The 126157-nt window shown below is 36.3% G+C and overlaps 2 protein-coding genes across 2 annotated transcripts in view; both read right to left on the bottom strand.

Annotated features, from left to right (window-relative positions):
* Positions 1-13516: 13516 nt before the first annotated feature.
* Positions 13517-87697, bottom strand: ptgir (prostaglandin I2 receptor). Its single transcript, XM_087283720.1, has 3 exons — positions 87356-87697; positions 82810-83733; positions 13517-21005 (listed from the first exon to the last, which is right to left on the bottom strand). Exons 2-3 carry the CDS (start codon positions 83629-83631, stop codon positions 20733-20735), a joined length of 1095 nt encoding a protein of 364 aa, XP_087139846.1. The 5' UTR covers positions 83632-83733; positions 87356-87697; the 3' UTR covers positions 13517-20732.
* Positions 87698-115639: 27942 nt separating this feature from the next.
* The window catches only part of si:dkey-202g17.3, a 16838-nt gene continuing 6320 nt past the window's right edge, over positions 115640-126157 (bottom strand). The window contains exons 5-9 of the mRNA XM_087283710.1: positions 123671-123748; positions 123476-123531; positions 122845-123034; positions 118941-119048; positions 115640-116524 (exon numbers count right to left, since the gene is read on the bottom strand). Of these exons, the coding sequence (XP_087139836.1) occupies positions 116141-116524; positions 118941-119048; positions 122845-123034; positions 123476-123531; positions 123671-123748 (816 nt within the window). The 3' untranslated portion in view covers positions 115640-116140. The remainder of the gene's footprint in view (positions 116525-118940; positions 119049-122844; positions 123035-123475; positions 123532-123670; positions 123749-126157) is intronic.

The following is a 126157-nucleotide window of genomic DNA, read 5'->3' as shown; positions in this document are numbered from 1 at the left end:
CACAGAAATATAGACAACACAAGTGAAATTTTATTTTAGAGTCTTTATTTCTACTATCCTCCAGCTCTTCCTGGAAGGTGCTTGCTGTGTTCCTCCATTGCTGCATCTTTTTCTGTGCCTGTAGCATCTGGACTCCATCACTTCACAGCATCTGAGGGGAAGAATATGATTTTGTATGATCCTAACAACTAAAAACTTACAACAGACCAAGACTTTTTGTCATGTTTCATGAATGCACAGTAATGTGCAGAGCAGGGCCGTGGACAGGGGGGTGGCCTGGTGGCTAGAGCCACTGCCCCTCTGCCCTCATTGGCTGAGGTGCCCCTTTCAGCCTGTAAATAAATAACATTTTTCTGTTGTTGGAACACTTTGTTGACAAAAAAAATTCTCAAAAAACAATGCCTTTACAAAAAAGAAGAGAGACAGAGAGAAAAAGAACGAAGGAAGGCTAATAAAGGTAGTTTAACACTGAAAACATGGATTCAAAGCTCCAGCAGGTAAATCATCATATGGAACATTTAGCTGTGCTTGTCTAATTAAGTAGGCCTATATTTTCCATAATAATCACTATAATCACAGGCTACAGCAAATCATTTGATTCAAACCATGTCAATAGTAGGCCTATAAATAGTTTAAAAAATGCAATATTAAGCTTAATATTAATATTAAGTAATATTAAGAGGCAGAAGCAGCTTCAAAAAGTGAGGGAGAGACCACTGAGCATGAGCTAAAATCAGTCAGGTAAGACTGTTAATCTGGAAGGGATATGCTAGAGTGTCATATAAGATAGATGGACATTTAAATAATTTAAATATTGTAAATGCTTTGTTATTCATTCTAAGATGAAACTGGCTCAGAGTCAACTCAGCAAAGTAAAGGTGATGGAGACAGAAAATGTTCAGATTGTCCATCCAACAGTAAATAGTTTCTGTTATTATCCGCAATGTGTAAATGTGAATCACATACGGAAGATGAGCTTATAAAGATCTTTCAGGACAAAAAAAAAGTTTTGTTGTTAAAGGTACAGGTAAATATAAAATGTAAAATGGTAAATAGTTCTGAAATTATTACAGTGTACTTTTTTTTCTTTTAATTGTACTTTTACAACATCTAGAAAGTTTGTATAAGCAAGAACCCACCCACTTAGTGCCCCTTTTTTTGGTTTAGGCCCCTGCCCCTCAAAATGTCTGTGCACGGCCCTGTTTCCCGGAAACTTAGATGCACACAGCAGGTAGCGTCAGAAAGCCGCGTGTGTTATTCCGGTCACAAAATGCGGTGAAAACCCTACACGAGGTTAAAGTTTAGTTGTAGTGCTAACATGTTTACACTCGGTGCAATAGTTAACTTAGTTCGATACGAACAAACTGAATAAACAAAGAGCACTGGTCGCTCACTTACCAAATCTGTAGAGACAGGACAATCCACAGCAACTAGAGCCGCGTCTTTATTAAGAGGAGACTACAAGCGAATCCGGATCTCAGCGTTTACAGATGAGAACAGCTCTCAGGTAAACTATGTTCCTCCTTAGACACGTAAGTTATTGTTGTCGAGCGTCGCGTACACTGTTAATCCACGTGTGACTCCAGCAGAGCTCTCACAGAGAGAAAATGAAAACAAAACTTAACGGCAGCAAACTATAAAAGCAACACTTCACGCTTGTTTTACCAATACATTGTGGTGTGTCTGTCGTCTAAACACTATGACAGTAATGAATATTAAAGAAGTTGTACAACAGAGCGTGCTGATTGGTTTGAACCAAGCTTTACTCATCCATTAATGCATTACACTGTAAGACGTAATAAGACACACTCTGGCACAGACGCCCAGTCTGCACGCTGGAATACACGCTATTATGTCATGACCGTGACGCAGCTTCAAAAATTCGTTTCAAACCGGAAGTACGAATTTGCTTGAAATAACGCAAAAACAACCAATTTACACTTTTTAGTGAAATATAGGTGTCCTAATAGTGTTTTTAGCAGTGTGGGACACGTATACAACTGTCAACAGTTAAAAAAATGTGTTTTGGTGTTTCGTGACCCTTTAAAATGAGTAACTATGAGCAACATTCACGAATATCAGTTATTCACCTCATGAGTTACTCATGATTACTCACCTGTTTCTATTTGATCCAATTCACCTCTCTACTTATACCTGCCCTGTCTTGTTACACTTTGTCAGATTATTGTGTTCATTAAAGCCCTTGGACACTCTCTCTCGCTCTAAGCAAATCTTACCTTCACCCCAGTCTAGACTAGTCCAACACCTGATTAACTTTATTTTGCTTACCTGTGATCTGCGCAGTCTCCTCGCTGTTGAAACCCAGCTTCTAACCTGCGCTCGCCTGACGGATTTTCTGTTGCTCATCTGCCAGTCTGCGTTCTCCCAAGGATGATTAAAAAACGGCAGCTGCATTCGTTCTTCATTATTATTAAATAAACTCTCTCTATTTGAACTATAATCTCTCTGTTTTCTGTCCAAGCCTGACAAAGCTGGCCTGGAAGTTCAGTGCTTGATTAAACGATGTTCAGTTTCTTAGCCTAATTTCCATTCAGTTTAATAGATTGCTAGTTCAATTTAAGTACTAGAGGCAATTTCTAAATTACGTCAGGATGAGAGTACAGGTTATAGAAAATAACAGCTTTTCATTTCCTGTTGCTCTTAATACAGTACATGATGTGACAACAGAAATTAAAAACGAAATAAAATAGGAAAATTGCAAAAAATCTTTATCTATTTTAAGGTCAGTTGCTAATGGCCCAATCTGATTTAATGATTTATGCTAAGCTAAACATGCTCCCACCAGACCTGGAGATCAATTAAAAAATGGTAAAACACAACTGTTTAACTCTGAGGGGCTTGAAAAAGGAACCTTTTCCCAAAGTGTTCTTTCAAGAACAAGACATCTGACGTTGTGAAAATAGGTCAGTTCAACATCAGATTACTGATGATTTGCTTAATGTGCATTCCTGATCTTATTGTGACTGCCTGGAATGTGCAATTTTCCCATCTGAAACCAATTTCCCCCTATCTGCCATATCTAATTTGGCAAGAATTTTATTTGACTTTTTTTTTTACATGGAAGGTTGTACAATGCATTTCATTCTGTGTTTCCCAGGGAATTATTGAGCACTAGTGCCAATTCTTTCTTTCTTTCTTTCTTTCTTTCTGATGATGATGATGATGATGATGATGACGATGATAGGCACTTGTTTGTGCTCAGAGATGTGGTCATAGGCTGTCAACATGATATCAATATGAACTTACAAATATGAAACTTCCTAGTGGGCATCATTCAGTGCAAACTGTTAGACTCTATACAGTCTTTTATTAGATATGCAATCTATCCAACAATCTTCAAATAACCAGTTACACTTCACGGACCCGGTACTTAATCGACTTTCGCTTTTGGATTTAAAGGGCTAGCGTTGCACCAGACCCCCTTAAGTGGTTTCGTTTTAAGGTGTAGAATCTATATTTTATGCACATATGCATCACTTTGGTTTTTATTCTACTGTACAAAAGGTATTTACACTCAAATACACAGTATTTTGGATACCCGAGCTGGGAATTGAACATTGGTTCATTTTCATATTTTTTATATGGTTCATATATGACACATGTACAAGTTATAGCTGAAATGAAAGCTCTTGCCGGTGCTCATACGGTTATAGCATTCTTTTTACTCAATTATATTCACATATCAAACAGTTGTCGAATGAATCGCTGTGTTTCCATGGCGCAGAAGTGACAACAACACATTTATGATCAATAAGCAGCCCCAGATAACACAGACAGCTGTCATCTCTTACCTTATGCTGTGCTCTTCAGGGCCATTTCAGGGCCATGAGAAATATTACATGAGTAGCAATGTAATAAAGCTGTATATTGGCACTGGTAGGAGGCGTGCATTGGCACAAGTCTACAGGCTGAGTGCCTTAGTGTCCCACCTGTGACAATATACAGTCATATCGCACTGCTACTCATGTGATATTGTGCTTATACAACAGTTCATTGGCACAATCTTGTACATATAAAAGAAAATCAAACACAAGTGTCAGAAAACCCTTTTGTATTATTAGGAAAAACTTTCTTCCGCCATTCACACCTAAAGGTGACGTCAGAACAGCAGAAACCATTGCTACTTTACACATTGCTACATCTCTTTAGAGCTAGTATTTGAATGATTCTCTAGCGTAATGTCTAAAGGGATGCCTAAACAGCTGATTTTGCTCACATTTTAAGATTATAAGGCTGAACTACGTGACATGCCATCAGTCTACAAAGATTTCCCACTATTTCTCTATTGCAATCAGAATGTCTCAATAATCCAACACTACTAGATTACTGTTGTGTTTGCGATAAGGAAAAACACTACACACATGCAGGCATTTCTTCGTTCTTTCTATTTACTAAACTACTTTGCAGTAACGAAAACCGAAGACTCCTTAGAAACAAACAGACGGCTAACCAAATAGTAACTCAAGGTTATACAAAGAGTGGCTCACACTAAATACATACATTCCTGATATGAGTCCCATCTCACACTCAATACAAAACAATTACCATGGTAAAATTACAGCACTGCAATATACAATAGAAAAAGACCGACTTAGAGGGCTCTATCATACACCCGGCGCAGTGTGGCGCAAGACGTGGTGCAATAGTCTTTTGGTAGTTTCAGCTTGGCACAAGAGTCGTTTTGAGGCGTTGGGCTACGCTGTTTAAATAGCAAATGTATTAGCGCTCATTTGTGCGCCCATAGGCGTTCTGGTCTAAAAAGGAAGGCGTTCTGAGGTGGACTGCTGGCGCGTTGCTATTTTAAGAAACTATAATAGATTTTTCATTAGACCAAAACTAACCCGGTCTAAACTCTGGCGCAGAGTTGCGCCTCGCTTACGCACTGCTTTATACGCACAAGAGAGCAATAGGCAAATATCTTTACATATGAAAGAATGTAAATATTAAGGATATATATATAGGATATAATAAGAATAGATATAGAATATAAATATAAAGGATTAAAATATTACAAAAAATATTATTTTCTAGCCTACATAAATATGAAAAACCACTGTTTTTATGTCTTCTTCATCTCGGGAGGCTTTTTCAGTTCATTCATAACAATTTACTTTTGTATAATGTTATTATTATTAGCAGTATTATTTATTATAACCATATTTATATTTGTTTTATTAAAAACAAGCTTAGATTTGCCCACCTGTCAGGTTTTAGACCATATGAGGCACAGCATGTGTTTTAGGATATAACTCAGGTTTTGTTATTATTATTAATTTATTCGTTTGCTGGAAATTAGAACTGAATTTAGAAATAGTTTTGAAACGAATATTTGCGCTTAACAAACAAAAGTATTTATTTATAGACTAATTGATGTCTGTGCGTAAAGGTTTCCCTATCCAAGAGCAAATGTGAAAGTAGTTTCATTATCTCTCATTCTCACGCAGTAGATGCTCTGTTTAACAGTTTTCTGTTAAAAAACTCAACTGTTAACTGTTTGCTTGTGAAATGCAAATTTTTTCCACTTAGACTTACTTTGCGTCCTGTAAATACCGAATGCGCTCTTGGCGCGACGCAGCTGACTCTTTAAGGGAATGGGAGATAAGACTCTAATTCATGGCTCACCAAACGTGTTCCTGGAGGGCCGGTGTCCTGCAGATTTTAGCTCCAACCCTAATCAAACACACCTTAACAAGCTAATCAAGGTCTTACTAGATATACTTGAAACACCCAGGCAGGTGTATTGAGGCAAGTTAGACCTAAAACCTGCAGGGACACCGGCCCTCCTGGACCGAGATTGGTGACCCCTGCTCTAATTGGTTTATTTAAGAAAATAAACTCTACCCTTTTAGACCATGCGCCGCAGCGCAAGGCAGATTTCCCGTCCTTAAATCAGCAAAAACGCGTCCTGACACGCCCTGAAAGCGTTTGCGCCCTGCGTTTTGCGCTCTGCGCATGGACCGTCAAAATAGAGCCCAGAATGTCACTTACCAGTCTTATAATGATGTGATCAGCTGCATTTAGAAATTAGAGCCTATTACGCTATCTCTGTTGCCATCTTGTGGATGGACAATGTCAACCGTTTTGCTCCGCTCAATGACAATCTCAGAAATTATAAATATTTTAAAATAGGCACTATCCTTAAAAACAAACTGCATAGTTGCAATCTAAATGACTACATTCTTGACTATAAAAGCCTCAACAGTACATTATGCTGCCCAACAGCTGCAATATTTGTCAAATTGTAGTGTCCTCTGCTTTGTGCTGTATGTGGACGGAGTAATACACAAGGGTGAAGAGTGTGGCGAGTGCTGTTATTTGCAGTATATTGCTGATTCAAGAACCAGACAGAACATATATATATAACATTTATATATATATAAAATGAAATTTCTATTAATTTAATTAGCTGTACTTTAGGTTTAGTACTAATTTAAAGTAGCTTCATGCGTCCATGTGAACAGGGATCCTTTTGAAAATGTTGTTTCTTCAAAATAATTTTTAGAAGATGCAAAGAAAAAGCTTTTCCGTATTTTCTCCTTTACAATTTTAATGCTGGCTGTAACTGAGCACGAAGACCAGAGATTCACTTCTCCCATTTTAATCTGCAATTAGTACAAGCTGTAATTCTAGCATTCAGCATGCTTCCTATAATTTGTCTCTTATTAAGTATAATCATAATTGTGTTCCGCTGTCAGGAGTAATTAGTCTGAAACTTACGGGTATTATAAAAAGAATGATTCTAATTTTAAAAAATGTGTTACGTTTTCAGGCTGGCCTCGGAAGTTCAGCGCTTGATTAAACGGTGTTCAGTTTCCAAGCTTAATTTCCATTCAGTTCAATAGATTGCTAGTTCATTGTAAGTACTTAATGACACCCGAGCCACTTCTTCAAACAAATGAGCATTAACAACAGGCCGTCTGTTGAGAAGTGCTGGATGGCCATTCATTACAGAGAGAGGAACTGCAAACGCCACATCTGTCACGCTTTATATGCATCGCTGCATTGCAAAAGCCTAGACCAACAGCACAGAGCAAACATACAGTTGCTCTCATGAACACACAATACTGAAATGCCTCTGGCGCTCATTTATATAATAAAACCATTACAAAATCATGTTTATTATCAGCAGTTATAATTAGGGTTGTTCCGGGTATATTTAAAGTGTCTTAATTCATGTTTACTAGTTTTATGTGACTGTTGCTAGTTTGGCCTTGCGACCCACATTATCCCATGGTCATTACTTATTACTAGGGCCAGACAGAATCTGAGGAAATTTTTTGCAATTTCTGAGCAGAATTTTGGTAAAAATTTATTTGCAGATTTATGCGGAATGGTTTTGGGAGAATTATAACTAAAACCTTAATATATGAAATAAAAAGTAAAAACTTTTTACTTGTATTTAATATTTACAATGCAAATCCAATTAGATCCGCTTTTTTTGATAAACCAAGCAAGTCTCTCACATAATATATCTACTAAAAGACAGAAAATATGACTTTACAAACTATAATGTAAATAAATCATATGAATACTTCCCTATTAGTCAGTAATATTACTGAAATTAATTTTAAAACTGAATAAATATGAATGATATTTACACAAGTAAATAAACAGAATCAATGATGGGCTAAAAATCTGCAGAATTCCGCGGAATTATGCACACGCAGATTTCGTGTAGGCCTACTCAATATATATTACTTATTACTCATTTTTATCTTAAGTATTGATTTTTATTTTAAGGGTAAAATATGTCTTAATAAGCTCTTGAGATTAAATTAATCCAGGTTTTGGTACCCCCCCACACACAATCCAAACATACATATAGACAACTCCAACATAAAAACAGTGGACCAGTTGGAGCAGTTTTCAGACCGACCGCTACTACTTGAAATAGGAGTGCGGTCCCCCTTCCCACCGAATTAAAAGGGACGTAGAAAGGCACGTAGAAACGGTAGGCGGTGAGGACTAGCCTTAAAGGTGCAGTACGACAAAACAGCCCCCTGGTGGAAAATTTATAAAATAGGATCTTGTAAAAGGTATAATAAAAAATCTGATGAGTTTTTTTTTTTTTAGCTGAAATTTTACATACACATTCTGCACAGCAAAAAAAAAAATTTTTCTTACTTAGATTTTTTGTCTTGTTTCTAGTCCAAATATCTAAAAGTTCTTAAATCAAGAAGCATTTTTCAGACAAGCAAAACATATTGTCCTGTTTTAAGAAATAATATGCCAAAATGAAGTGAGATTTTCCTTAAAACAAGCAAAATAATCTGCCAATGTGGTAAGCAAAATAATCTTATCACAAATCGAAAAATACGATTATTTTGCTTACCCCATTGGCAGATTATTTTGCTCCAGTAATAGTATATTACCATTACTGTAATATTCTAAAAAAATAAAAATAAAAATAAATTAAAAAAAAACATAGCCTTTTGAGTTTTGATAATATGATTACATTTTCCAACATTTGTTTTCTTTTTAAAATTATTTATAATATTGCTGCTCCTTTGTCAATCTGACGTCATGTTGACATCTTGTGGCTGCCGGGTGTTTTAGGCCATTTTGGTCTCTGGGTCACTGCGTGTAAAAATTTTGGAGTTCTTCTTGGACACTTTTACTGCCTCCAACCAGTTTGCTGCGATTATAAATCACCAATGCCTTGAGGTACCTGACACCTATCTTTTGGTGTGCACAGCAAATCCCCCCCCCCCCCCCCCCTCTCTCTCTCTCTCTCTCTCTCTCTCTCTCTTTCTGTCTCTCTCTCTGTGTCTCTCTCTCCCTGAAGGTAACTGTGTCCACCTGGTAGCGATCATTGGATCTTTCTAGTGATTGGCTGTTGGGAGAGGAGAGAAAGTACTTAACCTTAACTGCACTTCAAACCGTTGTTGGTAGTGCTAGATTGTGCAGTGGCTGAGCTCTTTTCCACATACAGACCTGTTGGTTGTTAGAGCTTTAAAGATTTGATTTGAATTAAATAGCTCTTGTGTGGTTAAGCTATTGGAGTCAGACTTCTACTTTCAATGATCTTCTTGTTAACATGTAATAATTCACTCAAAGAGAAGTGAGTCTGGTTGATTTGTTTGTTTATTTTGAGGGTTAAGTAGGAAGGTGGGTGCCATTTTGTTTTGAAAAGTTTATGCATTTTTTTGTTGTTTCTTTTATTTCAGATTAGCAAGAGATTATATTGGGAGTTAGCTTGTTTTTGTTTGTTGTTTTGGCCTTGCCCCCTTCTGAATTAATACCCTGTTTTCTTTGTTATATTTTGATATATGTAAATAAAACTTCTCTTTTTCTTGATTTGATTTTGTTTAAGTTTCTAGCCATTCTGTTTGAGGAAAGGAATTCTCGCTCTCACTTTCCAGCCATTGCTCATCCACCACCAATCGTTTATATTCTGTTGCAGTCACATTCCTAGACCCAAAAAGATTGTAACCTCATTGATGTGATTTACCTCTGTGCAATTTGATTAGACAGGAATCACACGACTGATTTTTCGAATCCCCAGAGACGAGAGGGAAATAAGTAGTAACTGCAGGCTGAGGGAAAGTTATAGACTAAAAGTACTGATACATCACTAAAAATGTACTCAAGGGTAAGTAAAAGTACACATTTTTAAAACTACTTAGTAAATTACAATTCCTGAGAAAAACTCAATTACAGTAATTTGCGTATTTGTAATTTGTTACTTTACACCACTAGAAAGAATAAACACAAATGAAATCTATGTAATTTTCTATGTTTTTTTTTTTTTGTTTTGTTTTCTGCAGGTCGTGTTGTGTGCTGTACCATTAGTGCAAGGATGTGGTAATGGACCCTTCGCTAAGCCCCGCCCTCCTTAGTTACTGTTGCTACACCTGTAAAGCTTTCGTGCATGGCATGGCTTTTTCAATGTGTGTGCGCCAGTTTCAGACATTGCCAGGGATATAATGTCATTTTTGGCAAACAGGTGAGATATCCGAGAAAGCCAAACAAAAAAGGACTACAGTATGCATTTCAGGAGTATATTCACCACATAATAGGCAACCGATTAGAGAATAAATCAATCAAAATTGAAGCTAGCTTAGCCGCCTCATACGCTAACCATACAACAGCTTAGCTCATGCTCAGCAGGAGAGGTGACATTTAAAAATAATCTATTAATAACAAATTTAATCATGATTTCTCTATTTTAGCCAAAAAGCCTATTAGATTAATTGTTGTGCAATGAAATATAGCGTTACTTACTGACAGGGAAACATGCTTGACAGTGCTGCTACATAGTTCATTCATAGAAAGAGCAGCCAGAAAGAAGAAACTGATGGATTTGTGCCGAATATCAGCACCATTGACCATAACAATGTACAGCAAGTTACCTATAACTGTCAGTATGTTTGTGTGCTCTTTATAAATGACTGAAAAACAGCTGCTGGTAAAGTAAATTGATCACAGCTGCTCAGTTTGTGATCGTATCTCGGTTTTGTTCTGTTGATTTGTAATTTCAAATTTGCTTAGCTTGAACTAGATGGAAATATGAAGTTCAGTTAAGTTAGCAACAGATTTGCAGATTTACATTTTCCGGTTCGATAACTTGCGTCATTATGACCTATTCGCTATTAGTATGACTATGTTACTAACGTTATGGCGAAGGCTCAAACGGAGCATTACTCGCAATATTGAGCGAAAAAAGAAAAAAACAGCTGTAAAACATAACCAGCTTTGTGTTTTTGTAGGAGAAACAGTTTAGATTTGTTTAGGGTAAGAGGAGTGTGAGTTATTGCCGTCGGTCTATCACTGAATGTGTCAGGAATATCAAAACAAAACCAACTTAGCTCCGCTCCTTTAGTGCCTCTCACACAGCTTGATCCACGCTGGCATGTATCCTCTTGGGTTTTAGGTTTGAAAAGGGAAAAAATTCCACCATCCATTCCAAACTTTAAGGATACCGGGTCTGAGATTTGCACAATCCATACACACTCGCTCGAAAGCTTGACAGAGGCCCTGCGCGTAGCTACAGTTGCTAAGCCACGATTGGTGGGTGGTGGTTTTTGGGTGTGGCTTAGCGAAGGGTCAATTGGATTTCCAAATTTCTGTAGCCCAGATAAAAAAAATGGCTACTGTTAACTCCGGATATTCATAACGAACCTTTTTATTACTATATATATATATATATATATATATATATATATATATATATATATATATATATATATATATATATATTATATATATATATATATATATATATATATATTTTATATATATATATATATATATATTTTATATATATATATATATATATATATATATATATATATATATATATTTATATATATATATATATATATATATATATATATATATATATATATATATATATATATATATATATATATATATATATATATATATTTTATATATATATATATATATATATATATATTTTATATATATATATATATATATATATATATATTTTATATATATATATATATATATATATATATATATATATATATATATATATATATATATATATATATATATATATAATATATATAAAATATATATATATATATATATATATATATTTTATATATATTTTATATATATATATATATATATATATATATATATATATATATATATATATTTTATATATATATATATATATATATATATATATTTTATATATATATATATATATATATATATATATATATATATTTTATATATATATATATATATATATATATATATATATATATATATATATATATATATATATTTTATATATATATATATATTTTATATATATATATATATATATATATATATATATATATATATATATATATATATATTTTATATATATTTATATATATATATATATATATATATATATATATATATATATATATATATATATATATATATATATATATATATATATATATATATATATATATATATTTTATATATATATATATATATATATATATATATATATATATTATATATATAATATCTTATATATTTATATCTTATGTATATATCTTATATATTTATATATATATATATATAAAAATAATATATTTATATATATATATATATATATATATATATATATATATATATATATATATATATATATATATATATATATATATATATATATATATATATATATATATAAAAAGAAACACTTTAATGTATTATATGCATTTTACTATTTTCCTTCTATTTATATTCTATTTTAGTTAAGATAAATGGACGTTTAGTAAATCTCAAGTAAAACAACAATGATCTCGACTGGTTCCGTTGTTCTAAGAGTGTGACGCAAAGCTCTTCATGTGAGGACTGTCATTATTGTTTGTTCTTTTACATGATTGACATTTTAGAAACGCTCATCACAAAGTATTCATGGTCGTGGTCTCAACAGGTGAGTTATAATGCTTTCCCAGCCTGCTCCTCTTGATAAACCTGTTCCCCAGCGCCATAGGCTACTCGTTTAGGAAATATAATATTCCATGATTAGGAATACAGCATCTTCGTATTACAAACCGTTGCACTATACTAAATATGTACAAAACCAGTGGTGCCTGCAGTCATGCGGATGCAGACATGCTAACTTCTGTAACCTTCAAACTTTGCAAAAACGTTGCCACCGGCCAATATGTAATACAGTTAAAGTAAGAATTATTAGCCCCCTTTGATTTTTTTGTTTTTTTGTTTTCTTTTTAAAATATTTCCCAAATTATGTTCAACAAAGCAAGGGAATTTTCACAATATGTCTGATAATATTTTTTCTTTTGGAAAAAATCTTATTTGTTTGACTTTGGCTAGAATAAAAGCAGTTTTTAATTTAAAAGCCATTTTAAAAGCAAAATTATTAGCCCCTTTAAGCTGTTTTTTTTTCTGATGTTCAACATAACGAACCATAGTTATACAATAACATGCCTAATTACCCTAACCAGCATAGTTACCCTATTTAACCCAGTTATCTTTTAAATGTCACTTTAAGCTGTATAGAAGTGTCTTGAAAAATATGTAGTCAAATATTATTTACTGTCATCATGGCAAAGATGAAATAAATCAGTTATTAGAGATGAGTAACTAAAACTATTATGTTTAGAAATGTGTTGAAAAAATTCTCTCCCTTATACAGAAATCGGGGGAAGAAAAAAACAAGGGTGATAATAATTCATGGAGGGCTAATTATTCTGACTTCAATTGTATATTTGTAATGCGATGTAAATCATATGTAAGATTTCACAGTGAAAGTTTCAATAATTACTAGAGAAGAGTTTTTAAACAAACATTGAATTATGAAGTCCAGTTTGTGTCCATCTGCTTTTTGTTCAATCAATTTGGTGGCTATTAATCAATTTTATTGCAAATTTGGTTGTTGTTTTATTTGGAGATTTCAGCATTTATCCAGTGATGTGTATTTTGATATTGTACAATTTATGTCTGTTGTGTAGCCTTAAAACATTTTAACCTGGAGAAAGAGACAGAGTTTGGACAGGGTGTTGTGTTCTTTACTAAGGTATCCATTGTTTCTAGCATGAGTCAACACTGCAATGAACAAACCCAATGTACACAAAGCAGTTCCACCTTTACAGCACTGCAAAGACATTATAAAACGGAATATCACATCAGGACAGGACTTCAGATTCACAAAACACATGCAGGCAATTTTAGTGAACATATAGTGAATTTACCCCATCCACATATTCAATGACATCCGAGAGATAAGTTTGTTTAGTTAGTTAAACTTCCTGATCCTCCACAACACTGTGCAGTTTGTTTTCAGAAATGTGATCCTTTAGCACTGTTTACATCTGGTATTAAGAAACATTTTCATGAATCTGATCATAAGTGGATAATGGTAGATAAATACAGGTGTAAACAGGGTCAGACCAACGCTATCTCACGGCAATTTGTAACTTTTTGATGTAGTGGTTAATTCATATGAATTCATATAATCTTATTTGTACAAGTTAGTACAATTTGTTTATCCCCCAATAACGGATGGGTTAAGGGGCAGGGTGCCATGCTCTCTTTTAAAAATTGTACATTTTCGTACAACTGAACCCGTACGAATTTGTAGGAATTAGCCTCTAAACTGACAAAACGTAAAATAGGCTGGGTCTGACACATCTTGCGATTTTTATTTATTTTTATTTATATATTTATTTATTTTCTCCACTTTCAACCTTTACCTGATATGCGTGGTATTATACTGGTAAATATTATTTTTCAAACGATTCGATATCATAATTTTGCCTAATTTGGTATTTCTCACATAGCAATATTGTCTTTTAGCACTGTTTACATCTGGTATTAAGAAACATTTTTCATGAGTCTGACCATAAGTGGATAATGGTAGATAAATACAGGTGTAAACAGGGTCAGAGCAACGCTATCTCACGGCAATTCGTAACTTTTTGATTTAGTGGTTAATTCATAAGAATTCATACTTGTACAATTTGTTATCCTCTAACGTCAGTTAGGTTTAGGGGTGGGGTGCCACGCCTCCTTTTAAAAATTGTACATTTTTGTACAACTGAACTCGTAAGAATTTGTATGAATTAGCCACTAAACAAATGTAAAATAGTAACATTTCCTTGTAAGATCAGGCTCAAGTCTGACACATCTTGCGATTTTCACTTTCAACCTTTACCTGAAAGGGATGCGTGGTATTAAACTGATACATATTATTTTTCAAACAATTCGATATCATAATTTTGCTTAATTTGGTATTTCTCACATAGCAATATGATCCTTTAGCACTGTTTACATCTGGTATTAAGAAATTTAATCTGATCATAAGTGGATAACGGTAGATGAATACAGGTGTAAACGGTCAGACCAACGCTATCTCACAGCAATTCGTAACTTTTTGATGTAGTGGTTAATTCATCTGAATTCATATAATCTTATTTGTACAATTTAGTACAATTTGTTTATCCCCCAATGACGGATGGGTTTAGGTGCACGGTGCTACTCCCCTTTTTAATAATCGTACATTTTCGTACAACTGAACCCGTACGAATTTGTAGGAATTAGCCTCTAAACTGACAAAACGTAAAATAGTTACGTTTTCTCGTAAGATCAGGCTGGGTCTGACACATCTTGCGATTTTTCCACTTTTGACCTTTTCCTGATAATGATGCATGGTATTATACTGGTACATATAAATTTTAAAACGATTCAATATCATAATTTTGCTTAATTTGGTTTTCTCACATAGCAATATGATCCTTTAGCACTGTTTACATCTGGTATTAAGAAACATTTTCATTAGTCTGATCATAAGTGGATAATGGTAGATAAATACAGGTGTAAACAGGGTCAGATCAACGCTATCTCACGGCAATTTGTAACTTTTTGATTTAGTGGCTGATTTGTATGAATTCATATGATTTAATTCGTACAATTTAGTACAATTTGTTTATGAAGATTGGGTTTAGGTGGGGGGTGCCATGCCTCCTTTTAAAAATCATACATTTTCATACGACTGAACTTGTACAAATTCATATAAATTAGCCACTAAACTGACAAAATGTAAAATAGTTATGTTTCCTCATGAGATCAGGCATGGTCTGACACATCTTGCGATTTTCCACTTTCGACCTCTTCCTGAAAGAGATGTGTGATATTCTATTGTTCATATTATTTTTCAAATGATTTGATATCATAATTTTACTTAGTTTTGTATTTCTCACATCGCAATTCTAAAGTTTGCCAGTAGGTGCTTCACAATTTGCTGCTGAAACCAGTAAACTTTATAACAGAATAATGTGACGGATCATTAAAAGGATCAAACTCCATTAATGTGCCTGAATTAGCATCCTGTACTAAGGTATTACATTCAGGTATCGTACCGTATCCAAAATTATGGTAACGAGCCAACCCTACTTCCAAAGTTATACTGCCAATACATGTCATTAAATTTAGTAGTTTAAACTAAAACTAAATCTTATTACCAGGTGCAAATAAGGCAATGGTTCTGAATTTATTCATGTCAATTCTAAACAAAGAAAAATACTTACAACTGAATTTCAGGTCAGATATGAACAAACCCCTCTTTTGGAATAAAAATTGTATTTACAATAATTTAAAAATGTAACCAAACTATGTAACCATGGAATGATCAAACTGTCTGTTTTTATTGGACATTTTTAATAGCAGTTGTCTAGACCAGTGGTTTCCAATTCCGGTCCAACACCTAAACCACCCCCGCAAATGTTGTATGTCACAACATTATTTGACATGCAAGGATCTCACAAGAAAACTTAGCTATTTTATGTTTTTTTCAGTTTGGTGGCTAATTCTTTTATTCAATTAAAATGTGGCATGGAACCAAACCTCACCCCTACACCCACCCTCAATAGAGGATGAGCAAACAGTACTAAACTGAATTAATGAGATCATACAAATTACCCACTATATGAAGTTACGAATTGCTTATAGCCAATGCAGATAGCATTGGTTAACGAGATAATGATCTGAAACTGGTGTGTGAAGTTTGAAGGAGTGGAGCACAATTGGGAACCCCTGGTCTAGACAAGCATTCAGTCTTAGCTTCAGGCAAAGCCTATACATGTGATACAACCACAATATACTGTACAGTAAAAGCAGATATCCATAGAATGACACATTAAAGTTGATATCAGTAGCAGACATCAGATATGAAAGCACACATGCACTGTTATAGTCTGACCTTTATACTTCAGTTGAATTGTAAACATACTGTATGGTCAAACATACTTTACATGTATGCAGTAGCCTTTCCTCGAACATCACTTACTTAGAAGATGTTGTTTGTTAAAGCGGCAAGAATTGAAAGCTGTCTATTTCACGTCAAATTTGGACTTTTCAGTTTAAATTACAAGAGCTAAGTCGCCCTGCCCACAGTCCTACACAGTCTGTTTGCGCCCGCTCACTCTTTTAGCAGTGCACTGACGCATCTTTCCTATTCATTTGCTGTAAGTACTGTGTACTTTACAGCTTTACACAAAAAGAAGTGGAAAATTACAATCTAATGGCAAAATCAAATTAAAAAAATGTACGGAATATAAAGAGATCTATTCAAAGTTGGCTAAATTTCACATTTGGAGGACTCTGTATGTTTATAAACAGAGAATAAAGCTGCGGTGACACTGGGATTTTCCTCCCACAGACTTCCTTTCATAAGCAGGCAAATGCGTCAGACTGGAAACGCATGGTCATAAGTTAAGTTTCGCATCACTTGACTACGTGAGACCAATTGAGGATCAAAACATGACCTCTCTGGACAGAAATGTAAAAGATGGAGCAATCGCTCGCTTTTTTAAATGTCTATTAAGCTTGTTTAATCCGGCCCCTTTTCGCAGCGCCGCACGACAGAATATTGCACACAAAAACTCTAGTGTGAGCTTTAAGAGACCAACTCGTGATTTGCTGTGCTTTTTGAGAGTGGGCGAGGCTAAAGATATGTGACTCTTTGATTGGTGTAATTTCCACACAGCATCATGGATAATGGATTGATGGATGCAATTTTTCCAAACTAATTAAACATGGCATTTCAAAGTTGCTTCAACCTTTGTTGTGGTTTTTAAAGATTGATCAATTGTTATTAAAAATTGGTTTACCTATGGAGAAATTGAACGGACTTTTAACTTCAGAACTCAACTATTTTGTTCTACACTTCATGTATACAACACAAATCCACATTACACACTAGATACACTATGTTGGCTAAATCTTTTGGACACCCCTCCAAATTATCAAATTCTGGTCTTTCTCTCTTTTCAATATCCACAGGTTTATAAAATCAAGCACCTAGGCATGCAGATGCTTCTACAAACACCAAAGAATGGGTTGCTCTGTGGAGCTTAGTAAATTCATGCATGGTACTGTGATAGGTAAATCCATAGATGAAACTTCCTCACTACTAAATGTTCCACGGTCAACTTTTGTTTTTTTCTTTTAACAAACATAAAGCAATTGGGAACAACAGCAGTTGTGCACAGGTGGGAAAATTTCTATGGAGTCAACAGCTTCAGAACTTCGTGTGGTCTTCAAATCAGTTCAAGAACAATGCTTAGAGAGCTTCATGAAATGGGTTTCCATGGCCAAGCAGCTGAATCCAAGCCTTACTTCACTATGTGCAATTTAATGCTTGGGATGCAATGGGTCTCAAACTTAGTACCTGGAGGGCCACAGCTCTGCACAGTTTTGCTCCAATAATAATCAAATACAGCTGATCCAAGGTATTCAAGACTACTACGCTGCGTCCGAAATTGCTTAGTAAGCAATCCAGAGTGGGCGGGGGGGGGGGGGGGGGGGGGGGTGCGCAACATAACTGAAGAACAGTGGGGGCCTGTGCGTGGAATGTATCTGAAGAGCGGTTGGGGCGTGTGTGCATGACGTATCTGAAGAAGGGGGTGGTGAGTTGCGCGAGACGTACATAAAGAGCGGGGAGGGATGCTGTTGAGAGGGGTGCGCAATGCATTTAAGGACCGGGCGGGAGATGCACGATTTTCGGGAGATTCATTTGCAGGCATCCAGGAGTCTTTATGCATTCGCGGGAGACTCTTGGAACTTACGGGAGAATTGGGATGAATCACGCTACTTTGTTTGTATCTGATCATGGATGAGGTTTGGTGGTTACTAAGAGAATTGTACTTGGCTGACTTCAGTGTTGGGGTATAATTGGTTATTTCATTATGTTTCTTCCTGTTTTTCTATAATGTGTTTTAATTTAGTAAAGTGGGTTCAAAAAGTTTTTTATATTTGTAAACGATGGGCTACTTGCTTTGATAAAATAAATAAATAAATAATAAACTTTATTTTTACATTTATCTTGCCTTCACTTGAATTTTCATGCTTTAACTTCTTCCCTAGTGTTAGGAAAATCAACCAAGCATAAGACTCCAAAATGTCTGATTATCCACTAAAACAAACACTTTTTAATTCTCACTTGGTTGTCTGCTGCTAAACAACTTGCTGTAACATCCAAGCTCATACGTTGCACATATCCTAGCAAACTATTTTGTGTTTAAAATACGTCTAATAGACATCTAAACGTAGACAGCTTGGCTAAAACAAGGTTAAACTTGGCCTGTCAGTAAATATCTAATAGACTTCTAAGAATAGGCCAAAACTAGACCAGTCATTAACTAGACAGATTAGACAGACTATATGTGTAGTCATTAATTTCTGTTTATTTGATGACTAGTCTAGTCTGGCCTATTCTTAGACGTCTATTAGATTTTCACTGACAGCCCAAGTTTAGCCTTGTTTTACCCAAGACAACTATGTTTAGACATGTATTAGACATCTATTAGACATCTTTTAAAAACAAAAAATGCTTTCTGGGATGTGTGCCTTACGTTTTTGGTTGAAAGAAGGTTTCATAAAGCGTTTCGATTTTAAAACGACATTAATCTAGAGGTTTAATTATGTAATGTAGCCTACTTATTGTTTTCTGATGCTGTATCTTGGTTCCATGTCATTAATAACTTGTGGTAATACATCCAGCGCCTCTGCTATGAATTATTAAGTCTTCCCTTTCCAGTAATCTATTAGTGAATAAGTCCTCAACGTTCATGACTGTACATAGTAGCTATTGGTGAACTGGATCTCAAGAAACAGGCTGCTTTCACAATCATGTGGTTTGTGTGGTAGTTGCCAAAATGTTTGCATCTTCCCTGTTCATTTGTCATTATTTTTGGCACCAAGTTGCTCACTTGAGTTCTGTGGTTTACATGAGTAACTTTTACGGACATGCTTGCATCATTTTGAGCGAGGCTGGAACCAGCATGGGAGGAAGCACACTAAACAGTGCAGCTGCCGCCATTCACTATCATGCCTCCTGAAGCCAGGGAAGTGAGATTAACTTGCTCAAATCTTTCTAGCTGACATTAATAAAACTTTCAAACCCTCGCTCACTCCAGTATCAGTTAGTTCAGCTTTTCATCCAAGCAGGATTTCAACCTTCACCTCTAATATGGGAGCAGGACAATTTTACAAGGTTACTAATTAGCGTAACCTCAAATGTCAGCTGCTAATGCACTTTACTGGACCAGGCGAGTAAGGTTTAATCGCACAGCTCCTACTAGCTGGTAGCCTAACCACTTAAAGTACCTTACACCCCTCTAGGTCACAGCAACAATCGTTGTCCTTTGGTTGGACTTGCTTGCCTCTAATGTCATTGGGATATGGGATACATAATAGCAAGATACACAAGATAGCAGCAAATCTATGCATCTTTTGTGGCCAAGGAAGAGAGGTTTACTCAGTAGGTCTCCTACTAGGTAGTGTCCTATACACCTCCCTAAACTGCACTCCTTTCTGGGGTTTGGCAACAATCTCACCCCTGTCGTTCTACCTGGCCTGTCTAGTGCACTGGCAAAGTTTCCTCAGTTACTACTAGCTGGCCTCTTTTCTACAATCATCTCCTCCTACATCCGGGTCATGGCACCAATATAACCCCAACCATTGACCTTCATTCTAGCAAATTTCTTACCAACATTGGAGTTGGACATACTAACAAGGTTTCCTTCTGACTGGTCTCCATTACACTGCATAGAAGAACATGGTTAGGAATGAAAGTTAGTCACAAATCATCCATTAACAATGTCTTCTGATGACCGTGCTTTTATTTTTGGTTCTTGGCACCACTCGACACATTCATGCAGTCTTTTCAGGCTTCCTAAAAAGTCCCTTCATCGCTACTGAAGGTCTCACTGGGGGAGGCTGTGGTAGATCTTGCTCTGGATGCTGGAGCTGTGTTTAATGTCTTCAGCCTTAAGCTCTTGGGAGCTTTGAGCTGTGGTCTTCACTGCTTCTCTGGGGAAGCAGCAGCGGAACAGAGCCCGGATGTGGTGGAAGACCGCCTTACGGAAGATGATGAAGATCCAAGGGTCCAAGATGGGGTTAAACGCAGAGAAGCGGAAAGCCGTTAGATTCCGCTGATCATTCCCAACTGGACTAATGGCATTCTCAAAGCCACAGATCTGTTGGGAGAAAGAGAGAGAGATATTAGAAGAGTTGGAGATCAACATAAAGGCATTATTTACAGGATTGCCAAATGTCTAGGATGAAGCACACTAAACAGCTGCCATCATTCACCATCATGCCTCCTGAGGCCAGGAAAGTGAAGTTTACTTGCTCAACTCTTTCTAGATGGCATTAATAACACTTTCAAAACCTCGCTCACACCGGTACCAGTTTAGTTCAGCTTTCCATGCAAGCAGGATTTGAACCTTTACCTCTAGCATGGGAGCGGGACAATTTTACAAGGTTGGAGATGAACATAAAGAGATTATTTCCAGGCTTGCCAAATGTCACCTGTCAAACACAACTGGAACATAATCACGATTACTATTATATGCAGTTTGTTCTCTATGTTATGCCATACACCCAAACAGCTGGGAACACTTGGATCAATTAGTGCAATTGAAACTGTCATCAGAATGGAAAACAAATTGTGAAAGTTTCAGATGTTCACAAGTCTCTGAAGTCAAGTCTCAAGCTGTGTTTTTGTGATAAGTCCAGATGAATCATAAAGTTCATTTCGTTAATAGCTTTGCAAATGTGCAATAGAAGTAAAACAAGGATGATATTTATTTTTTTATCCTTATTTTACAAGGGATTTTCCATTGAGATATGCATCTCTTCTACCAAGGAGTCCTGGCCAAAGTGGCAGCACAAAAAGTGTCAGATAAAAATTAGACACATATAAAGTATCAGATATTTAAATTTACACAAAACGTTCACGTGATTCTTCCATATAAAAGTTCAAAAGATTTGTAAATACGCTTAGAGATGGAATTGTTTCTAAAATGATAACACTCTGCATTTCATTCTATATTGTAAAATGCAGAACACATAGTCGAGCCATAATATACAGTCAGGCCTGAAATTATTTATAGCCCAGGTTTATGACTTATGATAATTTTGGGCTTGACTGTATTAAAATGTGGATATTATTCAAACATAAAGCACCTATATTTGAACTGTAGCAATAATATTTAGAAAAGGAGTGTCTGTTTGTATTGAATTCATTTACTGCATAATATAGGCCAAACATGAAAAAAAGGTTTTTCAATCATCAAGACTTTACAAGTCTTAGGAATTCTTTTTTTTTTCCCACAACGTGTACTGTAATTTTACATCTTTTATGAGCAAAAACAATAAGAATAAAAATAATGACAAGAATCATATTCTGATTATAGAAGGCACCTGCTAAAATTTCGTTGTGTAAATTCTTTTACATACATATGCATATATACAATAGTATACACACCCAAATATTGGCAGGTATATATAGAGCAAGAATTATTTTTTTTGGCATAATGTAAGACTTTAAGTTTAAAAATTCCCCAAATTCTCACTTATTATATACATATATATATATAATAAAAGTAAGAATTATTAGCCCCCTGAATTATTCACCCCCCTGTTTATTTTTCCCCCAATTTCTGTTTAACGGAGAGCAGATTTCTTTCAACACATTTCTAAACATAATAGTTTTATTAACTCTTTTCTATTAACTGATTCATTATATCTTTGCCATGACGACAGTAAATAATATTTGACTAGATATTTTTCAAAACACTTCTACTCAGCTTAAAGTGACATTTAAAGACTTAACTAGGTCATTTAGGGTAACTAGGCAGGTTAGGGTAATTAGGCAAGTTATTATATAACGATGGTTTGTTCTGTAGACAATCTAATTGAATATAGATTAAGGGGGCTATTAATTTTGTCCATAGAATAGGTCATAAAAAATTGAAAGCTGCTTTTATTCCAACCGAAATAAAACAAATAAGACTTTCTCCAGAAGAAAAAATATTATCAGATATACTGTGAACAGTTTCTTGCTCTGTGAAACATCATTTGGGAAATATTTAAAAAAAGAGAAAAAATCAAAAGGGGGCTAATAATTCTGACTCCAACTGTGTGTGTGTGTGTGTATATATATATATATATATATATATATATATATATATATATATATATATATATATATATATATATATACCGAGTGCCACTCTGGTCAGCTACAAACAGGAAACTGAGGCTCCAATTCGCACAGGCTCAATAAAATTGGACAATAGAAGATTGGAAAAACATTGCCTGGTCTGATGAGTCTCAGTTTCTGCTGCCACATTCGAATAGTAGGGTCAAAATGTGGCATCAGGCTGCTGGTGGTGGTGTAATGGTGTGAGGGATATTTTCTTTGCACACTTCGGTCCCATTAGCACAAATTGAGCACTGTGTCAATGCCACAGTTTACCTGAGTATTGTAGCTGACCATGTCTATCCCTTTATGACCACAGTGTACCATCTTCATATGGCTACTTCCAGCAGGATAACGCACCATGTCATAAAGCACAAATCATCTCAAACTGGTTTCTTGAACATGACAATGAGTTCATTACTTTACTCAAATGGCACCTTTGAGATGTGTTGGAACGAGAGATTCGCATTATGGATGTGCATCCGACAAATCTGCAGCAACTGCGTGATGCTATCATGCCAACATGGACCAAAATCTCCAAAAAGGAATATTTGGACCATAAAGGAATATTTCCAGTACTTCGCTGAATCTAAGTCACGAAGGATTAAGGCAGTTCTGAAAGCAAGAGTGGGTCCAACCTGGTTCTAGTAATGTGTACCTAATAAAGTGGCCATTGAATGTATATCCTGAGTAATTAACAGGAAAAACAAATTTATACGAGAATATAAATATGCAAACACTTTACAGAAAAATGTAACTTTTTTTTTTCTTTAAAAATACAAAATATAAGCAACCACAGAATTGGCAACACTGCCAGTCTCCCATGGAGAATCTTTCTCAGCCTCTTAATAGTAAAAATAATATTTTTTTCATGGTACACATTTCATACCACCCAGCCTATTCAATAATAACATATACATACTTTAATCTCAGATGTATTTTAGCTCCACATAAACACACTCTCACTGTATAGCATGTTGTTGTTTTTTTTTGGACAGGGTGGACATTTCAAATGGTATGTGCTTGAAGTGTCCTTTATTGTTGGCAAAAGTCTCAGACTATTGTTGTCTGAAAATGTTTTCTGAATGAAACATACGGCAGAATAAATATATAATTATAACCACATGATTTCACTGCGTTTGTTTTGCAGCATGGTTTTTGCTGTCTGGATGTGTCAAAAGGACTCGTTTTCAAGACAAAACAGGTTTTGAGTGAACCCACAGAAATTCTCTCTCTGAAAAAAAAGCTGTGAATTATCAGTTCCAGATTCTCTGCAATAAATTTTCAACAAATTAGGTTTCGGATTCTGGAAACACACGTCTATTGCGATAATTTGTACATCCTACAATCCTAGACTATGACTTTAGTTGCGGGGAAACGATTGAACTGTAGAGCATCCCATTCCACTTTTCTCAAGAGCACCAGTTCCCGCAATTTCACCAGATATAAGCAGCAGGCGGTAAACTTTTGGCATCAGACTTGTTTTGTACATGTTCAATGTTTGGAAGAAGAAAAAGCTCAGATATGGTTTATGTTCATCATAAGTGTAAATTAAGATTCAGATTATTGATTTCTTGTTACTTAAAAAAAAAGACACACCCAATTCCTATTAAATTCACCTTAGCTTAGGTACAAAAATAATTCAAAACAAATTTATGGAACATAAGAACAGATTTTGTTTTGTAATATGAGTCTCACACAACATACAACCGGAAATAAACCCAAAACACACATAATACAGAAACTGTTTATTTTTACAGTGCACACCATACTGTAAAAGATATGGATGTAGTATCGTGACGTCACCCATAGATTTCTGAAGAGCTCAAAGGAAGCTACAAGTGGGCGTGGCCAACCAGCACCCATTTGTTTGCTCGTTATCGCTCCAACCGGGGGTAACCAAATAAGGGCAAAGAGGCGGAGCGTGAGCAGAGCTACATACACCTGCTAGCATTTTGCTTAGACAGGCGTTTCTTTGGGAGAAATGTTTTATACCTCATTACCTGCGACTCGTTTGTGTTCTGACCACTTGTGCTTGGTCTTAGTGTTAAGTCTTTTTAAAACATTATTGTAATGCATTGAGACACTAAACATTGTTTTTATGACATTTTTCTACAGGAGGAAAACGTGAAGTTCTTCCAAATACAAATATAGTGTGTGTTAGTAAGGCTGTTTATGAAATCCAGGCATGTATGATTCCCCCTATGTGTAAAGCGCTTTGAGTGCCTAGAAAAGTGCTATAAATGTGAGGAATTATTTTTGTAATTATTATGACAACATTTCAGATATGTGGGCTTATAATAGGCTACTTTCGTGGCTTTTGTTGGCTCATAAATTAAACAAAAAATAGCTCACGCACAAGATCGGATTTGGATCAGTACTCGATACCCGATCCAGCAAAAATATGCAGTATTGAACCAACATTCGATCCAAGTATCGTTGAACATCATTTGGGAAATATTTGAAAAAGAAGAAAAAAACTCACTGGAAGGATAATATAATAAATAAATAACCTTTACTTTATACTTATGATTTTAAACATGGGAGTCAACCATCAATCAGGAAAAATCATCTTTAGAAATTGAAGTGGCCCTCTGAACCTTTGGTTTTTATTTATTTATTTATTTTTTTACCACAGGGAAACAGATTCATTGCATTTTAAAAAAATCTTGCCAATTAATTTAATTTCTCTCCTATCTGGCTTCAGTCCTGATGAAAAATCAATATTAGACACTGAAGTATCAGGCAATATTTGTGGTCCAGATGCTGCCTTCCTCGTAGCGAGACAGCATTTTGCTTCGGGGCTTAAATACACACAGTTGGATGGATGACAAGTGTGATTGTGAAATACTTGATGATTTTTTTTAGGCTGTACTTTCAGATAGCACCTGTGTGTACTCAAAAGTAACAGGTTGTTCCAAAATTCTAGGTTGTGCAAAACATTAAACATATAATTAACAGCAAAACAATGATATACAAGGCACTCCTTGGGAGGGTTTCTGTGTGTGTGTAGAGTTAGGACCTACACTATTAGAATATTAGGACAATTTAGGAGCCCCCAGAGTTACCGCGCTCTTTACTTTAGTCTGCAAAGCAAACTACCCTCCACCACCCGCGGATATCACTTTAGTTCATGTCAACAACCTCCCACCTTGCTCTTCACTTTTGTGTGTGACACAACCCTTAAGCCAAACTAAAGTTTAGATTCTCTGCCCGAGTCCAGACTAGACCCTACCACTTTCTATCACTATCTATCTCTAAATCGAACAAATTTTTGTAGTTCAAACAACTCAGAATTGTAAATGAGAATGTCTGTTATAACAGTCTATGTATTAAAGATAGTTGGCTTGAAATCGGGCTTGGGCTCATAATTAAAGTTTATGTGTCGGACTGGGTCGGGCTTGGACACAAGGTGCACGGGCTTAGCTGGGGTCTCATTTTTTTAGGCCTAACCTAAGCTCTAAGGCAAACATTCTGTTTCCACTGATCATTCTTGAGATGTTTCAGCAGCTTAATTGGAGTTCATCTGTGATAAATTCAGTTGGTTTGAAAAGGTATACACTTGTCTATATAAGGTCCTAGGGTTGACAGTGCATGTCAAAGCACAAACCAAGCATGAAGACAAAGGAATTGTCTGTAAAAGAGGAGAACCTTACAGAAAGGACAACCATCTGTGCAGCAATCCCACAATCAGGCCAGTATGGTAGAGTGGCCAGACGGAAGCCTCTCTTTAGTAAACGGCACATAGCAGCCCATCTGGAATTTGCCAAAAGGTATCTGAAGGACTCTAAATTGAACTGAGACTAAAACTGAACTCTTTGGAGTGAATGCCAGGCACAACGTTTGGAGAAAACCAGGCACCCCGCATCACCAGGCTAATACCATTCCTACAGTAAAGCATGGTGGTGGCAGCATCATGCTGTGGGGATGTTTTTCAGCAGCAGGAACTGGAAGACTAGTGAGGGTAGAGAGAAAGATGAATGCAGCAATGTACAGAGACATCCTGAATGAAAACCTGCTTCAGAGTGCTGACCTCAGACTGGGGCGAGTTAATCTTCAAGCAGAACAATGACCCAAAGAACACCGCTAAAATATCAATGACGTGGCTTCACGACAACTCTGTTTATGTTCTTGAGTGGCCCAGCCAGAGCCCATTCTAAAACCTATTGTACATATCTGGAGAGATCTGAAAATGGCTATACACCATTGCTTCCCATCCAAGACCTTGAGAGGTACTGCAAAGAGAAATGGGCTAAAATTCCCAAAGACAGGTGTGCCAAATTTGTGGCATCATATACAAAAAGACTTGAGGCTGTAATTGCTGGCAAAGGTGCATTAACAAAGTATTGAGCAAAGGCTGTGAATACTTAAGTACATGGGATTATTCATGTTTTTTTATTTTTGATCGGTTGGTAACAATTTCAGAAACTCTTCTGTCACATTGTAATTATGGGGTATTATGTGCAGAATTTTGAGGAAATAAATAAATTTAATCTATTTTGCAATAAGGCGGTAACAGAAAAAAGTGGAAACAGTCAAGCAATATGAATACTTTCTGGATGCCCTGTATGTTATTATTTTCTTGCACTCATGTCTTTCCAATACCCTGAGCCTTTCTGAACACAAATTAAGATATTTTAGATGAAATCCAAGAGCTTGCTCAACCTCCATAGACCAGAAAAGGAACCCAAAACATTCAACGTGACTTCTCTGGTTCAACTGGAATCATACTGTATGAAGCTCCAAAAACATTTCTGTGCACCAGAAATTGTAAATATGACTTTGTTTGCCTATGTCTTAGATATCAGATTTTGGTGTGCATTATGGCTAATCCAATGCTTGTAAGCTGTGCTACCCCTGTAATTGCAATACATTACATCCTGTAATAAATGTACACCCTGACAACCTGATTAGGAAGAGAAGATATAGGCGAGCAAAGTCATAATTATATTTTATTCATTTTTTGCCATGATTCTTATGATAACCGATGAACCACTGAAGTCATATGGAATGTTTTGACATTGTCTTTGGTTCCTTTTCTGAACTTTAAACATCTCTGGACTATTGCTGTCTATGAGGGATGAGAGAGCTCTCAGAATTTATCTAAAGTATCTAATTTGTGTAGAAGACCGAAGGTTTTACAGGATTATAACGAGTCATTGCAAGTAATTAATAACATTTTAGGGTAAACTAACATGGTGACATAATGTCGCATTAGGTAGTGCTGTCGCCTCACAGCAAGAAGGTCGCTGGATCGAGCCTCGGCTCAGTTGGCGTTTTTGTGTGGAGTTTGCATGTTCTCCCTGCATTCGCGTGGGTTTTCTTCGAGTGCTTCGGTTTCCCCCACAGTCCAAAGACATGCTGTACAGGTGAATTGAGTATGCTTAATTGTCTGTAGTGTATGAGTGTGTGTGGGGTGTTTCTCAGAGATGGGTTACGGCTGGAAGAGCATCCGCTGCGTAAAAACGTGCTGCATAAATTGGCGGTTCATTCCGCTGTGGCGACCCCAGATTAATAAAGGGACTAAGCCAACAAGAAAATGAAGGAACTAATGGTAAACTAACACTTTTCCATAGAATTATTACAGAATTATTAGCACATTTTTTAAATTTATGCAATATTTGAAAATTACACTTCATATTCAAGTATGTAAAACAATGACACTCTTAACAGATGTTGAATTTAAACACAGGCATTTATTACAGTTACATCTGAGAAACCTGTGCAGCTTCTTTTACCGGCAAGAGCTGCTACTGTTCTTTGTTTAAAAGAAATCTTCATCATGAGCTACAGCCGCAGCACTGCTATGACATTATTGTTTATATTCCATCATCTCAGACATATGGACACCCAACAATGACATCTGAAGAAGCCAAAACTACTACTTCTGCTAAACGAATCTGTATTTTTGCTGCGCGTAGTGGCCATTCATTCAGAGATTATGATATAAAACATATTAGCAAGCCATGAGAGATGCTATTAACCCTGATGCTGATGTGTCAAACAATCCATGGTAGGTTTTCATGTCTTCAGGTTTATAAATTTTGCCACCCAGTACCGCCAGTTCTGGATGTCATCACTCGTCACTGATCAGTTGTAGTCAAAACACCCCACAGCATTCCCCTACATGTCCCTAAGACCTCATATGGTCCTCCAGCACTGTGGTATTCGTGAATCATGCTGTGAATGATGTCTCAGGAGAATATGCCAGTTGGACAGTGCTATTGAAATCTCATTGGATTTACCACCCAAACTTGTAGACAGAGTGTCAATTTACTTGTAAGGTCATACGTCAGGAATATGCAGTTGTGCTGAATATTTGAACTTATTTGATCACAAAAAATTGTTGATTGTAGGTTGTGTTGGAAAGTGACCAAAATTCAACGTCAAGCCAACATCTTAAACCAACATTATAGTGATGTCAAACACTGACATTTTTTCGTCAGGTATGGCAACCAAAATTCAACATTCGATAGATGTCATATTGGTAATGTCCACACAACGTCAAGCTGTAAAATCATTCAACATTAAAATTATGTTGCTTTTAGATTGCGTTGGAAAGTAACCAAAATGCAACATCTGTCCTGTGCCTGCATAGAGGGCTCAGCAAATTGTGTGGGAATGTGAGTCTACATAGTCTGTATAATCAGTCCTAGATGAGCTTCCAACTGTGTGAGTGTAATCATCAGTGATCTGAAACAGGTGTGATTGAGGTGCATGACGGGAGTTGTAGTTCATATCCGTGGCAGACCTGTATTTCTGGTGATAATGAATGTTCTTCAGCGATCTAAAAGGGCTAGATCACTGGTGATCGTGTCAATGTTGGCAGATAAATGCTATTTTTAATAATATTAGTATTGGTCAGTAGGTATTTGATAAAATAAAATTAGGCAGATATCTTTAAGCTGATAAATTGTATATTTTTCCACTGGTTGAAAAATTTCACATGCTTTCTGACTGCCGATTTTTTTTCACGTCAGTGATTTGGTTTCTTTATTTAGACATTTTATACTTTATTTTTTATATTTAAATATAAAATTAAAATATATTATAAATATTATATTATTTTAGGCAGTAGATTTTATTTGTATAAAATAAAGTTGACAAAAGAAAAGTATAATTGATAAATAAAGTTCCCAGATCAGTTCAAACTATTAAGTCAAGGAAAAAAGAAAAAAAGAAAACAAAGAGAAAGAAAAGAAAAGGAAAACAGTTGTTCACTGTATATTTTTGGCTTTTTATTTTTAACCATGCAGAAAATGACACAATAATATTTATCGTCCAATACATTGACTATTGGCCTCCAAATATAAAGACTTATTAGCTTTCAGTATCGATCAAAAATTCTACATTAGTGCATTTAATTGCCTAATTATAATTATTGTTATTCAGGCACAACATAACAGTCAAGAACAGTGGTGTCACAGATGAGCATTAAGAGAATATATTAATGATATATTAGTCAAGATGATCCGTAGTACTCGGATTAGCCTAAGTAATTAGTTTTAATCAGTTGTCATGGGAATACCACATCTTGGAATGCTGTGACTGGCCAATCGAAATCAAGTATTCTAGAGAGTCATATAATAATAATTGGAATAACGCTCTCTCTCAGACCCATGAGGTTAATATCAACAATGTGTTACTCCTCCTCAGAAGCCCTCCTGGGCTTTGTTAGCATTTATTTTATGTATCAGCTACATGAGTTCCAGATACTTGGCGATCAAATTTTAAAAAGGCAGAATGTAGTGGCTTCAGATCTGTTTATCATGCAACCCAGACTGTAAGGGAAACATTTTCCACAAGCAGTTTATGAAAAAAAATAAAAAATAAAATCATGCAATCAGTCTAATCATGAGTACCCCTATCTGACCATTTTAGCAGTTTTGACCTTATCTAAACTGCTCTCCATGCAGACGATATACTCTTTAGATAAATATGCTTGTTTTGTAAATATGCCAGGAGTGATTATTTTCATAAAAAATTATTTTTTTTGACTAATTTTAAACAGGTTTAGATTTCTCCTCTACAACAATAACTTTTGTTAAGTAACCCAGTGGAAATAAGCATTTCTGGACAGAAGCCTGTTTCCTCCACATGATTCAAACCTTTTTTTCTCTCACAATTCAGACTTTTTTTTTCTCCTTTTCTCCATTTTAAAAAGTTTTTAAAGATTTTAAAACTTTCTCATAACTGCAAGTTTCCAGGTTTGCTCTCAGTCCAGTTTTTATCTTATATGTAAGACTTTTGTCAGACTTTTCTCTAAATTGGAACTATTTTCACACAGTCAAGAGTTTTCAGGCTTTCTTTCAAGCAATTATTTTTCTTGCAATTTTTAGTTTATATCCCAAAACTTTAATTCACACTAACTTTAATTCAATAAAAGAAAAGTAAAAGAAAATTAACTTGAAATTGGGATAATATTGACATGAATTACAAGATTACAATTCTGATAAGAAAACAGGTCAGAATTGTGAGATTAAAAAAAGTACAAAACTATCTTTTCAGACTTTTTAAATATGTGGTAGAAACAAGCTTCCATGGCTCTAAAAGTGTAGGCACGGACAAACAATATATTGTCAAATTAACTATAATTGTTTTCATACAGCAAGCTAAGCATACCAAAGATTAGTGGCATTTTTTCAAGAGTCTGACACATGTATATAGTGATCTTTTGTGAAATGCAGATTAAATAGGCTTTTCTGAAGGCACTATTTGGTTGAAGTCATCTGCTATTTGCTCTTAAGCAAATAGATATGACTGCAATGTTCCATTTTACAGCTTAATATATTTTGCTGAATGACAACTTACTAATTGTGATTTACTTAACACCTTTAAATTATTGTAAGTTACAGTAAATGTTATTGTTCAATAAATTACATTTGATATAAACTGCAGTGGCGATGCAGTGCCGCAGTAGGTAGTGCTGTCGCCTCACAGCAAGAAGGTCACTGGGTCACTGGTTCGAACCTCGGCTGAGTTAGCGTTTCTGTGTGGAGTTTGCATGTTCTCCCTGCGCTCGCGTGGGTTTCCTCCGGGTGCTCTGGTTTCCCCCACAGTCCAAAGACATGCGGTACAGTTGAGTTGGGTTGGCTAAATTGTCTGTAGTGTGTGTGGATGTTTCCCAGACATGGGTTGCGGATGGAAGGGCATCCGCTGGATAAGTTGGCGGTTCATTCTGCTGTGGCGACCTTGGATTAATAAAGGGACTAAGCCGAAAAGAAAATGAATGAATAAACTGCAGTATATTTCCAGTGTTAGATTGCGGCTGGAAATGCGTAAAACATTTGCTGGATAAGTTGGCAGTTCATTTCACTGTGGCGACTCCTGATTAATAAAGCCCAAACGAAAAGGAATGAATGGATGAATAAACTATGCAGTAATATTTATTAAAATGCTTTGTAGGACAAAACACAGCATCAAGTGAAGCTGGCAACACAGTCTATATAATAATCAGTTAACAGTTTTTAAGGGAGCAAATTATTTCCTTATTGGATATTTTAAACAATTTTTTGACTATTGCAAAAATAGGTAAATCACAAGCTGAATCTATTTCTTTCTATTATTGCTTTTAAACCATAGTAATCTAGTAGTAATTGCTTGCTTTGGCTTAATGTAGAGAGATTATGCAGGAGAACGCTGTAGACTGATGTTATTTTATGTTGTTCAGCTTGATAATCTTGGTTTGTGAACAAGATTTTCTGTTTTGTCGCCACTCGGACATTACAACAGTTTACACAATGTAATGATAAAAAACAAATACTTGTTTTACCATATCAGTGTACACACATTAGCATGTATTTATTAATCAGTTGAGCATCCTCTATTTGTTTATAGCCAGGGCTGGACTGGGGGAAAAAAATCAGCCCTGGCATTTTGGGCCAGAGTGGCCCACTACATTCACTCAAAATGCTCTCTATCTGTGCATGTCCAATATGTTTATCAACTCCTATTTTATAAAACACAAAAGCCATATATATTAAATAATTAAATAAATACAGACATTAATATCAATTTAATTTTTTGTATACTGTCCATAAAGATTTTTGTTAAGTTCTAAAAAATACATTATTCATTCATTTATTTTCCTTCGCCTTGGTCCCTTATTTATCACGGGTTGCCACAGTGGAATGAACTGCCAACTATTCCAGCATGTTTTATGCAGCAGATGCCCTTCCAGCCACAACCCAGAATCGGAACTCACCCACACACACTCATTCACAGACAGAAGAGTTGTTAGATAGAGACAACAAGATGAGTTCAATATCACGTTTAACAACTATAGTGAGATGACATCCAGCAGCAGATATTTGATGAACTGATGCACTATACTCTCACCTGGGGTTTATGCTCAAAGCACCCGCGCTGAACTACTGGCTGCAGCTCTTTGCAGAGTGTGTGTGGTCACGTGATTTGCGTTTTTAGCTGTGTACTAGAATGAATGGAGAACTTTTCAGAACCGCTAAATAAAACACTAGTGTGTTTCCCGCAATTTCTCTGCTCCTCCCTTCCGTTTCATCAGGTATTTATTGTCTGCCGTTACTGTATCTGGAGTTACACAGCCACAATATGACAACTTACTTTCCAGAGGAATATTCTTAAACGATCATACATTTCCAAAATATATGATGATAATGGTTTGCTTTGTTACAGCCACAATTACACCAACATTTTGGAAACTTGTTGTTATATTTGGTTGGTACCTGTTGGAATATATACCAAAACCAACAGTATTCTTTCCAGCTTAATGAATTTGTTGATTTCCATTGAAATTCCAATATATTTGACCACTTTCTAACCCCCCTTTTTTTTAATTTGAGAGATAAAAAAGTTGATGCCTATAAAGCAATAATAGTTTATTTAGTGCAGTGTGAAAAGTCTAATGAATTGCCATGAATTTTTAAATTAGCAACAGCTTTTGTTGCTAAGACTTTCAGCTGCACGAAGCTTTTGTGAGACTCTCTGTGGTCGATTTTTTTTTTTTTGATTTACACGGTCATGCTATCAAACTATTGAATAAACACAATATCACACTGATAGTACTGTAACTTACATGAATCTATACACTCAAATAATTGATATGCCCGCTTCTTCAAACTACTTATTTAAAATGAGCTGAATCAACACGATTCTTGATATTTTTGGGACAACTAAATAGTTTTATGTTCAATTCACTTAAATTTGTAAAAACATTTAAGTTAACTTCATTTATTTATGTTGGGGCAACATACATCAATTAGGTTAACATACAGTATTAAATTTTACATATTTAAGTAAATTGAACATAAAAGTTGTTCCAAAAAAAGTCGTTTTAGCTCATTATAAATAAGTAGTTTGAACTAACTACTATTATTTGTGTATATATTATGGTAAACATCAAATAGTGAAAGAAGTAAAATATCCCTGACTGTATTTTTGTGATTTACTTTGTAGTGAAAGCATGGTTATCTTTAAATTCCAATACAATAGTATGTTCAAATTGTAAAAAGGTGGACCTTCACAGGTTTATTATAACATTTACGGGTCCTGAACAGGAAATTTATTAATATAATTTGATGAAACAATAAAATCCAACACCACAGGTTATCCCTTTTGCTAATTCACGGAACATAAATAGGGCAGGGGTGACTGCAAATGAAAACAAGAAAGAACAAAGCCTCAGGCTTAATGAAACAGCTTGCAGTGGTGCCTGGTGAGAGACTAAAAAGAGGCAAAATCAATATCACTTAAACCACAAGTTTCTTGCTGCCTGGAAGTGCACATAGCTCATGCGCTGCACCATTTATGCACACTGACCTGTTTAGAACTCATTCGAGTTTCATAAGATTCCATTTAACCCACCATGTGCATCTCACACTTCCCTAAATAGCAGCAACTCAGTAAGATATTAAGCTCATCTGTCAATGATAATTAGATTGTGTTTCACTATAAGGGGAATTCAATCATCTGAAACACATTTACTGGACGGTTGAGTGAAAGTTTGAGTAAATACTGACACAAATGAAGGACGAATGGCCATGTGCAAACCAACCATAAAAAACAGCCATCGGCAAAACAGGAACACAGAAAAGTCTTATATCCTCCCAGGCCTGTTTAACCACTTCACAAATAGAGAAAGGGACAGCCAGTCATTTCACAACCATCCCTGTCTATGGCTTCTTGCATAATTTTTCTGCTTTCTGTTTGCTCCTTTACTTTTTTTGTCTGTCCATATGTAAGAAGTATAATATATATATATATATATATATATATATATATATATATATATATATATATATATATATATATATATATTAGGGATGTGCGGAGCAGCCGGTATTTGTATTTGTATTTGTATTTGTTGAGGGGGGGAAAAGTATTTGTATTTGTATTTGTATTTGTTGAGGGGGGAAAAGTATTTGTATTTGTGTTCGAGTAAAATTCAAAATGGCGCAAAAATATATATTTTTTCTATTACATTTCTAATTTACGTTATAGTGAAAGTATTGTTTAATTATACCCATTATATAAATTATAGATCTGCAATATTGGCTGTTGTTTTTGAACATGTGACAAAAAATGTCATTGAAAAGAAAATAACATAGAAGCCATTATCTCATCCATGGTTAAACCAACAACCAATAAAATACCATTGTGAATATTATGAACCCCACCACCACCGTTCTTGTTGAAGGTCACTGAATAGACAGAATAAAAACAAATAATACTTCAAAAAACTGTTCTTCTTCTGAAAGAACTTCTTTCCAATGGACAGAATTCCAAAAACTAAAATTAACTAAATAAATCTAAATAAAACCCTGCCTGGGAGATCTGGCAGAACAAAAGTATTCTGTATAATACTAAAAGATACAGCCCTGCTATTGTCATCTGCCTGCCACAAAACAGACACAAAGTTTTTTTTTTTATGTTTGAAACTGACTTGCTGGGGCAGAATGTGGCTGTGTTGATGGTTTGGTGCTTGTGGAGGATTTAGCAGAACATAGCTGTGCTGATTGAGGGGATTGATGCTTGTGGGGGGGTTCACAGACAGTATCAGGAGAGGATGCTTTTAGTGCATGTGATAATACATTACATAGAAGGTTGCGCGGTGGCACAGTGAGTAGCACTGTCGCCTCACAGCAAGAAGGTTGCTGGTTCGAGCCCTGACTGGGTTCTCCCCATGTTGGCGTGGGTTTCCTCCGGGTGCTCCGGTTTCCACCACAGTCCAAACTAGGGTTGTAACAATATGCCTGTATGACGGTTTACCACGATTTGAACGTGCACGATTATCATACCATGAACAATTGCATATCAACGGTTTTAACCCTTAAAGACCGAGACAGCCGCCCGTGGCTAAAAATAAGTATTGCTCTTAAATGTTTGATAACTTTTGATCCGCTGATCCGATTCATACAATTCAAAGATTGGCATAAAGAAGAGAATCTCAGCTTTCCAGTGCTGTATCACATAACATTCGGAGGCTCCGGAATCAGTGCGGTTACGTCATCAAAATTTGACAACGTTGAATTGACAAAGAAACGCTCGTCACTGTGTCTTCGGACAAACCAGACATGATACATTGATGCATTGTCCCTCCTCCATGCCCAGATTGGTTCAAACTCGCTATATCACAACCAATAAGCATAGGTTTCACTTTTGTTTGTGGACCAACACTGAGCTTTTTGAACAACACGGAATGAGAGATAGGCATACATTTATGCGCGGCTAAATAAAACGCAAAAAAAAAAAAAAAGTTTTGCATGAAATAATTCTCATACTAAGTACTTTTGCATGCACAGCAGCACAGAAACATGACAAAAGAGTGACACAGCAAAGACGAACTGCTGCTCTTGCTGTTTTCAAAAGACACAAATGAAGATGCAGCTGTTTGTCTGCATTGCAGACAACCATATCCAAATCCATATCGATAGACAACCATATCCATGCTGGCACATAAAACCTAAGGATGTTCCATATTGAATCTAGTTTCGTTATGTAACTATTTATAGTATAGTAAATATATCTATTTTTTTACTGAGGATTTGCACCATGTTTATTTGGACTTTGACACATTATTTATTATTTTTTTATTTGTTCATTGTACAAGTGGACACATTCTCTCACCTCAGCGGTCAAGATTAAGTCCTGAAAATCTCAACATGCTTACATTTCTTCATCACAACCTAGACTGAAAAAAAAAAAAAAAAACGCTTTAAATACATGTTTACAGCCATAAACTTGGTATTGCACTTTTGGTCTCCCATTTATCCTGCTTATAAGGAAGGACAGTTTAAGTTTATTTTTGTCTAATCTTAAAAGACCTTGCTTGTTTATTCCTTCTAATTTAATTTATTAAAATGGGAGATTTTTCAGTTTATTTTTATAAAAGACTTCTATAGTTCTATTAAAATGGTTCTTTCAAAAGTTTGTTGAAATAAAACCTTTGTTCAGTCAGAAAACGTGTTCTTATTCTTTTCAGGGTCTTTGCTATGAGAATTACTATTTAATACCGTATACCGCGAAACCGTCAAACCGTGGTATTGTTTTAGACGATTATCATACCGTAAAAAATTCATACCGTTACAACCCTAGTCCAAACACATGCAATACAGGTGAACTGGGTAAGCTAAATTTTCCCTATTGTATGTGTGTGAAAGAGAGTGTATGGATGTTTCCCAGTGCTGGGTAGCAGATGGAAGGGCAGCCACTGCGTAAAACATATGCTGGATAAATTGGTGGTTCATTCCACTGTGGCAACCCCAGATTGATAAAGGGATTTAGCCGAAAATAAATGAATGAATGATTATGGATAGAAGATGTTGAGAGATGTTTAATATCTCTGCCTCTGCTGATTTCACTTTTGCACACATTATACAGTATCACTTTGTTTTATCTGCAGCACCACTGACTGTAAAATGCTTCCACACAGAAACTGAATGTTTTTTTTTTCTTTTGACTGGTGGAGGACCAAGAAATGGCTCAGCAGCAGTCTCATTTTTTCATAGTGCCCAAATGTATTTGAGGAGTTTTAAGTTAATAAAAAGTGACTGGAAGCTATGCTAAGGTTAACTAGCCTATAGCATATATCTTGCTGTCTGCAAAAGACAGTAATGTAGACGTACCATATAACTCCCATAAGTGCATACTATTCGACACAACTGCACAAGCATCGTTTTAACCTTTATAAACAAACGTTAACGTTACTCTGTCAACAGTCTATTGTCTAAATTACCGCGCTAACAGAGCTAACGTTGCGTAAACAGAGCACCCGGTTGCAGACGTCAGACGTCCGATCAAACTCCGCTTCAACTCCGCTACAAGTTTATAAACTGCCTTTGGAACCCAATTAATGTACAAAATCTATTTAACAAAAATAATGATGCAGTGAAGTATTTTTTTCGCTCAGCCGAGCCTTCTGTCTGTTGCTGTGGAGAAGCGCCCTCCGACTTCTGACTGAGCGTCTCTCTCTCTCTCTCTCTCTCTCACTCACTCACTCACTCACTCACACGGGCATGCACTGCGGTCTCATGAGGAAATGCTGCTTTTTGATATAGTGTTTTTCTTGCTCCCGAATACAAATAATTTTTCAAGTATTTGTTCGAATTAAGTATTCGTAAAAACACGCTATTCGTGCCTTTCCGAATACCGTATTCGGGTTCGGCTCCAACCTTAATATATATATATTATACTTCTTATATATTATATATATTAGGGGTGTCAAAATTAATTGTTTCTTTGGTGCACCGTGATGCAGACGCGGACAATAATAATCATAACCGGTTATTATGTACTGACGTCATTCATCTCATATGCGCTTTGTTGCGAGGGAGGTGAGCGTGGGTATTTACAACACTCCAGGCGCCAACTACTTAAAAACGCCGAAACTGTGTTCAATTTCACTGCTTGTGTGTGACTTCTGGACAGTCTTTCACTGACAATTACAGCATAAGCCCCTGTTTCTCTGCGATTGAGGGAATGAAAGTAAACTCCATTTCTCTCTCTCTCTCTGTGGCCTGCTGGCGTGACTTTTCCTCTCGGCTGCTGGTGTGATATATATATATATATATATATATATATATATATATATATATATATATATATATATATATATATATATATATTTACTATCTGTGTCATGCTTGGTTTCGCAACTAGAGCTGAATTGGTTTCGAATTTTGAATTGGTTCGCTACTTAGTTTCGCTACTTGTTAATACTAAGAATAAACCTTTAACCCAATGTGTTAAACTACGTAAGAAAAACTTGATAAGCCAGGTGTAACATTTTAACTTTGAAAATCTTGAAGTTTAAACATCTTACTTTTTAAGTAGTCAGTAATTTTTTAATACTATGTTATCAACAATAGCAGACGACAATAGCTAACATATTCTTGTTTATTTAGTTTAATTTGATGCTAACATACATGAACAATAATATTGGCATGAAATGAAAACATGATTTTACGAGTAATTTTAGAAATAAAACCCCTGATAAAGAAGAGAATAAGACAAAGAGTGAGTGAGAGTAATAAGCATGATGCGAGTATTTCCATCATAGATAGCACATTGATCTGCTGTGTAAAATATATGCTGGAATAGTTGGTGGTTCATTCCAATGCAGTGACCCCTGATAAAAAAGGACTATGCCGAAGGAAAATGAATCAATAAATGTCTGGAATTCTTCATTTTGATTGGTCAGTCACAACATTCTAAGCTATGTTACTGCCAGATAACAACCTCTGCAACTAATAGCAAGCTCATCCGGGTACTACTGTACATATCATCTTTACTGTCAGTAAATACATTCACATTCATATATATGCTTGCATCTTGTGACTGAATAATCCGTAGGTTAGTATATGCTTCATTCAGCTGTTTTTGTTTCTGACAGCTATGTATTTAACTAAAGAATTTTAAATAAACTTTGTGATGAAATGAAATGGGTAGCACAATCGCCTCACAGCAAGAAGGTCGCTGGTTCGAGCCCCAGCTGGGTCAGTTGGTGTTTCTGTGTGGAGTTTGCATGTTCTCCCCGTGTTTGCGTGGGTTTTCTCCGGGTGCTCCGGTTTTCCTCACAGTCCAAAGACATCTTAACAGTTATAGACAGATTTTACAAGATGTGATAATAAATTTATAAAAGAGCTTGTGTTAATATGATTAATAAAGGCTTCTTGGGATTGGTCGGGGGCATCTAATTCCCTGGGGTCCGAAGCGGCTGCTTACCTCGCTTATTGTTTAAGTCCGCCCCTGCTTGTAAGGCAGTGTGGTGCAGAGCTTTTTGAGTTAACTCAACTTAAATCAGGTCAAGTGGAGTTCTTGGGTTAAAAGTCAACTCAAAAAAGTTGTGCAGGAAATTGCCTGACAATTTTAAATTGAGTCAATTTTATTTTTTACAGTATAGGATTCTGTTTCCCAATGTGATTTTATCTCATGTGCTTTTGTTTTGATCATGTGATTCCTTTGTTCCGGTTTCCTGCGGTTTGTTAGTGTTTATTACTTCCAGCTATATGTTTACACCACTGTTTGTAATTAAGCTAATCATGTCCTGTGTGTTTATTCCCCTGAGTTTTAGTTAATCTTTGCATGGCCTTATATTGTCAACCTCATCATCATTCCTGTGTTTCTAAATTCTGGTTTAGATTTGTAAGTGTTTATAAATAAGACATTTTTGATAATTCCTGTTTCCGGTGTGATTGTGGTGAGTGCCCATTTGACAGCAGAAGTATCAAAAGTGTTATAGAAACTGAGCAACCTCAAGACAAACACTACATTTTCTGCCAAAAATGTAGATTTATCAGTGAGTGTTTTGAAAAACAGTTTACTCACAAAAATTTAGACACTAATCTGTTTACGGTCACAGAATGGTAATTTCTTTAGAACTGTTGTGAAGAATTAACATTGCTGTTTTCAATTAAACTCTAAAGCCAGATTAATGAAGCTGCTGCTGTCAACGTGATGTATAGCTTTGGTTAAAACAATATTTGCTTTCTTGCCACATTTCTGAGTAAGGTCATCAGATTTGGCAAGCCTTTTTATAATTGTGAAAAAAAAAACAGTCCCATTGGAAGAAAAGAATCAAACATTTCAAACAGCAATGATTGAGCTGAAACAAGGATTTGTGTTTCAATTTGCATATAATTACACTATTTGTTACTAAATCCAATTAATAAAGTATTTCTCTGGGAAAAAAATTTTCCTTTGAGTGTCGTTGAACCTCCAGTATTGTGTATCTGTGCATTAGGAGATTGAATTTACAGCTCAGCTTTGAAACTTTTACACAAAATATGAATTGAAAGTGGGTAAATGTTAAGATGAGAGATAGCGGATAAAAATTTTGAATAACCAAATTAGCACTTCTGAATTATTACTGTTAGTATCATTTGCCTTGTAAATTTCAGAGTCGTCATGTGATAAGAAAGCCTCAGAAAAAAAAAACTAAACAAAAAAAAAAACAGCACAGTCTGGTGGCACGCACCTTCGGGCAATAAACAACCCTCAACAATGAAATTGGTTTTGGATCACCATTACTCAACTCAAACGCTGATTCTTGTGTGGTTTCTTTGTTCCTAAGTAGAAAGATGACTTTATATGCGGACAATTTCGTGTAATATTCAGAAGACGAACACTTGAGCGATTATATTTCACATGTCTTGGAAAAACTTTAGTGGTTTTGACAGGACAACAACTAAAAAATATTGAAAGGGGGGAAAAGTTTTATTATGTAAGCCTATTTGTTCCACAGTGTAACAAATTTAATAGTGTGAAAGTTTAAAAAGTCAGTTTGAGATGCTAAATCTGACTCAAATATTATTTATAATTATAAAAAAGCTGTAATTACACTGCTAAAAAAGGTTTCAAATATACATTTTTTCTCCAAAACACTTTGAAATTGTCTATGTGGGAAAACCCTACATTACAAGATAAAAGTCATTTTGTGACAGCTGTTAGTACAAGTAATAATAAAGTCAAATTGCAAAATAAAAAGCTGCATCATAAACTATTTAAATTCCTAAATTAAATAGTTTATTTAGACAAAGTTATGATTGCTTTTTTTTCCTGGTACAGAAATGGGCTACAACACAATGTTTTTGACTTTTTGACATTTATCGTGTTTTGTAAAAAGACAACAGCTTCTTATCTTGATCCCCAAAAACAAACAATGCGGTTTAATATTTGACTGTCATGATCACGCTAATGTGGGCCAGTCTATAGAAGGTGATTTTGTAACATGCTGTACATGAAGTTCAGGCAGGAAATGAGTAAAGCAGTTTTTACCCACATGATCCGTTTCAGTATAGGACTGAAAGCGAGGACAGAGGTTTAACGCGTTAAAATCGATTGAAATTCCAGCCACAGAGCAGTAGATAAACAATCTTAGCCAGAACTCACGTGAGAGAAGTCACAGTTTCTCGCCACACAAGCTCAAGCATCAGCAGGAGAAACATGACCCTGTTTGATAACATCAAATGAAACTGCACATGTCAAGCTAAGACGACTTGCCAACTGCGAAATGAAAAAAACGAGGGAAACAACACGATCATTATGCTGAGCATGCTCTGAACAGCAGCCTCAGCAGGCAGCTGGAGCATCTTGAGTTTCGCACTAGAAACATTTCCCTCTGAAATCATGAGACAAACATACTTGTGGGCCAAAAAAACGTAAAATATTCCTGTTAACGTTATATGTGCATTTTACTAAAATCGCAGATGACATTTTATCTTACTGTTCAAATTTAGTTTGCTTGCTATGTTGAGATCATCTCCTAATTCACAATTTTTTCATTGTAATTCAAATTTTGTTTATGATATTTTAGATGTCTTTTGGCTGACAAGGAGAAATAAAGTTAGCAAAAAGTCAGATTGCTCAATAGACAATTGACAAAATCTCTGCACAATCAGTTGAAGTCAGATTTATTAGCTCTGCTGAATTATTAGCCTCCCCTGTATATTTTCCCAATTTCATTTTAACAGAGAGAGGATTTCTAAAAATATACATACAATTAGGTCCGTAAATATTTGGACATCGACACAATTCTAAAACTGAAATGAAACGAACAAGATGTGCTTTAACTGCAGACTGCCAGCTTTAAATAGAGGGTATTTACATACAAATCAGGGGAATACTATAGGAATTACAACAGTTTGCTTATGTTGAGCTACTCACTGAAGCTAAGCAGGGCTGAGGCTGGTCAGTACCTGGATAGAACACCACATGGGCAAACTAGGTTGGAAGTGGAAGTTAGTGAGGCCAGCAGAGGGTACTCAACCTGTGATCTGTGTGAGTCCTAATGCCCAGTAAAGTGAAGGGGATACTATACTTTCATTGAGCACCGTCTTTCGAATAACTGAGGTCCTGACTCTCTGTGTTCATTAAAAATGCCATGGCACTTCTGGTAAAAGGGTAGGGGTGTAACCCCAGTGTCCTGGCCAAATTCCCTCCATCGGCACTTACAATCATGATCTCTTGATCATCCACATCCACCGAATTGGCTGTATCACTGTCTCTCCACTCCACCAATAGCTGGTGTGTGGTGAGCGCACTGGCGCCATTGTCCTTTGGCTGCTGTTGGATAATCCAAGTGGATGCTGCACACTGGGAGTGGTGTAGAGAGACCCCCCTCATTATTGTAAAGCTCTTTGGGTGTATGGCCATACACGATAAATGTGCTATATAAATCCACATTTCATTACATTATGTTCCTCCCACTTGTTAAGGGTCCAAAAATAATTGGAGTGAATAATAATCACAAATTAAACTTTAACTTTTTACTACTTGGTTGTAAACCCTTTGCAGTCAATTACAGCCTGAAGTCTGGAATGTACATACGTGTACATAAATGACAGTAAACCTGAAAAGTAGTTTAGAATAGCAAATTGATTCATTTGAATTTAATATATATATATATATATATATATATATATATATATATATATATATATATATATATACTATGTAATAAGTAGCTGAAATAAGCACAAATGTAATTGCATGTCAAAGCGTCTTAGGGGCCCCAAAATCATCTCAGACCCCAGAGGATTAATGTTTACAATGGTACAGAATGAAACTTTTATCAGATACAAAATCAGTACACAAACACAGTTGGGTCAAAGATGAAGATCGATGATAGATCAAAGCAACTTTTGCTGGTGAATTGAAGAGCTAAGTTACATGCAATCTGAAATGTGTCCGAATAAAAATTGAATTCTACTAACGATGTAATTGGCAATTTGCACAAAGCCAAAGCCTACTGACTCTTATGGGATAATGAACAAGGTATTCCGTTGCAGCATCCAAAACACATTTTGCAACCCCCTTCAGCTGAAAAAAAAAAAGGTTTATAGATGAAATAGTGAATTTAGGAAATTCCAACTTAGGAATAATGTTTTGTCACTCCCAACCAAACAAAGGTCTCATAAAATGCTTCAAGGATCAACTTTTCCTCTCAGATGTACAGTAAATAAAATATTTCCAAACTTCCACAGAAAGATTACCACAGGCCCCAAACGTCTGGGGAGATTAGACTGCATTATGAACTTTAAACTATTTTATATTTTTAAACAATATACTGACCCCATGGCACAATAAATCAAAAACCATTACTTGCATTGTGTATTATGAATCCCAAATAAAAGTTTCCCGTAGGAAAGAAAAACAACAAAGACCTCGCATCTATTCTTGATAGCTTGTGTTTAAAGTTTCTGAAGAGATTCCCATGGCTCATACATTATATTTTGTGAGGTGTCAGTTTGCCTCAGCAGCCCATCTTAAATGTTGTTTTAAGGCTGATTTATACTTGATGTATTCGCTAGTTCGCTTCAGTGTGCACGGTGACTGTGACGTGGGGTGTTTGCGAAGGTTCGCTTTGGGTGCGCACGACATGATTTCGGCTGGCGGAGAGCACAACATTTTTTGAGACTGGAGCAAACAGTTCACATTGCATTTGATTTGAGTTAAATAAAAATCACTTTTAAGACATTTTGCCAGAAAAAGGGACACCTTTATGATCCATCCATATGTGATCATGAGGATAGCTTGATGGTCAATAATTCTTGACTAGCAACTCTGGAAAATTAAGTAACAAATTATTTATTTCTTGAACTGAAAAAGAATATTTGAACCTATTGGTTTATAATATACTAATGCCCTGTTTTCTAGGTTTTATTGGTGATAATGGTCAGGAATATTGGACCATTTTTGCCTTATTAACATTTAATTAGAGAACACAAACTAGCCAGACAGTAATGTGTGAAAAAAAGAGTATTTTTTAGTAAGTGTCCTAATAAAAATATATATTTGTAGAGCAACCCATGTTCTGTTGTTATTTATATTTTAAGAAACTTTAATAGGTAGAACTGTCCATGAAATGAACAAAAGCAAGTATTGCATTAAAAGTTTTAATTAAAAAAAAAACTTGAATGGTTATAAAAATCTTTATAAACATTAAAATAATTTAAAAAAATAAATAAAAATAATTAGTTTAAAAATCTTGAATGATATTATAGATATGACGTAGTTTCAAAAGCATCCTACTTCTATGTTATCCATCAATTTTTTTTTACCGCCTCCTGTCATTTTAAAGAATATCACAATGGCGAACGTGTCAAGTATAAAATCATTTTCCATTTTCGTGAGGTGTGTGTGCAGGTAGGGGAGGTCTGCGATGCTGTGCCAGGCAAATTTTTAACAATGATTGACTATTTTTTTCCACGGCCCTGCGGGGTTGGGGGTGGTTTATCTACCAAGCACTGCAGTGTTTCAACTGGAATGTGTATATTCCATACAAAGTATGAAGCTGATTGGTCAGTTCTTGTCACGTGACTTGCTGTGCGCTCGCAGGGTACTGAAATGTTGAGATGTTTTCAACTATTGTTTGTGTGCCTGAAAGATGCGAGTGCAAGCCCCGGGCCTCCATTGGAAATAAAGAACTTGCACGTGGAAAAGATGTAAAATATGAATGGCCTCTAAAGGCTGATTTATACTTCTGCATCAAGCATCATAGCCCTCGCTGTGGCCGTTGGCAACGTTGAAGCGCACCTCTCAAAAAATTGCAACTGTCAGTAACTGCCAGTGGTGCCCATTCCTAAGGCCACTGTCATTTGCAATCTTCAACAAAGGTTCTTTTTCTTTCACAGACATGGTGGATTCACCTGATTTGTTGACCAATGGGTTGCGGATCCAGTCCTTGGCAGTCTTTGAGTGCTTCACTGGGGCTTTTTCAAAGAAACTTTTCAAAGACGTCTATTTTTTTACTTATTTTGCTTGCTTCTGAGTAAAATTTTCATGCTAAAGAGACTGAGCAGTAGCAAAAGATTTTTTCAAAATAAAAGATCATTCAGACTGAGATAGATTGTGTCCTTGAAATCAATTACAAACTAATGCTTTTGTAAATGATCAGGCTAGCCAGCTTTCAAAGTCTGTTTAGAAGACCTTTCCCCCTTTATTTATTATTAAGGTTGTCTTAAATGGTGAACAAAGAAGATGATTTAGGACCCCAACATCGGATCAAAGCAAGTGTATGCAGGCACAGTTGCAGATTTATGTGCAAGCATGTTAGATTTTGTTTTCAGAGAAAGAGATCAGAGAAACAGTTGCTATTGATCTGAAACAAGATCAAGTCCATGCGTTCTCCTGTTCTAAAATGTGTCAGGATGCAATTTACTCATGAGGAAAAACATTTTAAGAAGTCATTGTTAGATTGAATGTTGTCAAGAGTCTCCCAACAAGGTCACATACTGTATTTTTGTTTACCTCCAAACTCCCCTGCTTGTATCTTAGTAATCCAGAAGACCTTTATTAGCTTATCAGTGATAAGGGGTGTATCTAAAACTTTGCAGGAAAGAGGAACTCGAGGGTCAATTATCTATTCATTCATTCATTTTTCTTTGGCTTCATCCCTTATTTATCAAAGGTAGCCACAGTGCAATGAACCGCCAACTGTCTTTTGACTTTGGGAGTAACCGGGGAACCCAGAAGAAACCCTTGCCAACATGAAAACACGCAAACCATACACAGAAACACCACCTGGCCCAGCCGGGACTTGGTTCAGCGACCATCTTGCTGTGAGGCTAACCACTGAGCTTCCATGCCATAAGGGCAAATTAGATAAATTATTTCCAGTTCCAGTCTTCCATCCCAGTCTTTGTCCCCCATCACTCTGCATATTTGTCATGTCTCTCTTATTTAACCCATCTGATTTAGGTAACACGTTTCTTAGTCAAGAGCTCCATGCATGAATTGTGTTCCAATTGACAGAGTCTCTACACCAGGGGTGGCCAACCCTGTTCCTGGAGAGCCACCTTCCTGCAGGTTTCAGTTGCTACCCATATCAAACACACCTAAACCTATTAATTAGGACCTGAAAACCATGTGATAATTACAGGCAGGTGTGTTTAATATGGGTTGCAACTGAAATCTGCAGGAAGGTGGCTCTCCAGGAACAGGGTTGGCCACCCCTGCTCTACACAGTGTTCACTGCTCTAATATAAAAGGAAAACTACTTCACTTTTGAATTTTCATTTATGGATTTGCTCTATGACACTGCCTGCAACATTATGATATAAAATTGAGTTACCATGACAAGGGCCAAATCATTACAGTGACTGGGTCAGAGTTTCTCTGGAAAAGCAAGGTTTGAGAATTAATGCTTGTCAGCAGTGTTGAGAATTTAAGTGGTCCAACAGGGAAAAGAACATAAATCATGCGCCGGACTCTCATTGACGCACAACAAGAATAAAAGAAAGCACTTCAGGTCAAGCACTCCAGCTATAAATAAATGGCATGAAAAGTCTAAGTTGGCAATATTATTTTAATAGTCTAAGTTTATTATTAAGCTTATTTGTTTATTATTACTTTTTAATCAGAAAAAGAGAAGAGGGATAACTAGTGAGTGCTATTGCTAGTCAGTAAAGTGTTGATAAAACAGATTCTATTCTTAAACATGGCCAGTCATTAGATGCGATACTAAAGGTGAAAGTCCTTCCAGTTGATTTGGTGCCCCTATGGTATGGAACCACAAAGCAATGTTTGGTAGCTAAGCAGAGTGCAGAGTTCTGCTGGGCACATAAGCCTGCATTAGAGGATTCAGGTGAAGGGGTGCAGAGCCAGTTTTATGAGTTCACCTGGTCAATCAATTGCATCAAAATGGTAAATGATTTTGGTGCTGCAGTCCTGAAGCGGGCGCCTGAGCTATTAACCTCCAAATAGAGCTCGGACCTCTCGTCCTTGGAGGAGGCTTGAGGCTTATCTCAAGTTCCAAGTATGAATCCCCCCCAAAACGATTTTGGCATTGCAGTCCTGAAGCTGGAGCCTGAGCTATCAATCCTCGAAGACACCTCAGACCGCCCGTCCTTGGAGGTGGCTAAAACCTAGACTCAAGCTCCAATTATTATCCCAGTACCCCTTTTTTTAAATCATTTTGGATGGGATGACAGAACAAAAGTCAACTGAAACTGTGCAATGGCCGCTGCTTATACTGTATACACATGTGATGATTGACTGACCCACCTGACTGATCAGGCTCCTCCTGAACTTACGTTAGGAACTTCATTTTGTAGGCAAATGACAGTGCCTTGAATTTGAGAGGCAACTGGCAACCAGTGTAGACTGCTTAAAAAGTGTGTGTATTGCTCTTTTCAGTTTATTAAAGACCACTCTTGCTGCTGCATGCTGGATTAGCTGCAGAGACTTGATGGAGTTGGTTGGAAGACCAGCCAAGAGAACATTGCATTGTTAGAAATTATCTGATTTCATGATGTTATGGGGTGAATCTGTGCAGATAGGTCACCGCATCAATGTAGTCAGTCCATTTGAACTGGCCATCTAGAACCACTTTTAGGTTATAACAGTCCTGAAAGGTGTGATGATTAAGATGCCCAGCTATATAGTGATATTGTGGCCAAGTGTTGAGGCGGCCGAGATTACCAGCAGTACAGTTTTGGAGAGATTGAGGTGAGATTTAGCAAGAAATATCTGTCAGACATGCTGATATTTGTGCAACAACCATCAGGTCATCCGACTGGAATCTGAAGTAGATTCGGAAGGTAGCACAGCAATATGGCAGACCCAAGTGATGCCATGTAGATGGAAAAGAAAAAGTGGACCTAGAACTGAGCCTTGAGGCACCCTGTAGCAAGATTTTTCGTCATGAAATGAAGCTTATCATGTGTTGCCTGCAACAACAAACTAAAACAACATACTACCTCAGTAATAACTCACCATAATATTCAATGTGACCAATAAGCTAGTTCCCCTGCAACAATACAATTAACTTTTGTTAGATATTTGTTTCCCTCACATGCTGTATAAGCTGAATCTTAGTGGGTCACACATCGGGCATTGGGCAGTGCATGTCTTTACATTGTTTCCTATACACCCGGTACTGGGCTGTGATTCAGAGGTTGGGGACACCTGCATTAGGGTAACAAAGGCCAGTATGAGATCTACTGTGGCACAAGTTGTAAAATTGTTTAATGATGGTGTGTATCACGCTCTGTTGCATAGGAACTGTTCAACCAAAGACCAATTAAAGTGCAAACGATGACCTTGTGTACCTAAAACGTTTACAGTGGGGTAACAAGCATCATAACTGGACCATGGAGCAGTGGATGAAGTTCACTTGGTTTATCAAATCTCATTTATTTTACATCATGAGACATGTACATGGTTTACCAGGGGAAGTGATGGACACCAGGATTCCATGTGGAAAACAGATAAGCGGGTGAAGGAAGAGTAATGGGTTCCCAATCTAGGTCATGGAGAACTCCCAACTTTGCTACTTTACTCATCCTAATAAAACAGACCTCATCGGCTTAATAAAAGTGACTCCAACATGAATTGGTTTGGCCAAGCAATAGAAACGTCCAAGATGTGTACTGCTGGGAGTTCTCCAAGATACCACTATACTGAGCAAAGTTCTACTTGGAGACTGTTTTTTTTTTTTATTTTGTCTCGGTAGTCCATCGATAATACATTACAAGCAAGTGTACAGTTGCCTACATCCATTTTATGTTTACCTAGCAGTACAGTCCTTTTTCCTATGTTTTGCCATTTCAAAAGATTCTGTGCTCCTTTTGGTCAATGTCATCAATATGAATGAAATGTAAATGTGCTAGACTTTCTGTGTTTACATTGTGAAGCATTACAGATATGAAATTGGTTGACGTGCTCTGACACACTAAACAAGAAGGAATGCATAAATCTATGTCTTGACACCTGTTTGTCATTTGTAAATTCTCACGACAACGTACGTCATGCAAAGCATGCTAAAATCAGCAAAAAATCTTGTCTAAATGGGGCTTCAAACAGGCCACATTTTTGAAACTCTTCTGAAACTGAGCTCAACAATGTTCTGACTATGCAAATCTAGTCATGTTTATTATCGAGTTGTCACAAAAGGCATTCACAAACTACATTTTTAAATTAGATGAATTCTTTTCTCAAACACACCAGCAAACTCTGTGAACCTAATGGCCAGACTTGTGCTAACTGGTTTGTTCAATTCACTTATGCTGCATGTCTTTGGACTGTGGGCGAAAACCGGAGTATCCGGGGGAAACCCAAGCGAGCACGAAGTTGACCCAGCTGGGTCTCGAACCAGCAACCTTCTTGCTGTGACACGACACTACGAACCACTGAGGGATTCTTCAAGGTGGAAATGACTAAAGCTGCGGTCCACTGCACTTTTCTCCCCACAGACTTTCATTCATAGGCACGCAAATATATCAGACCAGAAACTCAAGGTCGTACATCAAGTTTCGCAGTTCACTACATTGGAAAGTTTAAGCTCTGTGAACTCTGACCTGCATAATTGCATCAAGTGATTGCGTGAGACCAATCGAGGATCAAAACATGACCCCTCTGGACAGGAATTTAAAACATGGAACAATCATTCGCTTTTTTTTAATGTCTAATCATCTTGTTTAATCCAGTACAACAAAATTTCGCAAGCTCAAACTCTAGTGTGACTGCAACTTTCGCTCATTAAATCAGGTTATTAATGTGCGTTTGCATTCGTCAGATTGAAAAATCCTATGATAGCTAATGCGGGACCAGGTGGTCAATCATAAGCACATGATCCTCTCAAAAGGAGTTTAATAAATAAACTTCACATAGTACAACTTTTTCTAGTCAAACATACTGTATTCTAGTTAAGGAATTTGACTACCGACTAAAACAATAGACTGTATAGACTAGCAATAATTTTGGACTTTAATAATTACCATACTGCATATTTTATTTAATTCTGAACAGAATAAATGATCATTTGAGTTTGGTAAAAACATTTACAATAGAGTCATTGCATAATAATCTGTTTTGGTCATTGTTGTGTGTGCTTTTTTGTTGGTAGTTTTAGTGCTTTTTGGATATAAAATAAACTGCCATGTCTAGCTGAAAGTTAGTTAGGCGAACTATGTAAAGAGTTAAAAATTTATTACCAAAGTTCTGAGATTTATTTATTTTTTTAAACCATAACCTACTTTCAGTTCCCCTGGTTACTTTGTCAATTCTAATAAAAGTGGTTAAAATGAATAAAAGACCTGCCCAATGAAAGACATACCGCAACACAAAGTAAAACCACTTGTAATGCCAAAAAATATGTTTAAGAAAATAAAATAAAGTGTAATAGATTAGAAAGGAATGCAGTGGTAGAAGATGTGAGCATATACAATTATAAAGTAATTTGCTACATTTTTGAAAAACATACACAAGAATTGCTTTAAAAAGAGAGGAAGAAAATACTTGTCACTAAAGGGAAATCCCCAAATGCTATCGCCTTGTGATCACCTTTTAAAAAGGCCACAAGCTCTCTTGATAATCATTCTCATGTCTTTGTTTTGTTTTTAGAAGTATACTGAGCCTGTCCTTCTAAAAGAAAAGAGAAAATAACATTGATAAAGATCAGGGAGTATTGAATATTTTGAGCTGCAGGCATGCAATATTTTGTGGGCATAAACCTTAAAACGACAACATTTATGTGTATATCTTCATAATAAATCACAATAGGCCATTCATAAAACTGAAAAAGCAATTCTGGGAGATGCCTACACTCCCTGGAGGCAAAAACGATTTACAATCTCTGTAAATATACAATGTTTTTGTAGATATTTCCATGATCTTGCAGGCCATGACATGGAGTAAGGTCAAGTGTACCATACAAAGAGTGCCAAACAAAGAATGTTCACATTAATAATAATAATAATAAAAATATGAAGGAATTGCCCCCCAAGATAAATATCTCACATCTGAGGCCATTCCATCAAAATTCACGTACAACATGTTTTTCTAAGCCAGCGAGCACACATAATTCACTTGTTTTGTTTGGGTTTCTAATAACCACAGCTGCCGTGCCGCAAGAGACCATAAATTTGAAAAGCCTGTTGTAGGTAAACAAGACTGCTGGCTAAAAACTCATATCATCTGCATTTCAATGAGAGTCGGCTCACGATTCTTCTGCAAGATAAGGCCCAAGACCTGCTTTCTTCCTGTGTACTCTGATACTTAGATACGACAAAAATTCATTTTGATGACTTTAAGGATTTTAATATGTTTTTCTATCTATTTTCCTTTGGTTTAGCCCTTCCAGCTGCAATCCAGTACTGGGCAACCCCTATACACTTACATTTGCACACATACAGTATGGCCAATCTTGTTTACTCAATTCACCTATACCACATGTCTTTGGACTGTGGGGGAAACTGGAGAACCTGGAGGAAACCCACGCAAACACTGGGAGAACATGCTAACTCCACACAAAAATGCCCAGTCAGGATTCAAAATAGCGGCCTTCTTGTTGTGAGGCAACAGTGCTGACCACTGAGCCACTGTACCGCCTTGCATGTGTAACTTATTAAAAAAATATATAATTAGAGATTATGGAGTTTGCATGTTCTCACTGCGTTCACGTGGGTTTCCTCCGGGTGCTTCGGCTTCCCCCAGTCCAAAGACATGTGGTACAGGTGAATTGGGTAAGCTAAACTGTCCGTAGTGTAAGAGTGTGAATGAGTGTGTGTGGATGTTTCCCAAAGATGAGTTGCGGCTAGAAGGGCATCCGCTGCATAAAAATGCGCTGGATAAGTTAGCGGTTTATTCCGCTGCGGCGACCCCTGATTAATAAAAAGACTAGGCCAAAGAGAAAATAAATATACATATATATATATATATATATATATATATATATATATATATATATATATATATATATATATATATATATATATATATATATATATATATATGTGTACATATGTATATATATATATATATATATATATATATATATATATATATATAATGTATGTATACATATGTACATATGTATCTATATATATATATATATATATATAGATGTATATGTGTATATATATTGATATATAGATGTATGTGTGTGTGTGTATATATATTGATATATATTGTATTGTATTGTATTGTATAACTGATATTGACAAAGAGTTAACAGATAGAAGTCCCAAATTTTGGCAAGCCAACCCATATACTTCAATATATAGCAGCAAAACAAACATTTTATGGTTTCAATCATACATTTTTAGAGACTAAAGTGACCTGAGCTCGGTTGGCTCTGGGTTTGGCAATAACTGGAAGCCTTTTATGAAGCCTCTGAGACTCATACTTCAAACGTTCAGAGTATTCAGTCATTGACAAGAGAGCCACAATACCACAAGCCACATATATTCTAAATCATAAGCAACATTAGTGCAATAGCTTTTACCTTTCAGCTGTGCAGGACAGAAAACACATATTTTGACAACACAAGCGTTACTCATGATTTGTGTTGGTGTTGTGTTCATTCTTACACATGGACTTGATATACAGTTGAAGTCAGAATTATTAGCCCACACTTGAAACTAAGGGGTAAGAAAATTTCCCAGAATACACCAGCCACAGCTGTACCCGGAAGTAAGGAGATCCATAAATTAGTATATTTTGTCATTATTACAAATTTTTACAACAAACAAGCACATGATTTAATATATTCATAACCGCGTTTGTGTTTCACCGTCACGCTTTTAAAAAACACTAAAATAAAAACCTATCTATAATCCCTAATAATAATTCCTGTACAGCAATCCCGCAGCATTCTGACACTCGATGACTCTCAGATATCCTGTCAGTAATGTTTAATGGCTTGGAATTACCTTTTACAGTGTCTGCTATAATGTTAATGTTGTTTTTGGTGTGTTGACAAAGATGAATATGGCCACGGTGTAAATGCACAGTACAGTTATGATCTTATTGCCACATTATATCTTTATGATAACATAATATAAGTCTTCAGTGATTTCCTGAAGATAAATACCAAACAATAGCCCCTTTCACACAGTGATACCGATAAATATCCGGAAAATTTCCGGAATGACTTTACCGGTAAATTCAAAAAGGCGCTGTTCACACAGGCGAGGACGTTAAAGAATTTTTCCGGAAAAGAGCATTCACACATCCATCGTAAAATGCCTTTAAGTTCTGACATCATTAACCAGAAATGACCTCTAAACGGCTGCGCTTGTGTTTTTAAACATTTGACTACATTACAAACTCTTTGGATGGATCAGTATTGAGTACAACTCCAATGAAAACATATAGAGGAACACTTTCGCATGTCGAGATTCATTCATGATATGTCGAGATTCATCACGCATGTCACACGCAAAGCTTGAAGGTAAACAAACAACGGATTATCATAAACATTTTATCGATAATTATTTACACAGTTAGCATTAAGAAGGAACATAGAAACGTTATCTGACTAACATCTAGCAGCTAAAGGTGTCTGGAAAAATATTCAAAGGCTGTTATTCCCATAAACCGCGCGCACGTGAATGCGTCTGACTGTTCTGATTGGCTAAAGCAGGTGTCTCACGTCATAACGTTTTAGACGGGGATGCGCTCTTTCCGGCAATCTTCCTTCTGCATTCACACAGCGCAGCATTCCGGCAAATTACCGGTAATGTTACAACTTCTCTTTCCGGAAAATAGCCAGAACGAAATTACCGGTGTTTTCAAAAAGGGCCTGTTCACACATACAACCTTTCCGGAAAATTGCCGGTAATTTTCCGGAAAGGTCTGTGTGTGTGAAAGGGGCTATTAACCCAACTGGAATAACTACAGCAGTCGCCATCATCTGATCTCATATGAAGCATGAGATCACAATGACATATGATGATGTGTGCAGGTGCTGTAGTGCTTTCCCAATTCTTAGGGCTAAATTTTGAAGCCCTTCCTCTTCACACTCAGTTTTAAGGGCCAAGGGGAAGTGATAGAGGTACAAAAATAGAATTGGGATTGAGCCTTAATTTCAGTTCACTTTTGTAGCTTAGAAACAAAATAAACAAACGAAATGTTACATAAATAAGAAATGACAGTCTCTTATGCGTCTCTATCATCTTCTTAAATAAGATGGTGGACCAAATTAAAGGTTACCCACACAACTTAAGCCTGCAAGCCCTAGTTTGGGCGTCTCTGCTTTAAGAATTATAAATATTGTATGTATCAAAACACTTCAAATAAATGACACAATGTTTCAAACATACCATATATTGACATACATTTCTGACTCAATTAATTGTTTCTCAAGCATATTCAATCTACTTGATAAATTAATTGCTCTGCTTCTCTTAAGTGATTTATCCAGAACTTCAAGAAGCACATTACAAGTTTAACTGTAACTAAATTACCCGAAAATGAATGGTAATCCCTTACTTTACTTTTTCTGCGGAAAAGTAATTCAATTACACTAATTATTTACCTTGTAAATAATTACACCCAGCGCTGCCTTCTGTAAGTATAGGTTATCGCTAATGAACAGCTCATCCAGGTTTATCCCTGATGACCTTATAGTAATGATCTGAATTATTGATTATTAAGACAATGACTGGTTTGAAGGCCTGAAAAGACAAGCATGACAGCCTGAATCAATTCATCCATGCAACGCTATTCATTTCACAAGAGTACTCGTGTTATCATGTTCTGTGATGCATTAAAAACCAATGATATCTGTGATGAATCCATCATTAGCATCAAACTCAGTCCATCAGTCTCCCAAATAGCCAAAACGACAATCAAAAGTTTCCTGTGGAATGTTGAGACTCCTAAATATAAGCCAGCCTCGTTGGAAATACGTGACTGAGCTTACATCTCTTCAAAACCTGAAATACATTATAGTTTTACTGCATTGTTCAGAGGACGTGCAGAAGAAGGTGTCATAACTTAAATCCAGCCAATAGTTTTATTATCAAAATCTGGTGCTTAAGCATACCTATTTTACCTTTTTTTTACCTGGCTATGAGTTTTTTTGTCAATATTCGTAAAAGAAATATAATCTATATGGACATGCAAATATATTTGTTTAATCAGGCACGTTGTTAAGGTGTTTTTAAGTCTTTATAAAGGATTGTGCAAAGAACCACACAAAAAGAAGGATATATTTGTTGATATTCTGCCCCAAAATCATAATTTTCAGGAAAACAAAATAAAAGCTGATGTTTTACAGCATGGTTGTCAAATCCAGTTCCTGATGGGCCGCAGCTCTGCACAGTTTAGTTCTAACCCTGCTTCAACACACTTAATTGTAGGTTTCAAACAAGCCTGAAGGACTCAATTAGTTTGATCAGGTGTGCCTAATTAGAGTTGGAACTAAACAGTGCAGAGCTCCGGCCCTCCAGAAACTGAATTTGACATGTGTGTTTTACAAACTCACAGAGTTCATTGGTGCTACAGTATAAACTACAGTGAAACATATGTGTACATATGTTTTTTTTTATTCAGAGGCAGTCATCAACTGTCATGACAACATCAGTGACATCAAGCAGAGAAATGTTTTTATAGTTCTGAGATCTACTGGAAGAGGTATTTGCTTGTTCGCACCACAGGAAGTCAGGACAGGAATGTTTTTAGTTTTAGAATTTTATTGAGGAGGAGGGGACTAAACTAGGTCCTGCTTCAGAGTAGGACGTAACCTAACACAATAGTAACAACCAGTGACGTCAGTGTATGCTGACTGGGTGAATACATCTCAGGATTTGAGGGAAGGATTGAATGAAAAAATGCAAGGACAGAGGAATTTAATAAGGTGAAGCTATACACTCACCGGCCACTTTATTAGGTACACCTGTCCAACTGCTCATTAGCGTAAATTTATAATCAGCCAATCACATGGCAGCAACTCAATGCATTTAGGCATGTAGACATGGTCAAGGCGATCTGCTGCAGTTTAAACCGAGCATCAGAATAGGAAAAAAGGTGATTTAAGTGACACTGAATGTGGCTTGGTTATTAGTGCCAGACTGGCTGGTCTGAGTATTTTAGAAACTGTTGATCTACTGGGATTTTCACGCACAACCATCTCTATGTTTTATGGAGAATGGTCCTAAAAAGAGAAAATATCCATTGAGCAGCAATTCTGTGAACACAAATTCCTTGTTGATGCCAGAGGTCAGAGGAGAATGGCCAGCTGATAGAAAGGCAACAGTAACTCAAATAACTGAGGCTACAGTTGACACATTGTTCACCAAAATTTGACATTAAAAGATTGTAAAAACTGCTGACCATGTCTATCCTGATGACCACAGTATACCCATCTTCTGATGGCTACTTTTAGCAGGATAACGCACCATGTCATTAAGCGCAAATCATTTTAGACTGGCTCAATCCAATAGAGAACCTTTGGGTGTGATAGAACAGGAGATTCATTTAATGGATGTGTAGCCATCAAATCTGCAGCAACTGAGTGATGCTATCATCTCAGTATGGACCAAAATCTCTGAGGAATATTTCCAGGACCTTGTTGAATCTACGCCTTGAAGGATTAAGACCGATCTGAAGGCAAAAGAGAGTTCAACCCGCTACTAGTAAGTTATACCTAATAACAATACTCAGGTAGGCTGTGACATTGACATGATGCTCAATTGGCGCTAATGAGCCCAAAGTGTGCCAAGAAAATATCCCCCACACCATTACACCACCATCAGCCTGAACCGTTGATAAAAGGGAGGATGGATCCATGCTTTTATGTTGTTGACACCAGATCAACAGGTAAATTCTGACCCTACCATCCCGAATGCTGCAGCAGAAATCGAGACCCATCAGTCCAGGCAATGTTTTCCAATCTTCTATTGTCCAATCTTGGTGAGCCTGTGCGAATTGTAGCCTCAGTTCTTAACTGACAGGAGTGGCACCTGGTGTGGTTTTCTGCTGCTGTAGCCTATCTGCCTCAAGGTTGGATATGTTGTGCATTATAGATGCTCTTCTGCACACCTCCGTTGTAACAAGGGGTTATTTGAGTTACTGTTGCCGCTGGAACCAGTCTGGCCATTCTCCTCTGACTTCTATCATCAATAAGGCATTTGTGCCCACAGTACTGCCGCTCATTGGATATTTTCTTTTTTCGAACCATTCTCTATAAACTCTAAAGATGGTTGTGTGTGCGTGAAAATCTCAGTAGATCAGCAGTTTTTGAAATACTCAGATCAGCCCATCTGAGACCAAGAACCATGCCACGTTTAAAATCACTTAAATCACTTTTCTTCCCCATTCTGATGCTAGGTTTGAACTGCAGCAGATCGCCTTAAACATGTCTACATGCCTAAATGCATTGAGTTGCTGTCACGTGATTGGCTGATTAGAAATTTATGGTAACGAGCAGTTGGACAGGTTGGACAGGTGTGAAAATGTAAATTGGCCGGTTAGTGTTTATGTAATGTAGTGTCTAATGTTCTGTTTTCTTTTGCAAACAAAGCATTATTGTTTTGATGGACATAGAATTTAAAACATACCGACAAAAAAATTAAATCATAGTGCTGATAAACTGCATAGTGTCTCGAGATAAACTAATTAAAATAGCAGCAATAAGCTAAAAACTGCTAAGAGAAAGGTAAAAGTGTCCTGTAAAAAAAAAAAAAAGTGTCCTGAAGTTTAAAAAAACTGCAAAGTATATCGCTAATTAGAACTGTAAATATATTTTACTTCTAAACAAAAAACAAAAAATGCTTTTGGCACAAGTATATTAGGCCCCTTAGTAGTTTCTATTGAAAGTATGTTATTTAAAACATACTTTTAAATTAAATTAAATTAAATTAAATTAAATTAAATTAAATTAAATTAAATTAAATTAAATTAAATTAAATTAAATTAAATTAAATTAAATTAAATTAAATTAAATTAAATTAAAAGGGCAATAAACGGTATAGGTGAACTGAATAATCTAAATTGGCTGTAGTGTAAGTGTGTGAATGAGTGTGTATGGATGTTTCCCAATACTGTGTTGCAGCTGGAAGGGTATCCGTTGTTTAAAACATTTGCTGGATAAGTTAGTGGTTCATTCCGTTGTGGCCACCCCTTATGAATAAAGAGACTAAGCCGAAGGAAAATGAATGAAAAACAAAATAAAATAAAAATAAACCTTGAAAGGATTTACTATATCAGTTTGCCAATTAAATCTAGACCTTTTCCCAAAGGAGGCATTTTCTTCATATCAGCTTTCCCACAATGGTTTCAATCAATATATTTTCTTACTGGTCTATATATCTACGACCCTATTTCAGGCCTGGCTGAATATCTATGATTCATGAACATGCAAGATAACATGGGTTTTATATGACCATCATTGGTGTGTACAGACTAGTTAATATAATTTGATATCCATTCCTCAATAAGCTTCAGAGGTCACTGCATCGAGTCTCAAGTATCAATGTTCTTCACTTTCTCCAGTCCTGCTCCTCTGGAGACTCCAAGTTTATCCCGCTATTGATCACAGTATCGATCATTCCTTCCATGGTGCCCATTACTTTCTTCAGCTCAGATAATAAAAAGACAAGCACACTTCAGAGAAGGTTTAAGAGTTGTAATTAGCAAACGTTGGGCTTTCAGTCCCAGGTTTTCCATCACTTTAAATGCATAAACAACATGCGTTCGGGAACGATAAAACAAAAGGAATGCAAACCACAGCAAAATCATGTTCTGCTGTCGTTACGAGTTAAGATTAACCTTAGACTAGTGTGGCATTACCACACAAGAAAGAGGATGTAAAAGAAAATGCTGAGAAGTATTTTTGAGGATGCCAAAGCAGATATGTGAAGCTTTAAAATAATTAATAATTATAGTTAAAATATGTGTAATAATCAAGCTAAACTCGTAATCTTTTTGACACACATTTTATCATTTAGATACAACACACCATTAACCCTTTTAGATCAATGTTTTTGTTGACCTTAAAGAAATACACCTGGTTCAATAGGAATTAAGCTCAATCAATACTATTTCGACATGAAGCTGATTACCATTAAATCGATAAATAAGTTTCACTTAGCCATGTTAGATATGTTTCAGTCCACACAATCTGCATACCAGCAGCCTAACCTTAATGCACAGCGATGCTATTTTTAAAGGTGTGTTCACAATTTGTAGGTTTAGTTTTGATTGAAACAAGGAGAAAGTGCTCTGATAATGTAGCTACTTTGAATAAATGTAAATGATGCCATCTGAACTTTGTGCAACCATTAGGCGGGATGGAGGCAGATGAGTCCTAAAAATAATATATTTGCAAAATTAAACTCATACATTCACAGCACAATTCACATTTACAAAATCCAATTCGTAAATTTAAAAAAAACATTATCTGCTCTATTTTGACAGTCCAAAGTGCAAAGCAATCATCAATCCTACAATTACCCACAATCATCTCTAGGGTTTACAGAGAATGGTCCAAAAAAGAGAAAATATCCAGTGAGCGGCAGTTCTGTGGGTGCAAATGCTTTGTTGATACTAGAGGTCAGAGGAGAATGGTCAGACTGGTTCCAGCTGATAAAAAGTCAGCAGTAACTCAAATAACCACTTGTTATAACCGAGATATGCAGAAGAGCATCTCTGAATCCATAACATGTCGAACCTTGAGGCAGAAGGGCTACAGCAGCAGAAGACCACACCAGGTGCCAGTCCTGTCAGCTAAGAACAAGAAACTGATGCTATAATTCGCACAGGCTCACGACAATTGGACAACAGAAGATTGAAAAACGTTGCGTAGTCTGATGAGTTTCTGCTGCTACATTCTGATGGTAGGGTCAAAATTCGGCATCAACAACATGAAAGCTAGATCTATCCAGCCTTGTATCAGCGCTTCAGGCTGGTGGTGGTGGTGTAACTGTGTGGAGGATATTTTCTTGGCACACTTTGTGCTCATTAGGATCAACTGAGCATCATGTCAATGTCACAGCCTAACTGAGTATTGTTTCTGACTACGTCCATCCCATTATGACCACAGTGTTTCCATCTTCTTATGGCTACTTCCAGCAGGATAACGCGCCGTGTCATAAAGCGCGAATCATCTCAAACTGGTTTCTTGAACATGACAGTGAGTTCACTGTACTCAAATGGCCTCCACAATCACTAGAGCTCAATCCAATACAGCAACTTTGGGATGTGGTGTGTAAGGTTTGAAACTTACGCTGCTATTCTGAACCAATAGTCGGAAACAGAAAGCAGTTGAAGGATAGCGTGTTTAAATCCATTATTTATCTGACTCCATTGTAATTAATCTGACTCCATTAAAGTTGTTATCATCATTGATAAAGAGAAAGAATCTCTACGTCTTCAAGCAGGCAAAGTTGTTTATTAAGTTACATGTTTAAATATACAGACATTAGAATGAAACAAACTAACATACTGTATAAAGAAATTAGCTGTAACATATGCACTGCTGAGCAACAAAGACAGTGAAACTGCCTTTGTTAGCATATGAGGCTACGCACCAGTGTGTGGGAGATGCAGAGTAAAAGTCATTCTCCCAGATCAACAGTTACCTTTCTTTCTTATACCCTGAGCAAAGCATTGTCAAACATGAGTAAAAACCAACCCCCAAAACCAGCTGAACATGAGAGCAAAGTTGAAGAGATGAAGTGAGGGAGAAGTACATTAACATACTCTCCTCAGGCCATGACCCAACAATAGTAAATATATTGTAGATTGAAATACAATTAATCAATGTCTCTGTTGATTTCATCACTACAACACTGAAGTCATAAACTGTCAAATGACACCAAACATGACAAAGTTATCTGAAGGAAGAACACAAGTAGATGAATTGTGTATGGTGAAGAGCACATGGTTACTGTAAGCAAATGGCAGAAATGTGTATCGGAGCTGTGAGGAACTCTGCCTCACCAGGAGGACCCATCCCATGCTTGGAGTGTCTCAGTAGTCCTTCATTAGCATAGAAGGAAATATATGTCATATTTTCTCAGCTTACAGGTGGAACAGGAGATTTGCATCATGGATGTGCAGCCGACAAATCTGCAGCAACTGCGTGATGCTATCATGTCAATATAGACCAAAATCTTTGAGGAATATTTCCAGGACCTTGTTGAATCTATGCCATGAATGATTAAGGCAGTTCTTAAGGCAAAAGCGAGTCCAACCCAGTACTAGTAAGGTGTACCTAATAAAGTGATCAGTAGTGTATATTATGTTCATAGATCATCCATCTGTAAACATTACCTATAGTTTTCTAAAATAATAACTTTTTAAAATGATGACTTAATTTAACAGTTTCTTCTTCTTAGTGTCAGTATATTGCACACTCTCATGTGTTAGTCGCTCAGTTGCTCTGCTGTCATATTACTTCAGATGTGCCTGTGCTTTTGGGTATACATCAGGGCACATTGCTCATGAACATGCGCAATATACTGACACTGAGGGGATGAAACGCTTGAATAAAGTCATTATTTTTGTTTTATGTGCCCATAGATGTAATCTATTAGCTTAATAAGAGACAAACAAATGTGTCAGAGATTTAAAATTACATGAGTGTAACTAATAACAATTTAGCATATGTTTTACAAAGTGGATGCCCCTCCAACCCCAATTTCCACTCCATATATACAGTTTAATGTTTATCCCCCCTTTGCATTGTTTTTTCTTTTTTTTTTAAAGATTTCCCATATGATGTTTAACATAGCAAAGACATTTTCACAGTATGTCTGATCAAATTTCTTCTTTTGGAGAAAGATTTATTTGGTTTAATTCGGCTAGAATAGAAGCACTTTTAATTTTTTTAAAGGTTCAGGACACCCTGGAGAACTTTGTTTTTATATTAACAGATTTTTGTGTGTTGAGCATCAGTTAAGACAATATTGGCACCTGTCAGCTTTAATTGTGGGGAAAACTGGATAATTTTGAGCTTTTGTCAGCTAATTTCAGCTTCCGGGTTTAAAATGATTTTTGGGGCGGGATCAAAATCGGCGACGTAGCGCAGTACTGCAAGTGCAATGATGACACGTCGGTTTCTCATTATTATTCATAGCGGAGTTTTCTTATCCTATGAGAAGAGCCGGCTACTTAATTATTCATGAGAGCACGTGCTTTCCGAAGGCAGACCTGCCAGTTTCAAGCAAGCTGTGAGACACAGACCAACGGCACGCAGTAGCCGTTCATGAAGGCTCGTATGTGTTTGTTTCCATGATCCATGGGGTTTGTTGCATGTTTTTTTGTTTGTTTCTATGATCCATGGGGTTTGTTGCATGTTTTTTCCCCGCGATCCTGTCAGGGCCGATCATGCAGCAAAGCTGTGTGTGTGCTGCAAGCATTTTTGTCGGGAGAGCAGTGCGAGAATTGAAGAATGGCGGACGTTGACTTTTATCAGGAGTTCGTTCACATTTAGACACATCGCCGTGCTGCTGTGTTTGACTTAATCCTCTTTATTAACAGCAGGGCTAATGGTTAAAATAGACAAGTCAGGAGACCTGCTGCACTGAGTCTGCATTCAAGATCTATAATTTAGACACGGGGATCGAGGGAGAATCCTCATTTATAGTGTTTACATAAACACACTTATCTTTATAATGATATAAATTGTGGTTATGTGTATATGAAATTACGAATAACAAATGTAACAGGGCATTAAATTGCTGTTTATTTCTTTGCATTTGAACTTTGTGAACTAAAAACTCATGCGTCTCCTCACGGTTTGTGTCTCAGTTTGTGAGCTAACTGTCAACAACAGTTATTCGCTCCCCTTCTCCCCTGCTGGCCACGCCCACTCCTGCCCTATGCTCGCGAAGCTCCACGCCCATTAATCATGCATCTTTTGAAAAAATTCTGAAGCAGACTTTAACCGAAAGAGGGGGGGTTTCATGGCCCTTTAAGAACCATTTTAAGGTCAAAATTATTAGCTCCTTTAAACTTTTTTTATTTCCGACTGTCGATAGAACAAACCATCATTATACAATACCTTCCCTAATTACCTTAAACTGCCTAGTTACCCTAATTAACCTAGTTAGGCCTTTAAATGTCACTTTAAGCTGTACAGAAGTGTCTTGGAAAAAAATCTTGTAAAATGTTATTTTTCTGTCATCATGACAAAGATAAAATAAATCAGTTATTAGAAATGAGTTATTAAAACTATAATGTTTAGAAATGTGTTGATAAAATCTTTAGTCCGTTACACAGAAATTGGGGAAGAAAATAAACAGGGGGCTATTAATTCAGGGGGGCTAATAATTCTGACCTCAACTGTATATATTTTGTGCTAATCAACATTATGCCTTGGGTGCTGCCAGTTTAACTGCTGCCAAAACCAAGACTATTTCTTTAAGGTCAACATGACATTAAAATCAATTTGGTTTACCTCCCTTTTGTTTTTTAAGTCTTACTGTAATTTATATGATTTTTAAAAATAATAAATCCATTCAATTTATTATTTCAAGATATCAGACAGTAAGTTTAATGATAAGCCCACCAGCGTCATACCCAAAAACCTTCATAACAATACGCTTGTTATGAGCGGACCCACATTCTGAGCGGCTGTATCTGTAAACAGTTCAAGAAAGACAGATGTGGCCGAACATTTAATAAAATCAAAGTAGATTCTTTTCTCATAAAAGGAAGGGAAATTAAAATAACTCTGTGTGCTGAGATCTACTATTATTTCAGCCAGAACCAAAGTTTGGGGCCTCTTAAAACTCACTGGAAGAAGGTCAAAGAAAGCTCAAGCAAACAGAGTCTGTTTAACTTTGTGACACACAATAAGACTAATGACAGTAACGCAATAAGACTGATGACTACAAAGGGGAAAAAATAAAAACAAATATGAGCTCAAACCTTGAAACAGGTGACAGATTACAGTTAGAAGTGCTGAAATACGATGAGAGGCGAATGCAATTCAAGGCTAACGTCTACTGTATCTTTATTAAGCAAACACTTACAGTACTTCTCAGAGCAATAAATGAAGTTCAGATGACAGATTGATAAAAGGCATCAAGTCATTTCCTGCATTGCGTGCTGCGCTAGATAACACTGACTTTGGCAAATGGTCAATGCCAACTAGGTAACTGTTCAAAGCACAATTTTTTTGACCTTTTGCACTTTTATAAAATACTAAACTCTCTAAAAATCCACTCATCATTGTGTAAGAAGTGATATTAATGTAATTTGGATATGTTAATATGATTTAACAATATTACAAAACAAATGAATAAGTAAATAATAAAACGTTTTTTTTTTTAAAAGGGCCTACATGTGCAGGACCGCAACCTATGGAAATAATGCACATTAAACAATACTGTCTTGTAGTAAACTATTTTTTTTTTCTTTCCTAATAATTCAAAAACAGTCGGTTAAAAAAAAAAAAAAAAACGTGCAAAAAAATGTGGTAAAATATATTTAATACATAAAATCAAGTAGCTTTTGAAATGTGGGAGGTGACTTACTATATATAAATATATATATCTAGTTGAAGTCAGAATTATTAGCCCCCCTTTAAATGTTTTATTCTTTTTTAAATATTTTCCAAATAATGTTTAACAAAGCAAGGAATTTTCACAGTATGTCTGATAATATTTTTTCTTTTGGAGAAAGTGTTGTTTGTTTCATTTTGGCTAGAATAAAAGCAGTTTTTAATTTTTTAAAACCCATTTTAAAGTCAAAATGATTTTTTTTTAATTTTTTTATTTTTTTATGCAAGAAACATCTCATGGATGCATTTGGGACACATCATCAGTGATGTATCCTGGGATCATTGAGTGTTTCGGGTCTCTCAACATCATACACTCTCACCCAGGTGACCCAGCCGGGGTTGATCAAGTCCCGACTTGTGTCCCAACAGCAGTCCACGGATCTGCCCTCTTAATCCACAGCCACCTTGTGGCCTTCTCTGCGGCTTCGCTTGCGGATCGAATGGCCCTTTTCATCGCCACGCCTGTAATGCCCAAACGACTGAGGACTTTGCAAAGTGAACGCCCTGCAAAGCCTCTGCATCCAATTTCTATGGGCTCATAGTAAGTTCTCCAGCCTCTCTCCCTGCACTCCTCTACTAATTCCTGGTACTTAGCGCGCTTCCTCTCATTTGCTTCTTCAATACGCTCTTCCCACGGCACTATAAGCTCCAGAATAATTAGCTGTCTTGAAGCTTCTGAGATAGCTATAATGTCTGGACGGAGACGTGTTGCAGCGATGTGATGAGGAAACCTCAGCTGTTTTCCCAGGTCGACCTCCAGCTGCCAGTCCGAGGCTTTGTGGAGGAGGCCTGTTGTTAATTGTGGGAGGGCCCGGGGTTTTTTATTAGCCCCTTTAAGCTATTTATATATTTTTTTCAATTGTCTGCTGAACAAACCATCGTTATACAATAACTTGCCTAATTACCCTAACCTGCCTAGTTAACCTAATTAATCTAGTTAAGCCTTTAAATGTCACTTTAAGTCAGTGGTCACCAAACCTTTTACTGGAGGGCCGGTGTCCTGCAGATTTTAGCTCCAACCCTAATCAAACACACCTGAACGAGCTAATCAAGGTCTTACTAGGTGTACTTGAGTCATCCAGGCAGATGTGTTGAGGCAAGTTGGAGCTAAACCCTGCAGGGACACCGGCCCTCCAGGACCGAGATTGGTGACCCCTACTTTAAGCTGTATAGAAGTGTCTTGAAAAATATTTAATCAAATATAATTTACTGTCATCATAGCAAAGATGAAATAAATCAGTTATTAGAAATGAGTAATTAAAACTGATATGATTAGAAATGTGCTGAAAAAATCTCTCTGTTAAACAGAAATTGGGAAAAAAATAATAAACAGGGGGCTAATAATTAAGAGGTGGATAATAATTCTGACTTCAACTGTATAAAGGTATAAATTAGATATAATTTCCTGAGGAGTTGATGAACTCACATAGCTGGGTGCACCTCTGAAAGCATCTAGTGGTGTCAGTTATGGCTCCAAATGAATCAACGCTGTTTTTCAGCTGCATAAAGCACATAAATACAGCTATTCTCTCAATAAAATCATGTTAGGCATCTAGCAAAGAAGCTAGAGTCAATGAATGAAGGAATGAAGCGAGTATAATAAAAATGTTCACATGTCTATTTACGAGTGAATAGCGCAATTTATCCAAGTGTGCCGCATATGGTGTGAACACAGCATGAGAATTGAAGAGTTTGGTTGCACAACGTGATAAACGCCATTTTATGACATTTGGATTGATTAGATTGGAGTAATGTTGGTCTGTGTCATGCCGATAAACTATTAGATAAAGATGTAGCCTTCAACTTCACAAAAATGTACAAAAACCTTACAAAAGTGGACTAAGATTAAAAAGTCTCTGCTGATGTCAAGAAGAAGGCCAGTGGTTGCAGTGAAATACTGCCTTTTTTCCTGCGCTCCATCACAAGATACCTGTCTGCAAGGCTACATTTCAAAGTGTCCTTTTGTAAGTTTATTCTTTAAATAATTTCTTTGAATACCGAATTGGAGGATGATCACTTGCGCCAATACAGTGAAATAATTCAATAAATATGATGGGGCGAGGCGATCTTGTGTCGTGGACTCTGCAAAAGAGGCAAGAACTGTGACACCGCGGCTAAGCCCACTCTGATCATAGGTTTGGTTTTCAGCAGCGGTGTGGAGCCTCCACTCTTTCTGTAACAAGCTACAAGTCGTCTAACTAACTTAACCTTACTTGTCAAACAAAACATTGACATTTACTAGCTTTTCTTAATGGTATTACAGTAGTAGAATATAGCCTAAGGTGGATATATAGCGTTTTGCAAAAATAAATAAATAAATAAATAAATAAATAAATAAATAAATAAATAAATAAATAAATAAATAAATAAATAAATAAATAAATAAATAAATAAATAAAATAAAATAAATAAACAGTGCATGTTCTGCCCAAAACTATTAACTCAGAATCTTGTTGTTATTAATCAATCTTTGTATATATTATTCTAAATATTTATGATGGATTGTTTTTTTTAACTAATTTAAGATGTTTTACAATGTTAAGATAAATATGTTGCATTTTGGCTTTTTTTTTACTTATTTATGAACTATTTATGGACATAAAGTTAAATAAAAAAATATCCTGGATTTGAAAATATTGTGTTCCTGGTCTTTACTAAACTCAAGTGATAGTTTAATGTATAAAAATTAAGAATGAACTTGACTGTTGATGTCTTAAATAATAATGTCAAATAACCAACATTTCTCAAAATGGATATATCTCGTTTTGCAACAAAACTCTTGAATTATACTCTCATTCCAGCGTAATGATCAAGTGAAGTTGATGCCATACCATGACTGCAGCACGCACAATGTCATTATGCATGTAACTACCAAACAGTCTTTAAGCTTCAAAGTGGAAAATTATTGAAACTCTTTTTTTTTTTGAGATGCTATTGGTCTAATCTGATTCAATAATTTATGCTAAGCTAGGCTAAAAGCGCTCCCACCAGACCCAGAGATCAGCTGATTAGATTCAACTCTAGGGGAGATGTTTAACAAAACAATCCAGTTGTCATGACATTACATTTATGTATTAACATGTATTTATTCCTTAGTATTTAGTAGATTGTTTTATTTAACTCTAGGGCAGTTATAAAATTTGCCTACTTAAAAACAAAAACCCCGTCCTTTAAGACTACATTTTAGGGTCTTACATTTTAGAAGTGTGAACCAGACTTTACTATCTCCTAAAATATATGCTGCTGAAAATGAAATTTCACGTATGCGGTTTAACAAGCTCTATATTTAACAATATAATTCCTTGAAATGTGGCCATATACAAATGTTCCTTGTCTGGTGCTAAATCTAAAGTTACATAAAGTGCATCTTTTCTGGTATTGTGGCATTAGTTCCTTCCTCCTTTATCTTCTTCTGTATAGAAAGTCTCAAACAGGAAATGTCCAGCTGTACTGCCCTTAATAGAGACGTGCTTCAGCGTTTAATGTTACAAGGCTTATATATGACATTAGGGTTGGGTGCAATGGAAAGAAATTCACAATGGTGTGGTTATGTAAACTATTTGCTCTGGATAAAGTATCTAGTGTTTATTTCCAGGTGACAAACAGAGCATCTCGTGAGACAAAGGGAATACCATTAGTGTCATCTGTCAGCTTTTCATATACTGCAGAGACTGTGTGCTGAAGAGCAATAAATGGACGCTCACAACAAAAATGAACAAAATTAGAAAGGAAAAAGTGAGGGAGCTTTACAGGACTGTATATTTGAAGGGGTAATTCACACAATAATTAGAATTCACTGTTAATTTAAACTTACCTACTTAATACCTAATACTTTGACCTTTTCTTGAGCATTATAGGAAATAGGAAGACGATGCAAATAACTCAAATGATTCCAAATAAAACAAATGACTCCCTGAGTGATGGTTACTATTTGCTAGGACTGCAAAATGTATTGTTTTAGCATTGACATCGCAATATGCGCATTTGCAAAAGTTAAATCGCAAGATATGCAATGTTGAATCTGAACTACAGTTGTATAAACATATAATGATTATGTAATGCATATAGCCATAAACACTTTTGTTAACCTTTCTGTCCCTTTGCTGTATTAGAAATAGCAGGGGAGATTCACTTATTACTCCAGGGGCGAATAATATTAGTTTCGGGGTTAACTCCCTTCTCCTTTCGTTGCAGCCGGTGAATGAACGAGGACACATGTAACTTGGTCCAATTATTTATTACTATCCGTTTGGTACAACTAAATCAGACCATAAAAAAGGGAACATCAGTGAACAACTGTCTCATTACGAAAAACTGCTTCTCTCTCCCTCTCTCCCTCCGCTTCACACACACAAACACAAACTGCAGCCCCGCCCCTTAAAGGACTCACACATTTTACAACTCTTTACAATATGTATCATTCTGAAGGTTTTGTACAATAGATTCTTGAATTTTCACGTTAAAAGGTAATAATCTATTATACAGTGTATCCAGAACGTATTCACAGGCCTTCCCTTTTACAGCCTTATTCCAAAATGGATTAAATTGACTTATTTCCTCATAATTCTACACACAATACCCCATAATGACGATGTGCAAAAAGATTTTATGAAGTTGTTGCAAATTTATTAAAAATAAAAAACCTAAAAAATCACATGTACAGAAGTATTCTCGCCTTTTCTCAATACTTGCTCAATGCACATTTAGCAGCAATTATAGCCTCAAGTCTTTCTGAATATGATGCCACAAGCTTGGCACACCTGTCTTTTCCTTTCCTCTTTGCAGTATCTCTCAAGCTTTATCAGGTTGGATGGGAAGCGATGATGTACAGCCATTTTCAGATCTCTTCAGAGATGTTCAATAGGATTTAGGTCTGGGCTCAGGCTGGGCCTCTCAATGACATTCACAGAGTTGCTGTGAAACCACTCCATTGATATTTTGGCAGTGTGCTTTGGGTCATTGTCCTGCTGGACGATAAACTGTCGCCCCGGTCTAAGGTAAAGAGCACTCTGAAGCAGCTTCTCATTCAGGATGTTTCTGTACATTGCTGCATTCATCTTTCCCTCTATCCTGACTAGTCTTTCAGTTCCTGCTGCTGAAAAACATCCCCACAGCATCATGTTGCACCACCATGCTTCACTGTAGGGATGGTATTAGCCTGGTGATGAGGGGTGCCTCTCCATACGTAACGCCTGGCATCCACTCCAAAGGGTTCAATTTTAGTCTCATCAGACCAAAGAATTTTGTTATGATTTGAGAGTCCTTCAGATGCCTTTTGGCAAATTCCAGGCAGGGAGTAGCTTTCGTTTGGCCACTCTCCCATACAGTCCTAATTGGTGGATTTCTGCACAGATGGTTATCCTTCTGTAAGGTTACCCCTTCTCCAAAGAAGAATGCTGGAGCTCAGACAGAGTGACCATCAGATTATTGACCCTGACTAAAGCCCTTGATCACTTAGCTTAGATGGCTGGTCAGCTCTAGAAAGAGTCCTTGTGGTTCCAAATATCTTCCTCTTATGGATGATGGAGGGCACTGTGCTCATTAGAACTTTCAGAGCAGCAAAAAATTTTTTTTCTGTAACCTCCCTCAGCCTTGTGCCTTGAGAGAATCTTGTCTCAGAGGTCTACAGACAATTCTTTCGTCTTCATGCTTGGTTTGTGCTTTGACATGCTAAACATCTCAAGAACGATCAGTGGAAACAAAATGTATCTGAGCTCAATTAGGAGCTTCTCAGCAAAGGGTGTGAATACTAGAATTGCACGATATATCGGCATGATATATCGGCCGATAAATGCTATTTTTAAGATGGCGTTATCAATCAAATGTCTAAATTAGGCCGATATCTTTAAGCCGATAAATTACGTAATTGTACAAACTGCCTGCCTCATGCATGCGTGGGCAGAACTTGTTCAGACTTGTCCAGTGAACTATAATAGAGTTTTCCTTATGTTTATTCCTTCAAAGTCCATTCTTTCCTCATGTGGCATTACTGTACGTTAACAACTCAGTAAGTAACCATGTTCCTTATCATTGTATATATGTTTGATTGAGTGCCATTGTGTATTTTGCTTTAAATCGTCAAAAAATATTAAATGTGTAAACATAACAGCAGCGATGCACACGTACTAAACAACTCGTTGGGTTGTTTGTAATCTAATATGATTATTTGTTATTATCAACACCTTGCTTGCTATGTGTTGTTGATGTAAGATTGTATTCAGTTTGATCGGAATAGTCATTTTGATTATGACGAGTACGCGTAAGGGCTGTCGCCGCACACACACACACACACATACACACACACACACACACACACACACACTTATTTGACAGCCTTCACAGCAGCACAGGGGAGAGGTGCACCTGTCACCGAATCCAGCATAGGGGCCCTCAACTCGCCGCACATTCTGTCTTTATATTATGCACTGTGTTTGTCACAAAGTCATCTGTCTCCGAGGGCAAATCTGCGCCCGCAGTTGAGTGAAACTCACAGCGGTTTATCATTAACTTTTCATCGATCATTTTTCCTGCAATTGACAGCAAGAACGAATGCAGAAGTACTGTCTAATTGACAAGCAGCACCCACTTATGTTCAAAAGAATCTAAAATGCCAAATAGGATGAATCTATGCCACATTTTCTGAAGTAATACATCTGTATTCAGCTGTTCGCTTGTACGTTGTCTCTGAACTGTCAAAACACCTTTAAAAAAGGCTTTTTCGGACATGACATATTTGTACATGTGTACATTACTGTAGCACATTTTATTCAAGAACATTTGAGCTGGTTTCAGTCCTTAGATCTTTCATTTTCATTTTATTTAAAATATATTTAACTTGCTTGTTGATTAATTCCCAATTTGTTATTTAACCTATTATTTTTATGCAACAGTGAAGTTGCATGTTAATTTGCTATGAAGAAAAGGAAATAATAATTTTTTTGCATGCTGATTTACTTGAAATCGTGAATATAGGTCTATATAATAACCTTGAAATTTTGAAATTATAGCTTTTTTTGCTTTGAGTATAGACTATTCAGTTCATCAGAGCAGTTCAATCTTTTATGAAGTTTGCGTTATAAAAATATAACATATATATATATCAGCTATCTGCCTCCAAGTCTGAAGAGTTATCGGTTATCGATATCAGGCAAAAAAATCCATCGGTGCAGCCCAAGTGAATACTTCTGTACATGTGATTTTTCAGGTCTTTTATTTTTTAATTAATTTGCAACAATTTAAAAATATATATTTTTTCACATTGTCATTATGGGGTATTGTGTGTAGAAATTTGAGGAAATAAATGAATTTAATCCATTTGGAATAAGGTTGTAACATAAACAAATGTGGAAAAAGTGAAGCGCTATGAATACTTTCTGGATGCACTGTATCTACACTATTAAATGTCCTATTAGGTAAATGTTCAGTAATAAACTTTGACAACGGTGAGATAGAATGTAAATGCCATTGGCTATAAATTTATTTGTGAATTTGTAAATATATATTGAAATAACCAAGATTATTGAGGTCATCTCCAAGTATTGCATGATTAGTCAATATTGATTATTGTAACTGGCCTACCTACTATGTAAATTATTTTTGCAAAAATAAAAACGTAAAAGTGTTCGTAAACATTTGACTGTGCCCCTAAAACAGCTTAGAATCCCGCACTACATTTACTGTACAATCAGTTTTAAACTTGTTGAAGAAAAACTGGGCTAGTCTAATCCAGTCTTCCAAGGTTGGCAAGTTTGTAACGTGCCTCTAAATTAAAAGCCAACACTGACAAAGTGGTTAAATAACACATCAACTGCATTTGGGATTACTCTAAAATAATAGCCTTTGTTGCGAAATACCGGTTTCAGCTCCCCCGCAGCACACACACCCAGTGAACTCCACACACAAGTCCAAAACGACAACTAAACCTGACCTACAGCTCTCTGAATGGGCTGAAGTAGGTAAATATGTGCTGGTTTTCCCCACACATGGCTGATTCTTAAAACGCAGACTTCTTGTTTAGTCAATCAGGCGAATAAAGTATTTGCATGTGTTAGCAGTAGGCAACTGAAAGGCTAAATATTTGGTTTCTTACAGAGATCCTGAATTTTTGACTGTAAACAACTGTGAATAATTTGCCACCAAATTGCAAAGCCTAAATGATGAAGCAGAATCATTTGTTTTAATAGCTATTACAGTTAAAGTGTGGCTTTTTACAACCCACCACAGATGACTGAAATAATGGCAAAGGCAGTGAAAGAGTTAAAAAACATTCACATGGACAGGGATTTGTTGAAACAAGGACACCAGATATACATTTCAGTGGGTTGTTGATTTATAGCGAAGCTCAATTTTTTTGCAAATTTATGCAAATCAGCAGTGAAATAATGCAACGACTACCAGTCCAACCAGAAGCCAAAAAAACAGCAAAGTGAGTCACTGATAGATTAGAAAAGTGGGTTTTGAAAGCAGAAGGCTAATAAATGTGGTTTTATGCTGATGGTTAGTCTTAAAGGGCACCTATTTTACTCATTTTGAAGACTTAAGATAAGTCTTTTGCCCCTCCAGAATGAGTCTGTAAAGTTTCCGCTCAAAACACCCATCAGATTATTTATTACAGCTTTCAGAATATTGGAATTTATTGCTCTGAACACATTGTAGCTGTTTTTGTTGCTTGTGCCTTTAATACTAGTTCTCCCCACGCACTGTTCCCACGTGCCTATCAGAGTGTGTCTTAATCTCAGGCTGCGGCAGATATACAGCACAGTGACAGACATGAAGGAAGCAGATCTCACGTTATGTTTGTGAGAAATACTACAGTTAGAACTTTCCCAATAATTATTTGATGTATTGGTTGGGAAGTTGCAACAATGAGTCACACACAATGTTGTTACAAAGTTCATGCATGAGATGGTAAGTAATGAAGTACAAATACATTGTTACTGTACCTAAGTAGGTTTTTCTGGTATTAGTACTTTACTCCACGATTTATTTTTTGACTGCTTTTTTACTTTTACATTTTTATACCTGTCAACCTTCCCATTTTTCCAGGGATTCTCCAGTATTTTACAATTCTATCCCGCAATCATCCCGTAAAGCTATTTTCCCATTTTTCTCCTGTATTTTTATACTTCTATGAAGGGTGGCAATAAACATCAAAGAACTGATCTTGCCTATACGCAAACTATACTGCCAACCAGGGGATGCCCCTTGCTCTCATATGTGAATCTGTTCTGTGCTTTAATTTTATTTAGGCATGAAAACACTTTGAAATAAATATCTGCGGGATTCCCTTTATTTCCATTACAGATGTCGTTGCCCCTCTTATGCAATCCTAAAAAAAAACAGTCAGTTTACGTAGCGGTGCATGACTCAGTCACACTTCATAGTGATAAATAGATGCTGTTTCCCAAATGGATTCTGTACACGCGTTTTGAAGTCAGTTTTGGGTGCATGTTTGAACAGACATATACTACTACTACTACTACTACTTATATTAATAATAATAATAATAATAATAATAATAATAACATCTAAACATGCCAATCAGTGGGTTTTCTTTTAAACACAACAAAGTTAAATAAGCATAAACTGTTAGGAAAGCAATCGAATGCTTTCATTATAGATTTGTGCATTTTTAAATCGACACCTCTGTTAATTATGTAATCTAATGAAAAATCTAAATGAGAGATTTATTCGCTGCTCTTTAATCAGAATGTTTTAATTATACAGGGAAGACAAGTTTAATGAGATTTGATTACTTAATTTTATTTCTTTATAATAGCTATTCTTTGAAAAGGCTAAAATGGAATTTATTGAGAGGGTGCTCGCTGCAGAGCCATTTGAGCAGAGCTGAGCTCCAGCGAGGGGGAGCATGAGCTCTCGCTCTGCCTCCTGTAAGCTGTTTTAATGCGTACACCAACCCCACCCCTAACCCTACCCCCAGTGACATCACTCGTAGAAGAAGTGCAAAAAAGGTGGAGCTCAAGCTCAAGCTCCCCCTCGCTGGAGCTCAGCTCACCCAAATGGCTCTGCAGCGAGCACCACTTGAATTTATTTGCAGCTTTTTGTAATGTATGCTATTGATTCTATCCTTTGTTAATAATAATTAAATGATTTTACTGAATGTTTTAAATGTGTGTTTACAATAAAACCACTCCAGATGATTTATTTTCACATCCCATTGTTGGCAGGTATGCATTTTTACAAAGATATCTGCACTTTCTTCTCCTTACATATTTTAATCAAGCTTGTTACTTACATTTTATTGTGTTTTGTGCCGCAAGTTGTATTGTTTCTTGTCAATGCATAATTTGAACGCCTTTTTGATTCAAACTATTTTTTTTATCATTGCAGGCCTGTACACTGCAGTGCACAGCTTTTTCAACCTCTGATCATGCACCGTATGTCATTTAGCTAACCAGGCAAAGACAACTTGGATGAGACAGAGACAGCGGTGTAAACATGACTGATGTCATGTTAATGTGGGTAATAAGATACATTTTGGTCGATCGGATCTCAGGTAAGCAAGAGACCAATTTCTGTTCAAATGTTGCATTTAGGTTAAAAAAAAGTATTTTGTCTACTTTTGATCATGGTGTACTGTACTTCACTGATCTTTCAATCTTATACCATGAACAAAACACATCATGTCTATTTTTGTCGACATTTATACAGTTAGTAGGCTACTAAATCAATGAAATACCTAAAGAACTCATCCTTGAGATTTATTTCCTTTGTTTCCAATGAGTTTATAGCTCCTAATTTATACTGTTGTCTAGTTTTAACTTGTATTATATACACTGTAGTCAGGGTGCGAATTATACATTAAATATTAGGGGGTCAGTTTTCAGTAGCTTACATAATAAATATGCATGCTTCAATAAACCAAATTCATACATTTATTTCTGTTAGCCTTTATCTCATTAGATAATCAAACTTATTTAAGTTTTCAGTGTGTTGAGGGATAATAAGCTCATTCTGTCCTATACTGTAACCTCTTATTTCAACAGACACAAGGCTATAACACCTTTTCCATAGTCAAATTGAAAGCCTTCAAAGGGTACCTACTTTAACCCTTTTTCTAGATTTAAGATAAGTCTTTTATGTCTCCAGAATGTGTCTGTAAAGTTTAGCTCAAATACTCATCAGATTACTTATTATACCTTTGTGTTTATTAGAAATTTGAGCTGCTTTGACTTTGCAGCTGTTTTTGTTGCCTGGGCCTTTAATGGAAATGAGCTGGTTCTCCCCGCCCACCATTCCCATGTGTGTGTCAGACATCGGTTACTATTGCTATGATGGGTGAAGCTTCTCCTGCTGCGTGTCACTCATAAGCAGCACAGTGAAAGACAGGAATGAAGCAGATCTCCCTTACTACAGTAAGAACTTTAGCAATGCTTATTTGATATATTTGTTGTGGAGTTAATTTAAGCCTTTTCTTCAACAGTGAGCTAAACAAAATGTCATTTTAAAGTTTGAGCACGTGTTAATATCCACTGCTCTATGGACATCCGTTATGTTAATGTACAAAATAAGCCTGTTTTAAGTCCATGAACTGGGAAGTTACTTTTATAATTTAGGGTTGGGTAATGCCAACCAATTTGGCATCGTATGATGTCTAACGTGAAACATCGCATTGGACAATGGCATCGTTATCATAGGCATCTGTGAATTAATTATGAATAATTTATTAATTCATAATAAATTAATTATGTTTGGCCTACTGTTTTAACTACCTGACCCGCATGGTCTTTATTTTCCCATAACCAAATCATAAATAAATAAAAGTTACACACAAATTACCACTTGTAAATTACCCTCTCCGCGGGACTCTGGCATGAATAGGCAGAGTGATCTGTGTCGTTGTAATGGCGTCCACAAACTTGGTTGGTAAAAAATGTGCAGAACCAACAGGAACCAACCAACCAACTGAGTATCTGAAGTACAAACATGAAAGCGGAAGATTGAAGCAGTGTACTAACGCTGTCACATTACCTGATAGATTTAAAAGACCGAAAATTCATTAGATAGAGAAAAGATTAATTAAATATCACGTTTAACAACTGTAGTTGTTAAGACATGATCCAGTGATACATTCTCGATGAACTGTCTAGACGTACACTGCACAAAGCAGGAGCTAAGCAGGAGCTGGAGCTCAGATGGGTGCATGACGGTGTGTGTGTGTGTGTGTGTGTGGTCATGTGATGTGCTTTTTTAGCAAGTGGCACTGGTATAGTGTGGACATAGGGTTGTGCTAGATGAAACGCCAGTGTGGATGTGGATCGTTTTCATTCTAAAATACCATTTTAAACTTAGCTGTATCAGTGTAAACGGGGCCTAAACGTGTGTTTTTCATGAGTGGGGTTTGCAAAAGGGGGCTGAGGCACGTTGCCAGCTCAGCATCGTGACATCTATTGGCTATGGCGATGGCATCATCTATCGACCCATGCCTAATTGTACTGACACTTTGCGGCTGTGATGATAAATTACAAATCGAATTTGCTGTCTTTATTACAAACATGCACTGTTTTAGAAATATTTTAAACTTGTAAAACTCATTCTTGAGGCGCTGCTGATCACAAAGATCTAAATAGATCCTTTAATCCTTGTTGCTTTGCGCACGTCCTGTCTTGTTGATATTATTTTATCATACAATACGCGACTGACAATCAATTTAATGGGCGGGGAAACCACACTACTACATCACGTTGTGGTGGGCCTTAAAAATGGCAGGGATTTCAATCCTATTTTAACGTCAAGAAATTAAAAAAAAGAGACTTACTGTGTTTAATTCACTCCAGTAAGTTAAAATTTAATATTCTATTTTATATTTTATAATATAATATATAATAGGGCGACGCAGTGGCGCAGTGGGTAGCACGTTCGCCTCACAGCAAGAAGGTCGCTGGGTCGCTGGTTCGATCCTCGGCTCAGTTGGTGTTTTTGTGTGGAGTTTGCATGTTCTCCCTGCGTTCGCGTGGGTTTCCTCCGGGTGCTCCGGTTTCCCCCACAGTCCAAAGACATGTGGTACAGGTGAATTGGGTAGGCTAAATTGTCCGTAGTGTATGAGTGTGTGTGCGTATGTGTGGATGTTTCCCAGAGATGGGTTGCGGCTGGAAGGGCATCCGCTGCGTAAAAACTTGCTGGATAAGTTGGCGGTTCATTCCGCTGTGGCGACCCCAGATTAATAAAGGGACTAAGCCGACAAGAAAATGAATGAATGAATAATATTAAATATATATATTTTTTGAATTTATGTGTATAATTAAAAATATCTAAAAAGCACAATAGAAAAAAAGATGAACTGAATTGAAAAAGATCAATAGACTTACTGCAAAGAAAATAAAACTCCAATTCCTACCAAGAAAGTGACCAACATTATTCATATTTGAACTTGTAGGCAAGTGCCAATTTGTTTATGGCTTTCTGTTTCGATTTCCACTTTGTTTCCAAGAGTAAACAATGAGTAACATTAATCACATTCAAAATATTAAGCAGCAAACACTATTGTTTATGGTCTGTTGTTTTGATTTTCTCTTTGTGAATAAAGAATTGAAGAAATGCACCAAATACACCAATTAAATGCAGCGTAAGGAAAGAACAAACTAGTTATTGTATACTGCTATTAGTTTTTTGTTGCTGTGTGAGGATGTGCATCAGGGCCCTAAAGATGAGAATCTTATGAAAAAACAGTTGACAATATAAGAGGATCAGAAGTAATTGCTGAAAAACTGAAACAAGTCTCACCCCTAATCCTGATCCTCAGCCTAAGAAAATAGAAACTTAGATCTAAACTACTGTATAGAGCAGAAGTCTTAAATCCATACCTGCCTACCTTTGTTTCTGAATATTTGGGAGTTTTTCAGAAGAAATAACAAAACAGGTGGGTGGCGGGAGATGCGTCTGAAATACAGGAGACTTCCAGGAAAAATGGGAGTGTTGGCAGATATGCTTAAAACAGTTTTAGCACCATCCCAAACACCATTCAAACACTGCATGTTTTGGAGCAAGTTGGAACTAAAATAGGCAAGACACCAGGGTTCCAGGTGCTAGATTAAAGAACTGTGAATGTATAAATGATGTTGTATAGATTTGTGTAGACATCATCAAAGATGTGGACCTGAACACACCCGGGTCTCTGGTAGGACCTCAGGTTTCCATTGTCATGGTTTTCAACCTCAGGTTTCATGGAGGGTCAGTAATTTTGGATCTAGTTTTCACCCTGCTACAACATCTGCAGTTTTCAAATAAGCCTAAGGGACTTGATGGATCAGGTTCATTTACAGTAATTACAGAGTGCCTATTACGGATTTTAAAGGGCTCATATTATGGTTTTGGAAGTCCAAAACAACAGGCTAAAATGCACGCAAGGACAAACAACCATTTTATTATGCATGTATTTTACCTAATTATTCTAACAACTACCAAATGATGTGCTTAGTTATTTATTTTTGTCAAAAATCCTTTCTTTGCTTGATGCTAATTTGTGGTGGTTGGTCTGATGACCCAGTCTGTCATGGTTGGTTCTGCTGCAGAGATGGGCAAACTGGGTCCAGAAATTTTCTACTAATCAAACACACATTAACGTGCTACTCAGTGTCTTCAAGCTTACTAAAAATGCTATAGTATAGACTAATTTTATGCGGCCGCCATTAAAAAAGCGAAATCGAGATTGCAGTGGGAAGAAACAAGGAACTATCACCTGAGTCACACAGGAATGTTGTGTACCTGGTTGTATATCTTATTAGTGAAGAGAAATCGACACAATTTTATCATTTCACCAGGTTCTGATTGACCCAAAGGTCCGGTCTGAATAGTAAGTGAAAATAAAAAATGATATTAGACCTGATTTTCAGCTAAGTTAAGGGAAATGGCACTGGTTTGCTAACGTTTTCTTTCCCAAACACATGTTTTAGATGCCATTTATCATACTCAAGTTTAATGAACTGATTCTTTTAATATATTAGACTTGTTACAATATTGAATTTTGTCACTGAAATGTATAAAAACCGCCAATTTCTAACTAACTTGAATGCAACACTGCTGATTTGCCATAGTGTTCACCGGTGCTCAACAGAAATAACTGTGATTGGCCGTGGAGATCATCAGTTCACTGCAGTTCACCGATGTTTAACAAGTGCAAACTCTTGACTGATCTGACCAGCTTTAAATCGCTCAAGTGTTCATGCATCTGTGCTTGCAATCAGTGAAGAGCAGTGAACTGATGACCTTCCCGGCCAATCACAATCTTTTCTGTTGAGCACTGATGAATACTATGGCAAATCAGCTGTGCTAAAGAACGCGGTCAGCGGCGTTTAAATGTTAGCTAAATGGAAGCTTTTAAAACTTCAGTACAACACTATTACAGACAACACAAGGGTGCGGTACAGAGGACTGCATTGTTTTATCGCTCACTGGGATATATACTGTAGGCTGAAGTAAGGAGGGAAGCCCCCACTCTGTTTGCTTTGTGCCATGAGCTGAAACCTAGGAGGACACTGTTTAAGAGATTGTGATGTAGTTTGATGCCTTATTTGCTTTTAATTGTTTAAATGAAACATAACTGAATGATATTTAAATGATGTTTACACCATATCTGCATTTTAAAATCAACAGCTGTAGGTTTGTAGTCCACAGCATGTTGCTGCAATGTTTACCACGCTGATCCACCGCAGCCTCGCTTTCGGGTTTTAAAATGGTGGCCGCGTAAAATAAGCGTATTGACAGGTGTGGTTGATAATGGTTGAAGCTAAGCTCTGCAGAACACCGGTCCTCCACGACCAAGTTTGTCTATCCCTGGTCTACTGTGTGCAGCACATGTTGCAAACAGAATACCTATCCACATTATTGGATTACACCTCAAGTGTTGAAACAAGTAACCACTGTACAGTATATACTGTATGTGAGCCCAATGCAGGAATGTAATGATAAAGCCCTGCAGTTTGAAGATCACGAAATGGCTAAAGATCCATTTCAAAAGAAACTTGTTAAAACAACTCTGAGTATATATTTCATTTTAAAAGTCAGACACTTTATACACTGTACACTTTTAGATTTGAAACTTAACTGGATGTTTTCATTCACTTAGAACTGCAACAAACTGCATGAAGAGACTTTTTTATCCATAATAGGAAGACTTCAAGAACAAACATGAACTGTGACAGGGTAATATACTGACTGTACTGTTTTTATATATTTAATTTTAGTGTCTTTCTTGAGATAAAATATGGAAAATACACACAAATTGTTAAAAAAGGTCTCAGAACAAAATTATTACTTTAAGTTTGAGCTCTTTTTTGGAAACTGTTTTTTCTGAAATAATGCATTGCTATGTAATGCAAGGCCTATTTCAGCCTTTACATTAAGAAAGTCATACCTTTTTTTCTCAATACATGTCATCCCATACTGCCTCAATAATATTAGCGTCTGTACTCTGTGGAGTCTGTACCCACCATTTCATGATTGTCAATGTTTTTCATCAGTTATAAATTCCCCAATTGTGATTTCATTACCATTACTAGTTAGATGCTTTCTAGAAAGAACCGTAAATTCGATTAAAACCTGTCTCTACTTTTCAGCATTCATAATTCCATGAATTCATACATTACATGTACCAACATCACTTGCAGAAATGCAGCTCAAACTAGCACAGAGCCTTCTTCATGTTTCAATGAAGTCTATTTTTCAACAACTCACTCTTTAACGTCTTAAATAATTAGACCCTAAAAAAAAAAATCAACCCTAACCAGTATTTTCTGGTTGTATTCTTATAAAGAGCCTGAGAAAATATTTGTATATGTTCAGTATAACAGTGTTTCCCAACCACATTCCTGGAGGACCACCATCACTGCAGGTTTTGGATGTCTCCTTTGTCTATCCTTGTCCCATTGCAGGTCTTTCAGTCTCTGCAACTGAACTGATGATCTGAGTCAGATGTGTTTAGTTAAAGACACATTGAAAATGTGCAAAGTTGGTGATCCTCCAGGAATGTGGTTGAGAAACAATGCTTTATACTATCATTAAAACAGCAAATGTAATGGTTACCTACAACACTAATATTGCAAATCAACAGAAAGTGTCCCATACTCACAGTCAGCGGCAAGGAGCAAATGACGAAGATTAAGGTCATGGATGCCAGCAGCAGTAAATGGTCCATCTCCTCCTCTCCCTGTCCAAACCAGGTGCTCAGCCTTCTCTTGCGTCCAGCCGACACCACTGATCCCCGGCGTGTCAGCTGGCTCCGGTGCATCCGACACAAGCTCACGATGACCGAACCGTTGCACATGAACACAATGGCGATGAGCAATGCCATGAGTACGGCGTAGGACAGCGAGAAGGCCAATGATCTTCTCTCCTCATCATCACCCTCTTCTACTTCCATCTTGATGAAACACCATGTCCCAGGACAGTACTGCTTGTGCCGGCCATACCCGAAGAAAGGCATCAAGCAGAACACGAAGGTAAAGAGATAGATGAGTAAGAGGACGATCTTAGCAAAGCTTCGCCTCACATGTTTGGAGTAGAAATACGGGTGGCTGATGGCGAGACATCGCTCTACTGCCATAGCACATAGGATGAGCATAGAGGCCAAGATGAAGAAGGTCATGGCGAAGGCAAAGAGTCCGCAGAGCCGCTGATCTCCAGTCAGTCCCACCAGCGATGTTCTGTAGGCATAGCAGATGAAAACTGGTGGACTGAGTAAACATGTTCCCAGCAGGTCTGTCAGAGCCAGACCTGTGACGAGGATGCAGAAGACCGAAGACTTGGTGCGACGATCTTTCTGATGGACTCCCAGAATAGCCAGAGCAATTAGGTTACCGACCACTCCAGCAATGAACATCACAGTGCTCGTCCCCGGATTCCCATTTGCCTCGATGCTGGTGATGTTCTCGCATGACTGGTTGGAAAGCATATTGAGAAGGCCTTGCCTTTGAAACCTGAGCCTAGGCGCAGGGATCAGACAGCAGCGATTTTGTCTATTGTAGAAGTCTTGCAGTTCCTTATCTTTGAGAATCTGTGAAAATAGAAAGTATTTCTTTAAAGTCTATATAACCATCCCACCCAGAGTTGCTTATTGAATAGGCCAACAAAATGTTGACTTTTTTGTGCTGATGTACTTCCTGTTGAAAGAGGAAGATGGGGCAGAGTATAAGGTCAGTTTTCTTTAAACAAGTGGAAATGGCAATGTAAAAACACCTTCTAGAGAACAATTAAAAGAATTAAGACAAACAGACATAGGGCAAAGATGAGATTCACCATTTAGGTGTCTTAAAGTGTCTAAAGGTGATGTTATAGGGTGGGTAAAAAAATAACTAGGCATTCAAAAAATCCAGTGATACTCTAATAAAAATACAAATGCAGTTTTACACTGCTACACTTTACACTGCTAGATGAATATGCAAATATGTGTTGCTTAATTTTCTTTCAATAGTAAAATAAACAGAAGATAAAAAAAGCAGGGATACAGTCATAGTCAAAACAATAGTTCACCCAAAACTAAACATTCATCATTTGCTACAACTTCACTTGTTTCAAATTTCTTCTGTTGAACACAGATGAATGTATTTTTAAGAATGTTGAAAACCAGTAACCAGTTCTAGCCAATAAATATTGCCTAGTAGGGTGGTGCAATTCATCTAAATCGAATCGCAATCACGATTTGAAACTTTGAAATAAAAAAAATATATATTTGACGTTGGAATGATTAGCCCCCCTTTATTAATCAGGGGTCACAACAGTATGAAACGTATCCAGTACATGTTATACGCAGCGGATACCCTTCCAGCTGCAACCCAATACTGGGAAACACCCACATACTCTTACACACACTCCTATTCACTATGACCAATTTAGCTTATTCAATTCACCTGTTCTGAGTGTCTTTGGATTGTTGGGGAAACCAGAACACCCAGAGGAAACCCAAGCCAACAGGGGTAAACATGCAAACTCCACACAAAAATGGCAACTGACCCAGCCGGGGCTCGAACTAGTGACCTTCTTGCTGTGAGGCAATTATGCTACCGACTGTGCCACCGTCCTTGCCCCCCTTGTTTATTTTTTCCCCAAATACTGTTTAACGAAGAAGGAGAGACTTTTTTAAAAACATTTCTAAACATAATAGTTTTAATAACTCATTTATAATAACTAATTAATTTTAACTTTGCCATGATGACAGTAAATTATATTTTAATAGATATTTTTCAAGTTATTAGTATACACCCTAAAGTGACATGTAAAACTTAACTTGGTTAATTAGGTTAACTAGGCAGCTTAGGGTGATTAAGTTATTGTATAGCGATGGTTTGTTTTGTAGACTATCGAAAAAAATATATAGCTTAATGAGGCTAATAATTTTGACCTTAAAATGTTTTTTTTTTTTTTTTTTATTAAAAACTGCTTTTATTTTAGCCAAGATAAAACAAATAATACTTTCTCTAGAAAAAAACAAATATTATCAGATATACTGTGAAAATTACCATGCTCTGTTAAACATCATTTGGAAAAGATAAAAAAAAAAAACAAAGGATGGCTAATAATTCTTACTTCAGCGGTATACTATATATATATATATATATATATATATATATATATATATATATATATATATGTATATTTATATTTATATATATATATATATATATATATATATATATATATATATATATATATGTATGTATATTTATATATTTATATATATACATATATATATATATATATATATATATATATATATATATATATATATATATATATATATATATATATATATATATATATATATGCTTAGTGTCTTTTTTAACACTTAACATTTTAGCAGTAAGAAGATACAGATTATTGAGCTGAAGCTTGACTACTAAATTTAACTGCAAATAAAATCCCAATTGCAATATCTGTCAGAAAAATTGCAATTATTTATTATTTATTTTCCCCAAATAGCACAGCCCTACTTGCACACATTCTCTACATAAAAATACAAATCTGAATTTAACAACCAGGCCCGGATTGGCTAATCGGGAGGACCGGGAGAATTCCCGGTGGGCCGGTCCGTTTTTTGGCCGCGAGGGCCGGTGTCCCTAGCTGCAGAATCTGTTGCTCTCAGCAGTCACACTTTTCAAATTTATTTATTTACTTGACCACAGCCTATTTATTCATTATTTTACCGCAACTCTTTTCTTTTCATCTATTTTAATGATTATAAAACTCAGTTGTGTCGCCTTTCTGAATGCAGCTATTGTGGTCCAGCGGTTAGCACGTTAGAATAAGACGCTGCAAGCCCGGGTTGGATCCTCGTTAGAGTAACTTGTTGTTTTCATTTTTATTGTTAAGACATATAATACTGTTAGGGTTGTTGAACATTTGAAGTTCTAAAGCAGCTGTTTTCTCAAAAAAAGACGGGATAGTGTCATTAGAAACTGATTTGGAAATGACCTTATTTTAATATAGTCAGTTTTGAACTGAGGTGGGCCGGTCTGAGGTTTGAAACTCCAGGGCTGAAAAGGTGTCCCACTCCGGCCCTGTTAACAACTTACTTATTATGTTCTCTTTTTTGTTTGTATATTACGTTTTATTGTGTATGTTACTCTGAATGACATTTTAGCACAAGTTTCTTTTCTAAATCATGGTAAATACACTAACAAAAAGAAAAAATTTAATGAATAAGTGAACAAAATATACAAATACAAACTGAATCGTAAAAAAATTTGTGAGTACGACAGTTTAAAGTGAGTCTGAAAATAATAATGATCCCTTTTATATATCATATAATAAGATATCATACCATATATTATATTAGTATATTGTAAGAAATCACTTTTGGCCGTTTGTGGCAAATCTTCATCATAAAAGACAATTTATCATTAGACAAATCTTTGCATAGACAAACATGCTAATTTATTATTTCATAATATTATGCAATCTAATACCTCAGTAGAAATAGCAAAAAATAAGATTAATATTACTGTATGAATGAAAATGTGATTAAAATAAGTTTATGATATACACACAAACAAACACACAAACAAATGAATGAACAAATAATAAATGCATTTAAACATTAAAATGAACCAGAAGAAACAAAATAAGCTAGCCTATACAATAAAATGTATTAACACATAATAGTTTAAATATTACGATTCTAACATTCTTTATATATATATATATATATATATATATATATATATATATATATATATATATATATATATATATATATAAATAACTTCCATACAAGAATTTACTTTATACATTTTGGCATTTTGCCAATGTTTCTTTTATTAATCGTGAACTGTTTGTTAAAGAAAACGGTCAGAATTTTGCAAACTTAAGCTGACAGAGGCAAAAGTTAAAAGACGAAAGAGGAACAAAGCATACACACTCTGAAACAACTCAATTGTTCAATCTAGCTGCTGCTGCAAAAAAAATTATATTAGACCAAACAGTTTTTATTTGTGTTTATCTATTAGAAAACAAAGCAAAACTGATCCGCATTACAGACTCAAATTTGCGCTACAATCATGCATTATGTATCATGTGTCATAATGCATTGCAGATGTTTCTATGAGTCACACAGCGGTAATTTCACATCATCCGAGTCGTCATGGCAGTAAAGCATCAGTCTGGAAGAACTGAACACGCACCTGTCCAGGCAGAGTCCATCACTGGAGCGCGCGTCCATTCCTCGCCGCCACGCAGCACACATAGAGGATTTCTGTCACTCCACCAAACATAATATTTCTCAGCGATGTCGATATGAGAAGTCCTTGGGCTTTCGTTTCTTCAATTAAGTTTTCTTGTCTAGTTTTTGTTAGTTTAGTTGTTAGTTTAGTTATTCGTTCAGGTTCTTCAGGAGTCCACGGCATCTGAAGCTGAAGTGAAGAACCACGCTGACCGATTCACTGCTCGCGTTTGGAAGTTACCGTACAGTACAAAACAGTAGAATAGAGTAATGTAGACTAGTGAGTGAGTGAGACAAGACTGCTAAGACTTCCCTTCTGTGGCTGATAAAGTAGCCCGTGAGAAACAAGAGGAGGAGGAGCATCTGACAGCTTCACTCCTCACTTATGCAGCGCGTCAGGCAAACACACACTGACGGACTTTACAGACAGACGTTTGTATAGTCGCTGTTAAAACTTACATAATGATGATTTATTTACAAATATTTAGAATTCTATCTATCTATCTATCTATCTATCTATCTATCTATCTATCTATCTATCTATCTATCTATCTATCTATCTATCTATCTATCTGTCTGTCTGTCTGTCTGTCTGTCTGTCTGTCTGTCTGTCTGTCTGTCTGTCTGTCTGTCTGTCTGTCTGTCTGTCTGTCTGTCTGTCTGTTTGTTCACGAGTTAGTGTACTCTTAATAATGGGTTGTTGTGGTTTCCCCCACATAAAACATACACCCAAAAACATTATTTTTAATTCTTGTTCAAACTGCTTATTTGAAATTAGCAGAAACAACACTTTTTTTTTAGATTTTTTAGGGGGAAACTTAATTGTTTTATGTTCAAAAAACTGGGATATCAGTTGTGCGGACTAAGCATTTTTTACACTGTATTCCAGAGTAATTTGCGGTTCATTCTGCTGTGGTAATCCCTGATTCATCAGAGACTTAAGTCAAATGAAATTGAATCAGGGTTTGTCTTTGTGGTTTCTAAACATCTTGGCTGTAAAATAAGGCTATCAGTTTCTGAACTGAACTAGTTTTTAACCAAAATTTTCTTCTAAACTGTTTCATTTGTGCTAGCACTGTTATACAAAAGCAATTAAATATAATCTAAAAAAAAAAAAGATTAAATCAAAATCACAAGCTTTTCACTTGTCTCCATGTTCAGACAGCACGCTTACTGCATTATCATCCATTAACGCAAATGTGCACCACTTCCACAGTCTAAAATTAGATAATGTTTGGCTGCATCTGTTGTGGTTTATCTGTTTGCATGTGTAGATACTGTGTATTCGAGTTGCCTACAATGGTATATAATGATTATTAATGTCCATCAGCATGCATTATGAATATTGGAGAAGTACCCTGGAGCCACGAGAAATAACTATGCAGCACTTTCTACAGGAAACAGATAAAATTCTTCCCCTTTTCTCTTAATGGCCCTGTGTTATCACTCCATCCCTAACATTTACATGTCTTTGTTTACAGTTTTCTTGAGAAAATTGGTATCATATTTTCTTTGTCCTGAATATTGACTGTGTTGATGTCGCATTCAGAAGCAAAAGAGGACATTATCACTGATGTTAATGCAAAACGTCTGAAATATTAGCATCTCTTGTGACTTAAGTGTCCATCGATATACTCAAGGCAGTTTTTTTTTTTGTTTGTTTGTTTGATCAGAAGAACATGCAAACTCTACGCAGAAATGCCAACTAACCCAGCCAAGACTCAAACCAGTGACCTTCTTGCTGTGATAAATATGCTCATAAATTAATTCCTTTTTTTGCATGCACACTGCCTTTACAGAACAGAATGGATCTTTCACCAACATCTGAAGCATTATAATTATTTGTTTAATATGTCATGGCTGCAAATATCAATTTATTTATTTTTTATTTTATTTTTATTTTTTTGTAGTCTTTTACATGAAAATCCACCTAAATGCTATCTTTTACAAACAATCGAATTTACAGGTCAACTTTTGGTAAGTAATGGCTTTTTAAGTTTTGTGAATTTTTTTTTTTTTGCTATATAGTTTTAAAGAGCACCTATTATGCATTAAAAAGCTAATATTTTGGTTTTGGGGCTCTTCAACAACAGGCTGATGTGCATACAAGGTCAAAAAACGCATTAATGGTCTTATAATACGCATTTATTTTTACCCAATTATAACAATGACTCCCATATGAATTGTTCAGCAATTAATTTGTTCCCAGACCCCTCCTTATCGTGATGCTAATCTGCGCTGATTGGTCCGATGAACCAGTCTTTTGTGATTGGTCGACTGAGTTCAGCTTGAAACACCCAGCTCGGCTTATCAACAATTTTGAAGTAGTCAGATTGCAGAGTGTAAGTGTAAGCCCACTGCAGGAGTGCATTAAAGCAATGCAGTTACACACAAGCATTTTGCTAGGTTCTTAAACAAAAGTAAAAACTGTGACACACGTTCGATAATAATCCACACAGTGGCAAAAGCTGAACTATTTTGAAACTAGACCACCACACGTGTGTAGGAGTCGAACGCGTCGCATTTTCAACATGAATTTAGACGGGGTATGAGAATATAAAGAGTAAACCAAGATATGGTACAAGTCGCATGGAGTGGTTACAAGTAACAAAACACAATTAAATAAATAATTTGTTAGCTAGAGAAAACAAGGAGGTAAACAATTTAAATGCACCTACTTACACTTGTGAAATAGAGGAAGAAACTGATCCACGAATTGTGTGTTGTAAAGTTTCTGTCAAGGCCAATATAGTCTTTTCTGATCCTTCCTTTAACAAATGGCTGATGAATCCCTCATTGTAACCATGTAGATTGCTGAAGCACTTGTCAGAAAAATGATGGGAACGCAGCACAAGGCTGGGTCTATCATGCTGAGGTATTTTTGACTTTTCACAGCCTCATCTTTGGATAGGGAAAATAACACTAACTTTCCCTCTCACTTTAGAGCACAGCTTCTTTGCGACTTGATTCAACCGGGGCCTGCTACAGTGTTTGTCTTCCTCTTTTTCTTTCTACAGTTTTTGTGGTCAGAGCCAGGGGTTTAAATTTCCCCTGTCTGTGCCTGCATTAAATGGGCAGGGCTTGAGTTGCGTATCGACGTCATGCTGACACGGCTAAAGATTTGTTTCTGATGCGATTCATTTGAACTACTATGAATCGACTCTTTTAAAGGTGAATCAATAGTTTTAAACATAGTGCGCTTTCTGATTTAAGCCTGGATATTTTACTTCACTTAAAAAGCCATAATACGGGCTCTTTAAAACATGATCATGCACATTTGTTATAGTCTGAGTGTCAGTCTGAGTCACTTTTAGTTGTGATTTCATTTTTTTAAAATCCGTTTTACCCCAACAGATACACAGCTGGAATTCCGTCTCGCCACACACCAAACAGATAAATACTGTTGCCAGACTGCTCTTAAAACACTCACACATGGTTATGATTAACTGCTGAGGAAACCACAGAGAGTATCAGTGAATGAAACACATTTTTATTTGGACACGTTAACAGTTTTGCAGGTGGGAAATAAAGATGGTAATTAATTCAGACAGGGTGCACCATCATCATCATTATCATCAACTTATTATTATTCATTCAATCATTAATTTTCCTTCAGCTTAGTCTCTAATTCAGAGGTCACCACAGCAGAATGAACCGACAAATATGCCAGCATATGTTTTATGCAGTGGATGCTCTTCCAGCCACAACCCAGTATTGGGAATTATTATTATTTTTTATAACACCGCAATATTGTGTAGGGGTGTTTGCCAGCACTAGGGTGCGGCTGGAAGGGCATCCGCTGTGTAAAAAATATGCTGAAATAGTTTACTAATAGACACTAAGCCGAAGGAAAACGAATGAATAATTGCAATAAGGTTGCATTAGTTAATGTTAGTAATTGTATTTACAAAAAACAAACTATTGAACAATACACTTAGTACAGTATGTATTCAAAACATTACTTAATGAAAATAAAGTTGTTCAGTGTTAGCTCTTGGTAACTCAAATAGCATTAACTGCTGTTCACAAATACAACATTAACAGTTTTGTTAATGCATTAGTACATGTTAAACTATGAGTAATTAATGATGTACAAGATTGTTTATTCCTATTCGATATTAGTAAATACATTAACTAATTAAATCTTTTTGTAAAGTGTTGCTCTTTTTAAAGAAGCATTCAGAAATTCACTTAGCTTACTTTACTGTAAAGTAAAGCACTGTGGGCATTTTAAATAAACAAGACTAGGCATCACTTCGTGTGTCATGCCTGGAGGCTCTCACAGAATGGGAAACATTAAATAGGACAGTAAATAACCCATTCATATTCTAATCTAGCCAACCGTGTTGCAGTCCCGTGATTTATTACTACGTGTGTCTCCAGGGTGTTTGTTTAAGCAAATGTGGATGGTTAATATTATTTTTGTACTTCATAATGTAAGCATAGTAGCTCACACACAATGACAGAAGGCATTACTGGATGTCGGTGATCAGCACACCATTAATGGTGCTGTACATCTGAGTGAATATATTAAGAAGAAAATAACATTTCATTTAACGTAATTGTGCAATTTGTCAGATTATTAAGAATATTCAAACAACAAAGAGAAATATGATTTTGATGCTGAAATAAATTGAAAACCTCATCTCCGACAACACAATTTCAGGAGCTTCCCTGACACATTTTTGTTGTGGTCTGTGGTATTTGCAGTGCGTTTCTCTTTTTGCATGTGTTGTGAGAATATGAGTGGGTTTTCTTGTCATATTCCTGAGAATATGAGTGTGACTTGCTTTATGTGCCAACATAATTTTCCATTCAAAGTTAACAAGTTTAGGCTTAGATATAGCTGATAAAGGCATAAGAACCACCTTTGCTTAATACAAAAAAAAAAAAAAAAAAAAACATAACAGCATCAGTGAGTCATTGACAATAAAGTAGCAAATTACAAATACTCAAACTACTGTAGAGTAGTTTTTTTTTCCTTAGGAATTGTAATTTACTAAGTAGTTTTAAAAAAGTGCACTTTTACTTACCCTTGAGTACATTTTTTTGTGCTGTATCGATACTTTTACTCTACTACTTTTCCAGTCACAATTTTTTCTTGTTTATGGGGCATACCTGTCAACCCTCCCGTTTTTCCTGGGATTCTCCCGTATTTTACAGTTCTATCCCGCTATTATCCCGTAAAGGTATTTCTCCCGTATTTTCAGTTTTTTACTGAAGGGTGGCAAATAAACATTAAGGGCTTTATTTTGACGTCTATGCGCAAGTGCAAAAGCGCAGGGCGCAAACACTTTCAGGGCGTGTCAGAATGCAGTTTTGCTAATTTAAGGATGGGAAAATCCACTTTGCGCCGTGGCGCATGGTCTAAAAGGGTTGATCTTATTTTTTTAATAAGTTATAGGTGTGTTTTCAGAAGAAAAAATCAAGAGTCTCATCTCTAATTCCCTTTAAGAGCCTTGCGTCTCACCATAAGCACATTTGCCATTTACATGACGTAAAGTAAGTGTAAGTGGAAAAACGTTCGAGGTTACAGAAGTAACCCTTCGTTCCCCGAGGAGGGGAACGGAAGTGCTATGTAGTGGATTTGATCTTGGGAAAATCCACGTATGGGAGGATTCGGTTCAGAAGCCGCTTGTCTGAAAGAGTATTGAACGGGCCAATGAATGCAATGAATTGGCAGCGTAAGCTTGCACAGGTGTGCTTCATTGCCAATTATCCCAGCATATAAGCACACCTGGAGCGAGCAAACGCCATCCTTTTAAGCTGAAGAGACTTTCAAACAGCTAAGGGACAGTCATTATGGCGACGGAGTATAACACTCCCGTTACCCTCCTCGGGGAACGAAGGGTTACTTCTGTAACCTCGAACGTTCCCCTTCGGTTGGGGAACTTCAGTGCTATACAGTGGATTTGATCTTGGGAAAATCCACGTATGGGAGAACTTCGGAAAACGCCATAATGACTGCACCTTACCAACGCCCCCCTGAGGGGATAGTCAAGCAAGCGTGATGCACCCACATCATGGGAGGCGCGGTCCTCCAATGTGTCCCTGGCCCTAATTTATCCTACTTCAACAGAAGTTTTACGGATTTAGATATATTTTTTGGGGAAGTCGTGAGCATCTAGATAAGTCTAGGATAATACGACAGTACTTTGGGAAGCGTGCAATCCCGTTAGGGAGGATGCTGCGGTGGCCATCCGCTACCCAATTTACATATGGACTAGCCCTAAGAAGGGGGAGTACGCATAGAAAAACAAGTGGTTAGCGAGGGGAAGACATGAGAGGGAAGACACGGGTCCACCCAGGGGGGGACCATGGCAGAATAAGCATATGGTATCACCTAGTGGGGATCACGCATAGCAGGCACCTATACCCAAAACGCGGGCTGACCAGCAGGCAGACCTACAATGTAGTGGGCCAACAGGTGACTCCTCCGCTGAGTCAGTGCTGGGGGCCACGGAGGAATCTGCAGGGCTCACCTGAAGGGGAACTTTACTGACAGATAAAAAGGCGCACGTACCTCCGTGTTAGGGAGAATGGCGCAGCAAGCGTGTTTCAACACCCTATCGAGTTGTTTCCTCAATCACCAAAGGGTTATCTAATACCCTTGAGGAAACCGGCTCCACTCGCAGATTGTAAAACCTTGCAAATGTGTTGGGTGTCGCCCAGCCCGCAGCTCTACCAATGTCGGTTAGAGATGCACCACGTGCACGCGCCCAAGAGGATGCAATGCTACGAGTGGATTGTGCACGCACTCCCGGGGGACACGGCTCACCTCTGCTTGAATAGCGAGTGAAATGGCATCCACAATCCAGTGGGAAAATTTTTGTTTCGATACAGCACTTCCATGCTGCCGACCGCCATAACAGACAAAGAGCTGCTCAGATGATCTAAAGTTCTGAGTATGGTCCACATAAATGCACAGGGCGTGAACTGGACAAAGTAAAGAAAGAGCTGGGTCTGCCTCCTCCGGGGGCAGCGCTTGCAGGTTCACTACCTGATCTCTAAAGGGGGTGGTAGGAACCTTGGGCACATAACCCGGGTGGGGTCTCAGGACAACGTAAGAGTAGTCCGGCCCGAATTCCAGGCACGAGTCACTGACCGAAAATGCCTCCAGCTCCCTGACCCTCTTGATGGAGGCCAACACGACCAGCAGAGCTGTCTTCAGGGACAGAAAACTTAGAGATACTGAATCAAGTGTCTCAAAGGGATCTGCGCGTAACTCGTGAGAACGAGGGCGAGATCCCAAGAGGGCATGAGAGGGGGGCGGGATGGATTAATTCGCCTAACACCCCTGAGGAACCGGATGATGAGGTTGTGCTTTCCCACTGTGCCCCCAGCTACCGCGTTATAATAAGTGGAGATGGCGGCCACGTAAATCTTGAGAGTGGAGGGCGACAGCCTGCTGTCCAGCTTCTCTTGGAGGAAAGAGAGCACAATACTGATCTGGCAATTTCGGGGGTCTTCTCTGCGAGAGACGCAACATTCAGTGAATAGACTCCCCTTCAGGGTGTAGGCGCACCTCGAGGAGGGGGCTCTAGCCTGAGTGATGGTATTAACCACCGCACTCGGTAGGTTACCTAAGTCTACCTGGCATCTAAGGACCACACGTGGAGGTTCCAAAGATCGGGGCGAGGGTGCCAGATGGTGCCCTGTCCCTGAGAGAGTAGGTCCTCTCTCAAAGGGATCTGCCAGGGGAGGGCCGTCGCGAGAAGGGAGAGCTCTGATATCCAGGTCCGGTTGGGTTAGAGGGGCGCAACTAGCAGAACCTGTTCCTCGTCCTCCCTGACCTTGCACAGAAACTGCGCGAGCAGGCTCACTGGGGGAAACGCATACTTGCGCATACCCCGAGGCCAGCTGTGGCCAGTGCATCCGAGCCAAGAGAGCCCTCAGTCAGGGAAAAAAACAACTGGCAATGAGCGTTCTCGGGGGAAGCAGACAGATCGATCTGGGCCTCCCCGAATAGCGCCCATATCAGCTGGACAGACTCGGGGTGGAGTCTCCATTCTCCAGAGCGTATCAGCTGCCGTGAGAGCGCATCGGCTGCACGGTTAAGCGTGCCCGGAACGTAAATGGCTAAATGGAAACTAGCAGTAGAAATTCCAAGTGAAATTTGTAAACAAAGTCCTTTGTTTACAGATGTTCCATCAACGCAAGACATTGTCTCATTTAGTTTAAAGTGCTTGATGGACTTCATTATTTCAAGTGTAAATTTAATAAAATATTTCCATAAGTGTCACTATTGTGTGACAAATGTCAGTTTTCTGATTCCAACCTGCCTCATTCCAATGTTATGTGTCCCAAATTACAGAGTTTCTGAAACAAAATATTTAAAGATTTTTCAGATACATCAGACATTCTGACCAGAGCCTATATTAATTATATTTGGAGTTTTCGAAGTTTTTTTTGACCAACACGGGTACAACAGTTTGTTTCAAATGGGTTGATCTCTGCCAAAAAAAATAAATAAATCTTTTTTTTTTTTTTTTTTGGAAGAAAAAAGAAGTTTCAACTCTTAAATTATGGCTGAGAGAGTTAACAGATACATTACATCTGGAAAAAAAATCAGACATACCCTAATAGACAAGTTGAAAATTTGGTCCCCTTTTATTTCCTTTCTACAAACTTGTGATTAATATGTTTACTTTGTCTTTAGTACCTACTTTTACCATTGGATAGCATTGGTGGGCTTATTTATATTTATTTATATTAAATTTTTTTTATATTTATTTATTTATTTATATTCTTTTAAATTGTTAAAATGTAAGTTTTGCTTATATTTAAAAAAAGTGTATTTTTAAGTAAATTTCTGTGAACATTTTCAACATTTCTAAAAATATTTAAACCTAAATCTAGTAATGTTGTATATAATGTTCAATATATCCCAACAGACCTCTCATTTAACTCTGTGAAACCTCATTATAGCATCAGGAGTTAATTTTGTTTTGCCTGTATGTGTTTTTTTACTCTTAGTGCTGGTAACTTTTAACTCTTCTCTAATGTTCTACTAAAGAAAAAGTCATCTTGGATGGCCTGAGGGTGACTAAATCTGCAAAATTAAATTTTGGGGAGAATTTTGACCGTTCCTGGTTTCCTTCAACTGCTCCTTTATCTTGATTTTATTTTCTGCTTTTGTACAAACCAGATTATAGTTTGCTTGGTAACCTACAAAAGAATATCTAGAACATCAAAATTAACATACTGTATGGCAAGATTTCAGGAGTATGGCCTCACCTTTAAAGCCTTTACAGATTATGGAAATGTTGCTTCGGGGCAGAAAAAGCTCAAACTTGACTTGGTTAAGCATATATGAAAGAAAGTAAGTCTCCCTTAGAGGGGGAATTTTACGACATTGTATTAGTAACACACTGAAGGCAAAAAAATCTCTCAAAGTGTCTCATAAAGCTTTGTTGAGACAGGCCTCATCTGCTTTTGCTTCAGTGAGGTCATGAGGTAGAGATTCGTGGATGATTTTTTTTTTCAGGGTGGAAATATTTACTTTCAGAATATGTCTGTTTTTTCTTTTTGTTTGGTGTTAAGAATTACATTTGCAGGGTAATTTAAAATATATTGTCATCTGAATAAAACATGAGCAATGCTACTGTAATTAAAATTCCACTGTGAGCAGGATGATTTATTGCTCTGTTTTGGCAGAAATGTGCTTTTCCGAAATTTTCTCATTCGCATTATCTCATTCACTGAGCTGTTAACTCCCTTCAGATCAAGAATTGAAAACAGAGAATTGCATGATTCAAAGATCAGCCTCGTTGTTTTGAAACCTGAAGAGAGCCAGTAAAAATAGTGACTTTCTATAACACAACAATCTAGACCACTAATTTTCTCGTTTTATTATCTGATATTGGTTCCAACTTGAAATGCAAGTAATGGAAAAAATATACCAAGGATGAAAGTGATGCCAATATTTCAGCAAATTTCCTTCCCACTAACTCATCTTGTTCAGCTCCATCTTTAAAGGAAAACCTAAAAACTAGTTTAGATGAAAGACTAGTTTAGATATTCATTTTAAATTGAAAAGTTCGTAAACAAACAAACAAACAAACAAACAAACAAACAAGAATAAACACATTAGAATAAAATGAAAAAATAAAAAAATAAATTAGAAAAAATAAATAAATAAGAATAAATAAATCAAAATAAATAAATACATAAGAATAAATTAATCAGAATGAATAATTAAATAAGAATAAATAAACAAGAATAAAATAATAAATAAATAAATAAATAAATAAATAAATAAATAAATAAATAAATTTAAATGAGAATACAATAATACACAGTTGAAGTCTAATAATTTTGACCTTAAAATGGTGATTAAAAATTTAAAACTGCTTTTATTCTAACCCAAATAAAACAAATAGGACTTTCTCCAGAAGAAAAATATTATCAGACATACTGTGAAAATTTGCTTGCTCTGTTAAACATCATTTGGGAAATATATATATATATATATATATATATATATATATATACATATATATATATATATATATATATATATATATATATATATATATATATATATATATATATATATATATATATATATTTCAATGGGAAGCTAATAATTCTGACTTCAACTGTAATTAAATAAGAATAAATAAATGAGAATAAAATAATAAATAAATAAATGAATAATTAAACAATTAAATTAATAAATAAATATCAATCAATAAATAAATAACAATAAATAAATAAATAACAATAAATAAATAAATTAATTAATTAGAAAACAATGATAAATATATGAATAAGTAGCATTAGGTAGTGCTGTCACCTCACAGCAAGAAGGTCGCTGGTTCAAGCCTCGGCTGGGTCAATTGACGTTTCTGTCTGGAGTTTGCATGTCCAAAAACATGCAGAGAAAAAATTGTCCGTAGTGTATGAGTGTGAATGAGTGTGTATGGATGTTGCCCAGTGAAGGGTTGCGGTTGGAAGGGAATCCGCTGCGTGAAACATATTCTGGATAAGTTGACAGTTCATTACGCTGTGGCGACCCCAGATTAATAAAAGGACTAAACTGAAAAGAAAATAAATGAATGAATGAATAAATAATTATAAATAAATGAGAATAAAAAATGTAATAAATAAATAAGAAAAAAATAAACATGAATAAATAAATGAGATTAAAATAATAAATAAATAAACAAATTAATTAATTAATAAATACATACAAATAAACAAATAAACAAATAAATCAATAAATATGAATAAAAAAATTCGAATAAAATCATAAATAAATAAATACATAAATAAATAAATAAGAATACATAAGTAAATAAGAATAAAAAATATTTAACTAAATATATAAATAAGAATAAAAAATGAATATACAATAATGAATGAATAAATAAATAAATAAATAAATAAATAAGAATAACATGACAAAAATATAAATCAGTATAAATAAGAATAAAAAAATAAGTAAGTAAATAAGAATAAATAAATTAGAATAAAATAATAAATATAGAAATGAATATCAATAAACAAGAATAAAGTAATAAATAAATAAATAAATAAATAAATAAGATTAAATAAGTAAATAAATAAGAAAAGACAACTAAAATAAAATAATAAAATAAAATAAAATGCTTTTAGCAAAACTGGTCACACATTAAAAAAATGCTAGGTTGTTGTTCCCCAATATAGGCTTAAACTTCAGCAAACCCAACATTGAGTTAAATTTTTAATTACATTTAAATTGCATTTTAACTCAATGGCTGTGTTCACAGGTTACAGAAACCCAGCTCTTTTTGTTTTGTAGCTGAACAGATTAATGTATGAACGAACGAACGAATGAACGAATTAATGAAAAATATCTATTATATCAATATCCCATTTGATATGTTGAATTAGCATGTACTGTAGGCCCATCCGAAACTTGTGGGCAAAAATAATGGTTTTAAATTTTGCAAAAAACTAAAGGTTGTCCCTTAAAACTTTTATACCATTAAATTTTATATAGGTCTGTTTTTCATTTTTAAAATAACTTATTTAGGTTTAAAGCAAAAATAAGTGACATATACTATCCTTTTTTGATATCAACAGTATTATAACCAACTACAAAAGTTATCATAATAAAACATCCTTCAAACACTTTTCAAACATTACACATAATACACATATCATCTCAAAGATTGTAAGAGGGGAAAATATTGTTTGGGTTAAAGTAGGATAAAGCAAGCCAAATATTTCAAGCATTGTAAACAAAGTCCTGAGTCCAAGTACGATGTGTGATGGCTTAAGGACATCGGGTCAGTAACATCTGAGAACCTTTGAAAGTCAATTCATGCATGTTTGTGGAAACAGTATCATTTCAAAGTGATATTGATTTACAGGGTATTTCTGGACTTGTGTTTGTTCTGCAAGGCCAGGCAGACATAATTCAAAACGGATCTCGCTAAGCACTTAATGCAACACATGTACAAGACCTGTCACAACTTGTGTACAGTATGTAGTGAAGCGGGTTTGAAATGATTCGAGCTTTTTGACATCAAGAGCCATTGCAAGCTGGGCAAACTGTGGTCAATGGGATGGATATGATCATCAACAATACTTGGCTAGACTGATGATAAAAGACATGAGGGATCAATGTGTTCATGTTGTTTAACACTGGAACCCCCAGGTTGTTATATACGCTGTCAGAAATAGAGGTACAAAAGCTGCCACTGGGGCGTTTCTTTTTCAAAAGTACACTTTTATACTCTTCATGTTCACATTTGTACCTTAAAGGTACATATTTACACCTAAAAGGTACAAAGGTTTACCTCATAGCACCTTAAAGGTATAAAAGTATACCCTACAGGCAGTGGTGGATAGAGTACTGAAAAAGCATACTTAAGTAAAAGTACTATTACTTGCCTAAAAATGTAGTGTGAGTAGAGTAAAATTACCTGTTGAAAATATTACTCAAAGTAGGACTAAAAAGTAGCCCCTTTTAAAAGTACTCATGAGTAGTGAGTAGTGAGTTTTATGCAGTTAAAAGTTAATGCATTTAGATGTAATTTGTGGATGCGTGTGTAAACGTAACATTCTGTAGTGTATTTAGTTATTGCCCAGCAGGCACACAAAGTCATAAGACATTAATATTAGGTTAGATTTAGATCGTGACGTCAGGTGACCAAAGTTCAATGTCTAGCCAGCGTCTAAGGACAACATTATATTGACGTCTAATAATGACATCAAATGACATTGATATTTGGTTGATTTTAGTTTGTTAGAAAGTGACCAAAATCCAATGGCGAGCCAACATCTTAAACCAACATCCTATTAACGTCAAATACTGACATTTATTCATCAGTTATGGCAGGTGTCACCAATCTTGTTCCTGGAGGGCCGGTGTCCCTGCAGGGTTTAGCTCCAACTTGCCTCAACACACCTGCGTGGGTGTTTTTTTAGTATACCTAGTAAATTAAGACCTTGATTAGCTTTTTCAGGTGTGTTTAATTAGGGCTGGAGCTAAAATCTGCAGGACACCGGCCCTCCAGGAACAAGTTTGGTGAACCCTGAGTTATGGCAACCAAAATTCAACGTCTGATAGATGTTATAGTGCAGGGGTGGCCAATCCTGTTCCTGGAGATCTACCTTCCTGCAGATTTCAGTTGCAACCCTTATCAAACACACCTGTCTGTAATTATCAAGTGGATTTCAGGTCCTAATTAATTGGTTCAGGTGGGTTTGATCAGGGTAGGAGCTAAACTGTACAGGAAGGTAGATCTCCACGAACAGGATTGAGCACCCCTGTCGTAGTGGTATCGTCCACACAATGCAAGCTGTGACTTCACTAGACGTTGATATTTGGTTGGTTTTAGGTTGGACGTTGGACATCGGCCTGACGTTGGTTTCTGATGCAAACTCGATTTTCATTTCCAAACAAAATGCAGCATCTCTATGACTTTAGGGTACAATTTCAATCTGACAGCATGTTGACGTCTTTTGCCTGCTGGGTGTTTAAGGCCATTTAGGTCATCATACAGAAAATATCCATCATCTTCTCATCAGTGACATGCATCTAAACCAGGGGTGCCCATACTCAGTCTTGGAGGGCCGGTGTCCTGCAAAGTTTAGTTCCAATCCCAATTAGTCACACCTGGGCTAGCTAATCAATCTCATACTAGGCTTACTAGAAACATCCGATCAGGTGTGTTGAGGCAAGTTGGAGCTAAAATCTGCAGGACATCGGCCCTCCAGGACTGTGTTTGGGCATCCCTGATCTAAACAGTCTCTGGGTCAATGCGTGTAAAGAGTTTGAACATCTTCTTGGACACTTTTAATGCTTCCAAACAGTTTGCTGCAATGTAAAGTGCACATGTCTTAAAGTAGTTCATTATGATGCAGTTTACCTTCTATGATTGGACAGGAATAACATGACTGATTTTTCTTATTCCGATAGATAAGAAAAAATAAAGTAGTGACTGCAGGTTGAAGGAAAGTGGTGGAGTAAAAGTACAGATACTGCACTAAATTTGTACTCAAGGAAAAGTCAAAGTACACATTTTTAAAACTACTTAGTAAACTACATTTTCTGAGAAAAACTACTCAATTACAGTAATTTGAGTATTTGTAATTAGTTACTTTACACCACTGCCAACAGGTATAAAAATCTTACTTTAAGATACCAATGTGCACCTGTAAGGTACAAAATTTACCTTTTGAAAGCTTTTGTACTTTTATTCCTGAGTGTATAACCGCCAGTGCGGGTACATTTTATCCACACACAACAACAATATTATTTCAATGTATTGTGTTATTGTGTTGTGCCTAGCGTCATAGAATGATTATATCTAGTCATCAACTCTATTTCTCTTCTGTTGATTTATAAAAATGCAGACAGCACTAATCCTCAGATAACAAAGAATTCTGGTCCAGATTTGGCATAAAGCTGGCAATGCAGGCATTCATCTGGCACTGGCATACAGTATGTGGGCCAAACATACTGTAGCCTTAGTTTGACATAGGTGATGTCGCCCCACAGCAATGTGTAACCTTTTTTATTTAGTGGCTGTTTTAGTATGCCCCAACTTTTAGAATGTAAAATGTTTCAGCATACCAAAAAGGTTTTAGTATGGTTTGTGTTTATGCAAGTGAGACAAGCGTGGTGCTAATCGACAAGAGAAGGCACCAATAACGGTCCGTACACTATACTAATCAAGCAACACAGCTGTTTATTGCTGGTACACACAGCTGATATCGATTATCACAATAGTATTCAATAATCATAAATCATATTCATGAACATCTTCTTATTCTTTGGCCTTAGTCCTGTATGGTTGCGGGTCAGCTCTTTGGAACAAGTTCTCCAATTAGACTTGTCCATATGATAACAACTTTTTTTACACCTTACGGCCGGCCTGTCATATGTACCTGTCCCCCTTATACACTCATACACTACAGACAATTTAGCCTACCCAATTCACCTGCAGCAGGCCTTTGGACTGTAGGGGGAAACCTGAGCACCCGGAGGAAACCCACGCAAACTCAGGGAGAACATGCAAACTCCTCACAGAAACGCCAACTGAGCCGAGGTTCGAACCAGCAACCCAGCAACCTTCTTGCTGTGTGGCGATAGCACTACCTACTGCGCCACTGCGATGCCGAATCATATTTATGAACATCATTAATCAAAATACAACAAAATTACATAAAAGGCTTATAATACGAAATAAAGATGAGATTACATGAATAAAAGACAGATAATGAAAACCCCATGCAATTTCATACAAGTATATACAACCTCAGAGACGTGCCATCATTTTCCTCTTCAAACACCAGGGAGCCCGTTGCAGTCACATTGGAAAACCAACACGTGTGTCCGAGAATGCCGGGCGATGCGCGCTTATCCCACTGCTGAGCTTCCAATGTTTAAGCAAGAAACCCTCACCTTTATAGTCAAAATTTTGGTGCCTGCCAAAGGTCGACCTATTAGTTAAGAGAGAAGAGTGAGTTGATCAGGCACACCTTCTCTCTCAGCTAGGTGCACATTGTTTCTGATTGCAAAGCTCAAATTTGAGGTTTGTAGTGTCAGCATGATTATCTAGAGTCAATATTCTACCTCTTGAAATTTTAGAAAGTTAACCTTAAGTTCCGGAGACGCTTCTCTGGTTATTTGGTCATGCTTAAGGGTCAATACTTTACCTCCTGAAAGTGTGAAGTTAACCTTAAGGTCATGAGACTCTTCTCTGTTCAATAGGTTGTTTGTTGAGCGCAACAGGAGAAAAACAAAAAAAATATCCCATTTGTTACAGTGGCTAATTTGCATAACAGTTTTTTTTTTTTTTTTTTTGTCGCTTGGTACATTTCTCAAATCATCCTTGGAATGAGTAAAACAGTAAGCATCTCTCAAAACAACTCATACAAATAGAAAACACCACGGATTACCTTCAAAAGCCAGTCTTTTGCTAGAAACCCATAATTCATCTTGTCCCAAAACAAATATCTGACAAGTCCTTGTGTCAAAAACAGTCAAATAGCTTACTCATAACAGTGTACTCTGGAGAAATTTTCTCATGAAAACTATGGCTACAGTTTTGATAATAATTATTCGAAATTGTAGGTTACACGTTAAGAAGTTTGATTGCAAGAGATTGGACGGCATTCACATTTACTGTTTGTACTGTAATTTGTTGGGAGACCATGTCATTGCAATGCAAAAAGGAAAAGACAGAATCTACGCAATTATTGAGTTGTTTTTTAAACAACTTAAATGTTCAATCCACTTAAATTTTTAAAAACAATTAAGTTAACTTAACCGATCCGAGTTGGAGCATGAAGGAGTTTTGTGGAAGACAGCATTTTTAACAGTGAAGGTCTCAAGGGGTTGACACAACACAAGAGGGTCAATAATTAAGAGGAAATAGCGGTAATATACCTTATTACCACCTCCCTCCAGCCAAATTCAACCGGGGCTTAATATTACTTTTTAAAATGTACTCTTAGTGGTATATTTAATACTGGTATATTTAATAAAGCACTTTTCATTTTTGGGAAAACTAACTTTTTAAGTGCACTAATTCTTCCATCTTCTGCAGTTGCTGAAACTCATTTGCCTGATTGTGTGATGTGTTTTGTGTTCAAATATGCTCTCCTGGGCATCTCAGTTAAAGAAAGTGGTTAGGTGGGTTTCTGTTGACGTCCTCTTAGCTGATCCATAATTTTAAAAAATTGTGGTTTTCAGTTATTAAAACAGGAATTCAATTGACCACACGATTTATTTTTTTTGTTTACAAATTTCTGCAACTATGACATTTTCTAGAATCGTGCCTTAAGAATAGCAGAATGCATTTTGATCTTTTTGACAATCTAAACTCATTCTGATAATGTAGCCCTATATACATTTCTGGAGATCACGAATTGTGTAGCCAGAAGTATGCATGGCTGCATTTGGTCTTTAAAATGATCGATACAGGGCGGTGTGACGCCATTCTTTTTCTCGCTTACCAACTGACCGCTTACCTCCATATGGGCGCCTTTCCTGCTGTTACTAGTTTGTCCAGTTAGCTTGCCATGTATGTCAGCAGACTTGAGAAGTAGAGAGGAGTTGACCACAACGACGGGCTTTGAGTCTGGCGAAGAACGGTTCCAGAAAGCAGGTAAGACAAAAACAGAAGCAAAAAAATGAGATAAACAAGTAAATAACAAGGTGAGGATGTGGTAAAAATCTGGCAAGGGCTTTTATTTTTATGGATTGCTTTATAAAACATTGTCGGTTGAGTTTAGTGAAGTGGGTGGGCATGTCAATCAGTGCTTTTGAAAACACTATCGGTTGGGTTTAGGGTAGGGGGTGGGTGGCAGGAATTATTCAGACAGTCAGTCAACAGTGGCTTCTGGCGGATTTACCTGAGAACAGCAAGCATGAATGGAATGGACTGGAATTCGCGAGAGAAATTTGAGATCTGAAAAAACATACACAGTGGTCTATGGTGGATTCATGACAGGGCCGGAGTGGGACTCCTTTTCAGCCTTGGAGTTTCAAGCCTTAGACCGGCCCACCTCAGTTCACGACTGACTATTAAAATAAGGTTATTTTCAATTCAGTTTCTAATAAAACTATCACGTCTTTTTTAAGGACACAGCTGCTTTTGAACTTCAACTAATGTTTTTCATAAATATGAGAAGATTAAAGGGGAGCTAAATCTCCAACACTATTATTTAAAACATCACAATGTCCTTTCCTGCAATATCTGAATATATATTCTGTGCAAAATTCTTTATAGATATCCAGTCCTTTTTAACGGTGGTCACACAAAAAAATAAAATAAAAAAAACTGTACACCTACATAAGTAACACAAACAGTATCATATGTCTTAACACTAAAAATGAAAAAAAAATAAATAAATTACTCAGGTGAGTCCCGAACTAAGGTCAGCAGCATCGTAACACAACATGCTAAAGACCGGATCACAATGCCGCTGTTGTGCTGGTGTGTTTGGAAGAAAAAATAAGTATTGCACCTATTGTTACCTGCAAGACTCTTAAACACAGTATTACTTTCTACTGATGTCTTAATCATTTTCTCCCTTTTTGATATTTAGAATCAAGTTATGTCAGATTTATTAATGTAGTGAATCATCTGATTTTCATTGAGCAGGTGTAATATTTATTAATATTAATTATTCTAATTCTTATATTCACTAAGGTGCCGCTGTTTTGGGTCGAATAATAGTTAAGTGGTCAGTTGAGAAATGGTTTTGCCCAACTGAGCCTGGTTTCTCTCGAGGTTTTTTATTTTTTTACTTTCGCCAATTGGTGATATTTTTTTCCTCGCCGCTGCCACCACTGGCTTGCATGGTTTGAGATCTGTATAGATGGATTTGCTCTTCAGTGTTTGGACTCTCAGTAGTGATTTTTAAACCACACTAAGCTAAACTGAACTGACCTTAAACACTGAAAATTGAACTACACTGTTTCACTTTACTATGATCTTCTATGTGAAGCTGCTTTGACACAATCTACATTGTAAAAGCGCTATAGAAATAAAGATAAATTGAATTGAATTATGTTGAAATAAAATTAGCTTGTGGTGTATTAAAAAAAAAAGATTAAATGCCAAGATACTAGCATCCTTTTTTATTCTAATGAAGTGGAAAAAAATACTCCTTGCATGTTAGAATCACCCAAATGCTACTGAAACTTGTTCATTTGTCTAATAAGTTCTTCAACACAAGTGCACTTAATGAATTCAATCAAAGATTCAGCACTTCCTTGATAATTCACAAGTAAATCCAGAAACAAAATAGAAGGGTTCCAAATCACAAAGATATAAATTGATTTACTGTCAGCTCTATTTATGGGACTTCTGTCTTCATTAATGCAAAATCTTTATTGTCGATTGGTCATCCCAAGATATTGAAAATCACAGGGACAGGATAGTAAATATATCGCATTAGTTGAAAGACAAGCAGTGAAATCATTCTTAAAATTGCATTAGAGAAGTAGCTGTATCAGCATGCAATCCTCTGATACGCTGCAAACAAATTTAAAGCTGATTTTTGTTTTTGCTTTTTGATGGATCAGCTGAATCAGTCTGGTCATGCTCCTCTGACCTCTGAGACCAACAAGACATTTTTAACCACAGAAAATTAATTGGATACTTTCTCTTATTGTCTGTAAACCCTAGAGAGTTGTCTGCAATAGACTGGCCTGTCTGGTCCCAACAACCATGGCACATTCAGAGTCACATTGATTTAAATATATAATATGTTAATTTGATTTAAACTTGGCACATATATACATAACACAGCGTTCTAAATGCATTCAAAATGTCAAACAAGTCTTTTTTGAGTTTGAGTTATTGATTAATTTCCATGTGTGTGCATTGAAGACTGTAAACCATCTCCAGATGATATAAGCCGAAGTGGTTTTTCACAGAGAAATCGTTTTTTAACCGCAGAGTCTGATTTATGAACATCTGACTTGATTAATTCCTTGTACGAAGAGCCTGTCAAGTGAAAACTTGGTATGAAAGTCAATAAAAGTCCAGCACTCTGATCTGGCTTTATTAAGCATTAAAGAAATAAAGCTCTTGAATGAAAGCAGAATGTTCTGTTCTCCTTTTCTAGATCAATCTCATATGTATTGCAATATATAACGAGCAGTTTGTAAGAAAATATGTTTTATCTCCGAAGGTTATTGAATGAATGTGTTCAGTTGAATTGAATTATACATTGAATGAATGTATCATTTGCAATTATAACCAGCAAATTTGTCTCTTTCTCATTTTTTTTTTTTTTTTTTGGAAATGGAGAATGAGTGAGCCCATATAAGCTGCTCTTTAATATGGCCAACTGACCCCTAAAAGTTTCAACCTAAGCTCATTAAAAATACCAATCTAATTATTATGGATACATTTGCGTAACATACATAAATTTCTGGAGAGAGCGAAATAAGTTCTAGGAGGCTTCTACCTATTTTTTTTTTTATTTTGCAGTTTTTGTTTTCGGTAATACACCAATGGCTGCTGTATGCTTTTTCAGATCACAAATTTCTCTCACAAGTGCGATTCGGCCTGTTCTTCTTGTGTAAATCTGACTGACCGACCGACCAATCAAATGCCCCCACCCACCTCCTTCCCTATACCTAACCAATAGGTGAATTACCGGTTTGTAAACAATCAGGATGCGTGCACATTGTGGCTGCAGAAAAAAAATAATAAAAAATTGAGCGCTAGTGTAACAGAAGCCAGCTAGTAAGTGCTGTGCAGGTAAACCTCACTGACCTCTAAAGGTGCTCTAGCGAAATCCACTAGAGGCCATGGTCTTCAGCCTCCTTGTTAGAGCAACTGACTCCCATGCGGAAGGTCACCGGTTCAATACCAGCTCAGAGTGAGTTGGGTGGTGTAGGACTGGTGGGGTTGCATTGGTGCCGTGACCCTGATGGCAGTGAGGTTTAGGGGGTGAGTGTAACGGAGGCAAGCTAGTAAGTGCTTTGCATGTAAACCTCACTCCTCTGACCTCTAAAGGTGCTCTAGCGAAAATCGCTAAAGGCCATGGTCTTTAGCCTACTTGTTAGAGCAACTGACTCCCATGCGGAAGGTCACCGGTTCGATACCAGCTCAGAGTGAGTTGGGTGGTGTAGGACTGGTGGGGTTGCATTGGTGCTGTGACCCCGATGGCAGTGAGGTTTAGGGGGGTGCGTGTAACGGAGGCAAGCTAGTAAGTGCTTTGCATGTAAACCTCACTCCTCTGACCTCTAAATGTGCTCTAGCGAAAATCGCTAAAGGCCATGGTCTTTAGCCTCCTTGTTAGAGCAACTGACTCCCATGTGGAAAGTCACCGGTTTGATCCCAGCTCAGAGCGGGTTGGGTGGTGTAGGGCCGGCAGGGTTTACACTACCATTTACAGTGAGGAAATGACATGTGATTCGGTACAGGGTTTGTTATTGTATTAGAGATAAGTTATATTGATTACGTGGTTAATATATTATTTACATAATGCTTCAGTGTATTGTAATAGCTTGTCACCCAGTGATAAGCACAGTTATTCTGCAAAATAACGATAAAGTGAGCGGCGTTCGTCTGACAGGTCCATTTGCGATAGCACCCTCCCAATGGATATTAGATGAGACGAAATGGCCAAGCATCCAGTGCCGCAAAATATACAACTATCTCATTGAAACTCCAAGTGTTTTTACAAGAGAGAAGTTAAAGGCCTACAAGTCTTTGGATGCCTACAACGCTGTTCTGTGTGGTCATGTGCAAGAAATAATGTTCAATGATTACCAGATTCAAAACTTTGTAGTGCTAAAAACCTAGGTTCTGCCTTGCCAAAGACAAGGGAGGAAGACAGATCTGTACAAGGCCTGGGCAATCATCAACAAGCAAACTACTGCATTCTGAGAGCGAACTGCACCTGTACGGCAAGGTATGTGTAAACTAAGATTTTTACATTTCATTCTTAGCATTCAGTGTCCGCAGTTTAATTAACCATATGAAACTGTTTTTTGCTGAAATCATTCATTGCTGCAATTAAAAATGAGTAATGTGTATGATTTAGCATAGCGTGAACTTACCTGATGTAACAGGAGAACTGCATTTTTAGTTGAGCATTTTTAATTAGGTCCTCACTCCATTCAGCTCTTCTGATGGCCAAAAACGTCAACGGTTGGCATTAAATTTATTTATTTATTATTTTTTTTATTGCCCGGGACAGAGAACATTGGTGGAAATTACTTGAGGCAGCCAGGATCCAGTAATTGATTGTTGCGCTAAGGATGATGATGATGATTTATTTTAAGTTCCCCGCTACTGCAGGTGGCAATGTCCCGCATTTTGTTTGCCAATCTTAGGTCAATTATAAAAGATTGTTTAGGCAGAGCCAACGTAGAGCCCTGGAGGACCAGAGTGATAGCTCTAACTTGGCCCCCCCCTGGTCTGTATGTTTACAGGTGTTTTCCAGATGTGTTTGGTTGGAAGTTTCAAATGAAAAATCCATTAGAGGGTACTTTCTACATTTTTGTAAATCTGAAATACACTGCTTAAACCATATTTTGTTGCACGTTGTCCAAGTAGAGATAGAGAGGTAAAGTACTGTAATTGTATTTGAAGGCAAATCACAGATATTGTTAATGTGTTTTGTGGTTTTTATTCAGTCAAAGAACTTATGAAAATAATTCTTTATTTGTTGATAATGTGTCCTTGTTAATATTATCATTGTGAAGAGAAAAAAAATTGTTGGCCTTATACTGCCCCATATCAATCATTTTACATAAAAACTGCAGTCAAATATACACTCTATAACTAATGTTTGCAGTTTGCTCAAACTGCTTATTTAAAATGAGCTGAAACAACACAATTCGTGAGTTGTTGTTTTTTTTTCGTGAAATCTTAGTTGTTTCATGTTTAATTCAAATTTGTAAAAAATACTATTAAGTTAACTTATTCGATTTGTGTTGGGACAACATGAAGGAATTTAGCATGTTAGTTTAAACTCATTTAAAATGAGTGGAAACAACACAATTCTTGAGTTTTGTTTTTGTTTTTTGCAACAACTTTTTATGTTTTTAACGTTTTATGTTCAATCCACTTAAATGTGTGATAATTTATAGCTAACTTATTTCCTGCATGTTGTCTCAACACAAATCGATTTTACAGTGTATGTATGAAGTATATATTTGTAGATTCTCAATAATGCAGGCTGAATATTCTATTACTAATCATCCTGTGTTGAGCAAGTAAACAAATGAACACTAAAATAGAAAGATGAGTTAAACACACACACACACCGTAGGACAAAGCATTTTTTCAGTTTGGAAGAAACATGACAGCTACTGGTGCTAAATTCGTGCACACTTTATTTTATATTATTTCAAATAAACCAATAATTTATTCCAGACCAAAATGGACATGTTGGCCATTTGCCTATAAATAACATGCAAAGCAAGGAAAGCATGTCTAGAGTTACATACTGTAATGTCTAGGGACGGTTTACATAATAAAGCAGCAGAGATCCATCAGCTGTTTGTGTAGTTACAGCCAATACTAAACATCAGCAACTGTATTCACAAAACATTGTGGCTTTGGTTACTGTGTACTTCCATCAAACTATGCACTGTGCGTGTTCATAATGTACAGACAGACAGATGTAATTACATGCAGGTTTTTAATCAATCATAAGTATAATGTAAATAGATGTATTTACACAAAAAGTACATTGTAACAAATGATTTATTCCAGTGTAAGTTAATTTTAGTTAAGGCCAGCTAATATGAGATAGCAAAAGATTTTAGCTAAATGTTTTCTCTTAAAACATATTCACTAGGTAATTTTTTTTAAGAAACAGGGAGAAGTCTTGAAGGGATAGCCAACCAAAAATTGTAATTAATCCATTTTTACTCTTATTCCTGTTATTTTAAACCTTTAATTTTTTATTTTTTTACTGTTGAATAGAAAAGAAGACATGTGACATTTGAAGTATACTGGTTGCTGGGACCCTTGAAGTAAAAATTACTTTTAAAATCGATGGGTGCCTGCAATCAGCATTCTTCAAAATGTCCTCTTTATGTTCAACGGAAGAAAGAAACTTAAATAGATTTTGGACAAGTGAAGGGTGAGTAAATGATGACAGAACTTACATTTTTTGGTGAACTGTGCCTTTAAAGGGTCACGAAACACCAAAACAAATTTTTTTAAATGTTGACAGTATATAAGTGTCACACACTGCTATAACCACTATTAGGACACATATATTACACTAAAAAGTGAAAATTGATTTGTTTTTACGTTATTTTGAGCAAATTCGTACTTCTGGTTTGAAACGAATTTTTGAAGCTGCATCACGGCCATGAGATCTTAGCATGTATTCCAGCGTGTAGCATAGACGTCTGTACCAGAGCGTCCCGTATTACATTTCTGAGTGTCTTGCATTCAATTATAAGTAAGGCTTGGCTCAAACCAATCAGAGCGCACCAATATGTATGCTCTGCAACTTCATTAATATGCATATTAGCTTTCTTAGACTGTACCTGAAACAGTGTTCAGACGGCAGAGAGACAACACACGTCGTGTTGCCAAAAGTTGTGGGAAAAGAATAAGAATTGTTTAGGGATACAGGTCGCCAGTGTTGCTTTCATAATGTGAAGGTTTTGTTTCGTTTTCTCTCTATGAGAGAGCTGCTGGACTAGCGCGTGGATCCATGTACGCAACGCGCGGCTGAAAACCGTTTGTTTGGAACATTTTTTACTCGAGAGCATTTCTTATCAATGGTGGGATCCGGATTTGCTGCTCGTCTTCTTTAAAAAAAGACTCAGCTCCAGTATGTGTTGATTATCCTGTCTACAGATTTGGTACGTGTGTGCAATCAGTAACCTTTCTTTGTTCATTCAGATGGCAAAGTTATAGTTTGTATGGTCAACAGTACTCTTTCTGTGTTTAAAGACAGACCTTAGTCAAAATGATTTCTAAGTTACTTAGTTTACAGTACATTAATATCACTACAATATTGAAAGATCCAATGTAAATGCTGCTCTCTTTGGGGAGACACGTGAGCACTGTAAGCAAACTTTTGCCGACCTTCGTGTTGAATTTTTGCTGCATTTTGTGACAGGATAGTCTACACACACGCGGCTTTCTGACCTATTGAGTGCATCTGAGTTACAGAGAAATGCAGAGGCTTTTTTGTCTTATACGACGTGCGGTATCAAACATTTCATCGTCATTAAACACACTGTCTTTCTCCCCTGCATGTGTGTTTGGTTTTCCTCGGTCAGAAGCACGTGCACAATTGGCAACTCCCATTTTTATTCAAACCCTGCCCATTTTCCCTCCCCCGACACTCCCACCCAAACAGAGCTAGATAGACCCACTTTCCTGGCTTTTTCCAAACTAGAGGTGTGAAAACATCCTGCTGAAAATGGGGTGTTTCAAGGCCCTTAAGCTAAGAGTGAGGGCAAGGTTGACTGCATTGATAATATATCAATATATATATATATATATATATATATATATATATATATATATATATATATATATATATATATATATATTCATATTTGAAAAAGATTTAAAAAATTTGAAAGTCCCTCTCTATTTTTTTTCCAGTGTTGCAAATTGTATATATATATATATATATATATATATATATATATATATATATATATATATATATATATATATATATATATATATATATATATATATATATATATATATATTATTTTAAAATTTTGCTTCGTCCTCCTTTACATTCAGCCAGTTGCTAAAACATTCCAGTCTGTTGACATTATCGCCGGGCAATGTGGACCTTTTCTTTTGAATGATGTGAGCTGAGAGTGAGTCTCTCACAAGCAGGATCATTGAATCAGCATATGCATTTCAGTGACTAATTTGGTTGCCACTGGTGCTGCGACAAGGACGTAAGGGGTACATCAAAGGCACCCACAGGTATGCGTTGTAACAGCAAAGACTGATTCTTACAGGGACTTTGGTCACACCATCTCAAACATTTAAACAACTTTGAGGGATATACGGACGACGACATTTAGGCATTTGTTCATGTTGCGCACACACACACACACACACACACACACACACACATCAAATTTGCTCAAACTAAGCGTTCTAAAGTATGGCTGTATTTTACAAGGATTCTGATACATCAACATGAAGAAGATGCTTTACAAAAGTTGCATGTAGGGGGAAAGACATCATTTGAGGGTGCATGCTGAAAGGCAGAGTAATGTGCTGTCTTTGACAGCTTGCGACATCATCTGAGTTTCACTGAGTACATTTCACATGGACACCAATAATCCGACTTTAATATGATTAAGATAATACTCTTATTAAGAGTTTTCCATGTATGCAGCGATATTTGATTACCTTAATTGACCACCGAGTCACAAAATTCAGGTTTTTCTTTCCGTTCGCCATGTGGTATCAAATTCCATTAAAATAAAAGTCGAAAGATTAAATATGAAACATATGAAATTAGATGAAACTCTAGAGGAAACGCTGGATAGCCTGGTAATATATATTAAAATGGTAATGTATATTAAAATTATATTAAAAATGGCCAATTTTTTTATTTATAGATATTAGCATAAGATACATGGATGCATGTAGATACATATACAAATAGATAAATATAAATATATACTTAACAGTTCTAGCTGGTTTTTGAATCTTATAGCCACATGATATTCTGCAAATAACAGGACCCGTACAGCCTCTTTACCCTTCACCCTTGTGTATTACTCTGTCCACTTACAGTGACAAGCAGAGGACACTCAACAGTTTGACAATATTGTTGCTGTTGGACAACATAATGTGCTTTTGAGGCTTTTTTAGTCGAGAATCTAGTCGTTTAGATTGCAACTATGCAGTTTACTGCAGGAAACTGTGCAGAGCTGCAGCCCTCTTGGAACTGAGTTTGAGATCTTTGCCTTAGAGGGAGAAAAACTCAGCGCTTTCTCAATGTATGTTACAAACTACAGCTGAACAAATCATTATAAAGCAGGTAAGCGACATGCTAAATCAGTCTCTCTCTCTTACCACGTTTTATACATATGTTGTAGTGCTGTATTTATACCATAGTAATCTGGTAGTGTTTGCTTTGCTTTGGCTTTTTCAGGGTTAGTTGATGTAATATCCCGAATAAAGCAGAGAAATACTGGGAAATCTCTGTAGACTGATGACATTTAATGCCGTTCAGCCTTATAATCTTAAAATGGGCGCAAAAATTACCTGTTTTGTCATCATTTTAGACATTACTCTAGAGAATCATTCAAATAGTTACACTTGTAAAGAAGTATGGTGCTGCTGTTCTGACATCAGCTGCAGATGTGTATGAACGGTGAAAAAAAGTACTCCCTCTAACAACATGGCTTGTGAGATTCTCTGTGTTTGATTTTCTTTTTTTATATGCCCAATTATGCCATCGAACTGCTGTATAAACGCAATATCACACTTGTAGCAGTGCAATGTGGCTGTATCAGCACTGGGAGGCGTGTATTGGCTCGAGGCCGCAGGTGCTTTCACACCTGCCTTATTTAGTTCGATTGAATCGCACTAGGAGTTCATTTCCCCTTTTGGTACAGTTCGTTTGGGCAGGTGAGAATGCAGCAATCGTACTCGAGTGCGCACCAAAAGCGGACTAAATAAGCGTACCGAGACCTGCTTGAAGAGGTGGTCTCGGTAAGCTTTGAAACGAACTCTGGAGTGGTTCGTTTGTGGTGAGAATATGATTCGTACTAAAACAGGTCCAACCGCAAAAAGTACTGCGCGTTTTGGACTAATTCAGCTGCCGTAGGCCGATGCGCTGTGCATTATGGGATGTGGAGGAAAAATATTTGTTGACAGTGCTTTACCAACATAGAGAGAGAGGGGAAAACATTACCTGATGGATCGTTGGTAATATTTACGCAAGATGACCATGTCGCAGTTTAGCTAAATTAATTCACGTCTCCTCCTGAAGTGACGAGCGATGCATTAAACACTGTTTTCCAGCCGCGGCCGTCCTTTATTTTCGTAATGTATAGTTTGTCTAAAACAGGGATACAATCAACCAGCGCAGTCGTCCCTCCGAAGTAAAAGGTTTTGTTTACCTGCGGGAGTTCACTGGCATATTCCCGCACGTGAATTCTGACCAATTAATAAGCAGTTCAGGAAATATGTTCAACAACATCTGGCCAATTAGAGATGTGGATTTTGTCAGATGACTGCATTTTGGTTCGTTTAAACTGGTTCGGACCAAAGCCAGCAGTGTGGTGTGAAAATGACCCAAAGACAGCAGAAGATGCAACAATGTATCATTTATTTCTCTTGGTCTGGACCAAATTAAGCGAATTACAGATGTGAAAGCACCCTTAGTGTATATATACATATTTAAAGTATTTTTGTTGTCAGTTTGTGGTGTAGTTTGAAATAAATAAACAAAATGAATCTGAAAATATATTTATTACAGTAAGGGAATAACTCTGTGATTAAGGAGATGACATAATAAAAGCTCACTGTGGTCAAATGTTGGCTAAGTTAAAAAAACAACTCCAAAGCAGATTGTCAGCAAAGGGAATTTAATAGAGTTAGCATTTTGATCTTATGACTTAGAGACTCTTTGCTACCCCAACACGTCACTGATTTTAGGAGCTATAGTCTTAACTGAAATAATCTTTAAGCAAAAAATGTTATGAGTCCTAAATTAAGGACTGCCCATTATTTTTAAGATTTTCTAGCTACTTTTAGCATTAAGATGTTTTGTAAATATGGCTCCAGACGATCTTTTACACAGTAATCTCTTCTCAGGAAGAGCTGTCAGATTCGAACAGTTTGATGACAATGGCTTCATGTGGTTGCATTTTGATTGTATTTAGAGACACAGGGCCGAATCGGTCAAGACCTGTGCTAGTTACAAACACTCCGCCTTCAGGTAGACTGGGTGCCCAGTCTGGGTCCATGGTGTGAGGTGCAGATCCCAAATTGAACAGCACAAGAAAGTGAACGCAGCCCCAGGAACGCAGATAAGCTAACAGAGGTGTGTCTGTAGTATTGAGACCAGACGAGGATGGCAGGCTGGTATTGAAGGATAGAAAGGTGAATCTGCCAAAGTGAAGAGCCTCCTCACGGGCACGAGACTGACTCAGGGATTGGAAAAGAGCTAGAGGTTGATTGAGCCGGTTCCAACCCTGATGATGAATTTTGGAATAAATGCACACATTAATACATAAACAAGTCTCACATAAACATTCAGAATCAATTCACTTTTCACTATTTTCACTTGTTATAAACAGTGCACATTGGGGTAAAAAAGTATTGAACATATCATATTTTTCCTGGGAATAGTATTTCTAAAGGAGCTGCTGACATGGAAATAAACCAGATTTTGGTAAAAACACAAACTATACAAACATACAAATAAAACAAAACAAAAAATCAGAAAAATTTGTTATAAATAATAACAATGAAATGACACAAGGAGAAAGTACTGAACTACCAAAACGAATTAAATACTTTTTTTTTTACTTTCCAGGTTGTGCTGGTTGCAATTCCAAAATTTTTATAGCCAATCTTAAGCCAATTGTAGTTGTTCGTTTTAGTTTAATTTCGAATTTCCATAACCATTGCAGAGTCCAGGGGACCAAAGTATGCGCTCCTATTGGCCGTCCCTGGTCCACGTTTTAATACTAGTACTTTATATAAAAAGCTTTTTTAGTTATGGCAGCTTAAACACTACTCTTATATGGATAAGGAAGTCATATGAGTTTTTCACAGACTTAAACAGAGTGTTAAAATTGTGATGGTTCTGTGGTTCTGTCTATCAGATCTTAAATTTGTATTTTCTATTTTTGGATTCAGATCAGGTAATTGGTTGGTCCGTTCCACAGCTTTAACTTCTTTCTCTGAAACATTTGAGAGTTTTTGTGTTTTGGATAATTGTCTTGCTAAAATGTCTACTCCTGCTAATGTAGACGTTTGACTGAAGCAGCTGAAATTAATTTACGAAGAGAAAGGGCAGAGGGTTGCTGATTAACTTCTGAGAGATTTCAGCTGCTGTCTGGGCTTTCACTGCCCTTCTACACCTCCTTTTCTTTATGTGTTTAATACCTTATTCCTGTGTAATTTTTATTTTATTCCATAAAACTTAATTTGTAAAGTAAATAGATTTGTTTTCTTTGCGTATCTGGATTTCTTTGGTTGTTACCAACATCCAGAAAAAACTTTTTAAATCAACAGCACCTTTAGAAATATGTTTTCTTTGTAAAATGGTTGCGTGTTCAATATTTATTTTCTCCGCTGTATCTGTGCACTTTATTATTTTGTGGAAATGTATTTCCTCGGTGTGATGCAATAGACTTGCAAAAATAGAAAGATGGCTTGGCTCAAAGATGTAAAACGTTGCACCATAAAATATTTTCAGTAGCAAAACAATATTTGCAGGTGTTCACACACACACACACACACACACACACACACACACACACACATTTTAATAAAATAAAACAAAATAACAAGGTACAAAAAGAACAAAACAAAAATAACATTGAACACAGTTGAAGTCAGAATTATAAGCCCCCCTTAATTATTAGCCCCCCTGTTTCTGTTAAACAAAGAAAACACATTTCTAAATATAGTAGTTTTAATAACTCATCTCTAATAACTGATTTACATAGTATCTTTGCCATGATGACAGTAAATAATATTTTACTAGATATTTTTCAAGACACTTCTATACAGCGTAAAGTGACATTTAAAGGCTTAACTAGGTTAAATGGCAGGTTAGGATAATTAGGCAAGTTATTGTATAACAGTGGTTTGTTCTGTAGACTATAAAAAAAAAAAAAAAAAAAAAAAATATATATATATATATATATATATATATATATATATATATATATATATATATATATATATATATATATATATACACTGCTTTTATTGTAGCCGAAATAAAAAAATAAGACTTTCTCCGGAAGAAAAAAAATATTATCAGACATACAGTGAAAAATTCTTTGCTTTGTTAAACATAATTTGAGAAATATTTAAAAAAGAAAAAAAATGAAAGAGGGGCTAATAATTCTGACTTCAACTGTATATACAATCGAGTATCTTCAGTAAATTCACATAGGAAAGGGACTTTTCTTCACTTCCGTTTTATGCTGACTTTAAAATTAGCCTGCAGTAGTGATGCCATAGAAGAAACACTTTCAGTTCCCTTTTCAGTTTATAGTTCACCCACAAATGTAAATTCATTCATTAATTACTCATCCACCACTTGTTCTAAACCTGTTTGTTTTTCTTTCTTTTTCAGAATATCTTGTTTTGTGTCCAACAGAGGAACAAAAGTTGTCAAAGTTTAGAACCGTCAGTCTGAGTAAATAGAGAGAAAAGTACTTTTGTGTATCATTTATAGCGTGAAAATGTTTCAAGTCTTCCACTATAAAATAAAAAGCTTTGTTCTGTGGAAAGGTTCCATGATTGTTAAAAAATACTTTGAATAATCAAATGCCAATGAAGAAATTCTATACTGTTTTAGAGTTTAGTATAAAAAATTGAAGTTTCAAACTACATCAGTGGTGTGCTGAGGAATATTTCTCATCTCACCTGAGCTGAACTGAGCTCATCTCCATATTTGATGATGGGTGTTCCAGGTAAAGTCATGATCAGAAGTAGAATGGCTCTATTCAGCTCCCTTGGTACTCCTCCACCAACCTATCATTAATCAAAACATGTCACATTGTTACATAAAGTACAGGATTGTTCTTTTCTTTTAAATGAATAATTTAAAACATATTTTTATTAACTAATAACATTCAAATTGTTAATTTGAACCATTTTATTTGACATTAGGTAACCCCTAAACCTATTCCTACCACTAATAATGTCCCTAACCTTAACCAGACTTAAAACATATTCAAACCAGTAAACCTACCTTCAACCTAAACCAAGCCTTAGACCTGCCAATAATACTAATACATATGTTCACAAATTTAACCAACCCTTAACGTAACATAATGTAATGTAATGTGTATTTATATAGCATATTTATTGTGTATGGCCGTACACCCAAAGCACTTCACAGTCTTGAGGAGGGTCTCTCCACACCACCACCAGTGTGCAGCATCCACTTGGATGCTGGAATGACTTCCACAGGACAACAGCGCCAGCGCGCTCACCACACACCAGCTATATGGGGAGCGGAGAAACAATGATAGAGCCAGTTCTGTGGATTGGGATGATTGGGAGGCCATGATGGGTAAGGACTGAAATAATGACTGAAATATCATGGGATTTGTTTAAAGACCACTAAGAGTCAGGATCTTGGTTTAACGTTTCATCCGAAAGACGGCGCTCACTGACAGTATAGTATCCCCTACTTTACTGTGGCATCAGGACTCACACATACCGCAGGTTAGGCGCCTCCTGCAGGCCCTGCTTAGCTTTATTGAGTAACCAGTCTTGATCTACAGAGCGATATGGCTGTGGTTAATCTTACTATATAACAAAACACTGGCCCTAAATGTAACCAACCCATAACACGAATCCTAGCTCTAAGCCTGATCTTCATATCACTAGAATTGTATATAACATTAATGCACCCTTAAACCTACCAATGCCACTAACTGTTCATAATTTATCTATACCTTAAACCTGTTAATACCATAACTATCCCTTGCAATTCAGTGTGAACATGATAAGCATATTTGGTCACACTTTATTTTGATGGTCCGCTTGTTGAATTTAAGTTACATTGCATCTACACCTCAACTAATATCATTAGATTATAAGTAGACTGTTACTGTTGGGGTTAAGGTTTATGTCGGTTGACTTGTACTTGCAAAGTTTCTTATTGTTAATTAAATGTCTGTTGAAGGAGCATTCAAGATATTAAGCAGACAGTCTACTAATACTTAAATGGACCATCAAAGGGTGCAAAGGTACTTTTATAAGGGTTATCAAATATCAGAAATAGTTGGGTATAATCATGATATGTTTAAGTTCCCATTTACCCCAATAGCAGCAATCAAATTAAATAAATAAACCTAACAAACAAAATATATTTAGTTTATTTTGCCTGAGAGCATGATATATGGTAGTGTACATGTCATACTAAGAAACCTCATCTAACCACAAGTTAAGAACAGCAATGATTAGTCAGCAGCAATGATGCTTGCATTAAGTATTCGACTATTCGTGGAAGCTTGGTTACTGGAAACGCCAACTGGAATGTGTGTTCATAGTTTACTAAAGATGAAAACATACTGCACCTCAGGCTATGAGACTAACTAGGACCAAAACTCTCCTTATGTTTGGATTAAAAGGATCATTTTACAAGATTACAAGACCCAAAGCCATAAGGTTAAATGTCAGAACCCATTTATACAATATTGCTGTTTTTCTATAATTATGTCCTAATATTTGCAAAGTAGTATATCTATTTCTTGAAACGTGTCTGTCAAAAGTATTTGTGTCAGTAAACATGTCAGCGCCATCAGATTAACAAGTCCTTGTGTTGCTGATCATAAACGAGATTATCAAAAAGATTAACCACAATACAGTATGTCAGTATTTCCTGATTAAATCTATGGCTGTAGTCTGGGTTAAAAATGCACAAATCTACATTTCCTGTACAGCATAACAAATTCAACAGTACAAAAGTATATTAGACAGAGTTAAAAGAAACATTACAGGAAGTATACGTTATTGCAGAATTTTTGTTTAAAACTATGTTTACAAAATGTGCGGATGTGCATGAAAAGAAGCATGAAAATTCAGCCGGATTTTATTTTAAACCTGACCATTAATTAATTCTTTCATTTATTCATTCTTTCATTCATTCTTTCAATCATTCATTCATTTATTCATTCATTCATTCATCTATTCATTCAGCTTAGTTACTGATTTAACAAGGCTCACCACATCCCTATATAAAAGTGATTTCTTTCCTTCTCCCTATAGTTTTGTAACTGTAATAGTCACAAGGACTATGTATAAGTCTTTAAGAAAATTTCGCAGTGGCTGTGCCTGTCCATATCTTAAGCCTGCATTATCCTTATTTTTTCCCAGGCTCGTTTATATTGAAGTTGATATTTAGCTGCACCATATTGGTGTTTCATAACATCTAATTTTAGCGAGGTGGGTCATTAGCCCAAAGCTCAACTCCCAACCTGGAGGACAAGGACATAACATACACTATGGACAGTTTAGCTTACTCAATTCATCTTACTCAGTTCAAACCCACGCCAACATGGGGAGAACATGCAAACTCCACATAGAAATGGCAACTCACCAAGCCAGGGCTTTACTTCTCATTGATGCTTATGTGGGCATCGCTAGGCCTATTTAAGGGGGGCTATAGTCCCCCAACATTTCTACTGAACCCCCCTAAAACTTTTGTGATTAGCTCATAAACTGTAGACAAAATTATAGCCTCAGTCCCCTTTTAATTTGATATGTAAAAGGCAGGAAAAAAAGTAACTCTTAACGAGCATTTTGCTATTTTTATTTCAAAATGAACTACCAATATTAAACACTTTACAATTTGTGTGGCATCAACTATACCATGCAGACTTGCATAGAAAGGATTAAACACAGTGCCGGAACCACCTAGAGAATGTACTCGTTATAACTGTTACTGAGGCACTGACAGATGCATCATCAAGTGTTGTCTAGAGTTAAAAAAAAAAATACTTCTTATTTATTATTATTATTCAGATCGTGAAATATGTGAATCAGCCCGTAAGTTTTAAAATAAATATTAATATGTGTGACATTTAATTGGAAAAGTTTCTTTTATTTAATACATGGAAACAATAATTGCACTTGAATGTAGAAAGTGGTTTTTACAACAGTAAATTGGGGGGTTGAACCTGTTTGGCATATTCAGCACTCAAATGGCTGTTCCTGCCTATGTAGTACAGTGGAATACTAGTATACAATCCATATTAAACAAACATTTTTAAGTGTATTACTATTAAATTGCTACTTATAAAAGTAATATTAGGCCCCCCTAAAATGAAAATCCTAAAATTGCCTCTCGATATATTCAATACATATGCAATAAAATTCTTCAATCCAACACACAATGTTTGGATGTTTGCTCTCAAATTTCATTCTCTCTCAAAATGTATGCCATAACATCAGCTTTTTTCTTTCTCTTAGAACTTTAGGTTAGTTTTTTATTATTACATTAAGATTATTATGAGCTGCACATCGATGGTTTTGCTCTTCATTGTTTGGACTTTCAGCAGATAATATTAAACCACACTGAAGCTGAACTTCTACTTTGAAAACTAGAATGACACTGTTTCAATTTACAAGAACTTCTATGTTAAGCAGCTTTGACATAATCTACATTGTAAAAGTGCCATACATATAAACATAAATTGAATTGAAATACACTGTGAACACTAAGTGAATAATGACTAAATGTATTACCAAGAGAACTGAACAACAAGTGTAAACACAACCAAAGTGTTAAAGTAAGATCAGTGAATAGTCCACTCACGGTCCAGCTTGGCCAGTCTCTCTGTGGCATCTGCAGACTGACCTCTATGGCCTCCGCCACCTCAGCGGTAGACAGCGGATGGTGCGATGGAGGGATCAGGGACTTTGTTACTAGCTCCACTAGTGAACCAGCAAAGCTGGACACATTGAGCACGGGAAGAGTGTTGCCTGTTTGCCTCACCATCAATATTCTGCAAGAATGAGATAAGATCATCATTACCTGCATTAAAACAGTTTACGCTGCACATTTATTGAAATGCATTATTAATACAGTGTTATGAAGTTCAGATTAGAGGCTAAATATTACAAGGATTTAAGGAGTAGTTTGCTTCCCTGTAATTGTTCCTTACCTGTATGCACTGAAAAAATAATTCAATATATTTACTTAAACTTTTTTTAAAGTAAATGGTTGCAAACTATTTATGTGGACTGAATTAAAACAAACAAAAAAATTGCACAAGCTACATTTGATTATCATCATTGACTTCAATAGTAGGTAAAACAAATACCATGGAAGTAAATGGTCACCATCAACAGGAAGTGAACTGCTTCTTTAAAGTCATCGCAATTTTCCATTTTACACCAAGACTTTATTCTTTAGGAATTGATCACCATTATGGAACACATGATACCTTTCATCATCTTGTGAGCTGAACTCCTGCATCAGCTTGTTCCACTCCATTAGGGTCTATGAATCATAAATACACATTGATTTTTAAATAGGCACCGGGTGTCCAAACAACCTGCTTCACATCACTTTTCCAAACAAAACCCACACACTTTTTTTTCACCAAACAAGATACGTTAATGTGTTTCCAGACATTTACCTTTGCTGAGAAAGCTGCATCTGTATCACAGATCCCAAATCCTGATACCCCGTGATCCAGCCAATACCTTAATGAGTACTGGAGAGGGAAATAATAATTCATGAAAAATTGAGTAAGAAATATTGACATAAAACATGAACTCTTACCATAAGATTCTAGAGACAGACTTGCCACAATATAAAAAAATTCCATACTGTTATTTTACAGTCCCTTTATTAATCTGGGGTCGCCACAGCGGAATGAACCGCCAACTTGTCCAGCATATATTTTTACGCAGAGGATGCCCTTCCAGCTGCAACCCATCTCTGGAAAATATCCATTCACACTCATTCACAACGGACAATTTTAGCTTACCCAATTCACCTGTACCACATGTCTTTGGAGTGTGGGGGAAACTGGAGCACTCAGAGGAAACCCACACGAACGCAGAGAGAAAATACAAACTCCACACAGAAACGCCAACTGACCCAGCATATCGCCATATCGCCTACAATATAATCTTGATATTATATATATATATATATATATATATATATATATATATATATATATATATATATATATATATATATATATATATATATATATATATATATATATATATATATATATATATATATATATATATATATATATATACATATATACATATATACATATATATATATATATATATATATATATATATTTTTTTTTTTTTTTTTTTCTAATGTAACCCCATCGTTTTAAAAATTAACCATTTTCTATTTTCATCAAGGATGTACACATTTGGGAAACAATTGATGTCTTATTATGGATACATTTTTACATAATTCATAATTACATTTTTACACCATAAAAAATACTGGGACACACACATGCACACCCCAACACTCCTGTAATATACGCAATTCTAAGACCACACAAGGGTTAACAGAATCTTCAGCAGTAATGTGACCCTTGCATGACCCGTTTGCTTACTGTCACTTCAATGCTACAAGTGATGAATTGTCACTCCAGAGATGCTATTTACATATTATTGAGATTGAGAAGAATTATCTATATGCACATTAACCTCTTTGTATGGAAAGAATCATGGTTTAATACACAATTTGGAGTGGATGCTGGATCGAGGCAGACTATAATTTCTTACATGTTTTCTTTGTTACAAAAAGACATAGATCTGCTTTATAAGACACGTGTTAACCCCGTAGCAGCATATGGGTTTGTTTTGTAACAGATTTTTGCACGATTGAAGGCTTAAATTAAATGGCCTCTACCCAACATCATTATACAACATGGATGAGCCAGGATAATGAGGATTGAAAACTACACCAACTGTGTTCGTCTGACAGAAATAATGTACAGAAGATAGTGTAAGTAAATTAATCTTCCCCAACCCAACTTCCACTCAAAATAGTGTTTTGAGGCTCATTTCCTAAAATGGCTGAATTATGATACAGAAGACATGTCAACAATTTATTGTCTCTGCATTGTTTGAGATGACCAAATGCTACCAGTTGTAGAAATATCTTGAGGGAGAGTAAATTATGGGCTAATTAGGGACCGAGCATCAACGGTGCGTAGGCCCAATTGGAATTGCTCCATTTTTTCTTCTTCTTCTCCGGAATGAATCGAAATTTTGAGGGTCTAAACATTCCCGAAAACTCACAAAACTTTGCACACACACCAGAGGTGGCGAAAATGCACGTTTGTTATGGGTTTCGGAAGTGGGCGTGGCAAAGTGACTCGATAGCGCCACCTATGCACTTTTGACGCACTGGTCCCCGAGCTACGAATCACGAACTCATACAAAAATTGGCACACACCTCAAACACTGGTAGCAAAAGATTCAAAGTTAATCGGCACACTGCCACTTTAGCTCTCAAAAAAAACATTTTATTGTCAATATCACAACGTTTCGACCGACATGGTCTTCATCAGGTAAAGCATTGCAAAAGGAAGTACTCCAGAAATAGTCAAACAGCTCTACACAGCACCTGCAGTCAATTATCACAATCAGCTAACAAGCCGATAAACAGGAACATTTGCATACAATAATATACATCTAACAATATGAAAAACATACATACCATTACAAACAAACATTTAAAATACAAATGCAAATTCTCACTTCCTATTTTTAACTTCCTGCGGCAAAGTGGCGTTTGCCATTTTCAGGCGTTGTATTTTAACAAACTCCTCCTAGGGATTTTATCGGATCAACACCAAAATTGGGATTTGTCATCTGAAGGCCTTGGCGACGTTAAATTTCGTAGATCTAGAGTTTTCTTCGAAGGGCGTGTCCGTGGCGGCCTCGCAAACTTCGACGATTCATCACGAAACAGGAAGTTAATATAACTCAGCCAAACAATGTCTGATCTGCCTGAAAATTCACATAGTTGATAAGATTCCTCTACTGATGGCATCTACATGCCAATGTTGAGTCACAGTTATAGCGCCTTCTTCTGACAAGAGGAAGTTTGGCATAAATCTGTGATTTTTTCA

Source organism: Danio rerio, chromosome 15, assembly GCF_052040795.2.
Source record: "Danio rerio strain M-AB ecotype USA chromosome 15, GRCz13ab, whole genome shotgun sequence".
Lineage (NCBI taxonomy): Eukaryota > Metazoa > Chordata > Actinopteri > Cypriniformes > Danionidae > Danio > Danio rerio.
Note: the sequence above shows the minus strand (reverse complement) of the source record. Positions and strands in the feature narration are given on the sequence as shown.

What these genes read in the sequence shown, in the direction of transcription:
- ptgir (XM_087283720.1), bottom strand. Translation starts at nt 83,631, where the DNA reads ATGCTTTCCAACCAGTCATGCGAGAACATCACCAGCATCGAGGCAAAT. An exon ending in TTTGCTCCTTGCCGCTGACT is followed by an intron (nt 21,006 to 82,809) that starts GTGAGTATGGGA and finishes TTCTCCCAACAG; the next exon opens with ATCTGTGGCTTTGAGAATGC.